General features: G+C 43.4%; 1 protein-coding gene across 1 annotated transcript; it reads left to right on the top strand.

Moving 5' to 3' along the window:
- Positions 1-65,887: 65,887 nt before the first annotated feature.
- On the top strand, positions 65,888-131,405 carry LOC141110690 (insulin-like growth factor 3.L). Its single transcript, XM_073602188.1, has 4 exons — positions 65,888-66,132; positions 120,620-120,791; positions 124,606-124,734; positions 127,905-131,405. The coding sequence occupies exons 1-4, from the start codon at positions 66,082-66,084 to the stop codon at positions 127,916-127,918; spliced, it is 366 nt and encodes a 121-aa protein (XP_073458289.1). The 5' UTR covers positions 65,888-66,081; the 3' UTR covers positions 127,919-131,405.
- The last annotated feature ends 12,774 nt before the right edge of the window (positions 131,406-144,179 follow it).

Here is a 144,179-nt window from a genome sequence, read left to right as displayed (position 1 = left end):
CTCCCTCTTGTCAATCATCTGGGACCCATTACAGGTCCCAGATGACTGAGCGGCCACTCACGGCGCGTGGCGCCGCTGGCACATGCGCAGTGGGCGCCCGGCTGTGAAGCCACAGCCCGGCACCCACAGTTGCAATGCCGGCGCCACCAAACGGAGGGGGAGACAAGCGGGGCTTCGATCCCCCGCATCGCTGGACCCTGGGACAGGTAAGTGTCCAATTAAAAGTCAGAAGCTGCAGTATTTGTAGCTGCTGAATTTTAATTTATTTTTTTTTAAATGGGAACCCCACTTTAAATTGTGCCACAATGCATGGTAATTTACTGCTATGCATTATAGTGTGATAGGATTTTTCTGCAATTGTCATACATAGGGCAGCTTATTGAAATGAATGGGCTGCCTACACACAAATGCAGAAAATGTGCAAAAATACTTGTGCACTGTTGCATCTGCATAGGTGTAATTGGAGCCCTAGGCTTAGGATACATACGTGATTTTTAATCTTAGACACTGAAAAAACTCTCTGAGTGCAGATATCTGTCTTTTGTTGCTACTGCAGGAGATTGTTGGGTGACTGTTAGGATATTAGTCTTGTCTAAGAATCTCCTAAAGTAAGTGTTAAGTAATTAAGCTGGTCATACATATATAGATTTTTTTTTCATTCAGCCTGCTGGACAAACAAAAAATGAAAAGTTTCCTCCATCCACACTAACAGCACAGATGCTTGGATGCCAGGAAGTGCGCTGCGACGTGTGGGTACCTCACGGTGCCCAGGGGCATACCTCCCAATTTTTTGAGATGGGAATGAGGGACACCTATTAGCAAAAGTATGTAGGCATAGGACACCCTATGAGGGAGAGGGACACCTATTAGCATCAGTATGTAGGCATAGGACACCCCCCTGCCACCTCCTCACCCCCTTAAAAAATTGCACAAAACAAAAATGATTGGTTAAACCCACAAGTTACTTTTTACCACTACTATTCCTTTATACTGGCTTTTGGAATTTATAAATGCAGCAATTTTGAAATTGGACGAAAGTTTTAGCACTTTTTGATAGATAAGTAGTGCATTTTATATACAACTACTAGATCAGACCAAAATGAGGGACAAATGAGAAGGAAAGAGGGACAGAGGGACTTTGTTATGAAGGAAGGACAGTCCCTCCAAATCAGGGACAATTGGGAGCTATGCCCAGGGGAGCCGCTGGCCAGCATTAAAATTACTACTAGGCAGTCGGCAAGTGGTTAAGCAGCTCAAGCCTCACCTAAGCTGGCCATAGATGACTTGAATTTCGACCAATTCACCAGGACATTTGAGATGTGTTTAGTCCTACAAGTACCACCCAGCCCGACAAAAGTCCATTTGAAAATCCAGTAAACTGGGTGGAGAATTATCCCCTAAATCAGGGATATGCAATTAGCGGACCTCCAGCTGTTGCAGAACTACAATTCCCATGAGGCATAGGAAGACTCTGAGGGCCACAAGCATGACACCCAGAGGCAGAGGCGTGATGGGACTTGTAGTTTTGCAACAGCTGGAGGTCCGCTAATTGCATATCCCTGCCCTAAATGTTGACTACATCCTATCTGATAAAACAGCCGACAGGGGAGATTCCCCCATTGATGCTGTTTATCATGAATGGGGGAATGATTTCAAACTGTGTACAGTTAGTTTTGGTTGTATCAGTCAATGCTCTAATTCAGCCATTCTCAACCAGAGTTCCTCCAGAGGTTGCTGGGGGCTTCTTGAGCTGTGTCTGATTGACTTCCCATTTGATGATGCCTGCATAATTCCTGGTCTAAGGCCATTTGGCAGAGCTAACAGCATAACACCAATTAAATTTTTAACTGTCTGGAAGGGTGTAATTCTGACCACCATGGTAAAGGGTGCATTCTTTCCACTGACCACCAATGAAAGGGACATTTTTCTCACTGACTACCAATAAACTGGTTTTAACAAGGACTCCCCGAGACCTGAAAATTATTTCAAGGTTTCCTCTGGGGTAAAAGGGTTGAGAAAGGTTGTTGTCATTGGGCAGCAGAGATCAGGCTGTGTATAATTTCTCTCAAAAACAAGGATGGCAAGCTCAATATCTACTACAGACACTTGAAAACAAATAATGTGTGATTAGCTGATAAAAAGCCTTCTATTCTAACAGCACATTCCCGATTTCATTAACAGTTTTAATTAACTCTGGAAAGTTTTGTTTGTCCTAATTGTTATTCAGGTGCATTCATCCATCCATCACTTGTCCAGGGAAGTTATGTGTTGTGATAGAAGTAACACCTCCATTGTATTCAGAGATAAGATGCATGCAAATTTGGACTTTTTAGTCATTGTGTTTTGAGTGTTTTTTCAAACTAAATGGAAGCATACATAACAACTTCAAAGTGTCTACAGATATAAGAGATTTCATTTTAGCAGAACTTCAGGCAAACATCTAAGTACACTGGTAGTTAAGTGTATTTCTGAGCAAAATAAAATGATATATTCATAACATCTCTACAATAAATGCCAATATTCCCATGTTTCTCTTTAACCACATACAGTCCGGGCCATTTCTGACATTCCTATCCTACATGTATAAAACAATATATATATATATATATATATATATATATATATATATATATATTTTTTTATGCTAGAAAACTATGGTCCCCCACGCATATGTAAACGGTGATTGACCACACATGTGAAGTATCACCACGAACGGCAGAGTGCAATAATTCTAACTCCTGCAAAATGGAGAAGAGAAAGAGCAGCAAAGAATTGTCTTGAGGATTTGAGATAAAAAAAAATGTGGAAAAGCATGGACAATCTCTAGGTAAAAAGTCCATCTCCAGAGATCCTTATGTTCCTGTGTTCACTGGGCGCACCATTGTGAAAAAGTTTACAGCCCATGGAACTGTAGCTAATCTCCCTGGATGTGGACGAAAGAGAAAAATTGATCAAAGATTGCAACAAAGGATTGTTCGAATGGTGGATAAAGAACCTTGACCACTTTCCAGACAAATTCAAGCTGACCTTTAGTCACAGGGTACAACTGCGTCAGCTCGCACTACAGTATACATCTCCATCTGAATGAAAAGGGGAAATATGGTAGGAGACCCAGGAAGACCCCACTGCTACACAGAAACATAAAAAAGCCAGATTTAGAGTTTGCCAAAACTTAACTGAGGAAGATAAAATCCTTTTGGGAGTATGTGCTGTGGACAGACGAAACAAAATTTACAGCTTTTTGGTAAAGCTGTCAGTCTAGTGTTTTCAGAAAAAAATGAGGCCTTCAAAGAAAAGAATACAGTCCCTACGGTAAAACATGGTAGAGGTTCACTGATGTTTTGGGGTTGCTTTGCTGCTGCAGGCAATGAATATCTTGACCTTGTGCATGGCATTATGAAATCTGAAGACAACCAAAGAATTCTGGGGTGCAGTGTAGGGCCCAGTGCCAGAAAGTTGGGTCTCTGTCAGAGGTCATGAGTCTTACAGCAGAACAATGACCCAAAGCACACGTCAAAAAGCACCCAGAAATGGTTTAAGACAAAGTGCTGGAGAGTACTGAACTGGCCAGCAATGAGTCCAGATCTAAATCTCATAGAGCACCTGTGGAGAGATCTCAAAACAGCAGTTGGGAGAAGGAACCCTTCCAATCTGAGAGACCTGGAGCAGTTGGTTAAAGAAGAGTGGTCCAAGAGGTAAAGAGGCATAAGAAACTCATTGATGTTTACAGGAAGCGATTGATTTCCGTTTTTTTTTTTTCAGGGCGTGTGCTACCAACTATTAAATTGAGGGTGCCAATAAGTTTGTCCAGTCCATTTTTGGAGTTTTGTGTGGAATGTGTCAGATTTGGCTTTTTGTTTCTCACCTTTTTGTGTCAAACCAATACAAACAAAAGAAATAAACATGAGAATGCTCAAATATTTGTAATTGCAACAATTTTTTGGGTGAAGTGGTGCATTATCTGACAGAAATGCAGGGGTGCCAATATATTTGGCCATGACTGTATGTGGGTTTATTTTCCAGCAAAACTATGCTGCTGCCTTCACTCCCAGGAGCCTGTCCATACACTGGGGGTCATTTACTAAATCTGGAGAGTGCAAAATCTGGTGTAGCTGTGCATGGTAGCCACCAGCTTCTAACTTCAGCTTTAACAAAAAAAAAAAATGGAAGCTGATTTTTTTTTTATGCAGAGCTGCACCAGATTTTGCACTCTTAAATTTTAGTAAAACGACTAGACATGTGCAATTCATTTTGGTATGAATGTAAATTTGGACGAATTTTTGGTTATTCAGAGATTCGGATGTATCCGAATCTCCGAATAAAATAGTATCTAATTTTGTTAAAATTCCTTGAAATTCGTTTTGTTTATTCGTTTTCTAACGAATTCCAAATTTTTGAAACAATTTGAATTCGGATCAGTTGAAAAATGATCAACCGATTCCAATTCTGTGTGAAGACTAGCTAAGTGGCGGAACTTTCAGGGTCGCAGCAGTCACACTTGCGACTGGGCCCTGCCATTCTGCCGCTGTGAGGGGGCCCCAAGAACTGGCATCTCCCCCTGCCCCTCTGGCTTTCAGTTTGGGATGCAGTGGTAGGCGGCGATCGGCAGTTCTATGGTACCTGCTGGGGTAGTAGTTCCATAGCTGCCAACTGTCCCGAATTTCCCGGGACATTCCCGGGACTTGGACTTCATTCCCGGATTTGTGGCGTCCCGAGAAATGTCCTGAAAAATTCGGTTCCGGTTTTTGAAACCGCCGCCGCCGCCGCCGCTAGAGGTCGGCGGCCGGCGGAGACATTGTCTCCGCCGGCCGCCATTTTGTTGGAGTTCAGGAAGACGGCTGGGGGGGGGGCTAGACGAAGCTTCTGCGTCGCCGCCCACCCCCTGCCCCGCTCCGCCTCGGCCCGCCCCGCTCCACCTCGGCCTGCCTCGGCCCGCCCCGCCTCGGCCCGCTCCGCTCCGCCTCGCCCCGCCTCGGCCCGCCCCGCCTCGGCCCGCCCCGCTCCGCCTCGCCCCGCCTACCCCCCGCCCCGCTGCCAGTCTGTTATGGAAAGGGGCGGGGGTTCTAGGTGGGGGGTGAGCGCGCGCACCGCTGTGGGACACGATGTGAGTGGGGGGGGGCATTGGGGACACCTGATGTGAGGGGGGACACCTGATGTGAGGGGGGGGGGCACTGGGGACACCTGATGTGAGGGGGGGACACCTGATGTGAGGGGGGGGGCACTGGGGACACCTGATGTGAGGGGGGGACACCTGATGTGAGGGGGGGGGCACTGGGGACACCTGATGTGAGGGGGGGACACCTGATGTGAGGGGGGGGGGCACTGGGGACACCTGATGTGAGGGGGGGACACCTGATGTGAGGGGGGGGGGCACTGGGGACACCTGATGTGAGGGGGGGACACCTGATGTGAGGGGGGGGCACTGGGGACACCTGATGTGAGGGGGGGGCACTGGGGACACCTGATGTGAGGGGGGGACACCTGATGTGAGGGGGGGGGCACTGGGGACACCTGATGTGAGGGGGGGACACCTGATGTGAGGGGGGGGCACTGGGGACACCTGATGTGAGGGGGGGGCACTGGGGACACCTGATGTGAGGGGGGGGCACTGGGGACACCTGATGTGAGTGGGGGGGGCACTGGGGACACCTGATGTGAGGGGGGACACCTGATGTGAGGGGGGGGCACTGGGGACACCTGATGTGAGGGGGGGGCACTGGGGACACCTGATGTGAGGGGGGGACACCTGATGTGAGGGGGGGGCACTGGGGACACCTGATGTGAGGGGGGGACACCTGATGTGAGGGGGGGGCACTGGGGACACCTGATGTGAGGGGGGGACACCTGATGTGAGGGGGGGGCACTGGGGACACCTGATGTGAGGGGGGGACACCTGATGTGAGGGGGGGGCACTGGGGACACCTGATGTGAGGGGGGGGCACTGGGGACACCTGATGTGAGTGGGGGGGGCACTGGGGACACCTGATGTGAGGGGGGGGGCACTGGGGACACCTGATGTGAGTGGGGGGGGCACTGGGGACACCTGATGTGAGTGGGGGGGGCACTGGGGACACCTGATGTGAGTGGGGGGGCACTGGGGACACCTGATGTGAGTGGGGGGGCACTGGGGACACCTGATGTGAGGGGGGGCACTGGGGACACCTGATGTGAGGCGGGGGCACTGGGGACACCTGATGTGAGGGGGAGCTCCCCCGGGGACTCCTGATGTGAGGGGGGGCTCCGCCGGGGACTCCTGATGTGAGGGGGGGCTCCGCCGGGGACTCCTGATGTGAGGGGGGGCTCCGCCGGGGACTCCTGATGTGAGGGGGGCTCCGCCGGGGACTCCTGGTGTGAGGGGGGGCTCCGCCGGGGACTCCTGATGTGAGGGGGGGCTCCGCCGGGGACTCCTGATGTGAGGGGGGGCTCCCCCGGGGACTCCTGATGTGAGGGGGGGCTCCGCCGGGGACTCCTGATGTGAGGGGGGGCTCCGCCGGGGACTCCTGATGTGAGGGGGGGCTCCGCCGGGGACTCCTGATGTGAGGGGGGGCTCCGCCGGGGACTCCTGATGTGAGGGGGGGCTCCGCCGGGGACTCCTGGTGTGAGGGGGGCTCCGCTGGGGACTTCTGATGTGAGGGGGGCTCCACTGGGGACTTCTGATGTGAGGGGGGGCTCCGCCGGGGACTCCTGGTGTGAGGGGGGCTCCGCCGGGGACTCCTGGTGTGAGGGGGGCTCCGCTGGGGACTCCTGGTGTGAGGGGGGGCTCCGCCGGGGACACCTGATGTGAGGGGGGCTCCGCCGGGGACTCTTGATGTGAGGGGGGCTCCGCTGGGGACTTCTGATGTGAGGGGGGCTCCGCTGGGGGCACCTGATGCAAGGACGGACTCTGCTCGGACATCTGAAGCAAGGACGGACGGCTGGTGGCAGGCGACGTGGCAGGTGACACGCTCAGGGATCCCACTGATTCTGCATTATGGTGAGTTGAATGATTTCATTTTATATTACAATGTAATAATAGAAATAATGCGCTTCAATCATCCTGACACCATAACAACTATGGTGCCGGGATGATTGAAGCATTAACACCAGGTGTTTGGAGTATCTTTATCTGCTGATTGTTAAACTTTCTAGAATACACATATTTTTATTGTGTAGGATCTGGGGCTGCTGTCCCGTCATTTCCCTCTCTCTCCCCCTCTCCCCCCCTCTCCCCCCCTCTCCATCCCTCATTCATTTCAGACTCTAACCACACCCTCTAGAGCCACGCCCATTTAAGCCACGCCCACAATTTCGCGTAAACCACGCCCATTTTTCGGCGCGGCGCGCTTCGCGCGTCGCACTTGTCTGTTTTTGATAGGCCACGCCTGCTGGTGAATGCCCCGCCCCCTAATTATTGGACAGCTCCGCCTACAGCCACAAAAGTGTCCCACATTTTTTTTTTACAATGTTGGCAACTATGGTAGTTCTCTCCCCGAGTTTATACAGTGGAGAGGGGAGGGGCCTCTGACCCGGGCAGCTATCAGTTTCACTCTTCAGTGTACAAGTGAGTTGCTCTGCTTGTACACTCTTGCTGATAGCTGCCTGTTGACTGCCCACTGACAGTTGGGAACACTTCCTGTGCAAGGCCTTGCAACTTCTCCATGGTTACAGGATAGGACTCGGATCGCCCGCCAAACACTTGGGGCCCAAATGGTACAGAAACCCAGGCCAGTGCCCAGGTCAGTGTAACTTGCCGCATGCTATATGGTGGGGGTCTGCTCTTCACTGACAAGGGGGTGACTTTGTCCTTTAATCACCACCAGTCCTGACCCAACTAGGTTTACACCACTTTAATTCTCCTCTGGATGCTGTTCCAACCTACACTTTCACAGATAACAGGCATCCACTTGAATCACTATACTTCAGCTAGAGGCTCAGCCCAATTCCATTTTTATTAAAGAAGGAATCATTGTTACCATTTTCCAAGTATTTGGCAAAAAAATATCTCCAACACAAAATTATCTCCAACACAGTTGTATATGACAAGTCCTCTTTAAAGTCAGCAGTGTACTTTTTCCATCAGCTAGTATCAGGTGCGCCCATCCTGGGGTTAGAAGAATTTGTCTACATGTCCTTTACTCCAGGCAGCTCCACTCCCATCTGCCAACTCCTTATTCTAAGCTTCAACCAAACGTTTTATACAGCCCTGCCAGAAAGAAAATGAATACATCTCTTTTCCTGGGAGGAAAAAGGAGAACTCTAGCTTGAAGAGGCAGTAAATAACCCGTTGCCTGAAGGCACCCAGCAGCAGTCTTAGGGCTTTTGGATATCTATATACAAATGAGCTTTTACACATAACCATAGGTGTGCGCAGGGGGCGTGCCAGGTGTGCCTGGGCACACCCTAATCGCTACGTGCTGTGCAGATTGCCCCCAATGCCTGGACTTCCCCCCTTTGTTGCTTCCACCTGCCTCGCGGTGCTGCTTGGCTTCCCTCCTTTCAGAATGGAGAGCAGGGGCAGGGCTAGTAAATATGTAATTCGCTGGCCCCTTCCTTTTCTAAATGAACACAGTGAACACACTCACTGTGTTCATTCATAACTAAAACATAGCAAACTGTGTTTACTATGCTTCAGATTCTGAATGAACAAGAAGCCGCTCAGCACAGAGCACTTCCCATTCAATCACTGTCCAATGCAGCTGAGACTGCAGAGAAAGGCATGTGTGTTAGAGCTTTGGGGTGCACTCTAATGCAATAGGCTGCGCACACCTATGCACATAACTAACATGCCTAAAATACATTACATGCACATTTAATCTTGTGGAAAAATAGTTTTTGAAATTAGTCTAGTGACAAGGTCAAAAAAAAAAAAATTCTCATCTTTTTGCAGGTATAAAAATGTGCATTTATTATTTTTTTTCACTTGGAGCCTGGAAAGCATTGCATCAGCAGATTGCAGGTGTTATGCAGGACTCCTGTAGACTTGTCAATGTATCTGTCTGCTTGTACCTCGTAGGGGCAGGCAGATACACACTGACAGGAAGAGACAATAAACTACTAGAGCGCTCAAAAGCGCTGTGGTAGTTCATTGAGAACTACAAGCCGACAGCCACAAAGGCTAACGGTACTTATAGTTTTCTATTTTATTTAGAGACTAGAGACAGCGGAGCAGGCAGTGGCTGCAGAAGTGGGAATATATTACATATTCCACCCTAAAAACGGGTCGGCGGGCAGCGTGATTGACTAAGGATTTACATCGGGGGGACACAATTTTTTTTATTTTTTAATAAAGGAATTGTCTAAAACTTGTCTCTTGTGTTTATTACTTTCTGTACACTTTTCTGGTGAATGGGTAGGGGTACTATGTATCGGATACTCATTCACATGGGGGGGGGGTCTGGGTGCCCCCTTGTTAAAGGCCCTTGTCCCCAACATGGGGACAGAGCTACCCTTGCCCCAAATCACCCCCCCCCCCCATGTTGAAGGCATGCGTGTGGCCGGCTTCCTGGCTTAACAACATGCTTAACAGCCAGCTATTTCTTCACACAGAATTTGAATTGGTTAATCGTTTTTCGACCGATCCAGATTCTAATCATTCTGAAAAGTTGAAATTCGGTAGAAAATGAACAAAGGAAACTAATTTTAATGAAAACGAAACAAATTTTAACGAAAACTAAACGAAACTAAACAAATTCCAAAACCAAACTAAATTAATTCCATAATGAAACTAAATTAGTAACATAACGAATCAATCCAAAACGAAACAAAATTTTTCCATTCTGCACATGTCTACTAAACATGGTTTCACTCCATCAGTGCTATTTCTAGGGACCGTAAGTTCCTACCTGTAAAGGGCTGTTACTGAACTGAAAGGGAGTCTGTCAGTTCCAACAGGAGTGGAGCAGCAGAAGTGTGTGCAGGAGGAAAGCTAAAGAGGAGTCTGTAAATAAGAAGTTGTCCCTGAAGTTGTTGCTACCGTTAAGTAGGCATCCCAAAAACTACCCATCCAAGTTGTTAACCCCCTAATAAACAACAAAAACAAAGCTACTGACTCTGCCTGTGAAGATTCAGTGTGCTTGCCTGGTTATCTGCAACTCCTACGTGGGGTGTGCTACATTTTGATGCACCAGGTATTCATTTGGGCTTCAATGATGGAGTGGCTATAGCCACTAGCAATAATTTCATGAAAAATCCAACAGGCTGGTTGTACCCAAGTCTGCCAGTCTCGGCCAGTCCCTGCTGAACCCGCCGAGATTTGAACGGTCTATGGCTGGCTTAAAGAGGAAGTAAACCCTGATGGGTTTTACTTCCTCTTTTTTCCCCTGCAAAGTAAAAGCATAATGGGCTAGTATGCATTGCATACTAGCCCATTATGTGGCACTTACCTGCAAACAAAGCCTGCGATGTCGCATCCATCTTCATCCCTCTTCCTTCCGGGGCCGTGGACTCTGGCTCTGTGACTGGCCGGAGCCACGTGACGTCACTTCCGTGCATGCACGCGGAAGCCATCAGTCACGGCACTTGCTAGTGAAGGAACGGCACAGGGGGCCGTTTCTTCACGGTGCATGCGCAGATGACATCATCGGTGCACTACAAGGTAAATATCTCCTAAATGGCGCAGGTTTAGGAGATATTTACAGTACCTATAGGTAAGCCTTATTATATTATTATATTATTATATTATTATAGGAGAAATTTACAGTATCTATAGGTAAAAGTGACACAGAGAGGTTTACAACCACTTTAAAGTGGTTGTATACCCGCAGAAATTATTTTTTTTTTTTTAAAACCTGTAAGGCAAAAGGAATAATGAGCTAGTATGCACCGCAAAGTGAATATCTCCTGAACCATATAGGTTTAGGAGATATTCATTTTACCAAAAGGTAAGCCTTATTATAGGCTTACCTGTAGGCAATAATACAAAAAAAGGGTATACAACCACTTTACGTAAAAGTACAGTAACTTACTTGGGCAGGTTCACTTTAACAATTTCCAGTAAGAGATACACAAGAATGTTATTTTGACCTTTTGTTGGTCTCTCAATTGGAAATTGTTTAAATATATCTGAACAGAAAGAACAAAGAAAATGAAGGTGTCTGACAGCGTTTTATCACTATCTATGGTATTGTCACCTATGTGTCCTCATACCCCCAACGGTGTTGAGATAAGCAGTATCTACCTCTGTATGCATTGATTGCACACCTGGCCAGAGATTTGTTATGTATTCATAGAGGTAGGGGCTGGACTGCCCTATAAGAGACCTTGCCAGAATTCCAGATGCTGTATTTGAAGAAGACCTCACTTCATCAATAGACCAGCAAGCAAATCCCCACAAGACTTTGCATCACCCAAAGTAGAGGTATGTGTAACTCACTGTATATTTAACAAGCAGAGATTCCAGTTACTTCATGTTTTTTTGCAAATATTTTAATGGCAGGCAAGGAAAAAGTTTTAATGGTTGGCTTTCTCAATCAGAGATCTGTGGAACCCTAAGGTGTCTAGTGGTTGCTAGGGGTTCTTTGACTGGTGGCAGATTTAATTCCCACCTACAATGACCACCAATGTAAGGAACAAATTTTCCACCGACATACAATGTAAGGGGTCACTTACTTGCTGACTGCCAGGGTGGGGTGGGGCAGTTCTCCTCTAAGCACCTAAGTAGACACTATGATTGCAAAGTTTGCGTTTCTTTTATAGATATTATTATTATTTTTCATTTTATATTAAGATTATTATTGTCTGTTATAGGAGGCATAGGAGAGGGATGTTAAATGATCCACTTTGAATGTCAAATACTCTGGGTATGCCAAGTTCTTTATTATTAATACAACTCACTGATCATGATTAAATAATGTAGAGTTGTAGATATAACAGTTTTTTTTAGCAGGGGTGCCCTGAGACCTAAAAATTATTTCAAGGGTTGCCCTGGGGTAAAAAGTTTAAAAAGGGCTAGACTAAATATTAGTGCTGGTCACTCTCCTAATAGATGGACTTAAATTTGCACCCTTTTTCTCCTTCTAAGATGACTACCTTTGTTACTGACTTTCTTTTGGGATATCGTCAGTGTGCCTTTTTTTGTAGTTAATCGGCTGATGGTCTTTCCCTCGAGTTCGGGAGAAGACCTTAATGTTTGGTTAAATTCTTATGTTTATGGGTTTTTAAGTTTACTATGTTATTTTTATGCCAAAATGCCATGAATCTGTGTCATGTAAATGATGAATCTTAGATACTATAGCTATGGTTACATGTAATACCCTAGACGAGCCTTTCTCAACCTGTTCAACACAGAGGAACCCTGGAAATAATTCTCCGGTCTTGGGGAACCCCTGCTAAAAATGAAAAATCTACAACTCGTCATACATTAGTGTGATGGTCAATGAGAAGAATGTTTCTTACACTTGTGGTTATTGGGAAGAATTACCCCCTTACAGATAACTAAAAAGATCAATGGTGTCCTTGAGAACTTACCCGAGAGGCAGAAATTGACCATTGCTCAGGGAACCCCTAGCAACCTCTAGAGGAACCCAAGGGTTCCACGAAACCCTGCCCTAGACGAATGATTTTTTTATGGTATGCGACATATGTATGATTGCATGTTTTGAGTTCCTCATTCTTGATCCTTATTGGCACAATAAACATATTTCTGAATATATATATATATATATATATATATATATATATATATATATATATATATATATATATATATATATATATAGTGTATATACTAAAAGTACATTTAATTATTATTATTGCAATATTCACCTAAAATGGATGTTTGATATGATATTTACATACTTTAGGGGTCACATTTTCATGACTAGTTTATATATAGAATTTGTAGGTGACCCTTCTGGTGGCTGACGAATAAGCATAGCACATGCTGTGAGAAAATATTTTTGTGCTACCAGCATAAGAGGCCAACTCAGATCACCTTTCCTTTATTTTTAAGATATTGGAGGGTGTATCTTGAGCATCCTTTCTTAACGTTTTTCCCCAGAGGAGCCTCTAACATCATTTTTAGGTCTTGGGGAACCCTTGCTAAATACCAAGTTATCAGGGATCATTGGGAAAATGACCCTTACATTGATGGTCAGCAGGAATAATTCAACCCTTACAGTGGTGGTCAGTAGGAATAATTCAACCCTTACAGTGATGGTCAGTAGGAAGAATGCAGCTCTTACAGTGATAGTTAAAAAAAAAAACACATTTATAGACAGCTATACAGTTAATTGTGTTATGCCGCTGGTTTTGCTAAATAGCATTAGCCCTTGAACTATGCAGGCAGCATCAAATAGGAGGTCAATCAGCCACAGCTCAAGGAACCCTGGGGTTCCATACAATCCTGTTTGAGAATGGCTGTTATAGAGAATATATAATTTTCAAATAAAGTCTGTTAACAGAGTTCCACCCGTAGACTAAATATAATTGGAGTGGTAAAGCACAATCACATTGCAAAGCTATTACAAAGGAATCACAATGTATTGCAGTAGATGTTAAGACTTGCTTTTCTAATACTCATCTTGTTGTACATGTGTTTGCAGGTGCATCCCTTCCACGGTATACTCTTCATGAGTATGGACCAAGGAAAGAGGAACAAATGCATAGTTCTTCTCATGTTGATGTTATATGTGACAGAGACTCAAGCAGTTGGTGTTTACCATCTCTGTGGGATACAACTTGTGGATACTCTACTTATGGTGTGTGAAGGCAAAGGTCTCTACTACAGAACTTCCAAGGGTAAATATCACTGTGCCTACTATTTAAAGTCTAAACATTGTTCTTTTTTGTTTTAGATAGAAGGTTTTCTCAATCAATATTCTATTTCTGTCCTCAGGAATTTGGTTGGAGTTGTTGCTTGTTGCTTTCAACTTTTTATTACCATAGACAATATATATCGCTAAAGGTTGGCCAGCAACTGCTCTCCATAACTTTGAAGCTGCTCATGACAGTGTCTTGTTTGGTGCATTGTACAAGTTGCATGTTGCATGTATACGGGCCCATTTACACCACTGCGCTGCGTTACATGCGTTGGTATGCTGCAATGCTCTTCATTGTGATTGCACCTTTATTGTCCCTTCCCAATACACCTTTGTTGCAGTGCACTGCAACACGTGGGGGTTATTTACGAAACGCAAATCCACTTTGCACTACAAGTGCACTGCAAGTGCACTTGGAAGTGCAGTCACTGTAAATCCGATGGGGACATGCAAGGAAAATAAAAAACAGCATTTTAGCTTGCACATGATTTGATGATAAAATCAGCAGAGCTTCCCCTCATTTCAGATCTACTCCTCAGATTTACAGTGACTTCACTACTTGCAGTGCACTTGTAGTGCAAAGTGGATTTGCCTTTCGTAAATAACCCCCCCCCCATGGTCAGGTACTACTGTGTGTTGTGGTGCACTGCACTAGTGAAATTGCTGCAAGAGCGATTTTTTTGTCTGTTGCGGTGTGTTAAAGCGGTTGTATACCTATATTTGAAACTTTTACCTACAGGTAAGCCTATAATAAGGCTTACCTGTAGGTAAAAAAAATATCTCCTAAACTTGTATGGTTTAGGAGGTATCCCCCTCGCAATGAGCCGCTGACTGCAGCGGCGCATGCACACAGGGGATTCTCGGCTATAAGCCCGGCAAACTCCGGACCTTGCCGGAAAGAAGTCTCCCGCACGCATGTGCGGGAGTGACGACATCGTGGCTCTGTCCACTTACAGTGGTACTGCTCGCGATACCCGGAAGACACGCCGAGGGGAAATGTCAGCTCCCTCGGCGTGGACCGGGTGAGATGCCGGCGCCTCATTCTAAGGTAAGTATCTCATAATGAGCTAGTATGCGGTGCATATTAGCTCATTATGCCTTTTCCCTTACAGGTGTAGGGAAAGAAAAAAAAAGTCAGCGGGTTTACTACCGCTTTAAGCTGGCCATACACTGTTCAGAAATTTCATTCAGCCAACGTGATGAACAAAAAAAAAGGAAACCAATTTCCCCATTCACACATTCCAGCTGTGTCTTTGCATTTTGACAGCTGGACTCCCCGCCATCAGAATACACCGAATGGTTGTGCAGCCCATTGGCTGATCGAATGCTGGTTTTCCAGCAGGACCATTCGACAGAAGCTGGCTTCTGTTGAACAGAGAGAGTTACACACGGATCGAAATTCAGCAGCTTCCTGCTGAACTGGACAAATTTCAATCCATGTATGGCCAGCTTTAGGCAGCCCCTTCTAATGAATGGGCTGGCTAAATGCAACGCATGTTACAATTCTTGGACATTTCTTATAAACATGCCATTAATTACAGGCTACCTAGCTTACAAATATAATCATTTTCTTCACTCAAACTGATCCTGTTAAAAACAGAAAACGAATGCAGCCACCCATCTAAGAACTGGTGAGTTTCAATTTAAGAATTTTTTGGTTTGGGATTAATACTGCCTAAATCATGTCTATTAGACACTTAAGGCCCTTTCACACTGATACGTTTTTCCCTTGCAAGAAAGATTCGAGAAAAATGTTTCCCTTTACATCCTATGGAACTCTTCAGACCACTGCATTACAGATTTTGAAAACTGCACCAAAAATGCAGCTTCCCATTAAAATGAATGTAAATTGTCATAAAATCGTGATAAAAATGCACCACAATTTGCATTTTTGGTGCATTTTTGAGCCACATGTCCATTTTACACAGGTGCAGGCAACCAAAAAACGCACCAGAAATGCAGAGGAAACGCATCTGAAACATATCAAATTGCGGTAAAAATGTATATTTGTTTTTTACAGCAATTTTGCTTCAAAGCAGTGTGAAAGGGCCCTTACTGTCTCCCAATTTAATCATTAATTTATGTCTGAAACATAGGAGTTGATTTACTAAAACTGGAGAGTCTAACATCTGGAGCAACTGTGCATGGTAGCCAATCATAAAGCTGGCCATACATTATGCAATTTTCTTGTTCAATTTACCTTAGATTTACCTTCAACTATGTAGTGCAAGGGCCTACCTGATTGCATACAAATTGAAAGTGTTCAGGTTTGATACTATATGGTTTTGGTAAATCTAAAGGAAAATTGTACAAGACAATTGTATAATGTATGGCCAGCCTAACTTCAGCTGTTTCAATTATGTTTTGACAAACAAAACTGGAAGCTGATTTTTTAGCTTTGGATAGAGTGAAGAGGGATTAGAACACTTGTTAGTTTTTATTGCTGTCTTGCCCCCCCCCCCCCCCTCTCTATTTGTTCTGTTTATCAATTTCTTTGAAAGTGAAAGGAACAGAAAATCCCAAATTTTGTATTGTCCCCAGAAAAGTTATAGAGAGTAAATATTCCAATGGGGACACTAGTTCTGGTGACCTGGGGGTCCCTAAGAATTTCCCTTAATTTGCAGGGATATATTCTCACTTCCTGTTTGGCTCTGGGACAGGAAGTGATGGGAAATCTCTGCTAGTGGGACACAGATGGAGAAGAAAAATCTGACAGGGGTTATAACCCTCCCTTGTTCTATCCAAAATGAAAAACAAATTTTGTCTCTAGTATTACTTTAAAGTGGTTGTAAACCCTAAAAGAAACAAACAAAAAAAAAAACCCTGCAAGGCAAAGGTATAATGATCTAGCACGCTTAGCATACTAGCTCATTATGAATTACTTACCTGAGACTGAAGCCCCCGCATCAGTCCTCGTTCACCGCTCCGGCGGACGACATCGCTCCCGGAGTTACTTCTGGGTATCGTGAGCTCCGCCTCTGTGATTGGCCGGAGCCGCGATGATGTTACTCCCACGCACAGGAGCCACTGGTAGCGACGTAGGGCCGTTGCTTCAGTGTGCATGTGCCGATGGTGTCGGCACATGCAAATACAGGGGATATCTCCTAAACCGTGCAAGTTTAGGGGATATCCAGTGTAGCTACAGGTAAGCCTAATTATAGGCTTACTGGTAGCAAAAAGTGGTTGTAACAGGTTTACTACCACTTAAAAGTGTATGTATAACCAAAGCATTTTTTGTAAGCATTGGAATCCACATCAGGTTTATACTTCTGTATGATTCCCTTCAGAGGAGATTCACCCTCTTAAATGGTCCTAGTGACCACTATTCTTAAGACAGAAATTAACAGAAATTCCAAATTCATACAGTTGTCACCAAAACAGGAATATAGGAGAAATGTTCCAATTTGGACACCTGTTCTGGTGACATCAGTCTAAGAGGGGAATGCCCCTTGTTTTTTTTTTTGTTTGAGATTTCCTCTCACATCCTGTTGTGTCTCCAAGAATATCACCGATGGAACTTCTACAGCAAATAAATACTTGACAGGGGTTTTAACACTTCCCTACTTTATCCAAAACTAGAAAGAAAAGTGTAAACTACATAAACCTTAACCTAACATTAAACATCTTGGATGTGTACGTGGGAGCGCCTGGTACAAAAGTTCATCTCATATGAAGGACTTTCAAGATATTTAATGGTTAGCAGCATCAAATACAGCCAATGTGTCTTTGGAGAATAAGCCTCCCCTTACTTTAGAGTTAGAGCAGTCCATGTTAATAAAATCAAGACAGAATGCACTAGGGAACCTGTGGTAAAGCTTGATGAAGACTAATGCCTCTTGACTGCTGAGGCGCAATGGGCCTAATGTCCCAATTAACGTAGCACAATGGGATCAAATCCCCCACCACCCTTGCCCTTTACCCCATTAAATAAGACACTTACAACCATTAGGTTGGAAATGGCAAGGCCACAGTTTTATTAAATTCCAACACATAACATGTGAACATATTTAACCAGTGCCAGTCACAGTCGTACTAAGAGCATTCAACCAAAAGAGGGAAGTGGGGCCTGTCCTTACCATAAGTGCTGGACAAACAGCCTACTTCCAATTTTCCATCAAGGGCATAGCCCATTACAGCAACTTTAACTGCTGGCAAGGTCAAGAAACCACAGCAAGCTGTGGCATACTATAACAGAGGAAAAAGGGGGCGGGAGGGTGGGCAGCAATTCCAACCGACTCTTCCGTAAGACCCAGAATTCCTTGGGGCACACGTTCCCTGAGCTCAGGCCCCTCCCATCCCCATGTTACAACCAATCATTCCCCTTGACCGGCACCTGGCCATGCCCCTATCAGTCAAGGCTCTCTTTCCTTAGGGAGGGGGCTCAAGAGGCCTTCATGATGGCACTAAAGCTGACACTCAACCACGCATCTGCTTCTTTGAAGGAAAAATCAGTTTACGGTAGATCCATCTGAATCGACTTTCACTTCTATCGGTCCTGCACCTCCAGTAATGCAGCACACTTCTATCATTTCAATTTTCTGAAATTCATGAAACATTTAAATGTATTTTCCTTGCAATCAAGGCAGTAGTACCCTGAAGACTGGTCTTCCCCAAACACTCATCCTCCTGCTTATTAGCTTACTATTTTCCAGAAGTCTGCACAGAGTTGGACATAAAACTTCAAGAATCTCCAATAATGACTTTAAGTTCACTTTAGTGAGATTTTCCTCTTTTAGTGAGCAACAAGATGAACATATAAATGAATGTGATTATACTGTATTAGGCAGACCTCTCCCCTTACTCCTGTTCAGCAAAGAATTGGAATTACCGTGTCAAAAACGACAGAACAGAAGTAGGTTATAACCGTAATTATAATGTGGTTTATTAAAATCCTCGCAATATATTCATAATGCCTTAGCTAGATTGGATTTCTTTCCCCATTATAAATTGGAGCTTTATTTTTAAAAATTGTAATGAGAATCTGTACTGTACTGTATTGTTGTAAAGGTCTTTATTTCTTCTAGCCACTAGATGGGGCACCTCTCATCTAAAATGTCTAATGACTATGATCTATCCCTGACAAGCATTTCTTCAGTATATGTTTTTTGTTTGTTTTTTAAATTTACAGAAAGGAGTAGTTAAAGGATATACAAACGTTAATTTTTTTTTAAAAAACAAATATGTCATACTTACCTCCTCTGTGCAGTTAGTTTTGCACAGAGTGGCCCCGATCCTCCTCTTCAGGGGTCCCTCAGCGGCGCTCCTGGCTCCTCTGGTGCTGGCACGCTCCCGTGTCCTGCTGCTGCATCCATTGACACAGACAGCAGGACTCGGCCCTGCACCCCAGCTCCAGCGTCATTGTATTTGATTGACAGCAGTGGGAGCCAATGACTGCGCTGCTATCAATCTATCCAATCAGGACCCAAGACACCGGCTGGAGCAGGTGTGCTTGTCCCTGGCGCAGGAACGATCGGACTCAGGTAAGAAAAAGGGGGGCTCTGGGGGGCTGGTACACTACAAGAGTTTTTTTTCACCTCAATGCATAGAATGCATTGGGGTGAAAAACCGCGAGGATTTATAACTCCTTTAATGTGTGGAATTCCAACTGAAATATTGAGCCAGTCAATAGTAAGTTCAACTCCAGAAAATAAGAAAAAAGTCTGCCCTTGCAGTAGGGCACCCCCACAAAGCAAATGTTAAATATTCCTTTAGGCTCGGTTAACTTTGCGATTGCTGTTGATAAGGTTTTCCGGTGCATTTTGGGGTGCATTTTGCATTTTTGAACATACAATTTTGATGCGCTTTTACATGCGGCTTTCACGCATTTTGCGTTTTTTTTTTCTCCTTAACAAACTTTCAATAGCCGGTGGTTAAGGAGCAGGCAGCTGCCGCGTCCTCAACAACCGATGAGTCATCAGCTGTCAGCTAAGAAAAAAAAAAAAAGCCCCTCCCACTCCCCATCCATACCAGGCCCTTAACAACTGGCTATTCACAGTTTGTTAAGAAGGGAAAAAAGGAATGTAAAAACGCATAAAAAATGCAGCACTTGCATTTTGGTGCGGGTCTATAGAAGTCTATTACACATAAAACACAATCTGCTGTGGGGAAAAAAAAAGTCCCTTTCCAAAAGCGCAGCGGCTGAAAAATGTATAGATGTGAACATGTCCCATAGAAGCCATGTTAAATGGACTGTAGTGCGTTTCTGCACACCGCATAATGCTCTAAAAAATGCATATGTTTGAACCTATCCTTAACATTTGCCAAAATAAGTACAAATCCTTACCTTATTTGCCGCTCCAGCAGGCTCCCTTCAGTGGTGCCTCCTCTGAAATTTGCTCATGGTCATTGTCCACTCCTGCCTCCTAAACGTACAAAACAGCCCTGCATAGTATGAAATGACACAGAGAGACGGACCACCTACAGTCCAGAAATTTGGGGAGAAGAGGAGAGCACTGGAGCCAGCTAGAGCAGGGCTGTAAGGTAAATAATAATGACTGTTTTTGAATTCCATAGTCATTAGAATTAACCCTTGTACTGTGTCGCACGTTGGAGGAAGGGAGTTTTTTTTCTTGTTCCTGGAGTTGGGCTTTAAACTTTGGAAAAACAGATCTATATTCAGTTAGAAAAAGAAAAAAACGAACAAAAAATACAAAATAAAAAAGGGTCAGATTAGTCTTTTTCTATCATCACTCTTCTGTGCTTACACCTTGGACCACTGAAGGCCAAGCAAAGCTTAGTTAGGTACTATGGGTTACTAAACTTTACATACTGCTATTTACCTTGTAAGCTGGTATCTTAGGCACCCAAATAATGTTATTCTTTATTATTCCAGGCCGACCACATGCTAACTTTGCTAATCGGAATAAAAAAAAGATTGGCATAGTGGAGAAGTGTTGCCATTACACATGCAGTTTTAATGACCTCCAGGCCTACTGCAAGTCTTGATATCTGCAACAGAAGCTGGAAAACATATTGCACATGCGCACAAACGAGGCTGTCAGTAAAGAGATAGCTGAAAGTGATGGTTTTGTTGTCTCACCTGTGTGTTGGTCTTGTTTAATGGTTTGTTGAAACTTCAAACTGTTTGATTGCAGCTGCCCGGAAGCTAGGCTGAACGGTAAAGGATACATTGGAATCTCCAAAGAACAAGCTTTGGGCAGATATATCCATATTTCTGCTCCCACCAAATTGTGCTTCCTATAGAACCTCAAAAAAACTGATTGTGATATAATATAATCTGTAAGACTCAAAATCTGGTTGTTCAATGCTGATTAATGTTATATCTTCATTAAAAATAATAAAATGTATTTTTAAATGCAACTAGTGTGAGTAGTTGAATGTATCTTTACATAAACTTTCCATCATCCTCTGCACAGTCGAACAGAGCCTGGGAGAGGGGTAAGCAAAACTAGAAGCCAATCAGGGATTGCTCACAGCAGAAGAGACCAGAGTGAGCAATGTTGATTACCTATACGTGGTGTTAGCCTTCCAATACACATGCACCAAATGCACAATTCGAAAGTTTTATATACGGGTTACTCAAAATTAAAGTAAAACAATTTTTAAAAATAAAAATAAATTCATAGTTCTAGTTATTTAAGTTTCTTGTGTATTTATGTAGATGATGACGCTAAAAAATACTTTATACTACTACTGCTATATATGAGAACACCTCATAAGCATATCTTAGTCACTTGGTGGGAACATTCCAATTTTTGGCACTGACTGCAGGACTCAAAATGACTCTATCTAGAAAAGTAGACCCCTCAAAGTTTTTGGCAAGAGATACAACTTGGACATTGAACACCATTTTTTTCAGAATGCAGTTGGGAGCAAAATTAGGGGACAAAAAAATCACATGCAATATTTTTCAACAAAAGCGTAAATTTAGTGACAGGTTTGGCAAACACAGTGAAGGCATGATATCAACTGCATCCAACAATATGTTCAGTTACCTCTTCTGTACACAAGCATACCATATAAGAAAGCCTTAGGCAGGCCATACATGGGTCGAATTTCAAAAGAATTTTCTTTCAAATTCGAGTAATCGGACATGTTGGAAATTTTTTTAAAAACTAACGATTTTCTAATCAATGATGGGAGAATCGTGCGAGAAATGTAATTGAAAAAAAAATATGTGCATGTGCAAGAAAAGAAAATTCCCGCAAAGAAAAGAAGATTTCCAGCCACGAAAATTATTTTCTGTAGCAACCTGAGGTGAAATTGAAGGCTTAGTTGGCCGAATTTCTAAATCAATGGTGGCACCATCTGATCACAAAACGCACACATTTTCTGATTTTCAAAAGAAAATTCTTTCGAAATTCGACCATGTGTGGCCAGCCTTAGTCACTTGGTGGGAACATGGCGGAGTCCAGAAGGGAGCTCATTTTGGCTGTCAATGACTAAAAATCACTATGTTGGTATTTTGGCACCACATTTACTGTGGTTCAGAAGTGGCAGGACCGCATTGTGGCAATGCTTCAGTGCTGTGCATTATATCCTAGGTTTTGTGTTCTACCCTAAAGTATTATACATCCTTTTTTTTTAAGGACAAATAGGGTTTTATTACAGGTACTTATATAGCTCTGTCAATTTACTCAGTGCTTTATATATTTATTAGATATCTACATCATACACATATTTTTTTATCCTTAGTATGTGTTGAGAATAAACTGTAAAAATTTAGAAAGAATTGTCATTTACGGTACTTCTTCCCAATGCAATGTTTACCTAATTTGCACACCCTCATACATTTGCCCTAAACTATAATCATCAAACTCTGATATTAAAAATGAAATCACATTAGTGCAACTTTTATGTAACATAGTGGCATGGTAAAGTGAATATAAATCCCCTTGAGCCCCAGATCATTCATTTTTGGCTACATCTACTGTAAGGTACTATACATTGTTTCGGTAGATAATATTTTAATTTGGTAGCAAATTTGGATGCATATATTTTTATTTCCTTGGGTTTTATTGAGAATAAATACTAAAAAATTAAAAAGTAAAATTAAATTTTTCTGTAATTTTCCCAATGGAACATTTACGTAATTTGCACATCCTCATAAATTTACCCCAAAATATATTCAACAAAGTCTGATGAGTAAAATGATCTCATTAGGGAAACTTTTATGTAAGGTAGCATTTACGTATGTGAATGTATGCGTTTTACTTTAGGAGACCCTTGTTCCCCTTTCAAAGTTACATTGCAAATGATGCAGGGGGAAAAAAACTGTTTGTGTACATTGTTAGTAACATTGTTGTGTAAAATTAGGATAACAATAAGATGGTGTGGCGAGGGCCCAAATTATAACCGCAACTTTTTTTCACAGCTTTTGAATCCCCAAAGGTTTGAATGACTACGGGGGTCATTTACTATAGCGCCAATATGCAATCCCACAGTACATGAAAATAGCCCCAAATTAAGCCAATTAAGACTGGGCGGACATGCAAATGGAAAATTGTGCAATTGCCGGCGAACATGCCTGTCAAATCAGCATATGCGAGAATAGTTGAGGTCAATGGGGCTCGAACCTGCAAAATGCAAATTCCTCATTGAAGGCTTATATGCAAGTTATTGCCATAAAACGTGTATGGGGACCTGGGTGTTGCCCTAGGGGAAATGTATCAATACAAAAACAAATTTTTTAAAACAATTGTTTTTAAAGGAGCAGTGATTTTAATAATGCTTAAAGTGAAACAATAAAAATGAAAAATATCGTGCCTGGGGGTCCCCTTAGTCTGCCTGTAAAGTAGTGCATCTGTGCGATGTGTAGAACTGTGCTGCAGCAAAATTATATTTCTAAAGGAAAAAAAGCCAGCTAAACTTGCTTGCGGCTGTAATGTATTGCTGGATCCCAGCAATATAGATGAAAAATGAAGGAAAAAAACAGCATGCGGTACCCCCCCAGTCCATACCAGGCCCTTTGGGTCTGGTATGGATTTTAAGGGGAACCCCACGTCAAAATTAAAAAAAGACGTAGCCCCCCAAAATCCATACCAGACCCTTATCCGAGCATGTAGCCTGGAGGTCAGGATAGGAGGGGACGAGCAAGCACCCCCCCCGAACCATACCAGGCCACATGCCCTCAACATGGGGAGGGTGCTTTGGGGTTCCCCCAAAGCACCTTGTCTCCATGTTGATGGGGACAAGAGCCTCTTCTCGACAACCCTGGCCATTGGTTGTTGGGGTCTGCCCCCAGCTCCCGGCCCCCCACACTATGTGAATGGGTATTGGGTACCCATTCACCAAAAAAGTAGTGTAATGTGACAAAAGACAATAGCCAGTTTTTGTCTTCTTATTCTTCCCGCTTTTTCCTCCTTCTTTCTCCGGTCTTCCTCAGGCTTCTCCTCCCCGCTTCTTCCTCCAGTCTTTTTCTGGCTTCTCCTTCCCCGCTTCTTCATCTTCTTGTCTTCTCCTTCTTCCTCCGCCTCTGCTGCCCCCGCGCTGAAGATTCAAAAAACTAACCTCCTCCGATGATGCGATAGGGCAGATGACGTCATTCAGAGACCCCGACCCTTGTGACTTCACCGCCCGAGGCATGATGGGTCCGTGATGTCACAAGGGGGCAACGCCATCCAGTGACCACGCCCCATAGTTATATATGACATGTACACCATGGAAGCGGACAGATCGGCGGGCCGCAGCATTAGAGGAGGGTTGTTTTTGGATCATCAGGTCGGTAGCAGGAGCGGCAGCGGAGGAGGAAGAAGAAGCCGGGATGGAGAAGCCGAGGAAAACCAGAGGAAGAAGGAGAAGACCAGAGGAAGAAGTGGGGAAGGAGAAGCCGGAGGAAGACGGGAAGAAGGAGGAAGAAGCGGGGAAAGAAGAAGACATTTTTAATAAAAGACTTGTCAAGAACTGGCTATCATCTTTTGTCACATTACACTACTTTTTTGGTGAATGGGTAGGGGTACCCCCTACTCATTCACATAGGGCGGCCGGGATCTGGGGACCCCCTTGTTAAAGGGCACTTCCAGATTCTGATAAGCCCCACGCCCGCAGACCCCGAAACCACCGGCCAGGGTTGTTGGGAAGAGGCTCTTGTCCCCATCAACATGGGGACAAGGTTCTGTGGGGGGGACCCCAAAGCATCCTCCCCATATTGAGGGCATGTGGCCTGGTACGGTTCAGGATGGGGGGGCGCTCGCTCATACCCACCTTTTTCTGACCTCCAAGCTGCATGCTTGGATAAGGGTCTGGTATAGGTTTTGGGGGGGGGACCCCACGCCATTTTTTTAATATGGTGCTAAGAGAGAATTCACATTTAGTTGACATATTTCATGGCTTACCTAGTCCACAAAATAATTAGTAGAGCCCTTTGGATTAGCTTTGGAGCAGGGTTGTTTTTTTTTTGTTTTTTGGGGGTTTTTCTTCAACCTTCCCCCCATTAAACTTTCTACTCAAGGACTTGCACAACCAAATACTTTTGTATGCAACTAGATTTAATACAGATTTGAAGGAGTTATGAATAGTTTGCACTTATAAAATATGTCTTTCAAGTCTGCAAAATTCAAACTTATAGCAACAAATCAACTTTTTATTTCAACATTAGTAAGAACATTTGGTACATTAATGTACTTGGGCCACAAAAAAAGGCATGGAAATGATGCTCCAGTTAGAAGGGCCCTGCTCAAAAGAGCTTACAATCTACAAGGGTATGACACTAAAAATTGAACGATGAACGTTGGTACAATGGCACGGCTGGGCGAATGGGCGTACCTGTACGTCCCCTTTAAGATCGCCGCCATTACTAGTAAAAAAAAAAAAAATTAATAAAAATGCCATAAATCTATCCCCTATTTTATAGATGCTATAACATTTGTGAAAACCAATCAATATACGCTTATTGTGATTTTTTTACCAAAAATATGTAGAATAATACATATCAGCCTAAATTGAGAAAGAAATTAGTTTTTTTATATATTTTTGGGGGATTTTTATTATAGCAAAAAGCAAAAAATATTAAAGGATGTCAATTTTGTTTGGGTGCAACATTGCACGACCGTGCAATTGTCAGTTAAAGCGACGTAGTGCCGTATCGCAAAAAGTGCTCTGGTCAGGAAGGGGGTAAATTCTTCCGGTGCTGAAGTGGTTAAACAAATCATATTAGAAAAGCGGGGATACAAATTAAGTCAACAATAAGCATGACTAACCTTTTTTGTGATCTGAAGTCCTCGCCCTAAACCCCAAAAAAGTTACATGGCAGAATTATCATAAGCAAAAACAAAAAAAACTAATACAAAAGCCACAAAGGCAGCACACAAGCTACATTGACACACACAGAAGGAATGAATTCGCAGGAACCTTCCTTTTTATCTAAGCCATTACATAGCAGTTGTAAGCCTAACATGTGAGATTTAGAAGCAATCATGAAACAACAATCTTAGGCTGGCCACACATGGTCGAATTTCGAAAGAATTTTCTTTTGAAAATCAGACAATTTGTGCGTTTTGTGATCCAATGGTGCCACCATTGATTTCGAAATTCAACCAACCAAGCCTTCAATTTCAATTCATGTTGCTACAGAAAAGAATTTTCGTGGCTGGGAATCTTCTTTTCTTTCTGGGAATTTTCTTTTCTTGCACATGTGCATTTCTTTTTCAATTACATTTCTCGCACGATTCTCCCATCATTGATTAGAAAATCGTTTGTTTTTCAAAAATTTCCAACATGTCCGATTACGCAAATTCGATGGCCGCGCGAAAATCGGCTGTCGCCCAATGGTGCGAAATATGAACGATTATTAGTTAAGATTTTCGAAAGAAAATTCTTTAGAAATTCAACCCATGTATGGCCTGCCTTAGTGGGGTGTAGGTCAGGAATTATGCATACCCCCCCAAAACCCACAAAACCATATCTATTTTAACCCAATATACACTTTTTTCTATAGTCTCAGTAAACGGACAAGAGTACACATATACTGTCAGTACTCAGTGACTGTCTCCTCCACATCGTATGACCACCAAACAAATTAACAATAATACACGGCACATTTTAATAATCATGCAAATATATCTTTCACATAACAATGTACATTCATGATCTGCAATCCAGGATCAAACAATAAACCCATATCCATCTTCTTAGTTAGCATATTCCCTCCCAGATCCGTCTTCACCTGAATTCTCATATGCAACTTGACAGGTATCCTCAGAATGAAAATAAATATCGTACTGACCACTGGCCACAAAATTCTGGAGAGGGAATATATCACTGACCTGTAAATTCAGCAACTTCTGTAACATCCACAGCGATCGTCTTCAAACCCACTTCACCACGGTATTCAGGCTTTACCTGTATTCTCATAGAATTTCACAAACGCATCGAACCCCGCAACATGGTGACGTCCTTCATTGGTTCTACCTTTACCTGGCCCTTTCGTTTATCCAGGGGTCCCCTAGAACACCCCCAACCCAAAGCCTAGGTGTACATGACACCCGCTTTTGAGTCAGGAGGCCGAGAAGCCATCTTTGTAAGAAAAATTCAGGCCTGTTCTTAGGCCAAACACCCTCCACAAATGCAGGCCTTTAAATACATTGATACATTCGTGGGGCAGATAGGCAGGGTGGTACAGTGGTGGGGAAGATGAACAGGGGAGGTACAGTGGTAGGGCAGATGTGCAGAGTAGTACCGCAGTGGGGCAGATGTACAGTGGTGGGGCAGATGTGCAGGGTGTTACAGTGGTGGGGCAGATGTGCATGGGGTTACAGTGGTGGGGCAGATGTGCAGGGGGTACTGTGGTGAAACAGATTTGCATATGGTTTGGAGTTGCAGGAATTGGGTCTGATCCGAGGTGTGAGAGTGCAGGATGTTAATTTCTCACTACTAAAGCAGTTTACAGCATTTACTTTATAAAAAATCAATTTCGTGATTCAGAGTGTAAACATTATTTTGTTAAAAAGTCGGCACGCTCAATTTCCTTGAAAACATTTTTCAGCACACTGTGCTCAGAAGGTTGCCTACCCCTGCATTAGAATCAATGGCTGAAACTTGCATTGGGCTACATAACTCTCATTTTCACTCCCAAAAAAACTCTTTAACCCAGTGCTCATTTTTGTATTTACTATAACTCTTGGTAAAAAAGCCATGGGGGTTAAAATTAGAGTAGTTTGTACGTCTGAGCATGCTCAGTTGTGCTGGCACCTAGTTGTAAAGAGACATTTATCTCTTCTCAGACTTTAAAAGATATTTCAGTGGAGAAATCACTTTTTCACACACTTTAAAAGCAGACTATCTTAACAAATGTTGAACCAGAAACATGTTATAGCAAAAATACTAAAACATTAGTAGCGCTAATCATATTATTTTTAAGATTACAAAAACATCCACTTTGTCACTGAATGTGGGTAAATATAAATATTAAATTGTCCAACAAAGAGAATCCATGCAGATTTAATTCCAGTCGATCACCTTCACCACACCGCATGTATAACACTCCCAAGGTAATACACTTACCAGATAGTACTGGGTCATGCGCCTGTGTTTAGATAATCACTGTCAGCAAACACTGCATCTCTCCATCTAAACTGTTGCTCATCACAAGCAAAAAACAAGGGTGCACATAGCATAATCCAAAAACTAAAACTGTTTATTTGAAATTATTTCCTTACAATTGTGCACTTACAATGTTTAAAAATATTAAAAGCATGTATTAGATATACATCATAAATCTGTCCGTTGTCTCCTGTCTACTTTTCACCGCTCGACTAGTATCTCATGCAGCTTTGTTCCTGGGTAAGGTAAGCAAGAAATCCGACGACGTGGGTTGCTGCGTGGTCACGTTTCGTCATCACTTCGTCGAGGGCGTGGCCACACAGCGCAGCTCCCATCGTTATATACACATCCGAGCGCCGGTAAATTAACCTGCTCGCGCTCGCATGTGTTAGGATGATCATCGGCGCTTGCCGCCTCTCATACAGACACACTTATACTGCATAAAAACATCCTATGTCAGTGTTCATACGGAGTCCGATACGTACCACAGCGTTTACATTTAGGTGGCAAAATATTTCACCCTCGTATACCAAGGGTGAATCTACCCAGCACACCACTGCCACTGTGTGTACTCAAAACAGATCGGTGAAGATACTCGCGATCTCAACAGATCGTTCCAGGTATGAAAGCTATACACACTTAAACCGGCCGAACGGCGAAACAGATGGGAATAATATTTCAAATCCCAATTCAGTTACCCTATCTGAAGCATGTTTCATTTATCTCATGCTAATATCCTACATGTTGAATATACAGTAAGATATCACAAATGAAACATTAATTGCCTAGACAATTAAATGTATAAAATCTGCATTTAAAACAAATTCACATTCTATATGTATATATACACATTTTATAGCAGTATTAATGCATTTTACCCTAATATGCATATCCTAGCAACATTAATATCAAAGAATATCTAAACCTAGGAAAATGCATATCATTATAATCACTAAAATACATGTCCATAGGTGGTAGGTATGAAAATTAAAATTACAATATATTCCCTTATCTAATGATTGGAACCATATACCTATAAAATTATATACTATCAAAAAATACATAAAAATGCCTAAAAAAAGCATAACAAGATAAATAAAAATCAGTGATCACTAATAAAACAATTTAAATCTAACTCAACGTTCATTCCTCTCGGACTCAGCGTATCGGTTAAAAAAATCCACTTTGTTTCGCATTTAGATAATTCCCTTACCCTATTGCTACCTCTCCAATCTCGGTACATTTTCTCTACCCCCCAGAATTTTAGTCCTGAGGGGTCACTGTTATGTTTAGTTTTAAAGTGCATTGATACGCTGTGTTCTTTGTAGCCAATCCTAATGTTATTAATATGCTCTGATACACGTTTACCTAAAAGTGCGTTTGGTGCGACCAATGTACATTAGATCGCATGGGCACTGAAGTGCATACACTACATAAAGTAGGCTTACATGAAATAAAGTCTTTTATTTTAAACATCCTAGAATTAGCTGTCGATTTGAACTCCGTTACACCTTTTAGGCTAGTGTATACTTGACGGCAAGAAATGCATCTGCAACATGCAAAGAAACCCAGACTATCCCAGAACATAGTGGGTCCAATTGGTGGGTTTAGAATTTTTTTAACAACCTTGTCACCGAAAGATTGTCCCTTTCTGTAAATAAATATTGGATTTTCCTCAATGGTCAGCATTAAAATTTTATCTGTACTTAATAACGGCCATTATTTCTTAAAAATCGTTTCCACCTCTTTATATTGTGCATGATAGCCACTAATGAAGCCCCATTCATGCTTATTATCCTTTTGTTTGACTTTATCAGTCAAACAACTACTTTGGGGGACTTGATGTATTTCAATGATGGCCTTATCAAGGACTACTGTATTATACCCCTTCTCCACAAGACGGTTCTTTAAAATTTGTGTTCGTACTGAGTAATCGTTATCTCGTGTAGAATTTCTCCTAACTCTTGTAAATTTGCCCTTAGGTATGTTCTTCAGCCATGCAGGGTGGTGTCTGCTGTGGATCGACAAGTAGCTATTCCAATCTGTCGGTTTGAAGAAGCATTTAGTCACCAATTGGCGATTGGTGAGCGTTACTGTAACATCCAGATAATTTATTGTTTCGACTCCATTTGCATTCTAATTTTATGCTATTCACATTTTTGTTGAGCTCGTCAACTAATGCTACTAAAGAAGGTTCTGTGCCCACCCATATAAAAAATAAATCATCAATGAACATCTTGTAAAACAAGAGTTCTCTCTTATGCTGTCCATATATAAATGTATCCTCCCATGCACTCATAAAGAGGTTTGCTAAAGATGGCGCGAACTTCGCGCCAATTGCTACGTCTTTTATTTGGGTAAAAAATGTCCCTGCGTAAATTATGGGTCAGACAATAGACTAAAGCCATTCCCAAAAACTTCTTTTGAACAAAAGGAAGGTCATCCCTTTTGCTTAATGCCCAATTTAAAGGTAATAAAGCGTCACCATGTTGTATTACTGTGTACAATGATGCTACATCTGTGGTGACCATAAATAATTCTGGGACATCCGGGATGCTGATGTTATTCAAAAGCTGTAAGAACTGCCTTCAAACAGGCTCTCGTTTTTATTACGCTTTCTTGCAAAAAATTATCTAAATATTGGCCTACTCTAGCTGACACTGAGTGGATGCTATTTACTATGGGTCTTGCAGGGGGATTTTGAGGGTCTTTATGCATTTTGGGTAATGTATATACCCGACTAAAGCTTGGGACCAGGTATCTCTTTTCCTTTTTATTAAATACTTTCATATTATAACCCTGCTCCACCAAGTTGGTCAGATCCCTTCTATAATTTTTAGTGGGATTTCTCATTAGTTGTATATATGTATTTTCATCTAATAACATTGTTTAATTGGGAGTAGTAAAAACCACTAATACTACCGTTTCGTATGAACACTGACATAGGATGTTTTTATGCAGTATAAGTGTGTTTGTATGAGAGGCGGCAAACGCTGTTGATCATCCTAACACATGCGAGCGGGTTAATTCACCGGTGATCGGATGTGTATATAACGATGGGAGCTGTGCTGTGTGGCCACGCCCTCTGACGAAGTGATGACGAAACGCATCAGAACGTGACCACGCAGCAACCCACGTCGTCGGATTTCCTGCTCACCTTACCTGGGAACACCGCTGCATGAGATACTAGTCGAGTGGTGAAATGTAGACAGGAGACAACAACCAGTTTTATGATGTATATCTAATACATGCTTTTAATAGTTTTAAAAATTGTAAGTGCACAATTGTAAGGAAATAATTTAAAATAAACAGTCTTAGTTATTGGAATTATGCTATGTGCACCCTTGTTTTTGCTTGTGATGAGCAACAATTTAGATGGAGAGATGCAGTGTTTGCTGACAGTGATTATCTAAACACTGTCATGGTTATGCAGTAATCTTTCTCTGTCTAAGAGGCCAGCCACTCCCACCTGGCTGGTTTTATAACCTCTCCTCTAAGCATGGCCCCACCCCAGGCCCTATCAGGGAACCCTATATTAACCTGTGCACTGCAAGCCAGCAGTGCTGATCAACCATTGTGTGTTAGCTTTCGTCTGTACTTGCTGTGTTTCCTACGTCTGATTCCAGTTACCGACTTTGGCCTGTTCTCGACTTGCCCTGTCTGCTTGTGACCCTGACCTTTGGCGTGTTATGTTTATCCTTGTCTGCTAGTCCCCCTGACATTTGGCTTATCCCTTACTTTCCTTGTTGTTCCAGCCTGCTGCCTCTTTCCTCTTCTCCTGTAGTCTACCGTGAGCGTGAGCTGTGAGACCCTGGGGGCCGCGACCTGGAGCCAGACTGCAGCTCAGTCCATCCTTACCACTAGAGGCTCTGGTGAACAACTGCTGGCTCTTAGACTCCGCTCCCTGGGGAATCTATGCTCTAGCTCCCAGTGGGATCTGTGTTAGTGATCCAGTAAACCTGCTTCTTGAACCTCCCAGAGTTCAATCTGCAGCAGTCAGTCCTAGGGTCCACTACCTAGCGGTGCACTTCCGACTCCTACAGAGTGCATCTGTCACCTAGTCTCAAGGTGACCTGACAAACACAGGCGCGTGACCCAGTACTATATGGTAAGTGTATTACTTTGGAGGAGTGTTATACATGCGGTGTGGTGAAGGTGAACGACTGGAATTAAATCTGCATGGATTCTCTTTGTTGGACAATTTAATATTTATATTTACCCACATTTTTTGCAATCTTAAAAACAATCATTGATTAGCGCTACTAATGTTTTGGTATTTTTTCTATAATATATTTCTGGTTCAGTGTTTTATTATTATAGTAGCTGCTTATGTTATTTCAAATAACTTTTTTCTATGAGCTCTGAGGGAGAAGTATCAATCTGTTGTTTGATTATTTCTCATTTTTTGGTATCTTAACAAATGTACCGCATATTTCAGTACCATTTAGGCAATCATATCATGCTCTAAACATTATTTCCATGTGCAATTCTGCAGGTCCTAACAAGAGTAAGGGTTTGGGCGCTATCTGTTTTCTGGGAGTAATAGTAAATTTGATTTTGGGAGTATTTTTGCACCAGCGCTATAGTGAATTCCGTTTTAGTGCTAATTACCATGATTGTGGCATTTTACACAGTTTACTATGCTTCAGATATGAATGGACACAGTGAGTGAGTGTGTTCACTGTGTTCATTTAGAAGGGTAAGGAGCCAGTAAATGACATATTTACCAGCCCCTTCCCCCAATCTCCATTGTAAAACATCCCCTGCAGCAGCTGAGAGGAGAGGAGGGAAGCCAGCAGCACTGTGGGGTGGATGGGGGCAACACAGGCAGGTGGAATCTGCACCACACGTAGTGATTAGGGTGTGCCCAGGCACACCTGGCACACACCCTGTGCACGCCTATCCATTGCTGCAACTTAGGAATTATTCTAGGGAGGGAATATTATTATTTGGCCTCGTGCATATGGTCGCTTTAGTCTATATAAACTAAAATTTGGGAAGTTTTTATGCGCCCATAAAGTACAGGTGCTGTGTATAGCTGCCAATGTAAATGAATGGCTGTGCATGGTTATACACTAGTATACATCGATACTCAATTAAACATGTGTGAAGTGTATGGGTTTATTTCATTAGAATGTGTATAGTGTATGGGAATATGCCACCATGTTATACACGTTTTCGTGAGTACTGGACTATTCATACACACATCTACGCACAGCCATTCATTTCTTTGTGTGTATTCAGGTTTGCAAAACACAAATATGTGCGTGTGTGTATATATATATTATATATACACACACATATACACACATATACATACACACACACACAGTATTTCACAAAATTGAGTACACCCCTCACATTTTTGTAAATATTTGATTATACCTTTTCATGTGACAACACTGAAGAAATTACACTTTGCTACAATGTAAAGTAGTGAGTATACAGCTTGTATAACAGTGTAAATTTGCTGTCCCCCCTCAAAATAACTCAACACACAGCCATATATATATACACACAGTTAAGCCGATTGTTGGTAGGGGATGGTCTGTTGATAGACTGTTGTCCTAAAATCTTACCGTTAGTACGCTCCTTTTGACAATTGTTGCCCAATTTTCCGCTAACAAATGTTGGATGACAGGCTAGTAAATTTTCATTGGACAACGCTTTGACGTCAGATTTTCGTATGCTCAGTACACAAATCTGTCACACAAAAGTCGAAAGTAAAAAAAACTTGTGCTCAGAATCAATGCTCACTAAACACAAAGTTAGCAAAAGGGGCCCAAAGGGTGGCACTCAAAAGCTGAAATTTCTCACAGTACGTCACTACGTTCGTGTTTGTGGCACGACAATTGTGTACCGTTAGTATGCAAGACAAGGTCCTGGCACACGCCCTTTTCTCAAAAGTCAAACGCTCGGTTGACCAACGATCGTACCGTGTGTGTACGGGGCTTTAGGTCCATATATATTTGGACACAGTCACAATTTTCATACTTTTGGCTCTGTAGGCCACCAGAATAAAATTAAAATGAAACAATCCAAATGAATTTGAAGTGCAGACTTTCAGCTTTAATTCAAGGGGTTGAACTTAAATATCAAGTACAAATTTTAGGAACTGCAACCATTTTTATACACAGTTCCCACATTTTCAGGGCCTCAAATGTAAGTGGACAAATGAATATAATCATAAATAAAATGTTAATTTTTAATATTTTGTTAAGAATCCTTTACTGGCAAAGACTGCTTAACATCTGGAACCCATGGACATTACCAAAGACTGGGTTTTCCTCCTTTCTGATGCTTTGCCAGGCTCTAACTGCAGCTGTCTTCAGTTGTTCTTTGTGGATCTTTCTGCCTTTAGTTTTGCCTTCAGCAAGTGAAATGCATGCTCAATTGGATTGAGATTAGGTGATTGACTTGGCCATTACAGAATTTTATCTTATTTTCCTTCAAAAACTCCTGGGTTGCTTTTGCAGTGTTTTCCAGATCATTGTCCATCTGTACTGTGAAGGGCCGTCCAAGCAACTTTGCTGCATTTGGCTGAATCTGGGCTGACAATATGTCTCTAAACGCTGCAGAATTCATCCGGCTGCTTCTCTCTTCTGTCACATCATCAATAAACACCAATGACCCAGTGCCACTGGAAGCCATGCATGCCCATGCCATGACACTGCAAGCTCCACCATGTTTTACAGATGATGTTGTGTTCTTTGGATCATGAGCTGTTCCAAGCCTTCTCCACACTTTTTCTCACAAAAGTGAGTACACTCCTCACATTTTTGTAAATATTTTATTATATCTTTTCATGTGACAACACTGAAGAAATGACACTTTGCTGCAATGTAAAGTAGTGAGTGCACAGCTTGTATAACAGTGTGAATTTCCTGTCCCCTCAAAATAACTCGACACACAGCCATTAATGTCTAAACCGCTGGCAACAAAAGTAAGTACAACCCTAAGTGAAAATGTCCAAATTGGACCCAATTAGCCATTTTCCCTCCCCAGTGTCATATGACTCGTTAGTGTTACAAGGTCTCAGGTGTGAATGGGGAGCAGGTGTGGTAAATTTGGTGTTATCGCTCTCACTCTCTCATACTGGTCACTGGAAGCTCAACATGGCAGCTCATGGCAAAGAACTCTGAGGATCTGAAAAAAAAGAATTGTTGCTCTACATAAAGATGGCTCAGGCTATAAGAAGATTGCCAAGACCCTGAAACTGAGCTGCAGCGTGATGGCCAAGACCATACAGCGGTTTAACAGGACAGGTTCCACTCAGAACAGGCCTCGCCATGGTCGACTAAAGAAGTTGAGTGCACATGCTCAGCGTCATATCCAGAGATTGTCTTTGGAAAATAGACACACGAGTGCTGCCAGCATTGCTGCAGAGGTTGAAGGGGTGGGGGGTCAGCCTGTCAGTGCTCAGACCATACGTCGCACACTGCATCAAATTAGACTGCATGTCTGTCATCCCAGAAGGAAGCCTCTTCTAAAGATGATGCACAAGAAAGCCCACAAACAGTTTGCTGAAGACAAGCAGACTAAGGACATGGATTACTGTAACCATGTCCTGTGGTCTGATGAGACCAAGATATACTTTTTTGGTTCAGATGGTGTCAAGCATGTGTGGCGGCAACCAGGTAAGGAGTACAAAGACAAGCGTGTCTACAGTCAAGCATGGTGGTGGGAGTGTCATGGTCTGGGGCTTCATGAGTGCTTCCGGAACTGGGGAGCTACAGTTCATTGAGGGAACCATGACTGCCAACATGTACTGTGACATAATGAAGCAGAGCATGATCCCCTCCCTTTGGAGACTGGGCAGCAGGGCAGTATTCCAACATGATAAGGACCCCAAACACAACTCCAAAACAGCCACTGCCTTGCTAAAGAAGCTGAGGGTAAAGGTGATGGACTGGCCAAGCATATCTCCAGACCTAAACCCTATTGAGCATCTGTGGGGCATTATTAAACGGAAGGTGGAGGAGCAGGGGCGTAACTAGAAATCACAGGGTCCCATAGCAAAATGTTGTATGGCCCCCCCCTGCAAACCGCCCCCCCCCCCCCCACAAAAAAAGAACTAATGCCATTGAACAACAGATTACCGCACCCACGTGGCACAGTACCCAGGCAACAGCTTATATGAATTTTGAAGTATGCAGTATACTATCTGCAGCCCCTGAAGGACACACATTGCTGACCTCCATGCCTTCTAACCAATTTCTGTTTGGTTATATAAAATGAAATAGTTCAACTCATTATAATGGAGAATCAGTGGGAGCCCTGAGCGTGTCACTTGCCACCGTCGCCTGCCACCAGATGCAACTTGTCACGGAATGTCACTTGCCACATCACCCGCCACACGTTGCGGATTGTCCACTTGCCACGTCGCCTGCCACCAGATGCAGATTGTCACCTGCCACATGTTGCCGATTGTCCACCTGCCACGTCCCAGATTGTCACTTGCCACGTCACCTGCCACACATTACGGATTGTCACTTGCCATGTCACCTGCCACACATTACGGATTGTCACTTGCCACGTCCCAGATTGTCACTTGCCACACATTACGGATTGTCACTTGCCACGTCGCCTGCCACATGTTATGGATTGTCACTTGCCATGTCACCTGCCACACATTACGGATTGTCACTTGCCACGTCCCCCGATTGTCACTTGCCACACATTACGGATTGTCACTTGCCACGTCACCTGCCACACATTACGGATTGTCACTTGCCATGACCCAGATTGTCACTTGCCACGTCACCTGCCACACATTACGGATTGTCACTTGCCATGTCCCGGATTGTCACTTGCCACACATTACAGATTGTCACTTGCCACGTCACCTGCCACACATTACGGATTGTCACTTGCCACGTCCCAGATTGTCACTTGCCATGTCACCTGCCACGTCCCAGATTATCACTTGCCACTTCACCTGTCACACATTATGGATTGTCACTTGCTGTGTCACTTTCCTGCTGTGTCCCAGAGTCAGGCAGCAGATTATCAGTCAGGCAGCAGAGAGATAATGTCATCTCTCTGCTTCCCGAGGCTGCCTGCACAGTGATGGGGAACTGCACTACAGGGATGCAGGGAGGGCGCCGGGCGGTGAGAGATGATGTCATCTCTATGCACCCCCGCCTGCCAGCTGCCTGTTTGACCAGCCGCTCACACACTAGCCGCCCAGCTGTCTCACCGCCTGACAGCCCTTGGAGCCGCCCACGCTCTCACCACAGACCCGTGGAGCCCCCGCTCTCACCTGCGGGCCCGCAAAGCCGCCTGCTCTCACCCGCGGAGCCACCTGTCCTCATCGGGTCCCACTCAGCTGCGGACCCCATAGCGCCCGCATGTGTCGCTATGATGGTAGTTCCGCCACTGTGGAGGAGCGCAAGGTCTCTAACATCCACGAGCTCCGTAAAGTCGTCGTGGAGGAGTGGAAGAGGACTCCAGTGGCAACCTGTGAAGCTCTGGTGAACTCCATGCCCAAGGGGGTTAAGGCAGTGCTGGAAAATAATGGTGGCCACACAAAATATTGACACTTTGGGCCCAATTTGGACATTATCACTTAGGAGTGTACTCACTTTTGTTGCCAGCATTAGACATTAACTGCTTGCCGACCGCACTATAGCCGAATGACGGCTACAGCGCAGCTCGATAACTCTGGGAGGGTGTACATCGATGTCCTCCCAGAATCCCACTCTCGAGCGCACCCGGGAATATCCATGACCTGGACCCGGCGCATCACGGATCACGGTAAATGGCCGTTGATAGCGGCCGTTTACCACATGATCGCTCCGTCAAATGACAGAGCGATGACTTGTAAACAAACCGACGTCACTTCCGGTTCCTCATCAGATCAGTGGTAGCAGCGCTGTGGGCTGGATGTGTAGTGCCCACAGCGCTGATATGTGCCCATTCCAGCCATCCATCCATCCATACTCAGCATACCCATCCATACTCAGCATACCCAACCATACTCAGCATACCCATCCACCCATCCATGCTCAGCATACTCATCCATACTCAGCATAACCTTCCATACTCAGCATACTCATCCATCCATGCTCAGCATACCCATCCATACACAGCATATTCATCCATCCATCCATGCTCACCCATCCATACTCCTCAATACTCAGCATAGTCATCCATCCTGATAGCAGCCGTTTACCACGTGATCGCTCCGTCAAATGACGGAGCGAACACTTGTAAACAAACGTGTGTCACGTCCGGTTCCTCTCTCCCCTCACTGTACAGATCGGTACAGTGCGAGGGGAGAGATCAGTGGCAGCAGCGCTGTGGGCTGGATGTGTAGTGCCCACAGCGCTGATATGTGCCCATTCCAGCCATCCATCCTCAGCCATTCATCCTCAGCATACCCATCCATACTCAGCATACACATCCATACCCAGCATACCCATCCATACCCAGCATACTCATCCACCCATCCATACTCAGAATAATCTTCCATACTCAGCATACTCATCCATCCATTCATGCTCAGCATACCCATCCATACTCAGCATATTCATCCATCCATCCATGCTCACCCATCCATACTCAGTATACTCATCCATCCATGCTCAGCATACCCATCCATACTCAGCATACTCATCCATCCATGCTTACCCATCCATACTCCTCCATACTCAGCATACTCATCCATCCATGCTCAGCCATCCATACTCAGCATACCCATCCATACTCATCCATCCATCCATGCTCACCCATCCATACTCCTCCATACTCATCCATCCATCCATTCTCAGCCATCCATCCATCCATGCTCAGCCATCCCATCCACCCCCATCCATAATTAGCCATACCCATGCATACTCAACCATACCCAGCCATACTCAGTTGTACCCAGCCATACTCAGCCGTACCCAGCCATACTCAGCCGTACCCATACGTACTGAGCCGTACCCAGCCATACTCATTCATGCTCAGTCATCCCATCCATACTCAGCCATCCCCATCCATGGCTCATCTATCCTCATTCATGCTCATCCATGCCACACCAGTTCTCATCCATGCCACTACAGTGCCTCACAAAAGTGTAATGTTTAAAAGACCCTTTATGCCTCATAGATTATACATTGGGGTATTTTCTTTGCAAAATGGGTCATTTTTGGGGCGTTTCCATTGTCTTGGTTCTCCAGGGCCTTCAAAAGTGAAAAAGGTAGTCAAGAAATTATATGTGTAATCTATGCTCCAAGAACGCCTGATGGCGTTCCCTGCATGTTGGGCCTCTGTATGTGGCCACACTGTGTAAAAGTCTCACATATGTGGTATCGCCATACTGCTGGACTCTAACTTTCACAAAGACCAAATAATATACACCAATTTGGGTTATTTTTACCAAAGATATGTAGCAGTATAAATTTTGGCCAAAATATATGAAGAAAAATTACTAATTTGCAAAATTTTATAACAGAAACTAAGAAAATGCATTTTTTTTTTTACAGAATTTTCAGTCTTTTTTTTATAGCGCAAAAAATAAAAACCCAATGGTGATTAAATACCACCAAAAGAAAGCTCTATTTGTGTGAAAAAAAGGACAAACATTTCATATAGGCACAGTGTTGCATGGCTGAGTAATTGTTATTCAAAATGTGAGAGCACCAAAAGCTGAAAATTGGTCTGGTTACGAAGGGGGTTTAGGTGCCCAGTGGGAAAGTGGTTAATGGCTGTGTGTTGAGTTATCTTGAGGGGAAAGCAAATTTACACTGTTATACAAGTTGTACAATCACTACTTTACATTGCAGCAAAGTGTCATTTCTTCAGTGTTGTCACATGAAAAGATGTAATGAAATATTTACAAAAATGTCAGGGGTGTACTCACTTTTGTGAGATACTGTATATATACACACATATATACATATACACACACATTTAATAGTATTATTTATATTTTTTAGTTATAAATGTATGTAAACTATTTTTACACATTTTTCATCTATTGCTTTTTTTTCTTGGAGGTCTGGATATGTTCAGTGCCACCCCATGCAGATTTGCAGCAGTAGACCACTGCTATTAGTCATCTATTGCTAACTGCAATCAGACTGCAGTAGATCACTGCTGTATGGAGAGGCTGGAAATAGCCATGACAGCTCTGCTAAGCCCTCTGTAGTGAATATACGGTGATGTCACTCATGACATCATCACACTCCCAATGTAAACACAACATGGAAGTGCTATGGTTATTTTTCCTTTTGCAGGGAGCTCCATTAAACAATCAGAAGACCGAGAGCTGACCCTTTCACTTCTTAGGCATAGTGCTGGATGATAGCTATTGGCTAACAAGCCTCCTATGTGATAACATGGGCAAATGACAGGTTCTCTTTATAGAGGCATCAGGTGTCTACTAGACCTTCATAGTCTCCTCTGTTTTCCACTGCAGTTAATCACGCACAGATCATGCTTGATTAGCTGCATCCTTAACTACAGTAGCTGAGGAATGAAGGCTGTGCAACTGAAAGTGTTGTAATAGATGTACAATGTTTAGAAAAAGTATTCATACCCCTTGAAATTTTCCACATTTTGTCATGTTACAACCAAAAACATAAATGTATTTTATTTGGATTTTATGTGATAGACCAACACAAAGTGGCACATAATTTTGAAGTGGAAGGAAAATGATAAATGGTTTTCAACACTTTTTACAAATAAATATGTGAAAAGTGTGGCGTGCATTTGTATTTAGCCCCCCCCCCCCCCGAGTCAATACTTTGTAGAACCACCTTGTGCTGCAATTACAGCTGAAAGTCTATTTGGGGATGTCTCTACCAGCTTTGCACATCTAGAGAGTGACATTTTTGCCCATTATTCTGTGCAAAATAGCTCAAGCTCTGTCAGATTGGATGGAGAGTGTCTGTGAACAGCAATTTTCAGGTCTTGCCACAGATTCTCATTTGGATTTAGGTCTGGACTTTGACTGGGCCATTCTAACACATGAATATTCTTTGACCTAAACCATTCCATTGTAGCTCTGGCTGTATTTATAGTGTCGTTGTCCTGCTGGAAGGTGAACCTCCGCCCCAGTCTCAAGTCTTTTGCAGACTCTAACAGGTTTTCTTCTAATAATGACCTGTATTTGGCTCCATCCATCTTCCCATCAACTCTGACCAGCTTCCCGGTCCCTAAAGAAAAGCATCCTCACAACATGTTGCTGCCACCACCATGTTTCAAGGTGGGGATGATGTGTTCAGGGTGATGTGCAGTGTTAGTTTTCTGCACACACATTTTGCTTTTAGGCCAAAAGGTTCAATTTTGGTCTCCTCTGACCAGAGCACCTTCTTCCACATGTTTGCTGTGTCCCCCACATGGCTTCTCGCAAACTGCAAACAGACTTTTTATGGCTTCCTTTAAACAATGACTTTCTTCCTGCCAGATTTGTGGAGTGCACGACTAATAGTTGTCCTTTGGACAAATTCTTTCACCTGAGCTGTGGATCTCTGCAGCTCCTCCAGAGCTCCTCCGGAGTTTCCCAGTGGGCCGGTTTTAGTAAGAGGGAAGGTAGAGTGGGCGGAGACTCCCAAACCCTGTCCACCAATAAACTAATCTCCTGCTGTGCAGCTGTTTAGAAAAAAACTTCTCCGGGCCCCCTGTGTTCAGTGGGGGCGGGGGACAGAAAGCAGACTATTTCATCACTTTCGGCTTTGGGCAGATTAATCCACAGCAGCGCACTACACAGTTGAAGGCTGGCCTGTGCTTTATCAGTACACTGGAGCCGACTGGGAGCGCTACTGCGGATTAAAAGTGAAATAGTCCGCCTTCTGTCTCCCGGCCCCCACTGAACACAGGGGATACCCGGAGAAGTTTTTTTTCTAAACAGCTACACAGCAGAGATTGTGCTGCTGCGCTTATGGGCACTGATCAGGCTGCATTAATGGGCACTGATGTAGCTGCCTTAATGGACACTGGTGTGGCTGTGCTGATGGGCACGGATGAGGCTGCAGTCGTTGCCATAGAAACATTTGTAAAGGGGAGTAGTTAGTAAGATGACCACACCCATGGGTGGGTGCAGAAATATTTCTGCACCCAGGGGCCTGTGACCCTAGGATCGGCCCTGTGAGGGGCATTGCTGTAGATTGGGGTACACTAGTTTTGCCCTCTGAAGAGTGAACCACAGTGGATCACTTTTCAGAGGGTGTTTAACAGGTGGCAAGGAAGCATTATATTGCCTTCTCACCATCTGATTTTATACTTAAAAACCTGCACCACCTTACTGCAACTGGGTTTGTTTTGGGGGGGTGCCATATATAGGATCTGCCCCTGGTGCCAAATGCTCTGGGTATGCCCCTGCCTATAAGATAAATAAAGTAGAACAGCTAATGGCCAGTGAAGAGGGTGGTCTTGGGTGACCATCGGGGTGGTGGGTTTGTCCGGCCGGCATGGGAGAGACCCATCATCCGCACTGCCCATCACCTCACTTCATAGTGCGCAACCTGGCTCAGCCTCAGCACCGCTGCATTGCTGAAAGGCAGCCAATGGCTATGCAGCAATGCCGGTTTTTGAAATTCCAGCCAATGTGGCTGTGGCAATATTCCTGAATGATGTTAGCCCTCCCATTTCACGCAGTGATGTGAGAAGGAGGAGGAAAATAAGTGAAATAATAAAATAGGTAAGTGAGGAGTTACAGTATATTTTCAGTCAACACATTTTCATACAGAAAAATAAATGTTGGAAAACTTGGAAGACAGATATAAGTTCTGTCCTATGCCCAATAGTGGAATGTTTTTACTTTTTTTTTTTTTTTTTTTTTTTGCGCAATTGCGTATAGTTTATATATAGTTTTGTGCGTGTTTGCAAAATTAAAGTGGGCCGGTCTGGATGAAGTCCAGGGACAAATTTTTGTCTCAGTCCAGCTCTGACCATTGGCCTCTTGGCTGCTTCTCTGATTAATGCTCTCCTTGCCCGGCCTGTCAGTTTAGGTTGACGGCCATGTCTTGGTAGGTTTGCAGTTGTGCCATACTCTTTCCATTTTCGGATGATGGATTGAACAGTGCTCCGTAAGATGTTCAAAGCTTGGGATATTTTTTTTAGAACCAACCCTGCTTTAAACTTTTCCACAATTTTATCCCTGACCTGTCTGGTGTGTTCCTCGGCCTTCATGGTGCTGTTTGTTTACTAAGGTTCTCTAATAAACCTCCTCGGGCTTCATAAAACAGCTGTATTTATACTGAGATTAAATTACACACAGGTTGACTCTATTTACTACTTAGGTGACTACTAAAGTCAATTGGTTCCACTAGATTTTAGTTAGGGGTGTCAGAGTAAAGGGGGCTGAATATAATAAATGCACACCGCACTTTTCAGATATTTATTTGTAAAAAATGTTTAAAACATTTATCATTTTCCTTTCACTTCACAATTATGTGCTGGTCTATCACATAAAATCACAATAAAATACATTTACGTTTTGTCACATGACAAATAGTGGAAAATTTCAAGAGGTATGAATACTTTTTCAAGGCATTGTTACGAAGGTCGCAGTGAGGCAGCACACAAAGAAATGAAAAGCACACCTCTAAAGTACTGTGAGATACATCATTGCCTCTTATAACAGAAGGTACGCATATTCACTTCCAGCACTAAACAAGGAGCTCAGTCTCTCCCTATGGATAAGTGGGTAGAGTAATAACAATAATAACAACAATAATAATAATAATAATAATAATTCCTTTTAGCCATCAATGTGTAGGCAGGTGCAGTTAGCTTGTCTGCCACTAGATGGCTTTGTTCCAATATAGTATTGCAAAGGGAATTGTGTAATCAGGTATTAGTCCCTCCTTTAGAGGTGATCTGCCTTACTGATGTCATGGGTGGAATCAGTACCCATATAAATACCAGTATATGTAGAGGGGCATGGGAGCAAAACACCCCAGAGATATCCGGATGTAGTCGGCTTCTGTCCAAGGGCCCTTAACAAGGCTGAAGTCCCAGGTGATGTGGTACAGAACTCTGAAGGAACAGCTGTAGTCGCCCTGTCTCCCTTGACCTTCTGTTGCGGGTCTTGTATAGGGTTGCCACCTCATCCCTTTAAAACCGAACACATATTAATTACTCAGGTTCTGTGGCTGATTAAGGTGGTAATTAAACTCACTTGGTGCCTTATCTGCATTAAATTAGCCTCAGAACCTGTGTAATTAATATGTGTTCGGGTTTAAAGGGATGAAGTGGCAACCCTAGTCTTGTAGTGGGGTGCACAAGGCCTTTTAGGCCAGGCCAGAGTTCCCTGATGTGAATACTGCTGACAACTGGGAATGAGTTTGCCATCTGGGAACATGCCTGGCTGGGCAGAGCTATAGAAGAGATATTGAGAGAGACTGGAATACTAATGAGGGCACCTTGATTCTAATTGGTGAAGAAAGCTTAGTATACAGGGGGGAAGTGGTCTCAAATCTGTGGTGCTCTCAAGGAGAGGAGGAACAAAGGGAAGATGTCTTAAAAATGATGTGCCTACGTTCTGCGCGGAAATGATAGCTACAAAATGTCTACTCCTGTGTATGGAATTCCGTGCTGAAGAATTCTATTGATATGTCAATGTGATGTCAGATGTCATGTAAATCCTGCAAAGTTACAGTAAAGTGCGGAAAATGCATTTTATGTGTGGACATTCCTTTATTCACAAATTAAAAGGCCTATGACCAGGAATGTTGTGAGCGGGCCTATGGTCAGGTATGTGACACAATATGGCGGAGGGTTAAATCAATAACAGGTGGGTAGTTGTCCTGTACAAGAAGAAGCGGGGAGGCGACCTGCACAGTTTGGCCCTCAACACCCAGCCAGTCGTGGGCTCCCTTAGTGTATTCCAAATCCACTGGTGTATAGCCCAGATATAGCCATAATTTTAAAGCGCCAATATTACCAACTTGCATAGAGCTTCCTATGCCCTGTACACACGGTCGGACATTACGACAACAAAATCCATAGATTTTTTCCGACGGATGTTGGCTCAAACTTGTCTTGCACACACACGGTCACACAAAGTTGACGGAAAATCCGATCGCTCTGAACGCGGTGACGTAAAACACGTACGTCAGGACTATAAATGGGGCAGTAGCCAATAGCTTTCGTCTCTTAATTTATTCTGAGCATGCGTGGCACTTTGTGCATCGGATTTGTGTACACACGATCGGAATTTAACCGATCGGATTTTGTTGTCGGAAAATTTTATATCCTGCTCTCAAACTTTGTGTCGGAAATTCCTATGGAAAATGTGTGATGGAGCCTACACACGGTTGGAATTTCCGACAACAAGGTCCTATCACACATTTTCCATCGGAAAATCCTACGTGTGTACAGGGCACTAGTCCTCAGCAGTGCAAGATATGGCTTTCCTAGATTGAGCTCCTTGTTTTGGGGTTTTATGCTGGAAATAGGGTGTGGAAATACTTTCTGTTATAAGAATGCAATGTTGTATCTCATGGTACTTTAGATGTGGGCTTTTTGGTTGCTTTTGTAGCAATTCACCATGGCCTTAATGGGTTGTACTTTTCCACTGGACTCATAAGCCCTACAACATATAGAGGTTAATTTACTAAAGGCAAAGAGACTGTGCACTTTGCAAAGTGCAGTTGCTCCAAAGCTTAGGAAATGAGATAAAGCTGAACTTTGCAAAGAATACCCAATCACATGCAAGGAGAAAAAAAAACATTTTTGCTTGCACATGATTGGATGATGGAAGTCAGCAGAGCTTATGCTCATTTACTAAGATCTAGAGCAGTGGTTCTCAACCTGGGGGTCAAATGATGATTTGCCAGGGGTCACCAAATCCTTGGCTGTTCTTGAAGCCTGCACCGCTCTCCCAGCCTTTTTGCGGCCACCCAGCAGGGCTGTCCCTGAAGCCCGTGGCTGCCCACTCAGCCTCTTCGCAGCCATCCATTTAGTTCACGGCATGGCTGGGGGCAGAGACTAGAGGTCAGCTGACTGGTGAGGAATGTGAAGTTGGAGGGGCTGAAGGAGACCCTATCTCCTGATTTCGGCATAGGAGTCACTGCTACAAGACACCACAAAGTCGGAGACACAGTGAAGCCGGAGACACAGTGAGTAACACTACCTGTGATTATAGTTGCTATTAAAAGTCCCCACTACAGTTCTCAGATCAGCAGATGACCTTGATCAAGAGCACCTAAGTTGGCTGATCAGAACTCCCCGCCAGCAGTGCCACTCATCCCATTCCCCCCACCAAGGAGTAAGAGAAGGAATAAAAATAGAGAATACATGGAAGGGAGAGGAAAAAAAGGGGAAGAAACAAAGAAAAAGGGAGAGAAAGAATAAGAGAAAGAACCAGAAAGACAGCTAGAAAGAGGGATGGGGAAAAAAAAAAACAAGAAATTAGGATAGAGAGTAGGGATGAGCTTCGAGTTCGAGTCGAACTCATGTTCGACTCGAACATTGGCTGTTCGCAAGTTCACCGAACAGCGAACAATTTGGGGTGTTCGCGGCAAATTCGAATGCCGCGGAACACCCTTTAAAAGTCTATGGGAGAAATCAAAAGTGCTAATTTTAAAGGCTAATATGCAAGTTATTGTCATAAAAAGTGTTTGGGGACCTGGGTCCTGCCCCAGGGGACATGGATCAATGCAAAAAAAAGTTTTAAAAACGGCCGTTTTTTCAGGAGCAGTGATTTTAATAATGCTTAAAGTCAATCAATAAAAGTGTAATATCCCTTTAAATTTCGTACCTGGGGGGTGTCTATAGTGTGCCTGTAAAGGGGCGCATGTTTCCTGTGTTTAGAACAGTCTGACAGCAAAATGACATTTTGAAGGAAAAAACTCATTTAAAACTACCCGCGGCTATTGCATTGCCGACAATACACATAGAAGTTCATTGATAAAAACGGCATGGGAATTCCCCAAAGGGGAACCCCGAACCAAAATTAAAAAAAAAAAATGACGTGGGGGTCCCCCTAAATTCCATACCAGGCCCTTCAGGTCTGGTATGGATATTAAGGGGAACCCCGGCCAAAATTAAAAAAAAAAATGACGTGGGGTTCCCCCTAAATTCCATACCAGACCCTTCAGGTCTGGTATGGATTTTAAGGGGAACCCCGCGCCAAAAAAAAAAAAAAAAAAAACGGCGTGGGGTCCCCCCAAAAATCCATACCAGACCCTTATCCGAGCACGCAACCTGGCAGGCCGCAGGAAAAGTCGCACTCTCGTCCCCCCCTCCCTCCTGAACCGTACCAGGCCACATGCCCTCAACATTGGGAGGGTGCTTTGGGGTAGCCCCCCAAAACACCTTGTCCCCATGTTGATGAGGACAAGGGCCTCATCCCCACAACCCTGGCCGGTGGTTGTGGGGGTCTGCGGGCGGGGGGCTTATCGGAATCTGGAAGCCCCCTTTAACAAGGTGACCCCCAGATCCCGGCCCCCCCCCTGTGTGAAATGGTAAGGGGGTACATAAGTACCCCTACCATTTCACGAAAAAAGTGTCAAAAATGTTAAAAATGACAAGAGACAGTTTTTGACAATTCCTTTATTTAAATGCTTCTTCTATCTTCCTTCATCTTCTGGTTCTTCTGGCTCTTCTGGCTCTTCTGGCTCTTCTGGTTCTTCCTCCGGCGTTCTCGTCCAGCATCTCCTCCGCGGCGTCTTCTATCTTCTTCTCCTCGGGCCGCTCCGCACCCATGGCATGGGGGGAGGCTCCCGCTCTTCTCTTCTTCTCTTCTTCTTTGCTTCTCTTCTTCTCTTCTTCATTTTCTTCTCCGGGCCGCTCCGCAATCCATGCTGGCATGGAGGGAGGCTCCCGCTGTGTGACGGCGCTCCTCGTCTGACAGTTCTTAAATAACGGGGGGGGGGGGCCACCCGGTGACCCCGCCCCCCTCTGATGCACGGTGACTTGACGGGACTTCCCTGTGACGTCACGGGGAATGCCACAGGGAAGTCCCGTCAAGTCACCGTGCGTCAGAGGGGGGCGGGGTCACCGGGTGGCCCCGCCCCCCCCCCGTTATTTAAGAACTGTCAGACGAGGAGCGCCGTCACACAGCAGGAGCCTCCCTCCATGCCAGCATGGATTGCGGAGCGGCCCGGAGAAGAAAATGAAGAAGAGAAGAAGAGAAGAAAAGAAGAAGAGAAGAAGAGAAGAAGAGAAGAGCGGGAGCCTCCCCCCCATGCCATGGGTGCGGAGCGGCCCGAGGAGAAGAAGACAGAAGACGCCGCGGAGGAGATGCTGGACGAGAACGCCGGAGGAAGAACCAGAAGAACCAGAAGAGCCAGAAGAACCAGAAGATGAAGGAAGATAGAAGAAAGAAGAAGCATTTAAATAAAGGAATTGTCAAAAACTGTCTCTTGTCATTTTTAACATTTTTGACACTTTTTTCGTGAAATGGTAGTGGTACTTATGTACCCCCTTACCATTTCACACAGGGGGGGGGCCGGGATCTGGGGGTCACCTTGTTAAAGGGGGCTTCCAGATTCCGATAAGCCCCCCGCCCGCAGACCCCCACAACCACCGGCCAGGGTTGTGGGGATGAGGCCCTTGTCCTCATCAACATGGGGACAAGGTGTTTTGGGGGGCTACCCCAAAGCACCCTCCCAATATTGAGGGCATGTGGCCTGGTACGGTTCAGGAGGGAGGGGGGGCCGCACTCTCGTCCCCCCCTCTTTTCCTGCGGCCTGCCAGGTTGCGTGCTCGGATAAGGGTCTGGTATGGATTTTTGGGGGGACCCCACGCCGTTTTTTTTTTTTTTTTTTGGCGCGGGGTTCCCCTTAAAATCCATACCAGACATGAAGGGTCTGGTATGGAATTTAGGGGGAACCCCACGTCATTTTTTTTTTAAAATTTTGGCCGGGGTTCCCCTTAATATCCATACCAGACCTGAAGGGCCTGGTATGGAATTTAGGAGGACTCCCACGTCATTTTTTTTTTTTAATTTTGGTTCGGGGTTCCCCTTTGGGGAATTCCCATGCCGTTTTTATCAATGAACTTCTATGTGTATTGTCGGCAATGCAATAGCCGCGGGTAGTTTTAAATGAGTTTTTTCCTTCAAAATGTCATTTTGCTGTCAGACTGTTCTAAACACAGGAAACATGCGCCCCTTTACAGGCATACTATAGACACCCCCCAGGTACGAAATTTAAAGGGATATTACACTTTTATTGTTTGACTTTAAGCATTATTAAAATCACTGCTCCTGAAAAAACGGCCGTTTTTAAAACTTTTTTTTGCATTGATCCATGTCCCCTGGGGCAGGACCCAGGTCCCCAAACACTTTTTATGACAATAACTTGCATATAAGCCTTTAAAATTAGCACTTTTGATTATTCATGTTCGTGTCCCATAGACTTTAACGGTGTTCGCATGTTCGAACGAACTTTTTTCCTGTTCGCATGTTCTGGTGCGAACCGAACAGGGGGGTGTTCGGCTCATCCCTAATAGAGAGACGTAAAAGGGAAAGAAAGGGGAACAAAGAAAAAGAGCGGTACATCCTAAAATGTACCATAAGGGGATTTAATACTGTACGAGTGGAAGGGACTCAGGGAGTGCTAAATATCAGTGGGTTAGGGGCGCAAATTACTTGTCTTGCTTTGGGTACTGATAACCCACGCTATGAAAATAATTTTACGATTAGGGGTCTCCACAACTTGGGAAATTTTAGCAAACGGCACTAGACAGGTTGAGAACCACTGAGTTAGAGCAACTGCTCTTACAGTGTGCAACTGCACTTTGCAAAGTGCAAAGTTTATTTGCCTTTAGTAAATAAACCCCATAGTCAGTAATGATATACAGAGGGTAAAATATTATAGTATTGAACGCTTCACCATTTTCTAGGTAAAAAGATTTCTAAAGGTGCTATTGACTTGAATTTTTCACCACATGTCGGTAACAACCCATGCAATCCATACATACAAAGAAACCAAAACAAATAAGTTCAGAAATTTGGTTATGTGTAATAAAATTGAATGCCACAGGAAAAAAGTATTGAACGCATACAGAAAAAGTATTGAACACAGTGGGGGTTATTTACTAAAGGCAAATCCACTTTGCACTACAAGTGCACTTGTAAGTGCAGTCACTGTAGATCTGAGGGGGACATAGAAGGAAAATAAAAAACAGCATTTTTTCTTGTACACGATTGGATGATAAAATCAGCAGAGCTTCCCCCAATTTCAGAGCTTCACCTCAGATCCACAGCGAATACACTTACAAGTGCACAGTGGATTTGCTTTTAGTAAATAAACCCCATAGTATTGGCTACTTTTACACTGGGGCAGTGCTGGCATTAGCGGTAAAGCTAGAGTTGCCACCTCATCCCTTTAAACCCGAACACATATGAATTACACAGGTTCTGTGGCTAATTGAATGCAGGTAAGACACTAAGTGAGTTTAATTACCACCTTAATCAGCCACAGAACCTGTGTATTTAATATGTGTTCGGGTTTAAAGGGATGAGGTGGCAACCCTACGGTAAAGCACTGCTCATTTACGGGTGCTTTACCACTGTTATAGCGCTGCTTTGGCGGGCGGTAGCGGGGCGCTTTTAACCCCCAAGAGGGGTTAAAAAGGGGTTAAAAGTGCCTGTGATACGGCGCTTCCGAAGCACTTTTCAGGCGCTTCAGAAGCGATTTCCATTCATTCTAATGGTGCTGCTTGCAGGCCTTTTTTTCCCCATCCTGCAAGCGCACTGCCCCAGTGTGAAAGCACTCAGGCTTTCACACTGGGGTGGCTTGAGAGGCAGTTATCAGGCGCTTTACAGATGCTATGTTTAGCTTTAAATGCCTGAAAGCTGCCTCAGTGTGAAAGGCAAGATACCAGCTGAAATCTATCACTAATTGGAAAGCAATCCTGACCCGTGTCAGTGCAATTAATATCAGCTTGTTCAGTCTCAACTGAAGGTCTATAAAAAGGTGTCACACAAGAAACATCTTATGATGGGTAAAGCAAAGAGCTCTCTCAAGACTTTCGCAACCTGATTGTTGCAAAACATACTGATGCCATTGGTTACAGAAGGATTTCTAAACTTCTGAATGTTTCAGTGAGCACTGTTGGGGCCATAATCCAGAAGTGGAAAAAACAGCATGGAGTTTGGAGGTGGGAACATCATGGTATGGGGCTGTTTTTCAGCATATGGTACTGGCAAACTTCATATCATTGGAAGGAAGGATGGATGGAAAAATGTACCAAGACCTTCTTGATTAAAATCTGCTGCCATCTACCAGGATTATGAAGATGAAATGAGGGTGGACATTTCAGCAAGACAATGATCCCAAACACAAAGCCAAGGAAACTCTCAACTGGTTTCACAGAAAGAAAATAAAGCTGCTAGAATGGACCAGCCAATCACCTGACTTGAATCCAATAGAAAATCCATGGAAAGAACTAAAGATCAGAGTTCATAGAAGAGGCCAACGGAACCTTCAAGATTGGAACACTGTGTGGAAGAATGGGCCAAAATCACACCTGAGCAATGCATGCGAATAGTTTCTCCATACAAGACGTGTCTTGAAGCAATAAAGGGTTTTGTACGAAGTATTAAATAAATTTCAGTTAGCGTGTTCAATACTTTTTCCCTGTGTCATTCCATTTTATTACATATAACTTAATTTTTTAAAGTATTTGTTTTGGTTTATTTGCATGTATGGATTGCATGGGCTGTTACCAACATGTGGTGAAAATGTCAAATCAATAGCACCTTTAGAAATATATTTACCTAGAAAAATGGTGACATGTTCAATACTTATTTTACCGGCTGTATCTTGCACTGATAAGAGCTAAGAGGCCTGAAACTGCTGTATGCAAGTTAATAATACTAGTCCTGGGTGCACTGATGACTTAATAAAAATGATTGGGCTGACTTTAACCCCTTACCCAAAGACAGAGCTTTTTGTTTTTGGGTTTTGTGCTCGAAGTCAGGATGCAATGCTGTACCTTGCAAACATTTTGAGTACGGGCAGTCCCTGAGTTACATACATCCGACTCAGCCCAGGTTCCCACTACTGCGATCACAGACATCGCATGTGATTCGCACCCTCACCTGCGGTGTCGATCACATGTGATGTCTGTGAGATGCGAGTTCAGCCATACATTTGTATGACTGAACTCGCATTAGATTTGCACAGAAAGAAGTGCAGGGACTTGTTTTTTCTTGCACTAAAATTGGATTGCAAGGGTGTTCTGACCTATGCAATCTGATTCCTGTGCGAGTTCACATTTCGCACTGAGATCTGTGAACCGATCTGGGAGTGTCATTAAAGGATCACTAAAGAATATTATTTTTTTTTAAAATAACAAACATGTTATACTTACCTCCACTGTGCAGCTCGTTTTGCACAGAGTGGCTCCGAACCTGGTCTTATGGGGTCCCTCGGTGGCTGTCTTGGCCCCCCCCCACAAGGACTCAACACCTTCAAGTGAGCTCCCTCGCATGGTGTTGAGTGCTTGCGGGTGCGCTCTCGTGATAAAGCCAGCGGCCATAGCCACTCACTGTATCACTCGGCCCCGCCCCCCGGCGCGCCACGTCATTGGATGTGATTGACAGCAGCGCGAGCCAATGGCTGCCTGCTTTCAATCCATCCACTGTAACCAATCAACGTCCAGGCTGAGCGGTGAAGAGGATGGGGGCGAGCGCGGGACTTTCGAGGGGTCAGGTAAGTAAGACGGGGGGGCAGCATCATCGGATGTTTTTTCACCTTAATGCATTGTACCTGTACAACCCCTTTAACAATGTAATGATACCCTCAGTGGTTCACAAAAGGCAGTGTGAACTGCCTGCGGGAGAGATGCGATGCGGGAACCAGCGCTGTAATGGCACTGGTTCTCGCATTGCATCAGTGTGAACCTTGGCTTACATACGACTCAAACTTACAAATGGATGGAGACAACAGGAAGTGAGAGGAAATCTACTTCTAGGAAGGGAAATTCACTCAGGTAAGAATTACCATGGGAAAAAGGTGTCTCCACTGAACCTTGAATCCTTGTTTTTACGATAACCCAAAATTTTCAAAATCCAATTGTCACAGGGCCAGAAAGTGAGGTGAAAACTTCTGAACAGGGGCACAGACAGCAAACCCAACATTACAGGGGTGTTAACCCTTTCCTATGCTATCCAAAACTTAAAAATATTACACTAAAAAATTTACCTGTTCCAACTTACCTACAAATTCAACATAAAAACAAGCCTACAGAATCATATTTGTAATCCAGGGACTGCATGTACATTTGAAGGCCACACTGCTACATCAAGGAACCTCTGCAAACTGTGGTCCCTAAGGCCTCTTTCACACGGACTGTCCGTTCAGTTTTTTAGGCGGACCTGAACGGACACTCCATGGAGGTCTATGGAGCGTCGGATATCAGCGGTGACATGTCCGCTGACATCCGACCCGCTCCGATCCGAAAAAGTGTAACGGAGGAAAAATCTACTTTTCCATCCGTTTTCTGATCGGATCGGGCGACGACGGACTCTACGATCCGTCGTCACCCAATCCCCCATAGGGGAGAGCGGCGCTCTGACAGGTCCGTCGCTGCACAGTGTGCAGCGACGGACCTGTCATTTTCCTGCTCAGTGGGGATCGGCGGAGCGATCCCCGCTGAGCAAGCGGATGTTCACGGGGCGGATCATCACTGATCCGCCCCATGTGAAAGAGCCCTAACTTCTAAACTATCTAAGCTACCAGATACACACTTGTCAACTGCTCAGTACAGTAGGTGGTCAGTTAACTGCATCATCAAGAGCTCAATGTGGGGAAAACTGAAGACCAAGAAGTATTTCACACTAATACGAGGACAACATAGAAAAACAATGGTGTAGAATCCAAACCCAAGATCTCTAAAAGTCTATAGTGTTAATCACTAAACTAGCATGTAGTCTAATAGATTATATTCTCCTTTTGTTTTATTTTTTATGGTTTTCAAAAAATGTAAGCAGGTATTTCTATCCCAACATCTGTTCTGTTTTCCACCCGTCACAGGAATGCCAGAAACACCCCAGCAAATGAATGTTTTATGAACACCAAGTCTGAGATTTGTGTTTAGTGCCCCCAGCCTGTTGCTATGTAAAACATGCTGATTTTCCCTTCTCCTCGTTCCATTGGATGTCAGTTGGCTGTCATTTGAAGACCCTCTTCCAAAACAAGTGCTTGTTTACCAGTGTGGGAGGTGTAGGGCTAACCAGCTGGAACTTGTTTGGCCAATTTATTGTGAGAGCTGCTAGCCCTTGAGCCATAAAGTCAATAGAAAGGGAAAGGGAATACAAGCTCATTCCATGGCTGATAATATTATGTGGCTTCTCAGGCTTCAAGTCAAACAAACAGGTGCAGCTGATCTAAGAAGCCTCTTTCCCAGCTGAAAAACAACCTCTTTGATGGAATTTGACATTCCAAGACATTTAACCCCTTGGAGGACTCTGAAACCTCAAACTGGTCCAGGCAATATTCAATGTGCAGTCCGATTTAGAACAAATATTAGAAAGTGGTTTAGATGGGCAATTTTGCTTGGAGATGAAGAGGTACTGCTGGCCCAGGCCTGTCTTTAAATAAATATAGCAACTGACATTCCCAGTCAATCAACTTTTCTTCTAGCAGGTTCAACCAGGGAGCATCATCCAGTATCATAAAGTTGGCAGCAAACTATAAATGTTCCCTTTGATTTCTGAATTTAATGTATGTTCTCCAAAGGTTCACCTAGAGGTGCATGCATATCCCATTTTTTTTTGTTTTGGAGTAGGGAATTGGTAAATCCCCTGTGAGTTTGTAAGTCAGTCAGTCAGTTTATTTTGCCCTCTATGTCTTCCTTCACTTTCATTTCAGAGACGTAATAGATAGTAAGAGGAAATCCCTACAATGAGGGGAATATTCTTAGATGGTTGTTACAGGAAAAGGGGTCCCCATTAAAATTGGCCACGCACTAGTAGATTTTCGTACGAACATTTGTAAGAAAATTCAAAAGGAAATTCTCAGTTTATTTCATCATCACGCAATCGAATTTTCCGACAACAAATGTTGGATGTGAGCTTGTTGGTGGAAAGTCTGACCGTGTGTATGCACCGTCGGACATTTGTTATCGGACTTTCCACCAACAAATGTTGGCAAACAGGTTCTCAAATTTTCCGCTAACAAATGTTTGTCGTCGGAAAGTCAGATCATGTGTACACAAGTCCGTTGGACAAAAGTCCATGCATGCTCGGAATCAAGTATGAGCCGGAAGCGATCGGTCTTGTAAAACTAGCGTTCGTAATGAACATATCACGTACGTCTTGTATGTCACTACGTTCCTAATTGTTGGCCAACATTTGTGTGACCGTGTGTATGCAAGACAAGTTAGAGCCAACATCCTTCGAACAAAAATCCACGGTTTTGTTGTCGGAAAGTCTGATCGTGTGTACGGGGCATTAGTGTCATATTTAGAAATCGTCTTGCTCTAGGCCTCAATGTATTATGATACTCTGATTTTAAGATGCCATTGTTGCCAATGATTACCATAAAAATTCAAACCAAAACACAAAGTTGATGGCAGTTTAGGGCATACAAAGATATCAAGCTTTGAAAGAGACTGACTTAAGCAAATGCATCTAATCAAATGTATCTGTTAGGATCATGCAACTCAACATCTGATATGCATGTATGATGCATTTGAGTTTAATGCAAATAGGGTTTGATTAACGAGAGATTGTGAAGCTGTGCTTTGTCCTAGCCATATTTAATGCAAGAAACTGGTATCCAGGCTGGCAGAAGGAGGGTCAAAACTAAGAGTCAGTCAGGGTCTGTTGCATATGCTGACAGGGGGGGAGAGCAGAGTGAGCCGTGTTGATAGCTTATCAATGCTTGCTGCTCCTTAATTGTCCCATTTGCAGGTAGGGGACTGGTAAGTGTCACTTTCTTTAACCCGGGGGTGGGAAGGACCGGAGATCATGAGACCAGTGTGATTGGCTGTCACATGGTCACATGATCGTGAGCCAGTCCCAGTGACTACAAATCAGTAGTGGGGACCAAGGGCCATCTTTTACAACTTAGTCTCTGTGCTGGGAGCGTGAAGTGGGCGTACTGTCAGCACATATAAAAAACAAACTAAATCTCAGTACAGAAAGACTGGCTGCCCAGTGATGCATATGTGCGATAAGCGGGCGTTAAAGCCCACCCTTTTCTGCGGGAATTATCGGAGATCATATGACCACTGAGGAAACAGAGCTGTTTTTGATATGCAGTGAGCACCCTCTCAGCACAGACACATTGGCTGTTCAGTGACACATATGTGGGGTGTTAAAGACCACCTTTTTGTCTCTGCACATATATGTTACAGTGAGGGAAAAAAGTATTTGATGCCCTGCTAATTTTGTACGTTTGCCCACTGATAAAGAAATGACCAGTCTATAATTTTAATGGTAAGTTTATTTCAACAGTGAGAAACAGAATAAAACCAAAAATATCCAGAAAATGCATTTCAAAAAAGTTATAAATTGATTTGCATTTTAATGAGTAAAATAAGTACTTGACCCCTTCGCAAACCATGACTTAGTGGCAAAACCCTTGTTGGCAATCACAGAGGTCAGACGTTTCTTGTAGTTGACCACCAGGTTTGCACACATCTCAAGAGGGATTTTGTCCCACTCCTCTTTGCAGATCCTCTCCAAGTCATCAAGGTTTTCGAGGCTGACGTTTGGAAAATCGTACCTTCAGCTCCCTCCACATGTTTTCTATGGGATTAAGGTTTGGAGACTGGCTAGGCCACTCCAGGACCTTAATGTGCTACTTCTTGAGCCCTCCTTTATTGCCTTGGCCATATGTTTTGGGTCATTGTCATGCTGGAAGACCCATTCATGACCCATTTTCAATGCCCTAGCTGAGGGAAGGAGGTTCTGACCCAAGATTTGACGGTACATGGCCCCGTCCATCTTCCTTTGATGCGGAGAAGTTGGCCTGTCCCTTTAGTAGAAAAACACTTCCAAAGCATAATGTTTCCACCTCTATGTTTGACGGTGGGTATGATGTTCTTGGGGTCATAGGCAACATTCCTCCTCCTCCAAATACGGCGAGTTGAGTTGATGCCAAAGAGCTCGATTTTGGTCTCATCTGACCACAACACTATCACCCAGCTCTCCTCTGAATCATTCAGAGGTTCATTAGCAGTCTTCAGACGGGCCTGTACATGTGCTCTCTTGAGCAGGGGGACCTTGCAGCAGGGACGTTCGGTGAGGTCAGTGGCTGGGGAGGCACTGGCTAGTATCAGAGCCAGATACACACAGGTTACATACGCCACAATCATTATAGCACTAGACCTCTGTAACTCTAAACCTGTAAAATATATTAAAGCGTCACCTAAGGAGATTTTTAAATACTGAAGTTTGGCGCCATTCCAGGAGTGTGCGCAATTTTAAAGCGTGACATGTTAGGTATCTACTTACTTGGAGTAACATCATCTTTCACATTATACAAAGATTCAGGTTGTCTTTAGCGTTTTTTTTTTAATATTCATTTTTAATTATTATTCATGAAACAGTTTTTAAAAAAAAAAACGCGTTTGAAAAATTGCTGTGCAAATACCGTGAAACATAAAAAGTTGTAACGACCACCATTTTATTCCCTAGGGTTTCTTCTAAAACAATATATATATATAATATTTGGGGGTTCTGAGTAATTTTCTAGCAAAAAAAAAATATGATTATTACATGTAGAAGAGAAGTGTCAGAATTGGTCTGGGTGGCAAGGGGTTAATTACCATAAGTATTATACAAATAATTATTATATATTGGTTTAAGGTAATTTACTATATTTTCAAAAACTGTACTCAAGCAGGTGGCTTAATGTACAAATTATTTAAGTTTGAAGTTATAACTTCAAACCGGTAATTTCACAGTAAATAGATAAATAATAAATTATTATCTTATAACATATAACATAATAATATATGATTTAGCTGGAATATAACAGTACCCTTTCAACAGCAGCAGCAGATTCTCATTCTCCCTCTTAACTGTGTGAGAAAAACTTCGGATTGTGGGTAAATCTTATACACATAAACACGTTATTTCCTTCTAGTTAAGAGGGCTGGGCTTGAAGAAAGCATTTATCTTTTAGACACATGCCCCTTTGATGACACTGCAGTGAGAGGCGTGCCTCCACTGCAGCATTTTTATTGGACAGCTGGGGCTAATGGTACTTTACCATTGGTCCAAGACTCCAAGCTGTTCATTGAGCTCAGTGCCTCTGACAAGAAGTGAGGAGAGGCACTGTGAGCTCAACCTCTCAGTCTGCTACAAACAGAGTGTGCCAGCTTGTATTTAAACTGGCTGCTTTGTATGTATCTTCTGACAGGCTGCGCAAGGAGCCCTGTATCTCCAGAACCATAGGTCATAGGACCCCAAAATACCAGTGGTGGGGTAGGACTTAGGATATTTACCACCCAAATTTGGGGTCTCTGTGACATTATTTTTTTTCAATGTTCATGGCAGGTGAGGCTCTGCCTCACCTGCCTCCCCTGACTGCATGTCCCTGCCTTGCAAGCACTGCAGGATTTCAGTCCTTCACGGCGTAGTGTGTTACCAATTGTTTTATTGGTGACTATGGTCCCAGCTGCCTTAAGATCATTAACAAGATTCTCCTGTGTAGTTCTGGGCCGATTCCTCATCATTCTAATGATCACTGAAACTCTATAAGGTGAGATCTTGCATGGAGCCCCAGACCAAGAGGGATTGACAGTTATTTTGTGTTTCTTCCATTTGTGAATAATCGCACCAACTGTTGTCACCCTCTCACCAAGCTGCTTGGCGATGGTTTTGTAGCCCATTCCAGCCTTGTGTAAGTCTACAGTCTTGTCCCTGATATCCTTGGACTGCTCTTTGGTTTTGGCTAGGTTGGAGAGATTGGAATCTGATTGATTGATTGCTTCTGTGGACAGGTGTCTTTTATACAGCTAACAAGCTTTATAGAAGACACCTGGGAGTCAGAAGTCTTGCTAATTGATAGGTGATCAAATACTAATTTCACTCATTAACCACTAGCCAACCAGCTGCCGCAGTTATACTGTGTCCGGTTGGCACGGCTGCGCAAATCGCCATAGCTGTACGCTGTTTTTTTAAAACAGCACAGCAGATGCGCACGCACCACTGGAGGCAATGCGCGTGCCCGGAGGATGCAATGACCGCCAGGCACCTGCGATCGCTTGTGACAGAGTGAGAACCGGGATCTGTGTAAACACACAAATACCGGTTCTCTCAGGGGAGAGGAGACAGATTGTGTGTTCATACTAAGTATGAACACTGATCCCTATCCTCCCCTAGTCAGTCCCATACCCCCTACAGTTAGAACACACCTAGGGAACACATTTAACCCCTTGATCGCCCCCTAGTGTTAACCCCTTCCATGCCAGTGACATTTATACAGTAATCAATGGCTATTTTTAGCTCTGATCGCTGTATAAATGTCAATGATTCCAAAAGTGTGCCAAGTGTCCGATCTGTCCGCCGCAATGTCGCAGTCCTGATAAAAATCGCAGATCTCTGCCATTACTAGTAAAAAAAAAAAAAATAATAAAAATGACATAAATCTATCCCCTATTTTGTAGACGTTAGAACTTTTGCGCAAACCAAACAATATACGCTTAATGTAATTTTTTTTTTACCAGAGATATATAGAAGAATACATATTGGCCTAAACTGAGTAAAAAATTTGTTTTTGTTTTTTTTTTAAATTTGGGATATTTATTATAGCAAAAACTTCAAAATGTTGTGTTTTTTTTTTTAAATTGTCGCTCTTTTTTTGTTTATAGCGCAAAAAATAAAAACTGCAGAGGTGATCAATTACCTCCAAAAGAAAGCTCTATTTGTGGGGAAAAAAAGGACAGGGGGCAAATCCATCTGGGATGACCTTGATGACTTGGAGAGGATCTGCAAAGAGGAGTGGGACAAAATCCCTCTTGAGATGTGTGCAAACCTGGTGGCCAACTACAAGAAACGTCTGACCTCTGTGATTGCCAACAAGGGTTTTGGCACTAAGTCATGGTTTGCAAAGGGGTCAAATACTTATTTTACTCATTAAAATGCAAATTAATTTATAACTTTTTTGCGTTTTTCTGGATATTTTTGTTGTCGTTCTGTTGCTCACTGTTAAAATAAACCTACATTTAAAATTATAGACTGATCATTTCTTTGTCAGTTGGCAAACGTACAAAATGAAGGGGGGATCAAATATTTTTTCCCCTCACTGTATGAGGGCAGCGACAGTAGCACTATGGCCTTCCACCTAAAAAATATATTCTGCAGCAATCTATTATACGTACATCTGCCTTTACAGTCTTCTCCGAGTGCCCTTTTCAAGTCCCACAAATGCCTGGTAATCCTGTTGGTGTCCACCTAATGCAGCTTTCTGTGATGGTGTGCCTCCTGAATTCAGTGCCGAGTTGCTACTTTCACGTGGGCTGTGCCTGCTTTCAGTATAGTGGGATGAAAATGATGCAGGGGGCTTGGCTACCAGCATTGTCAATGCTGATTCAGAGGTCTGTAGCATGTCAACCAGCACCTGGCCCCACCTAGTCATGCCCACCACTGTGTTGACTGACAGCACTGCCCTTTGCTGAAACCCTCCCACTGTGAGCTGCAGTGTCTGGGAGGGGGAGCATATGAGACACAAATGACTACCTAACCACCTGGCTGTGGCGCTTGATAAAGAAGTATGAATCACAAAAATATCTGAACAGAAGACAGATCCTTTGGCAGAGGAGACAGTTCACCTTTCAATTCTGTATTTAGCCGTTTGATTTCCTAAAATATTTATTAAAAACAATAAGTAAAATTATATAAAGATACTTTCCAAGAAAGCGGCATCCTATAGTGACATAGGTGTCAGCAAGAGAAACCATAATGCCCCATGGAGAACAGGCTATCTGACACACCCGGAAGTGTTGGAAAATAGTGCCAACAGAGCTCTACACAATGGTGTTGTTTAAACACACTGCCTATCGGACAGGTATTAAAGTGACACTAAACAATATCCTTATTCTCTAAAAATAACCCCTACATATCCACTACTTAATGACTCTGTAATCTATTTTAAATTAAATTGTTTCTAAAGGTCCGTACACACGATCAGACTTTTTGACAACAAACTTGCAAATTAGCTGTATTGGAGCAACATTCGACCGTGTGTAAGTTCCATCGGACAAACTTTCTCTGTTTCCATCGGACTTTTGTTGGCTGTGCGAACGCACAAACTTTCCGGCAACAAAAGTCTGATGGAGCAAAGTCCGATCGTGTGTACACAAAACCATCAGACTTTTGTCCAAACTACAGTACGCAGCCGCGAGAATGTTTCCAGCGCGATCCCATCGCGCTGGTTCTCGGCGACAGGGTACTGTACATCTCGCGCTGGCTGCAATAGGAAAAACACATTTTCCTACTGCGGCGGGCGCGAGAGGGAATTCCCCTCTGGGGGAACACCAGACCCTTAGGTCTGGTATGGATTACAACGGGAACCCCCTACGCCGAAAAAATACCAGACCCTTATCTGAGCATGCAGCCCGGCCGGTCAGGAAAGGGGGTGGGGAACCCATGCCGTTTTTTTATTTAAAATTTAGCGTGGAGTTCCCCCTCAAGATTCATACCAAACACAGTGCCTGGCATTGGCAGGGATCCAAGTCGGATCCCCGCACCAGTGTGAACCCGGCTCCCAAGGTGTCAATCTCGCTGATAAAAGCGGCGAGATTGACACAATATCAGACAATAATACAGAACTTGACCAAAGGGTGGTGGTAAAGAGCTGAAAAAGTTCTGCCGTCTGTATGCAATACAAACTTATGGCCGACGCCCTTTGTACAAAAGTCCAAGGGAAAGTTTGTACAAAGTCCTATCGTGTGTATGAGGCTTTACTGTGTTTTTCTGCCTCCTTTTAACATCCTCCTTGAGCTCCCAAATCACTCCTTTTTCCTCTCACTTCCATTGATTTAGAACAAGTAGTGCATGTTATTAGAAGTCACGTGCACTGCTATATGCACCAGGGCCAGCCCTACCATGGGTCCCGGTGAGCCCATGGGACCCAGGCAGCACTTTAAGAGGGGCAGCAACAGGGGCGCACTGCCCGAGGACCCAAAGCTCCCTCCCCCTAGTGTGTAGTGTCATCCTTGCATCATGCTCCGCTCCCCAGCCCCGCCCCGCTCCGCAGCAGTACAAGTTGTACTGCTGGGGAGCGGAGTGGGTCAGGACTGGGGAGTGGAGCGGGGCAGGGGTTGGAACAGCTCTCCCAGTCCCGGAACAACACAGGCTTCAATAGCAGGAGCACCCGCCACCACTGCAGCACTGCTGTCGTCGCATGTTGCATCACTGAGCCTGGATTGCAGCGTAGTTGGACGGTGGCAGTGAAGAGGAAGGGGGGAGCTCTCGTGGTGCTGCACAATTCATATACGTGTGAGCTGAGCTGATGTTTTTGGCCATGTCTCTTTGCAGGAGGGGGCATGTCTCTTTGCAGGAGGGGGCACGTCTCTTTGCAGGAGGGGGCACGTCTCTTTGCAGGAGGGGGCACGTCTCGATGCTGGAAGGGGCACGTCTCTTTGCTGGAAGGGGCACGTCTCTTTGCTGGAAGGGGCACGTCTCTTTGCTGGAAGGGGCACGTCTCTTTGCTGGAGGGGGAACGTCTCTTTGCAGGAGGGGGCACGTCTCTTTGCAGGAGGGGGACGTCTCTTTGCAGAAGGGGGCACGCCTCTTTGCAGAAGGGGGCACGCCTCTTTGCAGGAGGGGGCATGTCTCTTTGCTGGAGGGGGCATGTCTCCTTGTTGGATTGTGCATGTCTCTTTGCAGGAGGGGGCACGTCTCTTTGCAGGAGGGGGCACTTTTCTTTGCTGGAGGGGGCATGTCTTCTTGCTGCAGAGGGCCTGTCTTCCTGTTGGATTGTGCATGTTTCTTTGTTGGGGGGGGGCATGTCTCTTTGCTGGATTGGGCATGTCTCTTTGCTGAATTGGGCATCTCTCTTAGCTGGATTGGGGCATGTCTCTTTGCTGGAGGGGACATGTCTCTTTTCTGAATATATGGTGGTGTCTCTGCTGGATTGGGCTGTCTCTTTACTATTTGGGGATGTCCCTTTGCTTTATGGAAATGTCTCTTTGCTTTATGGAAATGTCTCTTTGCTGGATGGGCATTATTGCTGGATGGGCTGGGGGGGGGGGGGGGGGGGCAGCGTTTCATTCTTGGACCCAGGCAGCACAATGTCTTTCCTTAGTCCCTAGTGTCGGAAGCAAGCAAGAGAGCGTGGCTACATTTCTATATACAGTGGGACCATGGCAAACGAACGTAGCCACCCTCTAACAGAACTAGGATCAGAGCAGCAAATCACCAAAGGAATTTGGAAATTTGGAGAAAGCTGAAAGCAACAGAAGGGACTTTTTAGATTTAGGATTATATACTGAAATAGAATTTTCTTTTTTTATACCAGAGTTTAGTATAACTATTATGGAGTGCTTTTTCTTTCAGTTTTTTAGGGGTTGCTTTAAAAAATAAGTGCACTTAAACCTGCCAGTTTTTTTTTATATCTGTGTCCCCATTAGGGATATTCTTCTTCTCCTGTCCGGTAAATGTTTTTACTAAAGGTGAAAGATAATCTCAAATCTGAGTCATCAGGACAGGAATAGAGGGGAAATCTTCTAATAGGGACACAAGTTCTGGTGACTACCAGCAATTTCTCTCACTTTGGAGGGATTTCTTCTCGCTTCCTGTTGTAGTTATGGGACAGGAAATGAAAGGAAATTCCCCCTTACTTTATCCAAAATAAATATCAGAGTTTTGCCTTTTTTTTTTTTTTTTAAAGGATAGAAAGGTTTGCCTTTGGGAACATTTTACATCATGTTCCACCCGTTTTTAGAGCGGATCGTGTAACATGTTCCCAATGCTGCAGCCGTTGCCCTATCTCCCCCCCGTGACAGCAGTACAGGGCAAAGTTCTAGCTGTCGCTTTTTGAAATCAGTGCGGCCACACGGGGCTTCGGTCAGTCATTCACACAGCTCTGTGTGTGAATCAACTACAAGCCCCGACATCCTTTGCAGGTGAAGTACCATGGTGCTGCGGAGCACCGTGGTAGTTAATAGGTTCTTCCTGTCAGTGTATCTGCTTACCCATACGGGATGTGCAGGCACACCGATACACTGACATATCTGAAGGAGACCTGCATAGCACCAGCAAACTGCTCCAAAAAAAAAAAAGAAAAATTGATATTTTTTTACCTGCAAAAAAAAGGTGCATTTATTATTTTTTTCCAAAAAGTGAACTTATCCTTTAAGCTTACTCCCAGCAGTGTAGATGTGAGGTGCAACCACTTCCAGGTGAGACAGATCTCAAAAGTTCTACTGTCAGTGACCAAAGATCTGCCCATCACTTGTAGAATGTTGACCACAAGGAAGATCCAAGATCTGCCTGAGATTGTTTATTTAGTAATGACACTATTTCTGCAATGCTTTACAGAGCATGTTGAGCCTTTCACATCGGCCCACATCCGGAAGAGGTTTAAAGTCAAAGTATCTGATTAGCACTACAGAAACACACACATAAGGCAATTTGGCAGGAACTTACACAATATCATAGCACTGAGTGAAAACCCACACAGATGTGCTCAAGAACATACAAACTCCACACTGATAGTGTCCTTGATAAAAATTGCCCCAAGGGGCCCAATGATGCAAGGCAAACATTGACCACTTAGACCAGTGCTTCTTAAGCTTGTTTCAAACTTTGTGCCCTTCATAAGTATATATGATTCCAAGCTATCCCAGTCTAAAATGTAAAAAACTGAAATATTACTTATCAATAGGAAACCTGGGCCTGAGACAGTGCACAAAATCGTCTCAATGAAATGAACTTCACATCAAAACCCCACCTTCACATCAGAGGTCCCCCAATCAGGTCAAAGGTCCTCCTATCACTTCAGAGTTACTCCTCATTATGTCAGAATCCTTTCTATATGTCAAAGTCCTCTCTATACATCAGAGTCTCTCCTATATGCCTGAGTCCTTCCATCACATCAGAGTTTAGTCGTTTCATCACACCGATGTTCCCCCATCATAGAGCCCCCAAATCACACAGTTCCCTCTTCCTATGCAAAAGTGCAGCACAGGTCAGGTGGTGGAGCAGGTCTGGAGAAGTCAGACTTATGCACTCCTTCGAAAGCTGAGGGAAGCCCTGCATGCCACCTGCCCTGGATCAGCACCATAAGCTGCCAACACCATAGCAATGAATGACATTGTGCTTAGTGCCCTAGCGTGTCACTGGTGGTTATGGTGCTGGTGGCTGGCCCACCTGCACCATGGAAACTCAGGACTCTGATCTAGGGCAAACTGGGTCCCATGCTCGTGGCACCCCAGAGGAACCCACACAGCACCCCGGTTGAGAAGCACTGACTTAGATAACCTTTGGCCCATTATGAGTTCTGCATGCAGCCTCAATTGTTTCCCCAACTCTGACAATGTATTATTTAAAGTTCTCACAGCATGGGAATGTTCTGTGTATCGCATAAGTTTAAATATAATCACGTGGCAATAATTTCCAGCCCACTGGCAAGTCTTTGCAGCTAAAGTAATGCTGTCACCTGTGTTACCTGATTTAGATTGATCTCATTGCTAGGGAAAAAAAGGTATTGTGTGGTCAGCCAACAACTAATATCTGGGCTATTCAGGGAACCCTCCCCCATGCCTCTGTCCAGATGGACAGCCAGGAAGGAACCTCCTCCACCTTTCAAATCCATACACTGCTGAGTCCCCTTGCCTTCCCATGGGCTTCTCTCAGGCAAACACCTCCTGGACATCAGAACTAGCAGCTACATGGCCTGAGACCTCGCACAGTGCAAAGTCCTGTCCTCAGCCCTCTGTGCTGTGAAACACTGTGCATGCCACCATACAGTCAGTCGATATTACAGGCACATTGACAGTCATGTGTCCCGGGGACTGCAGAAAGCAAAAAACGCCTAAGCTGACAAGAAAGGTAATTGCATTTTACTTCCTATTTCTAAGTCCCCTTGCACAATGACCTCTAACCCTGTTTGCTAACGCAGCAAATCTATTGATTATTACCGATTATTACCAAGCAAAAAAAGAGTGAAGTGATAGCTATACTGAGACAACCCTGTCTGCAGCTGTAAATATTTAACTCTTACAAGTCCTAGTCCATACCAGGCATAGCTGCCAATGACTAGGTGAACTGTCATGAATTATACCGAGCATGCTCACTTGTAAACTTTGCTTGAAACCGGTACTAATTACTAAGCATATTGTAGGAAGCTGTCTATGAATTCACCACCAGGTTTCCAAGATTTGTCCCAAGTTTTTTGTGCCTGGAAATGACGCCAGAATTTTTTTAATCGAATGTCGTTTTGTTTTACTTAAAATTGATATTTACTAGCCAACTGTCTATGAATTCCCTGCCAAGGTTTCAAGAGTTTTCTCTTAAGTTTCTTGTCTATGGAAATGTCACCAGCATGAAATATTGACAAGCGTGGCATAAATTCTGTATTCTCAGTTTGTAAACCTTGCTTAAAACTGATATATATTTTGTAATCCAGCGCAATTTTACTTTATTTAAAACCAATATGTGCAAAGCATATCGTGGCCAACTGTCTATGAATTCACCACCAAGGTTTCAAGATTTGTCTCTTAAAATTCTTGTCTCTTGAATATGTTACCAGCATCAAATACTGGCCAAGTGTGGCATAAAATTCGGTATTTATTCTCAATTGTATACCTTGCTTAAAACTGATATATATAATTTTAATGAAACACAATTTTAGTTTATTTAAAGCCAATATTTGCTATGCATATCGTAGCCAATTGTCTATGAATTTACCGCCAAGGGTTTAAGATTTGTCTCTTAAATTTCTCGTCTCTTGAAAATGTTACCAGCATGAAATACAGACCAAGTGTGGCATAAATCTTGCATGCTCACTTGTATACCTACCTTGCTTGAAAATGACATGTAGTAAACAGATATCTATGAATGCACCGCCAGAGTCTAAAAACTTGTCCCTTAAATATCTTGTACTGACTAAACACAGTTGCAAAGTTAAAATGGTGTTGTCATTTTGTCAAAAATTTTGTCAATTTTTGGTCTTTTTATGTTAATAAGTGTTGGAGAGTTGCAATTATAATTTAGCAATATTACAGTTTTAAAAATAATTAACAATTGCTTTTTTTTGCTGCATAGTCTGCTCAGATGAATACAATATAGTAGACATGATAGATTTGTTTTTTTTTTCATTTTTGTTTTTTTTAATGAAGGCAACTATGACTAAATGATATGGCACACTAATGTTCGATGGGAACTTGTTGTCGGAAATTCCGACCGTGTGTAGGCTCCATCGGACATTTGTTGTCGGAATTTCCGACAACAAAAATTTGAGAGCTGGATCTCAAATTTTCCGACAGCAAAATCCGTTGTCAGAAATTCCGAGCGTGTGTAGACAATTCCGACGCACAAAATTCCACGCATGCTCGGGATCAAGCAGAAGAGCCGCACTGGCTATTGAACGTCATTTTTTCATTTTTTTCACCGCGTTCTTGACGTCCAAATTTTCCGACAACATTTGTGCGACCGTGTGTATGCAAGACAAGTTTGCGCCAACATCCGTCAGAAAAGAATCCAGGATTTTGTTGTCGGAATGTCCGAGCGTGTGTTTGCGGCATTACAATGTATGTGTGTTACAAAGCTTACACGGTAACAAAGTTCAAAGCATGCTCTTATAGACTGACCAATATGATTTTAATATGATTTAATATTATGAATAATATTACAATAAATGTTATTAATATTACTTTTTTTACTCCTGTATCCCTGATATCAGTTCTGCATCGGATCTGGAAATGCCTGACGCTTTAACACAAAGCAAAAAAAAAAAGAAAGAAAAATTGACAATGGCAAAATGCAAACTGATATTTTACATTTATTAACTTGCTACTGAATTTTCAAGTAAATGTGAAATAATTCACAAAGCATAGTTATCCAGTATCTCAAAGATATACCACTTATGATTCTCAATGTATGAAATGTTATTACCCAGGTGGGCATAAAAATGTAAATGAATTACTATGACCCTCTATGATTACTATTATTATAATTATTATTATTATTGGAGGTGTTCTCCTCTAGACAACTAAACATATACTATACTATATATCAAAAAATGATATCTATTCACATTTATCTTAGCAAAGACATACTGAAAAACTACTGTTGCTTGTCATAAATTTAATCAAAATGAAATTTTGGTATATAGTATAGAGTAAGTTTAGTTACCCAGAAGGGAATGTCTCAATAAGAGACCATTATAGTTATTAGTATTTAAATGTAAATATACTAAAGTTAGGTTTACAGCTTTACGTGTTGGGAATTTGTGCAAAGTCACACCTTTCCTGACATGTACAGCAGTGTGCTGCTATTTAGCAGACGCACGGCAGTGCCGGTAATTGTTAATGGTACCCCCACGCACACCATGCAGTTTGGTGTGGCACATTTTTGGAAAAGAGTCAGGGACTTCTTTTCTGTGTTTCTCGTGCGTAGGGTAGCTCACTGAAATGAATGGGCTGCCCTACTGTACATGCTACGTGCAGAAACGTAGTGTGAGTGTGCTCGGTGCCACCCGTAGGTGTGAACCAAGCCTAAAACACAAATATTTTACCATATGCAGTTTTGTTTGTTATATAATAAGGATCATGAAATATACAGAGTACAGTAGCCAACATCAACCAATCAGAATTTTTTGTTCACTATTATAACTTCTGATAAAAGTGAAATCTGATTAGTTTTTATGAATTATGGAACTTTTTTTTCTTTTTTTTTTTGCTTAATTAAATCATACCTCCCAACATTTTGAGAGGGGAATGAGGGACACCTACTAGCAAATGTATGTAGGCATAGCATACGTCCCCTGCCACGCCCCCTTAAAAGGGAAATAACCCCACCCCCCCAAAAAAAACCAAAAAGTTACCGTATTTATCGGCGTATAACACGCGCCGCGTATAACACGCACCCCAAGTTTAGGAGGGAATTTTAAAGAAAAAAACTTTTAGGAGGGAAGTTTAAGGAAAAAAACTTACATTTGAAGTGTGTATCTGCAGCCTTGCCCAGTGTCCATCTGCAGCCTTGCCCAGTGTCCAGCCTTGCCCAGTGTCCAGTTGCAGCCTTGCACAGCCTTGCCCAGTGTCCAGCCTTGCCCAGTGTCCAGCTGCAGCCTTGCCCAGCCTTGCCCAGTGTCCAGCCTTGCCCAGTGTCCAGTTGCAGCCTTGCACAGCCTTGCCCAGTGTCCAGCCTTGCCCAGTGTCCAGTTGCAGCCTTGCACAGCCTTGCCCAGTGTCCAGCCTTGCCCAGTGTCCAGCTGCAGCCTTGCCCAGCCTTGCCCAGTGTCCAGCCTTGCCCAGTGTCCAGCTGCAGCCTTGCCCAGCCTTGCCCAGTGTCCAGCCTTGTCCAGCGTCCATCTGCAGCCTTGCCCAGTGTCCAGCCTTGCCCAGTGTCCAGCCTTGCCCAGTGTCCATCTGCAGCCTTGCCCAGTGTTCATCTGCAGCCTTGCCCAGTGTCCAGCCTTGCCCAGTGTTCATCCGCAGCCTTGCCCAAAATTGCAGCATTATCGTTTAATGACTGCGCCGCTGAGATGTTTTAAATTATTGCGCTGCTCATCTCACAGTCCCGCCCATTGGCCCGGCTCCTATGATGGACACATCACCAGTCCAATGGTGGGGCTAGGAGGCGGGACTGCAAGTGGAGCCTAGCCGAGCCGAGTACACAGTACACTCGGCTTGGTCTTTTTCGGCGACGCTCGCAACTCTCCCACTCAGATAGCAGGGAGGCGGGACGGCGTCAATACGAGCGCAGCCGAGAAGAGCCGACCCAAGTGTACTGTGTACTCGGCTCGGCTATTCTCGGTCTTTTTCGGCGACGGCAGTTTTACCCCTCACAAACAGCGGGGATCGGAGTATAACACGCACCCACAATTTTCCCCTGATTTTAAGGGGAAAAAAGTGCGTGTTATACGCCGATAAATACGGTAATTAAATCCACAAGTGCTTTTTTTTTTTAACCACTACTTTTCCTTTATATTGGCTTTTAAAATTGATGCAGCAATTTAGAATTTGGGTGAAAGGTTTGGCATTGGGAAACACTTTTTGAAAGATAAAAAGTGCATTTTATATACAACTATATAGATCAGACCAAAATGAGGGACAAATGAGGAGGAAAGAGGGACAGAGGAACATTGCTCCAAATCAGGGACAGTTGGGAGCTATGATTAAATAAGTGATCTATCTATCTATCTATCTATCTATCTATCTATCTATCTATCTATCTATCTATCTATCTATCTATCTATCTATCTATCTATCTATATATCTATCATCAGAAAAAAACCTACCAGGCTAGTTTAACAGTTCTAAAAATACTGTTTTCCTAAACTACAATGCTATTGTGTTTTAATTTTTTTGGTTCTATCAGAATGAAACAATGCAAATGCAGTTTTATTTTTTCATTCGTTACTGAATAATCTGCAGTGGAAAACCAACCGTTTTGGGGCAATTATTAAGATCTCTCATTTTATAGCTGAATGGTGCATCTGGAAGCTCTGAACACTGATTTGTTCCTGGTAATATTTCAAAGAAAGGCAGCACCCTGGCTAAATTTCAGATTATCATGAATCTAAGCACAGCCTTAACAAGTGAACTGCTGCATGTCTAAGCGCTCTTATCTTAGTTACACATTTTTTTCATATGTAAATATCATTGTTTGGGTGATCTCTGTGAAGGGTAGGATTATATAGCAGTATGCCAGCTGCTAATGCTAAGGCACTACCAATCTCAGCAAACCCTGCACACCAGCCGTGCTGGAATGTGTTGTTTGTCTACATCTGGACGCCACAGTTTGCATTGCTAAAGAATAAAGATGTAATTATTTGTTTGGTACTTTTCAGCTGTGCCTGCGTGATTCTGTGCTGGTCTTATTTATTATCTACTCTTTGAATGTTTACAAAAGGCTACATTTCATTTACACAGGATGGGAGCATTGCCCCACTGCGCCTGCTGTCGCCACGTTGCTGTTATAAATATCGCAGAATGCCAAAATGCAGCTATAACATGAAGTTAATATTTACCAATTGTCTTGTATCAGTATGCAAACAGTGCAACGTGCAATTCCCAGATCATTTGCATGTCTTCTGCTGACAATAGTGCCTGCACAGTGTGTGTGTGTATATATATATTATATATATATATATATATATATATATATATATTGTGGCAGAGCACGGCTCTGTCACTATGAAAATGGGGTTAAAGTGGACACAGAGTCTGCATATTGTCTGAGTGCAGAGCTACAGAGTGTAGGTTTGAGGTGGAGAGAACTGCTCTGGCAGTTTTCTCCAGGTTTTGCTAGTTCCTTATGGGGCTCTGTAGTTTGGAGATCCTTCAGAGTCTTGGGTGGGACGGGATCTCCAACCCTGTGTCCGGGTCTTGTGGACAGCCAGCAGGGTGTGTGCCCAGGTGCACACAGCCCATATAACGAGGGACTGGTGAGAGCAGAAAGGGTGGAGGAAGGTGAAGTTGGAGCAGTGGCTGCTAGTAAGTGTCTCTGTGTGAGAACAGATGCTGTGTGCGTTGAAGGGCTTCAAAGCTATGTGCGTCCAAGGAGCCAGATGCTGTGTGCGTTGAAGGGCTTCAAAGCTGTGTGCGTCCAGGGAGCCAGAAGCTGTGTGCATTGAAGGGCTGTAAAGCTGTGTGCGTCAAAGGAGCCAGAAGCTGTGTGCATTGAAGCTCTTGAAACTGTGTGTGACCAAGGAGCCTAAGACTGTGTGCATCCAAGCAGCTTGTTTGAGGGGCCTGTTCCCTATAGCAGCATTACTGCTGAAGAGTAGCCAGGTGGGCTAGCATTTTCATTTGGATTTTGTGTGTTTAATTGAAGCTTGGACCCCTGCGTGGGATTCCTGGATGGACTTTTGTTGTTTTTTCCTTTAATAAACGTGGGCTACCAGGCCCTTAACTATAAATGCCTCTCTGATGTGGACTCACTGCACTAAAACGCATCTATCCACTTGAGCTGAACAATCCCCAATGTCACAATATATATATATATATTACTGATAAATATTCTGCATTCTTTTACAAAGAATATTAAAACATAAGTTTACCTTTTTTAGAAAAAAAATAATGAATGCACATATTTTTGCGGGAAAAAAAATTGCATTCATTATTTTTTCTTGCAGGAGCCCGGAAAGCATTGCACCCCGTAATCAGTGGATCAGGGGTGCAATGTCAGGCTTCTGCAGACAAGCCTTGCAGCTTTCAGTTCATATCTCCGTACAGGCTGTCAGTTTGAAAGCTGCAGGGCTTGTGAATAAACTACAAGGGCGCTCATCAGCACCCTCGCAGTTTATTCAGAATGACAAGCTGTCTGCTGCGGTGGCTGATGGTACTTGTAGTTCATTCATTCACAGGATACTGTGAATGAAGGCTGTGGCCCCGTGGGTGAAGCCCTGCATGGCTGTGCTGTTTTTGAATTGTGACAGTGGGCACGGGGAGAAGATCCCCCTCTCACTGTCACACTGAGCTGTTGATCTGGGGAAGAGGCGGCAGGAGCTGGAACATGTTACATGTTGCAGCCTAAATATGGGTGGAACATGTAACACGTTCCAGAAAGTAAACTCCTTTAACTCTTTTAAGTAAAAATCCTTTAACTAGATATATATGTGTGTCTATAGAGGTGCATTTTTTATACAGGATTGAAATAACTCAACAGTTTGCCCAGCTCTTTACATTATAAAGGAACACGGTTGCATTGCAATTCAAGAGGATTAGGAGGGCCCTGTTCCTCAAAGATTACATATAATAAAAGCATTAACGTATATGTAAACCCTCATCTTGTAAAACAACCCATTCCATTTAAAAAATAAAGGGCAAAACATTTGTGTGTGTATATATAAAAAACATTATAAATATCTTTTTTTTAATGTGATCACATACCCTGTGTTCTCAGCTGCATTAAAGCTGGGAAGAAGAAACAGCATCACACTAGTCTTCCCAATGAATGGCTATGCAGGAGGGGAGTGTCAGATCATTGGGGGAGAGCAGGCTCAGTTCCTAGAACAGCTAGAGAAATGACCATGTTGTGCTCTCCTAGTGTGGTCAGTTTTTAATAGGAAAGCAGAGGGACTGGCAAGAATTCCAGGGATTTCACATAAAGGAAGCAATACAAAGAGAACAGGATACTTTTTCATACAAGTACATGGTACAGCAGGCACATATCTGGAATATGAAATGTTCCATTTTAGAGTCATTTTAGAAGCTGGAAGAACTAAATGGGTAAGTTTAAACTGTTTTAGTAACACCAGGAGGTTTGAAGTGTAGAAGTGCTAGCCAGGGGTCTCTAGGATCCTGAATAACTTGTGCACAAGACATTGCCTGTAACCTGGCATCCTCTTGTAGCACCCTCTAGTGTGCTAGGTGTGAAAGATTGTTTTTTTTTTTTTTTTTTGTTAGTGTAGGCAAATTTATGCGGGCTTGGCTGGTAGTCAGGCCTGCTTGTTTTGTTTCCTGGGTTGGCAGAGATCCAGGTAGAGCTGTAGGACTCACTGGCAGCATCACTGAGACCTCCCACTTATTTCCAGAACGTGCTAGAATCTTCTGGAAATATAGGAAGAGGGGTGAGGTGGAGCTGCCTGGAGTATTCTGAGGTCCCTGACCAATCCTCAACTTGGATTGGCAGGGGGCAGGCCTCCTCAAATACTCAGGGCCAGCCCAGCTGGAGAGGAGTTGTTTGAGTGTAAACTGGAGATGGAGAGTTATGCCGTGTACACACGATCGGAATTATGGTCGGAAAAAGATATGATGGCTTTTCCGACGCTCCGCTCAAGCTTGCCTTGCATACACGGTCACACAAAAGTTTGCTGAACTTTCGACTGTCAAGAACGCGGTGACGTACAACACTACGACGAGCGAAGAAAATGAAATTCAATGCTTCCGAGCATGCGTTGAATTGTCGCCGAGCATGCGTAGGAATTTTGTGCTTCGGAATTGCTATAGACAATCACATTTTCGGATAGGAACTTTTTCCGACCGAAAAATTGAGAACATGCTCTCAATCTTTTGCTGGCTGGAATTCGTCCAGCAAAAGTTCAATGGAGCATACACATGGTTGCATTTTCCGACCAAAAGCTCTCATCGGCCTTTTGCTGGCCGACTTTCCGATCGCGTGTACGCGGCATTAGGCTGTCGTGGCCTTTGAGGGAGCTCCGCAGTCTGGGGGGAGTGATGAGGTGGAACTGGGATCAGTAGCACTAGGACTACCATTTTTTGCTACACAATAGGGGCCCGCAGTCCCTGCCTGCAACAGGCATTTTCGCTGTAGGCCTGGTAGAGAGAGTGTCAGGCCTGCAATTCAGTGCTAGCTGGTCCTGGTCCTCTACAAGCAAGTTTGTGCTAGAGGAAGAAGAGGAGAAGTATTTGTATATACCGGTGGTGTATATAGGTACAGTCCCTAACTTCTAATCTGCAACCAAGTGGGCATCCCATAAGTACCCTATCCCCAGCCAAGTTAAATCCCCTAAATAAAGAAAAAAACCAAAAACAAGTGCAAGGATTATTTCTTGACTGTTGGATGTCTGGGAATTCATGTGCCTGGCTGCGCAGGGTGAGAGACAGATCACAACTACCAGCAGCCCATACAGGGGTACCACTACACTCTGAAACATAAACCCGAATGTCCGGGGAACATATGGGCCAATTTTGAAGGTACCAGGTACTATCTTGTAAGTACCTTATTAGCCGACTCTAAGGTGGTAACGTTAATAGAACAGGTTGCGATAGTGCACATTATTTCTTGCCAGTTTTTTTTCAAATTTTTGGGCCCTTAACCACTTGCTGACCAGGACTTTTCTGGAACTTTTTGTTTACATGTTTAAATTAGTATTTTTTTCTAGAAAATTACTTAGAACCCCCAAACATTATACATTTTTTTTAGCAGAGACCCTAGAGAATAAAATGGTGAACCTTGCAATATTTTATGTCATACTGCATTTGCGCAGCGGTTTTTCAAACGCAATTTTTTTGGGGAAAAAAATACACTTTAGTGGATTTAAAAAAAAACACAACATAATTGTTACCCCAATTTTATGAATAATATGAAAGATGACGTTACGCCGAGTAAATGATACACAACATCACACACAAGTCCAACCTATGTATGTGATTATATGTCAGTATTTCATTACATATCCCTGTATGTTGCGGTCATTCAGGTGATTATCTAATAGTTTTTTGAAACTACCGATGCTCCCCACTGAGACCACCGCCTGTGGAAGGGAATTCCACTTCCTTGCCGCTCTTTCAGTAAATAACCCTCTACGTAGTTTAAGGTTAAACCTCTTTTCTAATTTTAATGAGTGGCCACATTACTTGTTAAACTCCTGTCCACAAAAAAGTTTTATCCCTATTGTGGGGTCACCAGTACGGTATTGGTAAATTGAAATCATATCCCCTCTCAAGTGTCTCTTCTCCAGAGAGAATAAGTTCAGTACTCCCAACCTCATAACTAATATCCTCCAGACCCTTTATTAGCTTTCTTGCCCTTCTTTGTACTCGCTCCATTTCCAGTACATCCTTCCTGAGGACTGGTGCCCAGAACTGGACAGCATACTCTAGGTGCGGCCGGACCAGAGTCTTGTAGAGCGGGAGAATTATCGCTTTATCTCTGGAATTAATCCCCTTTTTAATGCATGCCAATAATCTGTTTGCTTTGTTAGCAGCAGCTTGGCATTGCATGCCATTGCTGACCCTATCATCTACTAGGACAACCAGGTCCTTTTCCATCCTAGATTCCCCCAGAGGTTCTCCCCCCCAGTGTATAGATTGCATTCATATTTTTGCCACCCAAATGCATTATTTTACATTTTTCTACATTGAACCTCATTTGCCATGTAGTTGCCCACCCCATTAACTTGTCCAGATCTATTTGCAAGGTTTCCATATTCTGCTGAGAAGTTATTGCCCTGCTTAGCTTAGTGTTGTCCGCAAATACAGAGATTGAACTGTTTATCCCATCCTCCAGATCGTTTACGAACAAATTAAATAGGATTGGTCCCAGCACAGAACCCTGGGGGACCCCACTACCCACCCCTGACCATTCCAAGTACTCGTTTATCACCACCCTCTGAACTCGCCCTTGTAGCCAGTTTTCAATCCATGTACTCACCCTATGGTCCATGCCAACAGACCTAATTTTGTACAGTAAACATTTATGGGGAACTGTGTCAAATGCTTTTGCTTAATCCAGATACACCACGTCTACGGGCCTTCCTTTATCTTGGCAGCTCATCTCCTCATAGAAGGTTAATAGATTGGTTTGGCAAGAACGATTCTTCATTAATCCATGCTGATTACTGCTAATGATACAGTTCTTGTTACTAAAATCTTGCATATAATCCCTTATCATCCCCTCCAAGAGCTTGCATACTATTGATATTAGGCTAACTGGTCTATAATACCCAGGGATGTTTTTTGGGCCCTTTTTAAATATTGGTGCTACATTGGCTTTTCGCCAATCAGCTGGTACCATTCCAGTCAGTAGACTGTCAGTAAAAATTAAGAACAAGGGTCTGGCAATTACTTGACTGAATTCATTAAAGACCCTCGGGTGCCACCCATCTGGTCCCGGTGATTTAATAATGTTAAGTTTCCCAAGTCTAATTTTAATTTTGTCCTCTATTAACCATGGAGGTGCTTCCTGTGTTGTGTCATAAGGATAAACACTGCAGCATTGGTTACTGAAGCCCCCCGATTCACTTGTGAAGATTGAGGAGAAGAATAAATTCAATACCTTCGCCATCTCCCCATCCTTTGCAACCAGATGTCCTTCCTCATTCTTTATGGGGCCAATATGGTCTGTCCTCCCTTTTTTACTGTTTACATGCTTAGAGAATTTCTTGAGATTTTTTTTGCTCTCCTCCGCTATGTGTCTTTCGTGTTCCATTTTAGCCGCCCTAATTGCACCCTTACATTTCCTCTTGCATTCTTTATAAAGTCCGAATACTGATGATAATCCCTCAACCTTGTATTTTTTGAAGGCCATCTCCTTTGTTTTTATATACATAAGCCATCCAGGGCTTTTGTTCACTCTTTTAAATTTATTACCCAATGGAATGCATTGGCTAATGCCCTTATTTAATATGCTCTTAACATGACATGCTTTAAAATTGTGCATGCTCGTGGAATGGTGACAAACTATGGTACTTAAAAAAAAAAAAACATAGGCGGTGCTTTAAAAATGTTTACTGGTTACCTGTTTAGAATTACAGAGAAGGTTTTGTGCTAGAATTTTGTGCAGTCGCTCTATCGATCACGGCGATACCTCACGTGTGATTTGAACACCATTTACATATGCAGGCGCGACGTATGTATGCATTCGCTTTTGTGTCAGCACAGAGGGATGGGGCGTTTTAAATTTTTTTTTCTTATTTTTTTTTTTTTTTACACTGTCCCTTTATTTATTTATCACTTTTATTCCTGTTACAAGGAATGTAAACAGCTCTTGTAATATAAATAAGAATGACAGATCCTCTTTTTATATATATATATATATATATATATATATATATATATATATATATATATATATATATATATATATATATATATATATATATATATATATATATATATATATATATATATATATATATAATTTTTTTTTTTTTTTTTTTAATTTTTACAATTTTTGACTTAAAAAAGAAAAAATAATTTGTTTATGCCCGAGAACCGAAAGACATAAGAGGTTGCTCCAATCCTCCACAGGCATAGAGAAGAGTGGGGGCCATCTTGCCCTCACTCGACTTCCTGCCCAGTGAACGGCCGCATCGGATCACTTCCGGTTTTAACATCCGGGAAGCGGCGGGGGGCCCGCAGGACTACTTTTATCCAATGACAGTAAAAAACAATACCGGGGTTATGGCAGCTAGCTGCTGCCATAACACTGGCATTTAATGTCAAAGTAATGACATATAGTTTCTGTGGGCAGTCGACATCCTCTTCCCATCTGGTTACATAAGTATGTGCAGACAGAGAGGCTAGTCTGTTGAGTTGGGAATAGACCAAGGAAATTAGTTTGGATGCTAGAGGAGACTTGCAGTGTTTTACAAGGGATAAAATATGAGGGAATGTTAATGTATTGAATATGCTCTTTTTATTTTACTTTTTATTTTCTCCCGACATCAACTTTATCCAACTGCTTGGCAACCTCATTCACCGTATCAGACTACTGTTTAGAGGATCATGTTTTTGATTTTCAAAAGTGTGTTGTAAATGGTCTGTTTCAGGTAAAGCAGTCATAAATCCAAAATTCTTCTTTAGAAATCCAGGTTGAGAATTTCCACCCACATCAAATTATAGAGCAGAGTATGCTTCCATATGCTTCCATATATTTTATATCACCTTTTAGGCCTAGTTTACATGACTTCATTGCTCTTTTTAGAACTAAATTACCCAGGCGGTAGGTGGGAAGGGTCTGCCCTGCTATGAACTTCAATGACAGGAGGAGCGCTATCAATCAAACACTGCATACCTCCCCAGCTGGATTGCTTGATTGGTTGGGTAAGAGTGACTGATTGGCAGTGGCTCATCCTGCCACTGCCATTCATTGCACAGCAGCTTGGTTCTGCCCAATGCCTGGGTCGTTTGGATCATAAGGCAGAGTAGATATGGCTTTTTTTGGAGAATATTGACAAGCGGTGACAACACTGCAGAAGGTAGATGACCATGCAGATCGTTGCCACCAAAAACCAGCAAGAATAGGTCACTGGCAGGATCAACAGGTATTTTTATTTAACAATTTTTACATACATACATTGGCCCAGCTTGAACCAATTTAAGTATGTGTGTGCCATACCTATGGGATCCCTGGGGAAGCTAGACATCACTCTAGTAGGCACCACTACTGCAGTGATCACCACTAGTTTCCGGGCCCCGTGCCAAGCAGCTGGCCTGCTACATTGTGAACACAGGAGGTCCCTGGCTTGGCATGGGCGCCCTTAATAGAACACTTTGCATTTTCAATCAAAAATTTCTGATTGGATGAGGTGGAGAGGCAGGGCGGTATCAGAACTAACACAATGGGACCTTATGTGTTCAGTAAGCAGGAAGGCAGCTCCTCAGCATGGGATCCACAAGCTAGCGCCAATCATTTATATAAGCTCACACTCTCACATTGCCAGGCTTTTGGCCTCCTGATTGGCCGACGGGGCATTAAGATTTGCACCTTTGCGAGAATGTGTCCTGAGCTGCACATGCGCGACTTACTGTGCGTTTAACAGAAAATTGAAAACAGGCAGATAAGTTTGTTTTATTACAGAAGAGTCATAGTACCTACCTGCTTACAATTTTTTATTACTGAAGGTTTAGTTCCACTTTAACTCCTTTATACTAAAACTGTAGGATTTTACATTGTGCTTCTATTATGCATACAGTAATGCCTAGTACACACAACAAGAAAATCGGACGAAAGATACCACTTTCAAAAAGATCGTCCAATAATATGATTATTAGTACACAGATTTCGAGAGCCGATCACAACAGTTCATGCTTAAATAACCGAAGGAACAATTGTGAAAATGTTTCTCATACGATAACAGAGCTAACGATTTTTGTATGCTATTTGTAGGACCAAGACCCCACATGCTTGGAAATGAAAGAATACATTACAATACAATACATTACATCACTTCCAAAGTTGTATTCTGTCGTATGAGATTTTTTGGAACTTCAGTAACCTATTGGTTTTCGATATGAAACTAGCATGTAAAAAAAAAAAAAAAAAAAAAAAAAAGGATGATCATTCGTCCGATATTCTTATTGTTTGTACAACGCATTAAAGTTAATAAACATAAACTTTGCATAAGCACGTTGTGTACACTCTGTATGAGATGTTAGCAAGGGAACATGTAGGCAGCTGAAAGCATGAGATCTAAAGAGCAGGTCAAATGAAAAAAAAAAACGAGTCATCCTTCTCCCCGCGCTGCCCTCTCCTCTTGTCAAAATGTTTTTGTCAGCACTTTTGCACTACAGAAGAACCTGATTAGCATTTTTTTGGCCCTCCCTCCCTCTCCTATGGCAAAGTCTATGCGGGATTACAGGAGGGTGATATCATGACAGTTGCAATAATTTATAAAAGTTTAATCTAAAAATACATTACATTTTTTTTTTTATAAAAGTTTTTTTTTTTTTTTAAGTTTTTTTTTTTTTAATAAACAATGCTTTGATCATGCAGGGTTTGCATTAACCTAAAGCCCCATACACACACACATATCAGATTTTCTGCTGAGTTTTTCCTTCAGATTTACCAAAACCATGTAGTGTAGGGCCTGCCTGATTGCAAACACATTGAAACTCTTAAGGTTTGACCTCATATTATATGGTTTTGGTAAATCTGAAGGAAAAACTCAGCAGAAAATCTGATAGTGTGTATGGGGCTTTAACCACTTAAGGACCGAGCCTCTTTTTGAGATGTGTTGTTTACAAGTCAAAAGCATTTTTTTTTGCTAAAAAATTACTTAGAACCCTCAAACATTATACATTTTTTTTTACACCCTAGAGAATAAAATGTCGTTGCAATACTTTCTGTCACACCGTATTTGCTCAGCGGTCTTACAAGCGCACTTTGAATTAAAAAATAAGAAAACAGTAAAGTTAGCCCAATTTTTTTTTATATTGTGAAAGATAATGTTACGCAGAGTAAATTGATACCCAACATGTCATGCTTCAAAATTGTGCCTGCTCGTGGAATGGCGACAAACATTTACCCTAAAAAATCTCCATAGGCGAGGTTTAAAAAATTCTACAGGTTGCATGTTTTAAGTTACAGAGGAGGTCTAGGGCTAGAATTATTGCTCTCACTCTACCGATCGCGGCAATACCTCACATGTGTGGTTTAAACACCGTTTTTATATGCGGGCGCTAGTCATGTATGTGTTCGCTTCTGCACACGAGCTTGGCGGGACGGGGTGTGTTTAAATTTTTTTTCATATTTATTTTACCTTTTATTTTTTATTTTTGCACTAAAAAAAAAAAATTGTGTCACTTTTATTCCTATTACAAGGAATGTAAACATCCCTTGTAATAGAAAAAATGCATGACAGGACCTCTTAAATATGAGATCTGGGGTCAAAAAGACCTCAGATCTCATATTTACACTTAAATGCAATAAAAAAAAAAAAATTGTCACTTAAAAAAAAAAAAAAGCCCTTTAGGAGGTATAGGCGGAAGCGACGTTTTGACATCGCTTCCGCCCTGCATTGTTATGGAGACAGGTGGGGGCCATCTTCCCCTCACTCGTCTCCATGCCTAGCAAGGGTGAAGATCCGATCACCTCCGCCGCTGCCGACGACTCCGGTAAGCGGCGGAGTGCACCAGGCCCTTTCCCACCGCCGATAAAAGTGATCTCGCGGCAAATCCGCTGCAGAGACCACTCTTATCGGAAAGCGGACCGCCGGCCAAAAAAGAGGATATCGGGGTTATGGCAGCTGGCTGCTGCCATAACAACGATATCCCCTGTCACGGAACGTCCCACACTCCGCTTGAGTGCTTCCGTCATATACCACTTCCTCCCAGTCTGTATACAGATATCAGATATTCCAACCTCTCTGAGCAGAAAACAAGGCGACACTTGCTTCACTGCTAACATGGACTGTTTATTATGAATCAAAGTTACAAGACATTATATGCCGTTGGAACCTCCTCTAACAATACAACTGTAACTTAATTAACATGAGCTAATTATCTAATCCTTTATACAGCCTAGGTGACTGAGACATGACCTTTCGCCCAGACTTGTGGTCACCGAGCTTCATACAGTTAATTAACACAATAGCAGTCGTCCCGTCTCCTACATTGTATAGAGGACAATGTCATTAGCTCATTCAATTAACATAAACACAGGTTGATGACACCAGCATCTCCTCACAGGATGTGTCCCAACAGAATGAATCCATTGAAAATCCAGGGCCCATAATCAAAAGGCAATAGGCTTGCATACAGTCCTCTCCAACAGCCTCTGTCCCGGCTAGGTCTGTGACATTTCTCCCCTTTCGGCAGGAGACTAACACAGAAGGAGACCCCAGACGGGTTGACTCTGAAGTTAGTCCATAGTTCCAGTCCTCTACTGCCTGTACCCACACAGTACCCCAAACAAATTGTTCCAAACAGAGTATTACTCACCCAGCCAACCTCTGCCTCTCTCAGAGAACATATCTGCCGCTGGGGAGAGGCCTGGACTGGCTCTTCTCCCTGGAATCCTTTCTGCCGCTGGAGAGAAGACAGGGTGACTGGGCTACCTCTGTCATGCTGTTGGGGATCGGGGCCCACTGCCCAGCATCCCTGGGGTATACAGGTGGAGACTGAAGTACCATCCACCTTCACAGGAAATCCATTCTCTGTTAGTTGAGGGCAGAGTCCAGCAGCCCTCGGCCCTGTTGCCAGCCCTTCTGCTGGAAACCCCACACCATCTGTTCCGGCTAACTGTTGGAGAGGGAGGCCGACTGCTCCGCCTCCCTGGAACTCTGTAGTTGTTGCCGGTGCTGGGCAGATGTTGGTAGCACTCTGCCCTGTTGCCAGCACTTCTGCTGGGGGTTTGCAGGTGGTTCCTCCTCTACAGAAACGTCTATTAAATCCCCAGTCTCTGGAATTGGTAAAAGTGTGGGACAGAGGTCTTGGACCCTCTGTTCAGTTACCAGATCTTCAGCTGGAGAAGTTTGTTTTAACTCCATAGATGCTGTTGGCAGAAAATCACATGTCCCTGTCAGTGTTGTGGGAGAAAGGCCGACTACCTCTTCTCTCAAGAAGGCCGAAGCCACTGTTGGTGCTGGGCAGAACACAGTGAACTTTGGCCCTGATAGCAGCTCTTCTGCTGGAGGCTCATCAGGTTGTTCTTCCTCAGCAGAAAAGTCTATTAAATCCCCCGTCTCTGCAACTGGTATCTGGGGATGGAGGTTCACCATCTCCTGTCCATGGAATCCAGAAGATGCTATCAGTGCTGGGCAGAGGTTAGCAGAGCTCTGCCCGGTTGTCAGCACTTCAGGTGTGGGGATGGCAATCTCCAGATTTTCCGCTGCAGATTCTCTGGCATGCTGCTGGACAGGCACATTCCTCCATCCAAGATCATCCCATGCAGAAACAGGATCATCAAGGTCAGTCAGCACTTGCTGCATCCGCCATAAGACCTCCGCCTCCATAGCTGCGGGGGCAGGTTGGCAAAGCACACTATTGCTCTGCCACATTGCCGACTCTTCAGCCAGGATTTCAGGGTTGTCAGCTGGTATTTCCTGATAGTCCCAGGCAAAGGGAGCCCAGCCCTGGCACTGAGCAATGTCTAGCAGCCGTCTGTAGGCGATCTCTAGCTCCCATTCCTGAACGGCCAGAAACTCCAAATCTTCCAGTGCCCAGTGCACTTCCGAAATGTTCAGTAGCCCTTCTCTGAAATCCATGATTTCGTCCACCCGCCACCCCAAATCACTCCCAAAGTTAGGGTCCCCTGTCAGCTTCACAAACAACAGTCCCAAGCCGCCGTAGCTTAAGCCTTCCGTTGGGCTGTCATCCGCTATCCAGGGACATGCTTGGGATACATGCCACCGGAGGGCTCTGTAGCTCTCATCCAGCTTTATCTCTGCCCAGACCAGCCTGCTTAATTCAGCTGTCTGCTTCTTGTGTGGTTTTTCTCCCAAAAACCGCACCCGCAGTCCGTACTGCGACCAGTACCTTTCCTCGATGGAGGGGAGAACTTTTCCCTGGTGTCGCTGCTCACGGGCTAGCGCTTCCTTCCAGAGTTTGCAGCGAATAGAATCACACCATCCCAGCAGGACCTGCTCCGATACTGGTCCTCTGTGCTGTATCTGCATCTCTCGCAGCCTCCTTCTGAATTCCTCATCCATGGCGGCTGGTATCTGTACCTCTCCTCTCCTGCTATCTGGACCTTGGATCCAGATGGAAGTTTGGATGTCCCAGTCTGTAGGAAGCTTTCCCGCTGCTTGCCACCAATGTCACGGAACGTCCCACACTCCGCTTGAGTGCTTCCGTCATATACCACTTCCTCCCAGTCTGTATACAGATATCAGATATTCCAACCTCTCTGAGCAGAAAACAAGGCGACACTTGCTTCACTGCTAACATGGACTGTTTATTATGAATCAAAGTTACAAGACTTTATATGCCGTTGGAACCTCCTCTAACAATACAACTGTAACTTAATTAACATGAGCTAATTATCTAATCCTTTATACAGCCTAGGTGACTGAGACATGACCTTTCGCCCAGACTTGTGGTCACCGAGCTTCATACAGTTAATTAACACAATAGCAGTCGTCCCGTCTCCTACATTGTATAGAGGACAATGTCATTAGCTCATTCAATTAACATAAACACAGGTTGATGACACCAGCATCTCCTCACAGGATGTGTCCCAACAGAATGAATCCATTGAAAATCCAGGGCCCATAATCAAAAGGCAACAGGCTTGCATACAGTCCTCTCCAACAGCCTCTGTCCCGGCTAGGTCTGTGACATCCCCCTTCAAAGTAAGGACGTATATCGGCGTGCGGTGGCCCGGAAGTGGTTAAGGATCAGTCAAACAAAAACAGTTGTGTTCTATGTTCCCTTGCATTGGGCCTGTATTGATTTATGCAGATCAGCGCAACTCAATGGACATGATGTGAATAAGCTCTAAAAGTAAGGAAAGCAATACATAAAAAAATAAAATAAAATAAAATATGTTACCGGCATTTCAAAAAAATCCATATAAGCACTTTACAGGTTAGTTGACCACTGAATAGTAAGTGATATAGTTTAACTTTAATTGGTTTCATCATGATGCTTTCACAATCCATAGGAGGTTAAGCAAATTTTACACAGTACAGACGTGTCAAGAACAGGTTTATACACATCTATATTTACTGTAAAACTGATTGGCAGCTTTGTTCAGTGGGCAGTGTAGCTATATTGCATGCAATGTATTGTAAGCACATGTTCTTCTGTGAAATCAGTGTTGATTTTGTCACCGAAAATATTTTCGTCATAGTTTTCGTCAGCTGCATGTTTTCGAAAATGAACCGAAAATAAAATTCAGTTTCAGTTCAGATCACTACAGTTTAGATGACTAAAATACAACTAAAATGAAATGGCATTTTAGTCAAAAGGCTATGACTAAAACGAAACCGAGAATTGATGTAAAAATGAACGTGGTCAAAAGCAATATTCTTTGTTTATGTTGTACTTGTTTTCATTATTGACTGGTAACGATTTTAGATTCAGGCTACATAGGTTGAAAAAAGTCACAAGTCCATTTAGTTCAACCAATAAAAATGGAAAAAAATATAAAATCCTATATACACAATCCTATACCCACAGTTGATCTAGAGGAAGGCAAAAAAAAATTCCAGCAAAGCATGATCCAAATTGCTACAGCAGGGGAAAAATTCCTTCCTGATCCCCAAAGTGGCAATCAGATATTCCCTGGATCAACTTTACCTATAAATGTTAGTACCCAGTTATATTATGTACATTTAGGTACATAATGCATCCAGGTCTTTTTTAAAGCAATTTACTGAGCTGGCCAGAACCACCTCTTAAGGGAGTCTATTACACATTTTCACAGCTCTTACTGTGAAGAAACCTTTCCATATTTGGAGATCAAATCTCTTTTCCTTCAGATGTAGGGAGTGCCCCCTCGTCCTCTGTAATGACCTTAACCACTTCCCGTCCAGCCTATAGCAGAATGGCGGCCGGGCGGTGGTTCTATTATCCTGACTTCATATGGCATCTTTCAGGATAACAGCCGGCGCGCAGTGTGGCAATCGGTGGTGCGGTGTGTCAGTCTGACACACGGCAACACCGATCTCGGTAAAGAGTCACTGATGGAGACTCTTTTCCACGTGATCAGCCATGTCCGATCACGGCTGATCTCAGTGTAAACCAGAAGAGCCGTTTATCGGACAGACACGAGTAGAGGAGAGCCAATAGGTGGATTATCAGTGGATCAGTGAATTGGATTGATTATCAGTGCATCCCCCCCACAGATGCCCACACTGGACCACCAGGGATGCCCACAATAGATGGCCACCAGGTATGCCACCCTGGACCACCACGGATAACGGTCAGTGCCCATACAGATGCCAATCAGTGCCTAGACAGATGCCAATCAGTGCCCATCAGCAATGTCTGCCAATGCCATCAGTGTCATCTATCAGTGTTCAACGGTGCCCACTGCCGCCTATCAGTGGCCATCAGTGCCGCCTATCAGTGCCACCCATAAGTGCCCATCAGTGCAGCCTTTCAGTGTCCATCAGTGTCACCTATCAGTGCCCATCAGTGCCACCTATGAGTGCCCATCAGTGCCGCCTAACAATGCCCATCAGTGCCGCCTGTCAGTGCCCATAAGTGCTGCCCATCAGTGAATATCATGGGTGCCACCTCATTGCTGCCACCTCATCAGTGCCCGCCAGTGCCGCCTCATCAGTGCCCATCAGTGAAGGAGAAAACTTACTTATTTACAAAATTTTATAACAGGAACAAAGAAAAAAATGTTTTTCAAAATTTTCAGTCTTTTTTTATTTGTTTAGAAAAAAACAAAAAAAAAAAAAAAAAAACGCAGAGGTTATCAAATATCTATTTGTGGGAACAAAATGATAAAGATTTTGTTTGGGTACAGTGTAGCATGACCGCGCAATTGTCATTTAAAAAGTGACAGTACTGAAAGCTGAAAATTGGCTTGGGCAGGAAGTATGGGGGGGTCTGGTATTGAAGTGGTTAAAGTGATTGTAAAGTCTTGTTTTTGTTCTATAAAAATAACAAACATGTTATACTTACCTGCTCTGTTGCAGTGGATTTGCACAGAGCAGCCCCAATCCTCCTCTTCCCGGGTCACTCTTCGGTTCTCCTGGCCCCTCCCTCCTTTTCGAGTGCCCCCACAGTAAACAGCTTGTTTTTGGGGTACCAGAGCCGAGACACAGCTCCTTGTGTCTATTCAGATACGGAGCCCTGGTTCGGCCCCACCCCCTCTCTCTCTCCAGATTGGCTAACTGACCTTGATTTACAGCAGCAGGAGCCAATGGCACTGCTGCTGTGTCTCAGCCAATAAGGAGGTGAGTTCTGAACAGCCAAGGCACTAGTGGACATCACTGGATAGGGATGGGGCTCAGGTAAGTATTAGGGGGTGCTGGGGCAGCTGCTGCACACAGAAGGCTTTTTTATCCTAATGCATAGAATGCATTAACCACTTCAATACAGGACATTTATACACCCTTCCTGCCCAGACCAATTTTTATCTTTCAGCGCTCTCACACTTTGAATGACAATTACTTAGTCATGCTACACTGTACCCAAACAAAATTTTTATCATTTTTTTCTCACAAACACGAACATTTGAAAAAAAAAACAAACACTTTTTTTAGTTTCTATTGTAAAATTTTGCAAATAAGTAATTTTTCTTCATAAATTTGGGCCAAAATGTATACTGCTACAAATCTTTAGTAAAAATAACCTAAATTAGTGTATATTATTTGGTCTCTGTGAAAGTTACAGAGTCTACAAGCTATGGTGCAAATCATTGATAATTGATCACACCTGATCTGACGGCCTCATTTCTTGAGATCCTAACAAGCCAGGAAAGTACAAATACCCCCCAAATGACCCCTTTTTGGAAAGCAGACATTCCAAGGTATTTAGTAAGAGGTATGGTGAGTTTTTTGAAGTTGTAATTTTTTCCCACAGTTCTTGGGAATATTAAGTTTTTTTTTCACAAAATTGTCATAACAACAAGTTATTTCTCTCACACAGCACATGCATACTTGCAATGACAAAATACATTCTGCTACTCCTTCTGAGTAGAGCGATACCACATGTGTGAAACTTTTACACAGCCTGGCCACATACAGAGGTCCAACATCCAAGTAGCACCTCCAGGCGTTCTACAAGCATAAATTGCACATCTCAATTGATGACAACCGATCACACTTTTGAAGGCCCTGGAGTACCAGGTCAATGGAAACGCCCACAAAATGACCCCATTTTGGAAACGGTTCATTTTTTTTCCAGAAGTTTTTGGAAAATGTGGAAAAAAATGAAAATGCATTTTTTTTATACCAAGTTATCCATTTATAAAATATTTCCAACATATAGCATGTACATAGCAAAAATGACACCCAAAAATACATTCTGCTACTCCTCTCGAGTATGCCGATACCAAATGTGTGAGACTTTTACACAGCCTGGCCACATACAGAGGCCCAACATTGAAGTAGCACCTTCAGGCGTTCTACAAGCATAAATTACACATCTCATTTCTCAACCACCTATTACAATTTTGAAGACCTTGGAGCACCAGGACAATGGAAACACCTACAAAATGACTCCATTTTGGAAAGCTAACACCCCAACGTATAATCTATGAGGCATAATGAGTCTTTTAAATGGTTCAATTTTTCCAGGTCAATGGAAACGCCCACAAAATGACCCCATTTTTTTTTTCCAGAAGTTTTTGGAAAATGTGGAAAAAAAATGAAAACGCATTTTTTTACACAAAGTTGTCCATTTATGAGATGTTTCCAACACACAGCATGTACATAGCAAAAATGACACCCCAAAATACATTCTGCTACTCCTCCTGAGTATGGTGATACCACATGTGTTAGACTTTTACACAGCCTGGCCACATACAAAGGCCCAATATTGAAGTAGCACCATCAGGCGTTCTAGGAGCATAAATTACACACATAAATTCCTGCCAACCTATCACATTGTTGAAGGTCCTTCATATTTCTAACAGATAACATGTACTGTACATACCAATTACAAACCAAAATACATTCTGCTGAGCAAAGGGTAAAGAAAAGATTACCTGCTGTTTTAGTAGTGTAGTGGTCCACAGAGAAAAGCATCGGTCCAGAGATGCTGAGATGTTGTCAGCACAGCCAAAGCATTGGTCCAGATAGCAGGCAGGGATGTGGTCAGCAGCAGCAAAAGGATTGTCCATGCAGCAGGCAGGAATACTGTCCATAGCTAGTACATGCAGTAGGCAGAGATATGGTCAGTACAGCCAAAATATTTGTCCAGGGAGCAGGCAGGACTATCAAGCTTAGGGCATCGGTCAGGAAAGAATGGAGACGGGGTAGAGGCTTCTCCCACGCAAATCACTTAGAAGCCTCCGGACGACCAGACCCTGTTCTGGGAACACAGAAAACCAAAAACTGCTTTTCTCAACTCAGAACACTATTCTGGAGCCCCTCACATATGTGAGACCCCTGTGTAGCAGGGTGAAAGATCAGTGCAAGGGGCAGGCAAAAATATGGTCAACAGGCCGAGGTCAGTACACGTAAAAGGCAGAAATAGACGGTAGGCAGAGGCATAGACGATACAGTCCAGGGTCAGTTCACGTGAAAGGCAGAAACATGGTGGATAAACAATGCAGATGGCAGGCAGAGGCATAGTCGAGAAACAGTCCAGGGTCAGTTCACATGGAAGACAATGATATGGTTGGTTGAGGCACCAGGGAAATATTCAGGACAGGAATAGAAAACGGGGGAAATGGCAGTCTATTAGAAATATGAGCTAATAGTTTACAAGAGTTTGATAGTGTTTGAAGCATTCTCCGATGCAAAGGCTAGGTTGGGAGGGACATTGGGGACAATGGAAACTGGTCCTGATGGTGGAATATGGTCAGGAAAATGGCACTCATGTAGTCTGCTGTCACAATCAGAGTAAATGCTTTCTGGGGGGGATACTTGTTAATAGTTTAGGGCAGGGACAATGGCTTCAATAAACTTTAGGAAGGCTTTGGTGTTTCCGTTGATTTTTGGTAGATTATGAAAGAATTATAAAGTACATGGCCAAATGAAAAAAGTAAATTGCGACTTTTTTGTACCAGAAGAGGGATTTTCGTGTTGATAGACAGGGCTGCAACATTAGATCATTTAAATCCCCCCCCCCCCCATAAATTTATTGTACTTAAGGATACAGGAAGGCTTTCGGACGGGACCGCATGTTCTGCGAAGTTCCACCGAGGTGTCATCATGGATGGTGGACATGATGTACACATCTTTCCTATCTCTTCACTTCACAGCCAACACTTCCTCGTTCCTCAAGTTTGTCGATTCCCCACTTTGTAGCCTTGTGGTGACTAGACTCTGTGGAAAGCCCTTTCTGTTTTTCCTTGCTGTACCAGGCCAAAGTTTTTTTTAGGTATAGGTGGCGGAAAAGGGGCAAACTGGTATAGTAGTTGTCCATGTAAATGTGATACCCCTTTTGGAGGAGTGGGAATGCCAACTCCCAGACAATTTTTCCGCTTATTTCCATGTACAATGGACACTCAGGGGGCTGGAGCTGGGAGTCTTTGCCTTCGTACACGCGGAATGAGTGCACATATCCGTTGGAGCTTTCACGGAGCTTGTTGAGCTTCAACCCGCACCTCACCCTCTTACTGGGGATATATTGCTTGATTCCCAGCTGGCATGTGAAATGGACCAGGGATTTGTCCACAGAGATGTTTTTGTCAGGGATATAAAGTTCGGCAAAAAATCAATTAGGGGGCGAATTTTATATAATTTATCAAAGTTTGGGTGATTTCGGGGGGGGGGGGGGGGCATTGTAAGTTATCACTGAAATGCAGGAAGCGCATTATACTTTTATATCCAGACCTGGGCATGACAGAGGAAAAAATTGGCATGTGGTGGATAGGGTTGATAGACCAATATGCATGCACTTCATTTTTTTTGTAAGCCCCATATTGAGCGTTAGGCCTAAAAACAATTTAGGCTCCACCACTGTTAGGGGTCTCCATTCAAAAGGGGGGCATAGCTTGAGCTGGGGTTGTTTTCAATAAATTGTTGGGCAAAAAGATTGGTTTGGTCCACGATGCCTTGAACTAATTCGTCAGGGAAAAATACATTTAAAAAAATCAATTTCGGAAAAACCTTCAGTGTGGACCTGCACACCTGGCTGTGCTGTGAAAGAGGGGATCGTGGCTGACCCTGTGCTAGAAGGCAGCCACAATGGGTTTGCCAAGGCATCTGGTAGCTTGGTAGCTCTGGTTTAAATCTTTGGTGGGCAATTCCCGCACTTGTACTGGGCCTTTCCTCCTGGGGTCTAGCAGCGCTTGTACTGGGCCTCTCCTCCTGGGGTCTAGCGCAGTTTACACTGCTGGTAGCTGCCTAGTGTTCAGACTGTCTTCTTTTTGGACGGACTACTTCCTCCTCTGATTTGGATCCTGCTGTGCTGCCTTTGACGGGCTCATATTCTGAACCAGAATCGGAATCAGAAATGTAACTGGGCGATGAGAGCTCCCCGTTGCTCTCATTGGTCAGACTCAGTATTTGGTATGCCTCTTCTGGCGTGTATACCTTTCTGGACATAGTGGCTGTATGACGTGTAACACTGATGGGCTGCACGTCAGGGACTAATGGGCTGAACGTCAGGGACTAATGGGCTGAACATCAGGGACTAATGGGCTGCACCTTGGCTGCAGACAGGTACTCTGATGGGCTCACGGGACAAGTACTCTGATGGGCTCATGGGACAGGTACTCTCATGGGCTCACGGGACAGGTACTCAGACAGGTACTGGTGACAGGTACTCTGAAGGGTACTGATGACAGGTACTCTGACAGGTACTGATGACAGGTACTCTGACAGGTACTGATGACAGCTACTCTGACGGTTACTCTGATGGGTACTGATGGAAGGTACTGATGACAGGTACTCTGACGGGAACTGATGACAGGTACTCTGACAGCTACTGATGGCAGGTACTCTGACGGATACTGATGACAGGTACTCTGGCGGGTACTGATGGCAGGTACTGATGACAGGTAAGTTGAATGAAAAATGTAAAAACCCCACTGAATCCACTGCACTAATAATTAAATAAATGAACCATGACTGATGCGTCTAATAGACGGGATACCTCCTGTAATACCAATAGTTATGTGGAACTACAAAATATTAAGACAAAGAGATGTTTCAAGAATGGTAAATAATCGGAGGATCAACTACAGTCTATGGTACAAATATATAAGACTTTATTGATGAAAAAAGGAAGATTAAAAGCGTGAGGTTCATCAGAGGTGACACAGCTTGGTGCCTCAACACCAGTGAACCACACTCTCACAATATCAAAAAACAATCAACTGAAACACAAAAAGATATAAAATCAATAAAAACCACTGTGCTCGAATCACCTCCCCACACACTCCACAGACCAGATTCCCCCCCCTTTACAGATGTGGGATACTAAATAGATGTTATATGTTTGAAAAATATTCATTCAGGATAACTCATTGCTGAGCAGTATTGTGGTTTCAAAATAAATGCTTGATGAACATATCATACAGAGCTAGTATTCCCATATAGCCATAAGTTGGCCACTAATATCTTGTGCATGGATTCTGATAGAATTAATTTACTCCCTGCATTGATCAATACAGATCATATATTTGAATGAAATGACAGCCCCACAGTCAGTCCCAGTATTTCTGGGCGTGCTCCAAATTGCAGCTGAAAAGGAATTGAACCCATTATCTTGTTATGTAGCTACATGATATCATGGAAGACAAGTCTTATGCCCCGTACACACGGTCGGATTTTCCGATGGACAATGTCCGATCGGAGCGTGTTGTCGGAAATTCCGACCGTGTGTGGGCGCCATCGGACATTTTCCATCGGATTTTCCGACACACAAAGTTGGACAGCAGGAGATAAAATTTTCCGACAACAAAATCCGATCGCGTCAATTCCGACCGTGTGTGGCCTGTTCCGACGCACAAAGTGCCACGCATGCTCAGAAGAAATTCCGACACGGGACAGCTCGTTCTGGTAAACTTAGCGTTCGTAATGGATAAAGCACTTTCGTCACGCTGCAATGTTCAAAATGGTTTAATACAGCGCACTCTCTTCTTCTTTATAATGTGACAAGAATTAAGTCGTTTTGATGCTCATATTCACACACACTTCTCACAAACTTTTTTCGTTACTATTTATCGGGATTCCCTCAATATATTTTGATTTCTCACATCTGACAACATATTTTTTTTTTTTTTTGTTTTTTTACTTTAATGTAGAATCTTTTTTTGTGTTTCTCTTTTTATTTTTTTTTTTTTGGTGATTTTGATTTGTACTCCCGAAAATGTTTGTGTGTTTTTTGTGACAAGTTCCCACAACACCATTGATATGTTGTTCTATTTAATCTGTAGGAGGAGATTGTTTGGTGTTGTTGTCCCTTGTTAATTTCACATTGTACTTTAGAAATGTACCTGAATCCTCACCAACAAACTGTCCTTTTTGGATGAAAACACACACAGGAGAGTAGAATTTACCGAAAAATATTTTATTAAGGGGTCACAACTATAAACAAAGAGGGAGGCAACGCTGGAGAAACTGCAGAAGTGGGTGAAGCCTTGGACCCCCGGGGCAGACATCAATTATTTAAAAGCAAAATTGGTGGCCTGAGGAGTCCTTATCTAAGGGAGGGCAGTCTGGTCCAGAAGTCCCAGAGATCCGGAAAGCAGCAGATGACATCTGTGTCCCCAGGCTGTGGTCATACAAGAGACTGCAGCTTTTGTCAGACCAGACTGAACCCAGGGCCATCACTCTTTGGTCTTCCTTCCACGCTTCCTTACAGGCTTTGGCTGTGGTGGTGGAGTTGTGGCAGCAGGAGGAGGAGGAGGAGGATCGTCCCTCTCCATGACATCCGTCTTGTGTGTCAGTTCCCCATCTCCCCCTTACGTAGGACTTTATAAATCAGTTCCTCAGAAATCTTGCGTTGGCCCTCCTGCATGCCCTGCAATTTGGTGGCAGCCATGCAGGCAAAGGCCTCTTCAGGACTGGGGAAGGCTCTGAGGGATGCCGAAGCCTCCTGGATCAGCCTGTACGCTGAATCCTGCACAGGACTGGGAGTGGCCTTCCTGGCCCTTTTATATGGCAGGCGGAGGGGAGGGACCTGAGACTCAGTCAGGCTGCGACTGGTCCCTGGCTTCTCTTGGCTGACACTTAGCCCCGCCTCCTCCTGGCTGCCACTAATCCCCGCCTCCTCCTGGCTGACACTAATAATCCCCGCCTCCTCCTGGCTGCCACATTCCACAGCCTCCTCCTGGCTGAGGTCTTCCTGTGTATGAAAAAGGGACATAGTTTTAGTATTGTTTTCATCAATCACACACAATTTTCACCTCCTGACTGCTGCAAATTCAATGTTAACAAATATAACAGACTATCCTTCTGAGCCCAGCATTTTGCATTCTTGTCCCAATTTTGGGTGCCCACTACTGTCTATTGATATGTAAAACACTTTTTTCAAGCAGCAATTAGTGTTCAATAATAACATCTAGTAAACATCATTTATTTATTGACCAGAAATCTGTAGAAGAATGCTATACCTGACTCCAGCTGGGCTCCTCCATTTCTTCCTGGCTGGAAGGCCCAGGTTGGACATCGGAAGCCTCAGCTGGGGTGGAAGGAAGCGTGGCAGGAAGAGTGGAGAGGGATTCCCTGACTTCAGTGTGGTCTGACAGAAATCGCAGTCTCTCGTAGTACCACAGCCTGGGGACATAAATGTCATCTGCTGCAGCTCCGGACCTCTGGGAATCTGTGACCTTCTTGCGCTCCCTAAGATAAGTGCTCCTCAGGCCACCAATTTTAGTTTTTAAATAAGGGATGGTTGCTGTGGGGACCACCGGCTTCACCAACTCCAGCAGTTTCTCCAGCGCTGCCTGCCTCTTCTGTTTGTGATTATAGTGGGGGTGTCTGACCTGCCACAGACAGGGCAGCTCTCTGTACTTGTCAATAAACAGGGGCAGGAAATTGTGGTCGTTGAACCCATCCATTTTCTCTGCAAGACACAACACAAGACAAACCCTAATGTCAGGCCAAACTCCCCTAATCTTGTTACAATATAGGCTTCCATTTCGAAGCAGTATAGGCCCAAGTTTAGATCCTACCTTCGTTAGCACGATCGGCGTCTCCGATGCTCCTTCCTCCGCTCACAGATCGTACGTAAGACGCGCGCGTTACGATTTATACACACTGCGCATGCGTATAACTCCGCCCGCCCCTGACGTTCTTTCTATTCTATTCCCCGCCCCTTTTCGTTCGGCGCAGTGGAGGAAGAGCACATGGCAGGATCGTGCTAAGTACAGCAACGAGGAGGAGGAGGAAAGGCCGGAGCCTGAAACGTCCCGATCCAGAAGGAGATTAAAGGACTCAAATATGTCCTTTGGGGAGATGTTGGAGATGGTGGACATCCTGAAGAAGGCCGACTATGATGGAAAGTATGGGCCTTACCCCAACCCCAATGTCCGAAAGGCCAAGATCATGGCGAAAGTGGTCAGGAGTCTGCACCGGAAATTCGGGGTACGACGATCGAAAGATCAGCTCAGGAAGCGGTGGTCGGACCTGAAATTACGAGAACATGAGCAGTACAGAAAGATCCGGAGAGTGCTGCAAAAAAGTAAGTAGTTGTGCTGTGTTCCTATTGTTCTTGTGTTTATTACGTTCGTGCTGCTCCATGTGCTTTTAGGAACTGTTGTACAGTTTAAAATGGCAACTTTCATGTTCATGGGCACATTATTCGTTCGGATCACACATTTTTTTTTCGGACTATAAAATACCATTGTTTAGCCCATATGCATTTGGCCACCATTTTGAGGCCCTATACTTGTCTTGAAAGAATTGGGGTGTGTAGATGGCTTTGTTACTAGAATGAAATGCAAACTAGATTGTGTGTAAGGAGAGGACACTCAGCAGCTGTTTTCACATCTGGACACTGGAGCACTAGTGTGGGACACAAGAACACCATTTTTATTAGGGGGGCCACACAGGTGCTCCAGTGTATACTATAGGGGGGGCTACATCTGTGAGGCTTGTACCAAACAGGTAAAGTATTGCAGCTTGACAAAGGACACTAAAAAAGCTACATCTTGGAACTCGGCTAAAATAGACAATTGTACCCCACTTCCAAGCAATGTTTCATCTTTATAGTTCTGCCATCAAATATCTGTGTGCTAATTATACCATTTTTGTTTTACATAGGGGAAAAAAGACTCGGAGGACACCCCTCATCCGAGGAGACCAGAGACCCCCCCCCCTCTGGAAGAAGGGGAAATCCCCCCAACACAAGCTGAGCAGGAGGAAGAAGACGTGGTGGAACTAGTCACCACAACAGGTGAGTGTCTGCAACCACAGGCTCAGATAAGAGATGGATGGCGGCATTTTTTTTAGACCTAATTTATTTTGGGTTTCCTCTCTTTGTAGGTGATCGTGAGGTTGTGGATGTAGATCCTTTCACATCCGAAAGTGCCCAGATCCTGATCGGGGAGATCATGGGGTGTAATTTACAATTGGAAATCATCAAGCAAAACATCAATGATGTTATTCCCAAATATAAAAACATCATTGATGTTTTGGGGCGAGTTTAAAGCCCCTCCAAATCACTTTCTTCTTTTGTCTGCTACAATGTGCGAAATGTTTTTGTGATTTTTCCCAAAGCCAAATTTGGAGGATGCACACAGTGTGCCAACATGTGCTATCTGCCATCACGGGAGATCAATGGACGTGTTTTGGGGGTGCAACCCCTTCCTCAATAATAAAGTAGCGGTGAGGAAGGGCTTTCTCCCCCAAAACATGTCCCTTCATCCCCCATGATGGCAGATAGCACATGTTGACATTGGGAAATTTGTGTGCATCTTCCAAATTTGGCTTTTCCAGGGGTGATTTCCCCCCATCTGAACGCAATATCAAACACAGTTCCTAAATTCTCATGTCTGATATTGCCTTCCAGTTCTAACAAATGTGAACTTTGTAAGATCAAGATTTGTGTCTTTCTTGTGGGTTTTACACAGGCCTGTTTTCTATAAAATGCACATTTTGATTTTGGATAATGACACCACAAAAATTGTTCTACAACAAACATGGTTTGTCAGAAAAACCTTTGGTAAATGCACATGTGATTGTGCAGGTATTAAAAAGATTGCTCATCAAGAATGTGTGGATTATTGTCTCAACGCTACAACACTTTTGGGGTGATGTAATTGTTGTTTTATGTGAAAATGGGGGTAATTTCCTAAGGGCAAATCCACTTTGCACTGCAAGTGCAGTTTCAGTGCAGTTGCAAGTGCACTTGCAGTGAAAAGTGTCTTTGCATTTAGTAAATAACAGCCAACAGTGCTTTGTATAAGGTTACACAATCACGACATTTTCTGGACTCCACACATTTCTGTCAGGGTCAGCTAAAACAAACACAAGCAGTAAATGTCCACAAAGAAGAGCCTGGGGGGAGATGCCTGTCGAGAACTTGAGGTCCTGCAGGCTTCTCCCTGTGGCCAAATACCGCAAGGTAGCAACCAACCTCTGCTCCGGGAATGATGGCTTGCCTCATGCAGGTATCCTGCCTGCTGATATAGGGGGTCAGCGAAGCCAACAAACGGTGAAACACGGGGTCCGTCATCCTGAGAAAGTTCCTGAAATCATCAGGATTATTCTCACGGATCTCACGGAGCAAAGGCATGTGACAGAACTGGTCACGCTGAAGCAACCAATTCTTGGTCCATGAACTCCCCCCCACCCTGTTCATGGACTGGACTTGTGTCAAGGTCAGGACCCCAACACCAAGCCCCCGCACAGCACGAACTCTACGAGGAGTACGCATACGAAACATGGCTAGAAAACGGTCGGCTGCTCAGAACGAAGTAACAGAACGCACTGAAGAACAGCAAGGCCTGTGAAGAGCGACCTGAAAAACAGCAACGAGCGGACAAGATCGCACTGAAAACTCTGATACGAACTGACTGCACGCACTGAAGAGCAAATACAAACCCACAAGCACAAACTGAACGGCAGAAAACGATCTGAAAGCCACGAGTCTGAAAAAGCGCGAATCGTCTCTCACCAAACTTTTACTAACACAAGATTAGCAAAAGGAGCCCAAAGGGTGCCGCGCTTGGTTCTGAACCGGCCTTTTCTAGTCTCGTCGTACGTGGTGTACGTGACCGCGTGGTTGTCGATCGGAAATTCCGACAACTTTGTGCGACCGTGTGTAGGCAAAACAAGTTTGAGCCAACATCCGTCGGGAAAAAATCCGAGGATTTTGTTGTCGGAATGTCCGAGAAAAGTCCGACCGTGTGTACGGGGCATAATAAAGATATAAGATTCCAGTCGTTTCCTTTTATCCTAGCACAAAGTGGCTGATTGTCTGCTCAAAGTGTAGGCAAAGATGAATCACAAGCAATATAGCAAAGCTATATATGGACCATGTCTCTCAATAAGCAAATATCCTTCCTCCGCCTCAATCAATTTTTTGATATGGCATGAATGAAAAGCAGAGCAGTATCCAGCCTAATCTTTGAATATCGCTATAATTAGTATGGAAGTATGAAAGGTTCATCTTGCAAAAGTGCTTACCCCTCCTTGGGTCATAGTTTGTTACAGCGATTTCACAGGAAAAAGACTCTGTATGGTCGTTCTGTGTGATTTCCCTTTCACAGTTGTTGTTAGAACATTGGTGTGTAGATAGGATTTCTCCTTATCTCCGCAAGATGCATGGAGCATTCACTATTCAGTTGTAGGCAAATTGGCTGTGATTGGCTGTATAGCTGACAAAAGCCATTCCTTATAGTAATCAGTCTTTATGCGACTAGGTGTAGGGGCAAAATGTCACCATATCCCACGATGAAAACCACCAGGAATCACCTCATGGGTCAGTGAGGGGGACTGGAAGAGAGAGCAGGGGTGAGCCGGCATCAGCCGCGTCGACGCTTGCATTTCGTGCAGTTCACCTGCACTTCATCTGGACGCCACACAAGAGTTGCTGTAGACCAGTGGTTCTTAACCTTGTTGGAGGTACTGACCCCCACCAGTTTCATATGCGCATTCACTGAACCCTTCTTAATTGGAAAAATAAAATCTGATTTTTTCAAATTCAAAACATAGGTATATATTTAGGTATATATTTATACATAGGTATATTTTTATACATAGGTGCACAAAATGAATAAAACCATTAATGAACAAAACCATTAAAGAACAAAACCATTAAGAACAAAGAACAAAACCATTAAATATTAAAACATGATTTTCACACAAAAACAAAAACATAATAATGAATATTTACTGCAAATCAGTGTGACTTCTGCTGTTGCATTTCAGAGATTAGTTCAGAAATGCGCGGATTTACCTTGGCAAGTGTCACTCTCATGTCATTTTTGCAACAAAGTCTGTTCCTTTTCTTTGTTTTTATGTCCAGCATCCTCGAAAAGGATTGCTCGCAAAGATATGTTGTAACAAACGGTATGAAAATCTCAAGAGCTTTCTTAGCAATAACAGGGTACGTTACCATTTGTTGACACCAAAACGTTGAGAGCGTTGTTGTTCTGAAGAGTTGCTGTTGAACCTGGCTCTGCTGAATATCAATGATTTCATTGAGGTATTCATCATTGACATCTGTTGTCTCAACACTAAACGTGAACGGCTGTCTCACCCATGCTGGATATGTCTCTCTTGTAGGGAAGTATCCGTCGAGAGACTTTGCAAGCGAATCTAAGTGCGTGGCAATTGCTTGCTTCAGTTCCGTGGGTACAGAAATGTCTCCGATTCCAGATACATCTTCGATCTTACTTACACAGTTGTCTAGCAGGGGAAAGTTTGCAAACTTATCGTTCTCTAATCGTCGTTTCCATAACGGTAGCTTTTTTTGAAAAGCCTTCAGGTTTTCTTCCGCTTCGATGATGTTGACTCCACCGCCCTGCATCTGTTGATTGAGATGATTGAGAGCTGCGAAGATATCAGCCATGTACGCTAAAATGAGAATAAACTCAGAATTTTTGAAGCAATCTGCATGACAATGTTGGTGCTCTTGCGAAAACAGGGCTAATTCCACACGCACGGCAAAAACACGATTCAGCACCTGTCCCCGGATACCACCGAACGTTAGAATGGTACAGAAGTACCTCAAATTAAGGTCCCATTTCTTTACACGGCTCCCTGAAGATGCGGTGCCTCAGAGCACTATTTCGCACATAGTTCACGCATTCCACTAAAATTTTTAATACTTCTGCCAGTTTTGGAGGCAAGGCTTTTGTTGCCAATGCATGCCTGTGCAGAATACAATGCGTAACAATGATGTGTGGTGCATCGGCTTTCACTAGCGCACCAAAACCAGACTTTCTTCCCAGCATGGCTGGAGCTCCGTCCGAACAAACTGCAGAAACCATATCCCATGAAAGATTGTTGTCTTTGAAGAAGTCATCCACAAGTTTCTTCACATCGGCTGCCTTAGCTGTTGTAAGAGGCTTACAAAATAAAAAATCTTCCTTTATCACGTCGTCTTACACACAAATACTGCCAGCTGGCTTAGATTGGAAACGTCTGCGGTCTCGTCGAGTTGAAGGCTGAATTTTGCCGGGCTTGAAATCAGATCTGCAACTACTTCAGCCAAGATGTCTTTGCTCATGTCCTCTATTCTGTCGCTGATGGTGTCATTTGAAAGAGGAATTTGGGATAACTTAACTTCAGCTTAACTTAACTTAACTTAACTTCAGCCGCTTTTCCCAGCATGATATTCGCCATCTTCAACACAGCTAGTTTTATGAGTGTTTCAGCAATGGTGTGTGGTTTGCCCTGCTTTGCAATCAGGTAAGCAACTTCGTACGATGCTGTGAGGATCGGTTTGTTGATGGGTACAAATCCGAGAACAGGCAAAGTAGCCTTTTCATCGAATCTAGCTCTCTTCACCTTGAATTCAGCGAGCGTTGTGTTCTCGTATTTCCATGCAGCTTAAGGAAGTGTTCTCTTAGTTTTGCCGGTGCTAGACTAGAATTGCTCAACTTGGCATAGCAAATCATGCAGTTAGGACGCTGACTCACATCACGTTCCGTTATACATGTGAATCCATATTGTACATATTCGGCCGACCACTTTCTTTTTTTGCTCGACAGTTAGTATGAAGGGATTAAAATATTAAGAAAGAAATCACACGACGTACCATCACGAAGGGTTACAATTTGATTACTGGGCGCACCAAATTCCCTGCAGCACAGATAGGCCAAGCGATGTGGCGTTATCACCTGCAGCCAATGATGGACAAGCGGGGCGTGTCATCACGAATCATATGAATCGGGTGTGTGTCTTGATCTCCGCCGAACCCGCAAGACTGACTCACCGAACCCCTGGTGTTCGATCGAACCCAGGTTAAGAACCACTGCTGTAGACTATTTATAGGAGCTTGTGCCTAATCAAAGCTCACCTGTGTGGTTAAAACTTTATACTGCCATCTTGTGGTAAATGAAATGTGTTACAGATAAATTAATAAACTACCCAGACCGACAGAGTCATCCCATAGTGAAAAATCTAATATTTAACAATTTAAGAATATCTTCTATTCACAATCTATTAACACACCTAGGTACATGGCTTTAGATGCTCAATATACACATCTTTAGCCAAAATGGACTCATTCAAAGAGAATGGACAAGAAACAAAAACCCAGAATAAAACAAAATAGAACAGAGCAGAGCAGAAAGGCTCTGGAGAAGTTCAAGAGGTCTTCATTTTTTAGCGATGTAACAGTATTGCCATAAATGTGGGAATAGTTGGAAACTGCTCATCCCCAAGGAGTTAGAGGGAGGTAAAGGGAAGGGAAGGGAAGAAGGGAGGGGGAGGGGGGGAGGGAAAAAGGGGAAATTTAACCTGCCTATTTATTAGGGTTCAAGGAAAACTTTCAGACTCAGTTCATTGTTCAGGCCTGCTGGCTGAAGCGTGTTGAGCCTGAATATCCAGGATTTTTCCTTGTGGAGCAGTATCGTATCGAAGCCCCCTCTGCGGTCACTCAGCTTAAGAGAATAGAATCCTTTAACCTTCAACCCCTGGGCATTTCCCTTATGAAATTTTGCAAAGTGGGTAGCTATCGGGGTATCTTCATTAAATCTAATGGTCTTTAAATGCTCATTAAATCTAACACGTAGCTGGCGTTTGGTTTTACCCACGAATAATTTCCTGCATGGACATTCCAAGATGTACAGGACTCTGGTTGTGGCACAATTAATAAACAAATTGATTTTATATTTGTGCTCACCATCAGAGTCTCTGAATGTTTGTGAACAGTCCACATGTTTACAAGTACCACAGTGGCCGCATGGAAACATCCCATTCATTTTTGGCATGTCAGTGAGCCAATTTCTATTTGGAAATCTTTGATACTCTGAGTGGACTAGTGTATCTCTTAGATTTTTGGCTCGTTTGGCTACTATAGAGGGCCTATCCCCTACAATCTTCATTAGGTCTTCCGACCTAGTCAGAATATGCCAGTGACTTTGAAGTATAGAGTTCACTTGGTGCCAGTGAGTACCGTACGGGGTTATAAACCTCACCAGTGAATCCTTATCCAAATGGTTTTTAATTGTTTGGGATTGCAACAGTTCCTTTCTTGATCGTTGGCCTGCGATTTGTTTGGCTTTTCTCAATATGTGATGAGAGTAGCCTCTCTCTCTAAACCTTTGGGAAAGTTCTGAAGACTCACGTCTATAGTCTTCTTCAGTGGAACAGTTCCCCTGAATTCTAAGGAACTGTCCCACTGGAATTCCTCTGATTAGGGAGTGAGGATGGTGACTGTCTGCCCGTAATAGAGTGTTTGCTGCTGTATCTTTCCTGAAGGTCCTGGTAATGAGTTGGCCATCTAAAAGTCTAATAGAGAGATCCAGGAAGGAGATCTCATGTGGGTCAGCTACAAAGGTTAGGCGTATGTTGCATGTATTTATTGCTAGCTCCTCCATGAATTTGGTCAATTCTGCTCTAGATCCTGCCCATACCATCAGTACATCATCGATGTATCTTAACCAGGACCTAGCATGGCCAAGGTACAGTGAGGAGGCATACACCACCTCCTCCTCCCACCATCCCAGAAGGAGGCATACGTAGGCCGGTGCCCACAGTGCCCCCATCGAGGTGCCTTGGAGTTGCTGATAATTTGAACCAGAGAATTGGAAGAAATTGTTTTTAAGCCCAATCTCCAAGAGCTCTGTAATGAATGTTTTCTGTTTCCATTTCTGGAAATTGCTGTTCAAGGAAGTGGTACACTGTGGCTATTGCCCATTCGTGGATATAGATGTATATAGGGTTTCCACGTCTATACCCACCAAAAGGGAATCCTCCGGGAAAATCAAATCAGCAATTTTATTTAGTACATCACCTGTGTCACGCACATAAGAGGGCAAATATCTGACCAGGTCTTTTATCAAGGAATCAATATATTTACCTAATCTCTCCAGTGGTCCCCTAATTGCAGATACTATTGGCCTTCCCGGAGGATTATCCCTATTTTTGTGAATTTTGGGGATGATGTAAAATGTTGGTAAATTATAATCATTTGCAGTCAGATAATCCATTTCCTTTTTAGATAATAGGTCGACATCGAAGGCCTAACAAAGTTTATCGTTAATAAGCCAAACCAAAGGGACAAAGGGGTCGTGGTTCAGCTTTTTGTATGTCTGTTCGTCTGAGAGAAGGCGACCGATCTCTCTCTCGTAAATATCAGCAGACATCAGGACTACGTTCCCCCCTTTGTCACTTTGTTTGATGACAACATTGCAGGCTTCTTGTAATTCTTTAAGTGCTCTACGTTCCTCATCTGAAAGATTACTTTCCCCGATTTTTTTCCCAGTCCAGTCTGTCCAGATCCTCCTGTACCAAATCAAGGAAAATACTCAATCTTTTATTCTTCCTAAATTGTGGCATAGTTACTGAACAAATTTTTAAACCCGCATTTCTTTTCCAACTAGAGGTCTTCTCTGCTTCTTCATCCTCTGAAAAATCTCCTCCTTCCTCCAGTAAGGATACCAATTGTTCAATAGCTTTTTTATCCTTAGAGTCACTTTCGCTGATTACAGCATTTGTATCAGTCGGTCTCTTCATATATAACAATTTAAAGTAGACCCTTCTAAGAAAGAGGTTCAAATCCTTGAATACCTCAAAGTGATCCATACTGTTGGAAGGAGAGAACAAGAGCCCTCTACTCAATAGATCAGTATGTCTTTTCTCAAGTATGAAATTAGACAAACACTCAGTCTCTGAGTGTTCTGACATAGGTGGGACTATTTGGGTTGTTTTTGACTTCTGGTGGTTGTGCGTTCTAATTTCGATGGTCCTTCTTGCATTGGCTGCTTAATCAGCAAATCACTAATACACAAGCTTGCTACAACTAGTGACAGTGATATTTTTGCTGTTGTGTTTTGCAATCATGTAATTGAGGTACACTTCTAGTGATTGTAATCCTTTATTTTTTAATGAAAATAAAAAAGAGGATTATACTTACCTGCTCTGTGCAATAGTATTGCGCAGACAGGCACATTACTTCCTCTTCTGGGGTCCCCCGCTGGCGCTTTTTGCTTCTTCTCTCTTACGAGTGCCCCCATAGTGAATTGCTTGCTATGCGAGCACACGTGTGGACGTGCTCCTGAGTTGAGCTATGTGCATCTCTAGACATACACAGCACGGCTTGGCCACACCACCCACTCTCTCTTCATAGGATTTGACTGACAGCAGCATGAGCAAATGGCTCTCGAAAGAGGAGAGAAGATCTGAAGATGGGCAAAGCGCTGGATCGATAGGGTCACTCAGGTAAGTGTGTTGGTGTGCGCAGCCTATTGCATTAGGGTGTTCACCCCAGAGCACAAATACACATGTGTATATCAGCAGAGTAGTGGACGGTGTCATTAGAGCAGAGATTGGTGTCAGTAGGGCAGTGGACAGTGTCAGTAGTTTTTTTATTTTTACAATTTAATTTTTTTTATAATTTTTTACGTTTTATCATTCTTTTCCAATTTTTTTAGGAGCCCGTTGGGGGCTTTGGTGAATTGTCAAGGGTCTAAACAGATACTTGATGTCAAAAGTGAGACAGAGAAAGGAACTGAGGACAGCGATTCCCCAGTCCCTTTCTCTGCAGCCTCAGCTGCACTGGACAGTCAACAAATGGGAAGTGCTCTGTGCTGAGCACCTTCCTGTTCATTCACAAACTGAAGCATAGTTAACATAGTGTACTATGCTCAGTTAAGAATGAAAACAGGAGCGATCTGTATAGATCACTCACTGGGTTCATTTAGAAAAGGAAGGGGTTGGTAAATGGAGGGGGGGGGCAGAGGGGGCAGGGGGCACCAGAAAACAGGGGGATTCAGCAACGCACGGGTGATTAGGGTGTGCCTTGGCACATCTGGCGCACCCTGTGCGCATGCCTATGGATAGGTGTTAGGGAGGACAGCTAGTGGAATTTTGTGATTGCACACAGCTGATCACGTTGTAAAGAGCCACCAATTGGCTCTTTACCTCAATCTCACTGAGATCACAGAGCACCCCGCAGCGCGCAATAATGGAAGGCCATTATATGAAGGCCTCACAGAACTAGCCGTCCACTCTGGAGCCGTTTTTTGGTTATAGTGCGGTCGGCAAGTGGTTAATAAAAGACCACATAGATGAGTTCTTCCTGGAAAAAAATATTTTGAAAGAGATGTATGGGTTTCTGGTTTCTATTCTGAATCATACTTACGTCGGTGGATGCAGCATCGCCTGTACACTGAGAACCGAGCAATGAAACACTGCCGATCACTCAGTTCTCACAGCTCCATGAGCAGAGAGCTGCTCAGGCTCTTAGCAGCTCGCTGAGAGCAGGGTGTCAGTCCAGAGATCTGGCTGATCCCGACTCCGTGGCCGTGATGACGCCTTGCCTGGACCGACTTCTGTGATGTCAGCAGACAGCGGATTTCAGCCCACTCTCTGCTAAAAACGTGTCACAGGAGTGCAAAACGAACTATACTCCTATAATCCACAGGAGAAGTACAGCAGAATGAGCTTCAGCTGTACTTCTCCTTCACGCTGGGTTCACACTATTGCCACATGCGGCTCACAGCAGGGGTCCGGTTCGTCCCCGTTCACCATTTCAGGTCCGATTTCAGCCTAAATTTTTGGGCTGAATTCAGACCTGAAACGAACCAAAAGGCGCACAGCAAATTCGCACCAGAGCCGCAGCGGAGATATGTGAACCGGCTCCATAGAGAGCCGGTCACAATCTCCTATCATGTGAATCCTTAAGCCTTAAGCAACAGACAGCATGGATTCATAAGAGACAGAAGTTTTCTAACAAATCTGATTTCTTTGTATGAGGAGGTAAGTAAAACCTTGGACAGAGGGGTGGCGGTGGATGTGGTATACTTGGATTTTCCAAAAGCGTTTGACACAGTTCCCCACACACGGCTCATGTGTAAGGTAATAGTAAGGTATATATGCAGCGCAAACGAAACCTCCAAAGCGTTGATGAACAACAAGTCCCAGAATGTAATTTTCAGTAGAATAATGAAAGAAAGTTGACGGACAACAAGCCCCAGAAAGCCTTCACCACATTATCCACTATCCAATCCACATTAGGCAACAGTCCCTCCACCTCTGGTCTTATTATCTACTCTCACCTCAGGGCATAGACTCCTGAACTAACAGGTAGTCATGCAAGCAGATCCCAATATACCAAATGGGTTGAAGCAGGTCACACACTCATTTCCAGACTCCTCAGAAATAGATACGGACACCAGACACTTAGACCAGACCCACTTGTACAGAGTTCCAGCGAACTCAAAGATGAGCCTACAGGCTTGGAAAGAACAATTTGTAAATGGATAGAAAACTGGCTAAAAGACAGAATTCAGAGAGTAGTGGTTAGTGATTCTTACTCTGAATGGTGAGGTTATCAGTGGTGAACCCCAAGGTTCCCCCCCTGAATAAAGAGTACCTGCCATCAGTACCCATCAGAGTACCTACCATCAGTACCTGTCATCAGTACCCGTCAGAGTACCTGTCATCAGTACCTGCCATCAGTACCCGTCAGAGTACCTGTCATCAGTACCCGTCAGAGTACCTGTCATCAGTACCTGCCATCAGTAACCGCCAGAGTACCTGTCATCAGTATCCGTCAGAGTACTTGCCATCAGTACCTGTCATCAGTATCCGTCAGAGTACCTGCCATCAGTACCTGCCATCAGTACTCATCAGAGTACTTGTCATCAGTACCCGTCAGAGTACCTGCCATCAGTACCTGCCATCAGTACCCGTCAGAGTACCTGCCATCAGTACCTGTCAGAGTACCTGTCATCAGTACTTGCCATCAGTAACCGCCAGAGTACCTGTCATCAGTATCCGTCAGAGTACCTGTCATCAGTACCCATCAGAATACCTGCCATCAGTACCTATCAGACTACCTGCCGTCAGTACCTGTCCGAGTACTTGTCATTAGTACCTGCCATCAGTACCCGTCAGAGTACCTGTCATCAGTACCCATCAGAGTACCTGCCATCAGTACCTGCCATCAGTAGCCGTCAGAGTACCTGTCATCAGTACTTGCCATCAGTAACCGCCAGAGTACCTGTCATCAGTACCCATCAGAGTACCTGCCATCAGTACCCATCAGACTACCTGCCATCAGTACCTGTCCGAGTACTTGTCATCAGTACCTGCTATCAGTACCCGTCAGAGTACCTGCCATCAGTACCTGCTATCAGTACTCATCAGAGTACCTGTCATCAGTACCCTTCAGAGTACCTGCCATCAGTACCTGCCATCAGTAGCCGTCAGAGTACCTGCTATCAGTACCCGTCAGAGTACCTGCCATCAGTACCTGTCAGAGTACCTGTCATCAGTATCCGTCAGAGTACCTGTCATCAGTACCCATCAGAGTACCTGCCATCAGTACCTATCAGACTACCTGCCATCAGTACCTGTCCGAGTACTTTTCATCAGTACCAGCCTTCAGTACCCGTCAGAGTACCTGCCATCAGTACCCGTCAGAGTACCTGTCATCAGTACCCGTCAGAGTACCTGCCATCAGTACCTGCCATCAGTACCCGTCAGAGTACCTGTTATCAGTACCTGCCATCAGTACCCGTCAGAGTACCTGCCATCAGTACCCGTCAGAGTACCTGTCATCACGCCCAGAAATACTGGGATTTACTGTGGGGCTGTCATTTCATTCAAATATATGATCTGTATTGATCAATGCAGGGAGTAAATTAATTCTATCAGGATCCGTGCACAAGATATTAGTGGCCAACTTATGGCTATATGGGAATACTAGCTCTGTATGATATGTTCATCAAGCATTTATTTTGAAACCACAATACTGCTCAGCAATGAGTTATCCTGAATGAATATTTTTCAAACATATAACATCTATTTAGTATCCCACATCTGTGAGGGGGGGAATCTGGTCTGTGGAGTGTGTGGGGAGGTGATTCAAGCACAGTGTTTTTTACTGATTTTATATCTTTTTGTGTTTCGGTTGATTGTTTTTTGATATTGTGAGAGTGTGGTTCACTGGTGTTGAGGCACCAAGCTGTGTCACCTCTGATGAACCTCACGCTTTTAATCTTCCTTTTTCATCAATAAAGTCTTATATATTTGTACCATAGACTGTAGTTGATCCTCTGATTATTTACCATTCTTGAGACATCTCTTTGTCTTAATATTTTGTAGTTCCACATAACTATTGGTATTACAGGAGGTATCCCGTCTATTAGACGCATCAGTCATGGTTCATTTATTTAATTATTAGTGCAGTGGATTCAGTGGGGTTTTTACATTTTTCATTCAACTTAACGTTTAATTGATCCTCTTTTGGATCAGCTATTAACACCCCAGGATCCCTCACTTTAAAGATTTTGTTTAATCAGATTAATCTCACAGTGTCAAAACACTCTACCTAGACAGCATTGTTTATGTGGTTTTCTTTTTCTATATGCACATTCTTATACATTTGGCTATAGATCTATTTCTGCTATCCCCAGCAAGGGCATGACATTTGTGCCGGGTGTGGAATTTGATGCAAAAAATAAAGGCGACCTTTGATTTAGAATCAGCTGGACCTGAGCCTCTGGCACAGGACGACATCAGACCACTGTTTAAAGAACACAAAAATTGATTATTAAATCACTTAATAGGAGGTGGGATATACTCTCGCTTGAATCATATATTAATAAAGGAATAATCCCTCGTGGTCTGAGAGAACGTGTAGTGCTGGCGGCTCATTTACATACAGAAAGGTTCTTGGAGAAGTGGAAGAAACAGTGCATAACCCATGGCCTGGAAGTTATGAAATTAATTGTGGAGGAAGAGAGGGAACAACTGCCCAATCTGCAGCAACAAATTGCAGAGAGCACTGCAAACTAGAGCCTTTTAAAAACAGCACTGATTTTGATAAATTTAATGAGGTCCTCAAGAAGGAAGTGGAAAAAACCCAAAAGAACTTAAGAATAACGAAACAAAATAAATTTAAGAGAGACCTAGACGACTGGGCTAGAGATGAGAGTTTTAATCTCACAATAAAATGAAGTCGATCACAACATTCAAAATATTCCACACGGTCAGGTAGTGAATCAGGGGGTCAAACATCAGGAAGTGAAGACGACTCATCACACACGGTCACTTTTTTAGAACAGGAAAGCCTGGAATCAGAGGAAGCCCCCCCTCCCAGGAGTATTCTGAAAGGAGGCAAACAAGGAATAATAGGGGGAGGAAGGAATCTAGGAAAAGGAGAACAGCCAATGCACGAAGCCAATGCATCGAAATTAGAACGCACGACCACCAGAAGTAAAAAACAACCCAAATAGACCCACTTATGTCAGAACACTCAAGAGACTGAGAATCTCAAGATTATCAATTTATCCTTATGATTTTCTTTCAGGTGTCTATCTATCTGCAAAAGATAATGATGATGGGTCTGAGTAAGAATGGTTGATGATGATGGTGGGTCTGAGTAAGAATGGTTGATGATGATGGGCCTGAGTAAGAATGGTTGATGATGATGATGATGATGGGTCTGAGTAAGAATGGTTGATGATGATGGGTCTGAGTAAGAAGGGTTGATGGTGATGATGGGTCTAAATAAGATGGGTTGATGATGATAATGGGTCTGAGTAAGAATGGTTGATGATGATGATGGGTCTGAGTAAGAATGGTTGATGATGGGTCTGAGTCAACCTCTAGACACTCCACTGTGCCCCTCCACCAGGGTCTAGGAGCTGACTGGGTACCCCGGCTGAGCTTCCTGCTAGTCAGATCCCTGAGAAGAAACAACACTCAGAGCTTACAATTCTTTAATGCAGTATCCATCCCAAGGCTGGGATTCCTAAGGCAACCTCAAGACTTAGTACCAGGTTCCTTGGTCCACACAGGTGCCCTGACGCCAGGGTGTTTTATCAAAACTGGACCCTCCCCATCCTGATTACTAGGGATGCTCCACATTTTACCTGCCACTCAGGTCTACCCAAGGCATAGGCATAGGTTATTCAACTTGGGTCTCAAAATACACCTGGGATCACCGAGATAACACCTTTGTCAGGAAAAGGTTCAGTTGGAACTCTGCCCTTCCCCAGAGGACCTGTACTGCTGGGGTTGTAATATCGGATGCTCTCATGTTCAAAGTGGGTATCTAGACCCCCCCAAACTTGGCACAACAGGATCCACTGCCTGCAAAAAGAACTCAGGACAGGCAACAGTAAGAAACTTAAAAGAAACAGACATCCCATTCAAGCCACATGACAATGGAAATTCAGAAGCCTCAGACACATCAGCAGGCGGTAGTTTAACTCAGTATGGCTGAGCAGCAAGTAGTGAATCAGCATGGCCTGGCCAGGCAGCAGGCCAGAAATCAGCATAGTCCAGCAGGGCAACAGACAGCCGGTCAACAGCAGGATGGCTTGGCAGTGGACCGTAGATCAGAGACAGGCCTGGCAACAAGCAGTGGGTCACCAGCAGCAGGCTTGGTAGAGGACAGCAGCACACCAGCTGCAGGCTTGACAGAGGATGGTAAGACACCAGCGGCAGGCCTGGCAGAGGACGGCAGGACACCAGCGGCAGGCTTGGCAGAGGACGGCAGGACACCAGTGGCAGGCTTGGCAGAGGACGGTAGGACACCAGCTGCAGGCTTGGCAGAGGACAACAGCACGCCAAAGGCATGGCTTGGCATAGGACAACAGGACAGCAGAGGCATGGCTTGGCACAGGACAACAGGACACCAGAGGCAGTCGAAGAAGAGGACAACAGGACACCAGAAGCAGGCTTGGCAGAGGATGGCAAGTCACCAGAGGCAGGCTTGGCAGAGGACGGTAGGACACCAGGACACCAGAGGCAGGCTTTGCAGAGGACGGAAGGACACCAGAGGCAGGCTTGGCAGAGGATGGAAGGACACAAAAGGCAGGCTTGGCAGAGGACGGCAGGACACCAAAGGCAGGCTTGGCAGAGGACAGCAGGACACCAGAGGCAGGTTTGGCAGAGGATGGCAGGACACCAGAAGCAGGCTTGGCAGAGGATGGCAGGACACCAGAGGCAGGCTTGGAAGAGGATGGCAGGACACCAGAGGCAGGCTTGGCAGAGGACTTCAGGACACCAGAGGCAAGCTGAACCTCACTGGCAAACACAGAGGCAGACTGAACCCCATCGGCAGGTATAGAGGCTGGTTGAACCCCATCGGCAGGCATAGAGGCTGGCTGAACCCCATCGGCAGGCATAGAGGCTGGCTGGACCCCATTAGCCGGCAGCAGTGAGGAGCACTGGACCCCATCAGCAGGCAGCATTAAGGAGGAATAGACCCCATTAGCAGGCAGCATAGGGGAGGGATGGACCCTATCAGCAGGCAGCAGGGAGGAAGAATGGATGCCATCAGCAGGCTGGACCTCAACAGCAGGCAGCATGGAATCAGGAATTAGCTGAATAATGGTTGAGGCAACAGTGGATAGTGGCAGGATTGTATGAGCAGGAGAAAACTTCTGTTTCTTTCTTGGCTTAGATACTGGAGTCCTGCAAGTAGTTGCATGGTGCTGACCAGAGTGTACTGCTGAGAGAAAAGTAGTAACAGTAGCGGGGAACACAGAGGAAAGCGTAACAGAAAAAGAAGAGGTCTGAGAGGTTGCTATGGGTAACGATATTGCAGGGGGTCCTTCAATGGATTACATGCAGAGGAAGTGTGGTTACTGATAGTAGGGTACTGATCTACAGGAGGTAACAGCTTAGTGGCAGCTGTGGTTGCTAAGAGTAACAAAGGAAGAGATTATTGATGTTTAGCGGCAGATCTGACTTTGTGTGGATCATCTAACACTGGGGATAGGATCTCTGACCAGGCTTGTAGCAGAGGCTGAACAGTTTGTCTTTTCCTTGCTCAAATTGCTCAATTAAACATTGCATAGCACTACAGTAATACAATCTAGCAACACCTGTAGTGAATAGGCTGAATACTGCTGGAAAAAAGACTGTACAATGTTTCAGCAGCCATCCCAAAAATCCAGCCTGAAACATAGTAAAAGGAGTGAAAACATCATGGCACTGAGAGGTAAATGGAAAACAATACTTCAGAACAGATGCAAACTAAAGGCTGGATTTCACTAAGCGCATATCTGCCCTCATCAACTAAAACATGTGCTGTCAGAATACTTCCCAACAGCTTTTCACATGTGTAATCTTGCAAAACCAGGCAGCAAAGATCTTAACCACCCAATGCCAATTCCACACGACAAATAACCTTCCCTCAAAGCATTTTGACAAAAGGGAAGCAGACACTCCAAGCAAATGGCACCCAGCTCCTGGGTGTAGCTGATCTGGTCTTTGTGTGCCTCAGTGTTATGTCAGGAGTCAGCAGAGGACATGACCAGATATACGTAGCTTAGACATCCCAAGTCTACCACGAGGTGCGGGAGCCTCCCGCATTTCGGGGGCGGCTCCCGGACACCCGCAAGTGCTGCCCGATATAGCTGCGAGGCTGATCCTGGATGGTCCCCTGGTTCACAGTCGGGGATGATCGGTGCAGCAGGAGAGACAGCTGTGAACACCGATCTCCCTGTATAACTGACATCCGCTTCTCCTTCTCTCCCTCCCAGGGCTCTTGGCTAAAAAGCTATACAGGGAGATCAGTGATCACAGCTGTCCCTCCTGCTGCACTGATCATCCCCGACTGTTCCCTGTAGCCTCCTCCAGCAGCCCCCCCCCCCCGTCCTTCTACCCACCCTGTTCTTCTCCCCCGTTCTTCTACGGAATCCATCCGTGTCCTTCACCTCCCGTTCTTCTCCAGCTCCCTGTCCTCCTCCGCCCCCTGTCCCCCACAGCTGGCTTCCCTCCTCTCCCGCCGGCTGTGGGAATCTGTCAGGATGGAGAGCGGAGGAAGGGACCGGTCCTTTATCGACCCTTTCCTTTTCTAAGCAGAGTAACCTGTGTGTCTCCTGTCCATTCATCTTCAATGCTGAGAAAGGGACTGGGGAATCTCCGATATCTCACCAAAGCCCCCCCCAACAGGGTTGTTAAAAAAATGCAAAAAATATTAAAAAATGAAATTGTTAACAAAAATTATAAAAATTTCAATTAAAAAAAATTATAAAATAAAAAACTACTGACACCACCCCCCTGCCCTACCAACACTGTCCACTGCCCCAACCCCCTCCCCCCAAAAAGCTTTTAATAAAAAAAAAATTGTAAACATAAAAACTACTGACACCATCCTCTGCCCTACTGACACCAACACCACCACATACTCCCCACCCCTTCCCCAGAAGCACTGTGAAAAAAATATTTAAAAAAAAAATTTAAAGAAAATAATAAACAACAAAATTGTAAAAAATAATAGAGAAAATGATAAAAAAAAAACTACTGACACACTGCTCTACTGACACTGTCCACTAACCCCACTCATTGTAAAAAACAAAAAATAAAAAAAATTAATTGTAAAAAAATTATAATAAAGAACTACTGACACCGTCCACTGCCCTACTGACACCATCCTGCACATACTACTTACCATTGTACACTCCACACTCCTCGCATGCACAATATACCCACCTATATACACTCCGCACTCCTCTCCTGCACATACTACCCACCGCCAAACACTCCACACTGTACATTCCCTATTTAACATTACAGGCAGTCCCCGAGTTACGAGCACCCAAGTTACGAACGACTCCTACTTACGAACGGCCTCAAATGCCGACCACGTGTGCTCCACGCTGGTCCTGGATACCTCCGGACACATCCCATACTGCAGTACTACATGTACTGCATGGCCAGAAGAGCCCCAGATAACATAACAAGGGCCTGGAACATCCCACATCCATGCAGAGGCGGACGTTGCACTTGAATGCAGTGTTCCACCTGGAAGTTACACTTACAAATGCAGTGTTGCGACTTACGAACAACTTCGACTTACGAACAAACCTACAGTCCCTATTGTGTTCATAACTCCTGTACTACAAGCCACCCATACGCACCCACAGGGCAGGCATACAGCAGAATATGGAAGCCCAAACAAAGGGGGGGGTACCAATCCCGCTGTACACCCTTGGGCGTCCGTACGGGGATCTAAGCCCGAAACTCCCCCCTTTGTTGGGGCTTCTATATTCTGCTGCATGCCTGCCCTGTGGGTGCGTATGGGTCACAGTATCCCGTAAATACCTCCCACACAGCCTACAGACACGCTCCATCTCCAGGCGGTATCTGCACTGCAGGTATGGGGTGGGGTCTCGTGGAGTGCGTCGGCGGTTTGATACTTCCGACTTCAGGGTCACTTTCTGTGCCTCCCGCACCCTCATTACAGCGTCCACGTTGGCGTCATTACGCTGTGACCATCACACGCCGTAATTTGGCGCCAACAGGGGGGGACATTTAAACCCATCATGGCGCTTGTCATGATGGGAGTCTCTGGGAGCTCGTGTGTCAATGGGCGGTTGTGACAGGTAACTTAAATGTTCTAGCTAGCAATATGCTAATTCCCTTAAATATGGATTAAAGCCTGTATATCATGGCTGAGCCCTTACTACTTTTACAATAGTATCTTCATCTCTCTTTTTCCTTTGCTGTTTTTTTTGATAGGTTTGATCTTGCAACTGCACTTTTTGGCTGTTGGCTGTGCTGGCTGATCACCCTTTTGTCTTCCTGTATATACCTTTACCGTCTGGCGGTTTATCATGACCGCTGGGCATTGAGGATTTTTGAAAAGTAGGTATCATTACCGGCCTCTGTAATATCTTCAATATAAGTGCAATTTACATGCAGCTATACTAATTTAAGGACAATCCTTTTATCCTGTCCATATGAGCTCCCAGCGAATACTCTACCTAAATTTTCTCTACTCTGGGGGTGAGTTCATGTTTAATTGAAGCCTGTTTTGAACATGCCCTCCCCCTGTTTAAATCCTATAAATTTTGGATACATGTTATGTGTTACAGGCACCATTGTGTGACTCTGGATAAAAATTACATCTCCCCCTATGGGAGATCTGGCCATTTTTGGGACCAAGGTGTGGATAAGCATTGCCAAATTACCTGTGAGCAACATCGTTTGAGTACACCCTCACGCCCCTCAAGGTATGAGAGGTGGAATCCCCCCCCCCCGTTTTTTTTGTCATATGTGTGTTGATAATTGATAACGAAAAAATATTTTGTATTAACTTTGTATTTTCTATTTTTTCTTCTCATACACCAAGAGCTGGAAGATTGTATGTTTTTATGGTTACTAAATAAAGCATTATGTCCCTTTCCTGATGAAGCCACATCGGCGAAACATGTTGAAAATTGTGGACATGATACCTATTTATACATATGTGATTACAGTCTGTTTCGCTGTCATTTAATAGGCAAATGTGTATGTACCTATGACTGTGTTATACACTGTATTTTTCACTTTTTATAAACTTTTTGAAATAAATAATTTAATTTTTAGATTCTAGCATGTTCATTCTCTATGTACCCTAAAAGTCCCCCATCTTCATTTTTTTCTGAACTCTAGGGATGTTGGTACTATACTATGTTAAGAGTCTTGGAACTGAACTCTGCCCATTTATTCAACTATACACACACACACACAAGACAGGGGAAAACTGAAGGAGCAGGGGGCAAGGCAGTGGGGTACTGGGTACAGGGCAGGGGCAAGAATGAATGGCAACAGAGTCTGGGAGCACGGCGTAGAGGGCAGGAGCCACCAAAATACTGAGGCGCCATGTGCTAGTGGGAGCAACCTTATATAGCCACCTAGCAGCTGAAACCAGGTGGGGCTGATCACTGAAACCTGCTGGAAGACACCTGCTGGTGGACACTGGAACTGCAGCAATCAGCCCTGAGAACCACCGCACCACCAGCAAATAAACCAGGTCCTGACAAATGGTCAATGATGATAGTTGATCAAAGTAAGAATGATTGATGATGATGGGTGTCTGAGTAAGAATGGTGGATGATAATGGTGGGTCTGAGTAAGAATGGTTGATGATGAGGTTGGGTCTGAGTAAGAATGGTGGACAATAATGGTGGGTCTGAGTAAGAATGCTTGATGATGATGGTGGGTCTGAAAGAGCAATGGTTGATGATGATAGTTGGTCAGAGTAAGAATGGTTAATGATGATGGTGGGTAAGAATGATTGATGTCCTTGGTAGGTCTAAGTAAGAGTGGTTGAGGGCCATGGTGGGTCTGAGTAAGAATGATTGATGTTCATTGTGAGTATGAGTAAGAATGGCTTGATTGAGGTAAGATTTACCATTGGGCAAAGTAGACGGCAGTGGCATAAGAGGCAGCTTTACCTCTTAGGTCATTTCATATACGTATTTATCGACTGCTACAATATTTTAAGCCATATTAGGATCAATAAACAAAGGAAATGTTCAGTTATCCTAGAAATGGGGCACAGATTTGGACAGCAATAGTTATATGGAATCCAGTCCTGAGTTTGATCCATGTGTTTTGAAATAATGGTCGGTATGTTGGAGTTTAAAGCCCATCTCCAGGTTTTGTGCCTCCCCTCTCTGCCTTGTGTCCCCCACTGGCTGCATGATTTTTTTTTCGTTTAAATACTTATCTTTTCCAAAGTCTTCAGACTGGTCACATGAAGCTGCAGGATCCTCTTCCTCTTCTCCAAGCTGGACGGTTCTCACTGACATAGATAGCAGTGGTGACATTATTATGTCAGCTCTGCTCTCTGCACTAGTTCACTGTAAATGAAAGTTGATACCCTTCATAGGCGGAGACATGACACTCTACACTCATGCTTAAGTGATGCTTAAAGCGAAGTTACACATAAAGTGGAACTTCTGCTTATCTGACTCCTCCCCCCCTCCAGTGCCACATTTGACACCTTTTGGGGGAGGGGGGAGCGGAAACCTGTTTTTTACAGGTGCCCTGTCCCCACTTCTGGGAGACCGGGCCGCAGTGAATTATGTCAGCAGCTCAGTCCCCCTCCTCCTCCCTCCCCTTCAGCTGGGCTAGTGAGAGAGCGCAGCGCGCTTCACGCATGCACAGTAGGGACCCGGTCATGAAGCCAAAAGGCTACACTGCCAGGTTCCCTTACCCGCAATGGCAGCACCCGACCAGCTGATGAAAACATCAGCTGCGGTGCCGACATCGCTGGACTCCAGGACAAGCAAGTGTCCTATTGTTAACAGTCAGCAGCTACAGTATGTGTAGCTGCTGACTTTTAATTTTTAAAGGGGAGGGCGGAACTCCGCTTTAAGCTTTTGGGTTGAATGGTTCTTCCCAAAAGACAGAGGACTTCTTGTGGCAAGGAAGGAGTACTGCAGGGGAAAGCTTTAAATTGAAGGTGAGCGTTGGTGCCTGAGCTACTTTTTGTTAACAATGCCTGAGTAACCTTTTTTAGGAAATAGACATGAAGCCTAGGGTTTGGCTTTAATAACTAAAAGCATTCTGTGAAATCTGTAGGAATTGGCACAGCATTTACAGTATGCCAAATGTGCACCCTGTATAATCATTTGGGGATGATTTATTAAAGGCAAATAGATTCAGCAAAGGTAATCAGCCCCATTGCTTACTGAATGAGGTGAATCTCCACTAACTTCCATCATTCAGTCATATGCAAGTAATTTTTTTTTCTATGCACGTGATTGGGTATTCTTTGCAAAGTGAAGCTTTACCACATACACATTCACTAAGCTCTGAAAATTGCCTCACTTGCAAATTGAATAGTGCATTTGCCTTTAGTAAATCAATCCCTTTATCTCTAAAAAGTAAAAAGAAAACCAATAAATATAAAGAGAAAGCACAATTGGTTCTGGAATGCACTGTATGCAAAGAAGGTCTTGTGTTATGCAGGGTTATGTGATGTTTTGTCATGGATAAGTAATGGATTTGACAATGTTTGTGTTAGGTCTGTTATTTATTTTTTTCTTCTTTTAGCTTGAGGATCCTATTATCTTGTCTGCTGTACCTATGAACAGCTGTGCAGCCATGACCTCCACCCTCCCCGCTCTTCACACAACCGAACAAACATTTCAGTATTTGTCTACAGACAGGGAGATACAGTGAACTGATTGGCAGTGAATACCACACGTGCATAGGGTCGCTGGCAAAAACATTATATTTTTGAGGGCTTCGTGCTCTGTAGAGACATCATTCAAGTAAAAAGCAATATTGATATTCAGTAGAAACACATCTGGTTAACCCTGACGGCTATACCTTATCACTATTTGGTCGCAGAAAACTTGAAAGCCAACTTTAGTCATAGAAAAAATTTTGCAGTCAAACATGTGGGCATGTATTCGGAACTCTAATCCAGGACACAATAATTTGCTTTATTAGTCATGGACATTTATGCGCAAGTGTTGATTTATCAGGGCAGTGACCCATCTATGATATTATTATGCCAACATTTTCAGTTTGTCTCATTGGCTTTTCCTACGTATATATACTATAGATTGTGATATATGGTTTAAGGTACAATTATACAGAGATAAACATGTAGGTTGCAGTTGATGACCTTCGTCTTAAAATGGTAGTTATCTGGTGGTCTCAATTGAGCCACCAAACCCTGACATAAAGTCGGACCCAAGTTAGGGCTCTTGATTTACATGTTTGTTTCTGATTAAGCTAAAAACTTTAAAGCCAGAATAAAAGCCAGGCAATTAAAGCTTTTTGAAGAAGTCAGCAATGGCAATCTACTGTATATGTTATAATCAACATGAGTTCTGGATTTTGGTGCTTTTTAAAATGGCAGCTGCTCTGATCTGCTTGAAACTAGCAAAAAAGGTGTCTGTTAGAGAATAATGCATATCAATACAAATGGTCCCTGACACACTTTCAATTTAGCCAGCAAAAAGCTAAACTGTTTTAACAACTCTGGTTAAACACAGAGGTTTTGATTGAACTGTAGACCATCAAGGCACCAAGCCACCTTGATTGCCCATAGATATCCTCTAATGGAGTGCTGAACTCCAGGAATGATCTCTATTGCATACTTACGTTGGTTCAGGTTGACCCAATGTAAGCATGCATGTTTCATACCTGGTGGGCTGCTGGGGAAGCTGAAAATTACTGGAGCAGCAAGCGATACTCCAGTGATAGCCACGATCCTGTGGGTCTTGCTTGTTTCTGTGCAAACGCCTTTCCCTCTGAACACAGATCACAGGGAGTCAGTCAAGAGCCCAGCACTGCCACCATTCATAGAATGCCCTGGATTTTATTTCAACAAATACAAGGTGTTCGATTATTGGATGAGGTGCAAATCATGACATCACCCTTCCTCTCCACTTCATCCAACCAGAGAACATTTTGTAGTAATTGAAAAAAACATGTTCTCTAAATTGTGACCATGTTGAATGTCTGACTCACTATGCTCGGTGTGCACAGGAGAATCCCTTTGTGCAGAACCCGAGCAGGACCCAGAAGATTGTGGTTAACACTGTGGTAGTGCCCACCACTACAGTAAAAAATACACTATTCCCAACGCACATGTACCTAAAAAATGGCTGTGGGCGTAAGTGGGTGTTGCAGTGACCACCAGCTGGGAACTGAAGATGTTGAAAGCGAGAAGTATGTCACCAGCACACTAAGGATCTCATTAATGGTTCCAAAGCTTTTTTTCAGTGATCACATCATAATTACAGAAGCAACATTTCAGAGCCACGCAGGACCCCTTCATCAGGCATGTGGAGGTCAGGTGCCTGATGAAGGTGCCCTGTGTGGTTCTGAGATATTGCTTCTGTAATTATCATGTGATCGCTGAATAACGTTTTGGGCCTGGTATGGAGATCCTTGGTGTGCTTGTGGCATATTTCTCACTACTACAATAATAGTCTGTTTCCCCAGTGGTCCCTCAGGAATGAGCTATGTATACTTACATTGTGCCAAGCTAGACCAATATAAGCATGCAATATAAATAATTTCTGGAGGTCAGCTTTAACAGGATAAACTGTTGCATATCTAAAGAAAATATATGTTGACGTGGATGAATTCATCATTTTTGGATTTTCTAGATTGTACAGTTTGATCTTCCTGAACGTTATTTCTTCTTAGCAATCAACAAGTAGCAAAACAAAGTCAGAAGCATACTTGAAAGGAAATAATGAAGGAAAGGTGACACAATCAAACAGCTTATTGGGTGGCCTTTGCCTCACTGTGTTTACTTATAACGTTGACTTTTTTCACCTTTCCTAGAAAGCAGCACCGCTCTCTGTCAGTCAGGTGATGCTGTGTCTGTCTCTGGTGTTTACGCTATGCGTAGGAGTCGCCAACGCTCGCTGTTCCAGACGTTCAAAGGAGATGCTGTGTGGCTCGGAGCTGGTGGACATGCTGCAATTCATTTGTGGGACCAGAGGCTTCTATGTCAGTATGTATTTCTTTAAAGGATGAATTCACTGAATATTATACTTTATATCCAATTATTCATGTTCAATAAGTATCCAGACCAATTTACTGAAAAATTCTACACATTTTTTTACCTCTTCTCGTATATTTCATATCATGATTTTTATTTTAGAATTGAGCAACTTTAACATGTGTACAGCCTTAGGGAGAGTTATAAGTAGTTAAATGTATCTAAATCCAAAAACAAAATGTAATATATTGCAGCTTGCCAATTCTCAGATGTGATAGCTGCATTTGTTTTATTGAATTGAGCTAATTTTCTTTTATTGTCACCTGATGATCTGTCCAGTAACACACTTCCCATCTCATGCACACACTGCTGCTCATAAACTGATGTTTTTGGGGCCTTTGGCGTTTTTAAATAAAAGTCAGCCAGCTCCCAAGTGTCATAGCAAGGCAACACTCCGACCCACTTGTCTATCCTGGCCTCCATATAACTGTTCGCAAACATTTATATACATAAGATTTAAATTTTTCCTCTGCACGTGGGTATAGGAAGGATTTATATCTGAAATAATGAATGTGACATATGTTACTAATTAGCCATGTCAACCCTATCAGAGATCATATAAATTTATAAACTTTATTATACAACCAACCACTTAAAAAACCCAAGCCTTTTCTGGCACTTTTTCTTTACAAGTTTAAATCAGTGTTTTTTGCTAGGAAATTACATATAACCCCCAAACATTATACAGTGTGTGTGTGTGTGTGTATATATATATATATATATATATATATATATATATATATATATATATATATATATATATATATATGTAAAATTATTTTTATTAGCAGAGACCCTAGGGAATAAAATGACGATCATTGCAATTTTTTATGTCACACGGTATTTGCGCATCGGTTCTTCAAACGCAATACATTTTAATGAATAAAAGAAAAACACGATATATACACCATTTTTTGTATAATATGAAAAATTATGTTACATTGAGTTAATAGGTACCCAACATGTCACACTTTAAAATTGCACACGCTCGTGCAATGGTGGCACACTATGGTACCTAAAAATCTCCATAGGCAACATTTTAAATACCTTATGACTTACAGAGAAGGTCTTGCACTAGAATTATTGCTCTCGCTCTAACATTTGCGGCGATACCTCACATGTATGGTGCGAATGCCGTTTAGATATGCGTGCATGACTTATGCATGCGTTCGCTTCTGGGAGTGAGCATGGAGGGATGGGGGCGATTTTAATTATTTTTTTCTTATTTATGTAATTTTTTACTTTTTATTTTTACACTGTCCCTATATTGTATTTTATTCACTTTTATGTAAACATCCCATGTAACAGGTCCTTTTTATGAAGAGATCTGGGGTCGGAAAGACCTTTACCTTTAAAAACAACAGCTCAAAAACATTTTTTGATCTTGTGCTTTAAAAAGAAAAAAAAACTGAACCGGAAGTAACATCATGACGTTGTTACGGTCTTCCATTGCCATAGACATCAAAGAGTAGATAGGCTTTGACCAGCCGGAATTCTGATTTTTAGAGTTCTAGAGTTTCTAGGGCAAGCCGACAGAAATGATAAGCCCGAGAGACACCAGTGAGCAGTGGGAGGGGGGCATCCCCTCCTGTTGCTTCTGAAACCATTCCAGCTGCTCATGATCCACTCATAGCGCTTTCAAGATAAGGCCAGCCGCTGGCTGAATAAAATACTAACGGGGTTATGGCTGATATCTTCAGCCATAATTCCGGTAAGCCAAATGCTGCTAAACTCTGCAAAACTCACTTAAACTGGTTTGAAAAATGTAGCTTAGGTGAGTTTTTAACTTTGATTTTCTCCTGTGTGCAAGAGACTTCACTTTGAATGAAGGAGCCATCCTTGGACAGCAGCAGTGTCAACCTGTGGGGAGGGAAGCTTTAGATGCACTAGCAAAGTTAGATATACTAATAAATTAGAGCTGAACTCCAGCTAACACTTTATAAGCAGTTACAGCAATAGTTAATTTCTTTTTTGAGGGGGTAAGAGATATTGGCCAGATCACCGGGTAAAAATTAAGGAAAAAAATAAAAATGAAAACTATTGCAGCTACCACGTTTAAGGATTGGTAAGTTGAAATACAGTACATTTTTGCTTTTGGGTTTACACATATTTTAAGAGATATAGTTAAAAGGCTAAGTTCACCTTTAGTAACATGTTACATGTTATACCCGTATTTAGGGTGTAACATGTTAACATACAGCACCCCGCCCCCCTCCCACTGTGATAGTGGGGAGGGGTTCTTCTCCCTGGCAGACAGCTGGTAGCTTTCATTGGCCTGTGACGGTGCTGATTAACTTGTTTACAGTCCATTCACTCATCCTGCAGCCCTGAAACTGACAGCCTGTACAGAGGTGTGGGCTCAGAGCTGTAGGAACACTGTGCAGGAGCCCAACATTACACCCCCAATCCAATCCACCAATCATGGGTGAAATGCTCTGCAGGCTCCTCAGAAAAAGTTATAAATGCAAATTTTTTTACCTCCAAAACATGTGTATAATGTGCATTTATTACTTTTTTTTTTTTTTTTTTTTTTTACAAAAGTTAAATTAGCCTTTAATGAAACACACAATGACTTAAACTAGAGATAGGCAAAGTGGAAAACTGTTCAATTTGTAAATCATGGGTCTGCCATGTGTGACAGAATATCCTTAATAAGTTATCACTATAGAATCATATTGGAATGTAATGGAATAAGGAAGTCTATTATGTCTACAGTATATTGTGGCACTTACATTATAGAGAAGGAACTTGCCCTATAACTCCCTGTGACCTGCAAAGTATGATTGCCATTGCCATGTTTGTTGACCAGAGATTATTCAGTGGGTGGAGAACCTGTTCTATCTAAGAATGCAGGCTTACTATTGGGTGGCCTGCTGCTCTTTATGGCTTGGAAGTGAACCAATAAGTGTGCCCTTGGACCACTTTACTAAGTGAATCAAAGAAAAGCAAAATTAAGCTTCCTGGAAAACCTCAGACTGGGGCATTCGGTTAATGCAAGTAAATTAGCCCATCTCTAAATTAAACTTCTGGATTCAGCTACAGCAGAAGTATCACTTTTGTGTGGACTGATTCAGGCATTTCTGCAGGATTATTTCATTTCCACATCAAGCTTTTGGTACAGACATCTTCACTGTGGGCATAACAAGATCCTATTTTGCTGTGCCTGCTGTGACATCATCTGCTGTACAATGCAGGAAGTCCAATGCATGTTCCTGTGTGTGATCAGATTATGGGTAATCTGTGGAATGGCAATTGTATGCCTCCCAGGCACAGTAATACAATGTTATATGTAGTTGAGGATTTACTATTTTCAAATTCATGAAGTTAGGTAATATTGCAAACTTCATCCAGTTTCTTAGGAAAAGTTGATTTTAGTTCAGTAAAGCCTAACTCCAGCCAAACAGCTAAACACACAGCTGAAACACCCATTTAGGAACTGCCAAAAAAAATGCACATAGGTTACGGGTGAAATCCACCTAAGACTTTTCCCTTCTGTAAGTTAACCCAAATAGCTCCCAAACCAATTTTTTACGTTTTTGGAATTAACAAAAATCCTTACTTTACCTTTCAGCCTATGTGGCACCTAAATAAAGCATACAAATGTCAGGTATATTCACTAAACAGATGTATTAAACCAAAAAAAAAACAAAAAAAACATTAATGGGCTAAAGGGTTAAATGGCTCTTCAAATTCATTACATTAAAGGGGATGTGAAGTATAGAGTTCCCAATTTTATTACTTGTTATTTTTTTAAACATTATTACAGATAAACCTGGATCAGCTCGGAGCAAATCCCGGCTCGGTATAGTGGAAGAATGTTGTTTCTGTGGCTGCAGTGTTTCCATATTAGACTCTTATTGCGCTGCTCCAATAACTAACACCACTGGCAAAGACGGTGAGTGTAACCTGACTATCTTACTTTAAAGAAATGTACTTTGATTTTTAGTGGCTTCTACAAAGGATAGAACATGAGATGTTGCAGCAGATTGATTGATTGCATACTCAGATATTTTACTTCCAGCAAATAAACTCTACCCCACTCTAAAACCAAATCCTCCCAGCTCTAGATTGTGTGTTGGGTGCATACACAAAGCTGTTCATGTTTGGATACATAGATGAAAAGAAGGAGCTCTCCACGCGCTAAAAATGCCACACACGGTTCCAGGTTATTGAGGCCGACAAGCAATACAAATATCCCCGTCTCTAAAGCACTTCACATGAAGGAGATGGGCATCTTTATAAGTAAGCTATTTTGAGTGAAACGCGTTCCTGTGGAGGTCCCATGGGTGGAGACTGTTGTGATGATTATGGGCCTCAAGAAACCAGAACTGTACGTGACATATTTTGTGTGTGGAGAGCTCCTTCTTTTCCTCAATAAATATTATTAATGACCGGATGGATAATTTGGTAATTTTATTCCAATGACGCAAAAATATACTATTGTCTAAACTCAGCAGAATAATGTACTACAGATCAATCTTAACAAAATGGCATCTTGGATGGTTAATCAGGATATTATTTAATGTTGATTAATGTGACCCTAAGAGGCTATTCACACTGGTCAGGCTCATTTGCAGTGTTTTTAAAGCATACACATTAACAGGTGTTAGGTTGCACAATAATGTGTGTTGTATTAAAGCAGCTCATTCTTTTGAATGGGATGTCTAAAGCACCACAAAAGACCAAAAATTGGATCTGTTCATTTGTCCTGGCACAATGCACCACAATGCATGGCAATGCTTTACCATGCGCTGCATTGTGGTGCAATGCAAAAATGTTGAGATGTGTTGAGGTGCAGTTCACAATAAATGGCACCACAGCACAACAGTACATATAACATGCATTACTAGTGTGATAGGGCACTAATGAAGCCTTAAGATGGACCTGGAAAAACTGGCTAAGAAAGGCTTAGTGCTAAATGCCAAGTGGTAGCTGCAAAAGTAAATAAAATGGTTGAAAACACTTGTAAGGTCACTGCTTAAATACAGAATGTAGTTTGGGGCACCACTCTGTAGGAAGGCCATAAAAGCCTTGGAAAGGGTACAAAAGCAAGCAATATTGAAGATGAAGGGTTCTTACTTAAAATGAAAGTTTAGAAAAACTAGGTTTGCTTACTTTGCAAAAAAAGTCTTACATCAGGGCTCTCCAAACTTTCTAAACAAAGGGCCAGTTCATTGTCCTTCAGACTTTAGGGGGCCTGATTGTGGTAAGCGGGAGTGGACATTTTTCCTGGCATCAGTGGGAGTAAACATCACCACATTTGGTATTTAGTGCCCCATTGTTGGTGTCATTGGGTGGAATAGTACCCCATCATTGGTATCTTTAGGAGAAATGGTGCCCCATTGTTGAAGTCACTTGGCAGAATAGTGTCTCATTTCAGTCGCAGGAATTGTGACCCAAGTGCCAGATAACGGAAAGCAAAGGGCCGCATGCTGTCCCCTGGCCACAGTTTGGAGACCACTGTCTTAGAATAATAATAATACATAATTCCAAGGTCAATATAAAGGTTTGGTGGGTTTACTTTTTATCCCAATGAGTGTATATAGGACAAGGGTTCACCAATATTAGGTTAAGTTAGGGAATATCCTATCACAGAATATAGTATTTAATCATAAACATGGTTTAAGTGATTCTCTTATAATAAAAGCATCCAACATTATAGTTGGTAGTAGTAGTTTTACGATGGTCTTTTTTTAATATAAAAAACTAGTCTAATTGAATAGTGGTATCCACAAGTAATTAATATTTCTCTAAGTGGCAAAAGTTGCCCATAGGGGCCCCATGGGTATTTGCTTGGTCTTCCTTTGGACCAAAACTGAACTTGGTGGACGTTTATCTTTTTTTCAACCTGAAAAACTATGTAACATAAAGGGCTTTTGAGCTTGCACCATAGTATTTTCAAAGAATATGAAGTGTGTCCTATCATATTGCATTTTAATGTGTATACTGAATTAAGTTGTAACAAGACTTAAAATTGCAAATGTAAAGTCCAATTTTATAGTATACTTTCTGACCAGAGCGGAAATTTTTTTTTAGATAACATTAGGGGTTTCTTTACATCACGGGACACAGAGCAGGCTATAATCATGACTATGTGTGTTATATGCCACCTATAGGTGAATGGACACTGGCAGATCAATCAAACAGAATGTCCTCCCCTATATAGCTCTTCCTACACAAGAAGTACTTAAGTTTTTTTGCCAGTGTCTGTAGGGTGGATGGTCACTGATGTGCTGCTTGTGCTCTTGGAGCATACTTGAAGGTCCAGAACAGTTCATCTGAGAATCATGGATAATCGGATCCATTCGAAAAGCTGTCATCCAAAATGGATGGTACCCGAGCCTCGCTGGATAAGGAGAAGAATCCTCTGGGTTTTGCCTGTAATGCAGCCTTACAGCTCTGGACCCTGCGTAATGGAACCCTGTGCAGTGTTTGTTCTGATCAAGGTGCTTTCCACAGATCCAGGGGAGTGGACCCGAGATGTACGGGGGGCCGAGTCCTTGAAGGTGTTTTTTGACATATCTTTCCATGATGGGTGAAGGCTAGACTCCCGTTATGATTCAGAGTCCTGCAGCCGGAATGGTAGTGTCAGTAGCTCAGGTTTGCAAGGCCTCTACATAGTTTTCGGTGTATGCATTTACAAAGTTTTACCAGGTGGATGCCAGTTTATTTCTTTGGGACATCCCACATAGTCATGATTATAGCCTGCTCTGTGTCCTGTGATTTACGATAAAGAAAATTAGATTTTTTCTACATACTTACCTGTAAAATCAATTTCTTGAAGTACATCACGGGACACAGAGGTCTCTCCCCTCTTTTTGGAATGTCATTGTCTGCTATAAAACCAAAGTACTTTCTGTATATGAGGGGTTATATAAGGCAGGGCTTCCTGTTTGTTTGACGTGCCAGTGTCTATTCACCTATAGGTGGCATATAACCCACATAGTCATGCTTATAGCCTGCTCCGTGTCCCGCGATGTCCATATTTGGATTTTTTTTCTTTGAGAAGTACCTGCTTTTAAGTAGCTATTTTAGTTAATGCATGTACATAATTATTTATTACAGAACAAAAATCATAGGAATGTTCCCAGGATCTGCAGAAAGTTATCTCTTGACTATGAAGCTGATTAAAGGATGATCAAAAAATCCAACCTAAGAGACTTTTTGGCTGCCGTGGAAATGTGCAATAATATTGGGATAAAACTGGGAAGAAAACCTCATCATACGAAGAGAAAATTCCCCTGAACCTGTGTGACCCTACATTAAAAAGCTGAGTTAACAACTAGCTGTGAAGGTATTAGTCAGGCGGATGGCCTTGCTGTGCTGTGACAACTGTAAAGCAGTTATTGGACAGCCCACATGCCCAATGCCATTATGTTATGTTCTGTACATTGTGGAACACACATGAAATTTTGAACTTAAGCTCCACTGTAAATTTATCCAATTCCTTGGTCACATTCAGCCACCCTATACACCCAATTCCCACCCAACTTATATCAAATGGACAATTTAAATGGAATTCATTCAATTACATTTTTCTATAAAAGCTTAATTGAATATTAATAAAATGTATGTCCAGCTAATGTACACAGAAAAATAGGAAGGTTTAAAAACCAACTTGGTACTTAGGTCTTCATTAATGACTTTCCAATATTTTTAAAGTTTGAGAGTTTTTTCTATTATTGTTTTCTGCCCAAATTGGTTATTTTTATAGATACTTTTTCCAGCAGAAACAGTCAATGCTGCCTGAATTTCTGTACTGATAATTTACTGTAATGAGAAAAAAAAAATCGTCATGGGGTGAGAGGAGTTTAATGGAGGGGGCAAGCAGTATTTTAAAGCAAATCTGTGCTTTGCCTGTGCAGTGCACAGCATTGGATATATTGTATAGGATAAGCGCACTTTACAACAAAGTGCACTTATCTTTTATCTGCTTTTCCCCGATCTAACCTAGACATGCCTATGCATTATACCTCCATCTGGACATGGCTCTATAGACGTCTATAAGGCTGTAATGCACAGGCTTAGCCAGGACACCAAGAACTTGCTGTTCTGAATATGAGAGAATGTAACTGTTGTATTTTTAAAGGGCAAGTCCACTTGAAACTTTTAATTTTTTTCAGGTTGCATCTGATAGGTTTCTTGGGAAAAAAAGGCTAAAAATGCTACTCAACACAACAACCTAGAATTTTCCTATAAAAACTAGGTGTATACTTAGTAGGTGATAGCAGTTTAAGGAATCTTAAAGAAAAGGAAAAGAGCTTATGTGCACTAACCCGAAACAACGTTTCAGGCTGTATAGCTTTCAGATTGCGGTTGACAAATGTATTTTATACACTGCTTAATGTACAAAGGTAAAGTGGCTCATTTAATAAGGCAGTGCAAAGAACAATCATGATGTGCAAAGTGTCGCCGTACATAGTAACCAATCAGGTGTCACCTTTTATAACCTTTGAAAATTGACGGTCGACAACATATTGGTTGCTGTGGCATTTCTTAGGGACCTCTGTACAAAAAAATCATATTGTTTTCCTCTTCATCCTAAATAGAACTTTATTCTTTTAGATGATTTTGCAAGCCTTATTTCCAGCTGTTCTTAAAGTGCTGAAATTAGGAGTTTGAATAGAGGTGCTGCAATAAAAAAATCAATGGTATTACATCAAAAAAGTATAAAAACTAGCAAAAATTTCCTTCTCCAGCTTACATTAGCAGAGAATGGTAGATTACACATTGTCCAAAGTGCTTTTTACTTGTTTATAGAGTGCAGATCTTTAGAAAAATAGAATTCATGGCGGTAAAAATAATGTAAAAGAAAGCCCTGACACTCAGGGTGCTATGGTATGTAAATTAAAATCCGCTCCAATAGTGAGAATCTGGGCCATCTCCTGTGTTTCGGTGTTGCCTCATGATTGCGATGGACAGCCTTACTGGCCAATATAGAGGCACAGGAAATAAGTTGGGCCAGTGCTAAGCTGAGGGAGTAGTAAATCTGCCCTGGATGCCTAGCATTAAATAGCTTAGATTTTTTTATAGTTTATTTTTCCATTAATACATTTGTTGAGGTTTTCTAATAAAAAAGCTTTGTACTGCCCTGATGTATAGTCTGGTACTTACCTACCCTACCAACCACTCAAATTTTGCACAAACCTCATTTGATCAGTGAATTGACACCATAATTCAAAGGACTTCTACTAGTTTACTTCTGGTGCTGGCAGAGTGTGCAGCAGAACCCCACACTTTGCGTTTTGTAAACTGGTAAGTTGTCCTCTGGACTACTTTTTTTTAACACTTCCCTGCAATTTACTGGGTGGACTGAGCAGTGGGGTCCAATCTGCCGAATCATCAGCACAACAGATTTTCCATTATACTCACATCTTTCTACGACAATTCTAGACAAAAATACAATTCTAATACACATGGCTTTTTTTCTCAGAGAAAAGGTGCAGGAACTCAACCATGCCCGCCAAACACATATACCTGCCAAATGGCATCAAATAGTAGCTCTTCCCTCTGCATACAACCCCTCCCTCCACTGCCCTCATTTTCTCCCCCTCCTTAAAAGCTCCACCATCTGTCATATGTCTTACCTTTGTTGCAATATTAAGCTGAAGCAACTATTCGGCTGTAGTACCTCCCAGCATACTATACTATACTACAGTCACTTGCAAGGGAGATCATGCAGTAGGAGCATCAACAACTGGTCACCAGGGAAAAAATGGAGACCACAGAGAGTGCAGCCTACCATACACACTCTCCTGCCCATGACTGCACTGAACCCTGGGCACCTGTTCTGTATCTCCCTTGTCCCTGTCCGGCACTCAGTGGGATCTGCGCAGGAGATCTGACCTGTGGGAGCTACTGGGAGATAAGCTATCACTTGTAAATGCAGAAGCTGGACTTCAGTGTTACCAAGTGATAGTGGTGAGCAGGGAGCAGCAGACCTGAGCCAGAGGTAGTGGAACTGAGTTCCCCCTAGTTCCTGCTGAAAAAAAGCCCTGCTAATATATAGGCAGATTATATCACATTTGTATTTCCGAAAACAATGCCCCCCTTGGTTAAAAAAAACAAAAACAAAAAACAAATAGTTTAAGGTGCTTTTAATAAAAACACAACGTGACCAATTGGAAATTAGATTTTAGGACTATAGAGGTAATGTAAAACTGACTTCTGATTGGATGACATGGGTTTTAGTACACCTTGGTTTTTTGCACTACTATACTGAATATGCCTATTAATGACCTATGGCATGAGTCCATTTGCTTTTGGAATAGCTTGGCTTTCTTGCTACAAACATGTTCAATTTGGAGAAAAAAAAAAATGCCTGTGAAATTGAGTCTTGGCTATCTAAGATGATCAGCTGTTTGCCGCTGTGCAAGTCTAAACCTTTCCAAAAGATGACTTCATATGATTTATTAATTTTTAGATATAATGCTGACATTTTATCTTGCGCCATGCTAATCACTGCTTGGTTTAGCTTTGTACAAACAAAATGTTTCACCTTCCAGAAAATGTTGGCATTTCAAACTGTTTGGAAAGAAATAAAATAAACAGTAATGTTACACAAGATATTGCAAAATATTTTCTGCTTCCTTTCTATTGGCGTCCTAAATCCCCAAATGACCTTATACGTGCTAAATCAAGTCTTTGGAGAAAAGATGAGCAAAACAAAAGAACTGTTTTCTATGTGCCCTGTTCACACCATGCATGTGCGGTGGTGTGCAGAAAAATGCAGATCAAGGGACATGGTGGGAACACGCTCTAAATCACAATTCCCACATCAAGCAGGTCCCAAGCATTCAAGTTTTTCAGTTAGCAAATCACACCACTTTCACACCGCGCATTTACTGTAACTGTTTAAGGCTGCGGTATGGGATTGAGTCCAGCAGTTCTAGTAACATTAAAGAGTAACTCCACTTTTGTTGAAAAAAAAACATTCCCCTCTGGGTGATATGTATGTACATTGCAAGGATTTGAACAAACTGTTGCAGATTCCTACCTTTTATTATTCAGAAGAAATCCCTGTGTGTTTGTGTCTATGTGGGAAAGTGAGTCTAATGGGAGTAGTTTCATAATTATCAATCAGCTGCAGCAGCTGCAGGGCACTAATGAGGAAAGCTGCTGAGCCTGCATCCCTTTAGATGTGATTTCCTATTGGGAGTATCTCATCAAAAAATTTAATTTTTGTTGCAGGGGATGCCTGAAATCTGACTTGTATCTTAGTGTAGACTTCTAGAAAAATCAGTGAGCCAATCACACAAGTAGGAAATTATGCTTCTGTAGACCTCCAGGTTGCCATATTGCATTGCATTTTCAGAAAATTAAAGTGGATGCAGATTGAAAAGGAAAGGTCATTTTTAATAACATTCAATCACAATATGACTTGTGTCGCAATTGTATACGCTATATTATTTTTTTCTTTATCTTCTATTTTTTTCCCCACGAAAGTGGAGTAACCCTTTAAATAAAGTGATTCTGCTGCGATTGGGGTATAACTGTGCACAGAACAGCAGGTCAATGGACAGCTGCTTTTGCATGACTTGTTTGATAATGTTTCCCTCTGCTTGGACTTCTATTGGGTTTTAGGGGTGGTCACTTCTCCGCCTTAAAGGGGTTGTAAAGGCAGAAGGTTTTTTCATTTTAATGCATTATATACATTAGGGTAAAAAGCCTTCTGTGTGCAGCAGCGCCCCTAACACTTACCTGAGGTCCCTCTCTGTCCACCGATGTCCCCGAGTGTCTCAGCCGTCCGATACTCTCCTTCCTGATTGGCTGAGACACAGCAGCGGCGCCATTTGCACAGGAACTACTTTTGGGAATCAATGTCACATCGCATGCCAAATTGGACCAATGTGAACCTAGGCTTAAATGAATAAGATGAAGTTGGAAGTGAATTGGCTACCATGCACAGCTGCATCAGATTCTGAGAGCTCTAGTTTTAGTAAATCCAACCCCTAGTCTCAATTCCACCTACCACTACACTAGAGCACCTTATAAGTGAGGTATAGGGAGAATGAGAACCTGGTTGGCATTACATTCTAAACAGAAACATGGAAAGGTGCAATATGTAAAAACACATGGGTTTAATATGATTTAATTGGTGGTATAATAAAGATTATAAATTATATAATCTCTAATAGGGTTGACATGCTTAATAATAACACGTCACATTCATTATGCCAGATATAAATCGTTCTTATACCCCACGTTCAGAGGAAAAATTATGAAAAATTAAAATCTTATTGTGTATATACAGTTAATGTTTGCAAATATTTACATGGAAGCCAGCAGGGGGTGAGGCCTTCCTAAACTGTGAAACACTTGAGGATAGACAGGTGGGCCGGAGTTTTGCCATGCAGTGACAGTTGGGAGAAGGCCGGACATCCACATGCCCATTGTTGCCATCTCCCCATCACTTGCCCATTCGACGGGTTGCTGACCCCCGGCCTAGAATGTATGCGAGTAGGCAGGGCAGATAATCACGTGATCTTACATAAAGGCGAGAGCTCATGGAAGGTGTCACTGGTGCAGTCCAAAGAGCAGACAGAAGGTGTAGCAATGGTAGACGATCTGCAGAAATAAAAAGCTCTTTGACGTGTTATCAGTATTCTTAAACCTTGTGTTTCTTTCCTTATTCTCTCATTGACTCCATGGCGTTCCAGAATAAAGTGTGTATGGTAAAAGTGATCCTACACTTGTATTCTATTTAGCCTACTACAGGGGAGTTTACATGCAGGGAGCAGGATTTATAGTTCGTATTGAAAACATAAATCTAATAAAAAAGATATAGAAAAAAGTTATGTGCAATCCCAAAACATTTAAAGCAGAAGCTCAGTGGTGTAGAAGCAGAAGTAGCAGACACTTTGTAAGCGTAGCCAGGTCCCTGCTCAAGGACAGCCTAAAGTCCCTACCCAGCTGTATCCAGAAACTTTATCCACTTTCAGAAAGTGTGCAACTAAATTGCTTCTCCTTAAGAAGAGAGGACATCCTTTGCAAGATGGAGGGGGTTGTAGGTGCATATAAAGGGTTATGTGCATTGGGAGTTTTAACAATAAGGAATAATTGGGTGGGCGTGTTGGTTGCAGGGGGAATTATAGGTTATATGAATGCAAAATCCCAGATGTGGGAATGGGGTTGAAGCTCAGGATTGCTTTCTCTTATCTTGCACTTTGGACCCAAGTGTGTCATGCTATGTCACTGCAAAAGCTCAATTACCAGACTTAGAGATTTAGGCATTATCCTCTCCGAGGCCCCAGATAAGGCTTTCTCAACCAGGGTTCCTCTAAAAGGTTGCTAGGGGTACCTTGAGCAGTGACAGATTTGTCTCCAACCTACAATGACCACCAATGTAGGAGTAATTCCCCACTGGTAAGGAGTCACGCCACTGACCATACATGTAAGGGGTCAAGTCTTCAATGGCCACCAGTGTAGGGGGGAAGTTCCTGGCTGACCACTAATCTAAGAGGACACTAATTGCACAGTCTTTTTTTATGTAAAATGATCTGCTTCGGGTGTCAAGTACTCTATGTATGGCACATTCTTCATTCATTAACATTTTCTACATCCCACTAGTCATGCCAATGTACTGTGAGTTGTAGCTATAATAAATTTTAGCAGGAGTTCTCTGAGACCTGAAAATTACTTAAAGGGTTCCTCCGGGGTAACTAGGTTGAGAAAGGCTGCCCTAGAGCTACCTAAATATCCTAAGTTTCAGGGTAAAAATGTTGCCAGCACATAAGAAAGCATTGCACTACAGTGTGCTACTCATGGACATGGGTGAATACATACATCTTGCCAGACGCATATTGATGACCAGTGCAACTGGTGATCAGAAGTCTGCCACCTTTATGGTAAAAAGCAAGCTGCAGTGCAGAACATCTCAGCAAGCAAAGGGATGAGCTTATTTGCATGGTTTCATTCAAACAGATGGTGAATGAAGGGTTCCATTCTGACACCTAGTGGCTATTAATGACACTGACAGATGTTTTTACTACTTTTCTTGAATCTGGTGTTACCTTTGCTATGCCCAGTGGCTTTGGATGCAGTTTGTCCAGGAGTAAAAACATTTCCTAAAATGAGAGGTAGTTATTATTTTATAATAGAACTGAGACATGTAAATGCCTTCTCTTTTCAGAAGTCTTTATTATGGTTTGGAATTTTAATTATTTCTATTCCTTCCATTTTAAAGCACCACTGTGTGGTTAGTGCTTAGTGTATTTAATGACTATAAAGACTAGTAACAATTTATTTTGTTTCCATCCAAGAAATCTATTTTTTTTTGTCTTTTAAAGCCACCCTTCACAACACCCATTGTTCAATTATTTGATTTTTTTAGCAAGTTAGAATATTTGGTGGACATTGGGAAAAAAGAGAGCTACTAGATTGATAAAGTAAATAGCTAAATTTCACAAACTAACAGCATGCTTTGAATACACGGGGCAGGCAACAGACTTATTTAATAGGCAGTACTGCTAATTAGCGACCAATTTTGGGTCCTATACGTAATGACCTTTTGTATGGACACAGAGAGAAGCTGGGAGGTGCTGTGCCATAGCTGGAAGGGGAGAGTGAAGTCTAGTATAGTCCACAGAAGTACAATATATACATACATACTCCTTACCCAACCTAAAAAAGAGTTAAATAATATTTTTAGTGTGACCTTGTAAGACTAAAATCCAAAGTGCACCTGCTGTAGGCTCTTCTTGTGGCTATGAAGCCCACACTAGATAATCTATGGATGAATTATGACTAGGACTATGGATGTTAAATTATATTATAATTCCCTTCTTCACTACAACCGCCAAAATGTATGAACTCAATAAGTGTGAGCTGGGCAAGCACTTCATGTGCTATTCTAGCACAAACACATCAACACAACAAACAAAAATTAGGTATAGCGCTCACTAGTGTTAAAAACCTAATATATACTCAACAAACAAATAATCACCTTAGTGAAAAACATACATCAGTGCAATCATGTCACAGTAATAAAATAAATATCATAGGAGTCCTACTTTTCAAATTTATACAAAACCGTCTCTTTTTAAAATGTGACCCAAAAGTATGCAAAATGCTCTTCAGTGCTCAGTCCTGATATACTGTTCCACATGGATTCTGCATAGAAAATATTGGCACACACCACCACTTTGTGTTCCTTTCTCGAATTTAATAATAATATGGACTCTCACCTTGCACGGTAGGACCTGGTTACCATAGGTCCATACTGGGGTTGATTCACTAAAACTGGAAAGTGCAAAATCTGGTGCAACTCTGCATAGATACAAATCAGCTTTCAGATTTTTATGTCAAAGTTTAATTAAACAAGCTAAAGTTAGACGCTGATTGGCTACCAGCCACAGCTGCACCTGATTTTTCACTCTCCAGTTTTAGTAAAGACACCCAACTATGTCTTTTCTCATAAAGGTGATATATGTAATAGCACCACTTGGTCTTCTCCACTACACAGTAGATCCTGTTAGCGCCCCTTATCTTTAAAGGATGGCTGCAATAACACCACTTTGCCTTCTCCACTCCACAAGTAGGCCTATATACAGTATATTCTCCAAAGATAAAATAAAATCAAATAGTGCTCTCTGAGCAAAATATTTATTAAAAGTTAAAAATAAATAGTAAAAATATAAATATACATTCATTTTTTTGTTGTGCACCTTTTAATGTGAGTGTATCTTTTATGTTTTTATCCTATTGTTATTATACTGAACTTATAAGGTGCTTTACAATATAAAGGTGGAAAGTACAATTACAGCACAGTTCAATAAAGGAGGAAAAGGAGGGCCCTGCTCATGGAGGTTACAATCTAAAGGGAGGGGGAGGTGGTACAAAGGGTAATACAAGGATGATTTGATGAAGGTGACAGTGGTGGACTTCCCTAAAGTTGGACAGGGTGGGAGCTGACCAGACATACTGGGGTAGTGAGTTCCAGAGGATGGGAGAGGTTATGTAATAGTCCTGGAGGTGAGCATGGGAAGAGGTAACATAAGGGAGCTAGAGAGCAAGACATCTTGGGAGGAGCAAAGAGGATAATTTGAGCAATATCTGCAGATGGTGGTGTAGCTGGGGGTGATGTTGTGGATGGCTTTGTATGTTGTGTTGGCATTTTGAATTTTATACATTGGGCTAGTGAAAGCCAGTGATGGGATTGGGAGAGGGGGCAGCAGTCACAGATTGGTTAGTAAAGCGTATAAGTCTGGCAACAGCATTCATAATAGACTGAAGGGGGGGGTAGCTTGTGTAAAGGTAGGCCAGTGAGGAGGGAGTTGCAGTAGTTAAGGAGGGATATAACCAAGGAATGAATAAGTTGTTTTGTGGTGTCGTTAGTTAGGAAGGGGCAAATTCTTCTGTTGCGGCGCTTAAGATGGCAAGATTTAGCCAGTGATTGGATGTGGAGACTGAAGGAAAGGTCAGAGTCCAGGGTTACACCTAGCACCCTGGCATGTGTGGAGGGACCCATGGTAGTGCTGTTGATCTAGATGGTAAAATCTTGAGGGAAGGACCGGGGAGGAGGAAATATTACAAGCTCAGTTTTAGAAAGATTGCATTTGAGGAAGTGGTGTGACATCCATACTGATATATCAGAAGATATTGCAATATATAGATTATAAAGTAGAACTATGCCATCCTGTCAAAACAATATACTGTATGTGCTGCAGGACTTAAAGTAGAACTAAAAGGCAAAACTTTTTTTGTTTTCAATTTTGGATAGCCTAAAGGAAAGTTATAACCCCTGTCATTTTTTTGCCATTTTTTTCCTATTGGGGAGATTTCCCATAGCCATAAAAGGAAGTAAGAGGAAATCCCTTTAAAGTAATGGAATCCTGGGGTGTCACCAGGCATAGTGTCTGCATTGGAAGATTTCCCTTCTATTATGGTTTCCCCTCTAGTACTATTCCAAAATTTAGGATTTTCTTTTACTTTCACTTTTGAATGGTAAACAGGACAAATAGAGAGGGTAAATCTCCCTAATGGGGGCACATACAGCAATAAAACCTGACAGGTGTTCTAATCCCTCTCCACTCTGTCCAAAACTAAAAAAAAGTTTTGCCTTTAGCTATACTTTAATTATAAGTGCATCTGTAAAATCCCATGAATACCTGTTCATCCTGCCAGAAAACGCCACCCATTCTGCAGTTTTCTGTGATGGTGTGGCAACGATGCAGCATTGCTCCAGAGTTTAGAACAGAGTTTTCACTTTCATGTAGGCTGTGCCTGCATTCACTACAATGGGATCAAAAAATATTGCAGGGGACCTGGCTATCAGAAAACAACAAAACAAAAGTACCCAGGTCACTTACCAGCCAGCCTTCAGTCTAATGCTCCGATGGAAAATGTCCGATCGGAGCGTGTTGTCGGAAATTCCGACCGTGTGTGGGCTCCATCGGACATTTTCCATCGGATTTTCCGACACACAAAGTTGGAGAGCAGGAGATAAAATTTTCCGACAACAAAATCCGTTGTCGGAAATTCCGATCGTGTGTACACAAATCCGACGGACAAAGTGCCAGGCATGCTCAGAATAAATAAAGAGATGAAAGCTATTGGCCACTGCCCCGTTTATAGTCCCGACGTACGTGTTTTACGTCACCGCGTTCAGAACGATCGGATTTTCCGACAACTTTGTGTGACCGTGTGTATGCAAGACAAGTTTGAGCCAACATCCGTCGGAAAAAATCCTAGGATTTTGTTGTCGGAATGTCCGAACAAAGTCCGACCGTGTGTACGGGGCATAACAGTTCGCATTCAATACAAGGGATTTAGTTTGCACACATTTGCAATATATTCGTAAGCTGCAGTGGCCACTTCACTGCACCCCAGTGTACTGTAGTCCCTATCATTTTGAGAGTCTCCTGAGTTGGAGCAGGTATATAATAATGGATAGATTACGGGTGGGTATGCCTGGAGGAAGCCCATCCTTCCTTTAAGGCACAGGGACACACTTGACACCTAGCAATAGCACAGTGGCAGCAAAGGTATCCATTGTATCCCCTCACCAATTTACCAACAGTACAAACAAATGGCAACCACCCCAACCTATAACTGGCTTTTTGCAGGAAGGAGCACATGGAAGGGCAGCTCATGTCAAAAAACAACAAACAAAAAGTTCCCATCTACGGGAGTCAACAGTGGACTGTACTTCATACTCCTCATGGCTCTCAACCTGTACAGGGTGAGGATGAGGCACCAAGGTGGTAAAGTGGTTGCAGACCAAAGGTTTTAATAAGGAGACATGAAATACATTCGAGTTACGCATATTAGAAGGAAGGTCTAATGCGTAAGCTGCTGGGTTAATCCTGCGAAGAATACAGAAAGGCTCAATAAACCAAGGTGCAAACTTCAGAGAGGGAACACGAAGACGGAGGTTGCGAGATGACAGCCACACCCTGTCCCCAACCTGGTAGGAAGGCACAGGCAGGCATCTGCAGTCAGCATGGAGTCTGTACCTATCATTAGCATGTCGCAAAGCCTCCTGGACTTGTGCCCAAGTGGAACGAAGACCACAGAGATGCTCCTCTAACACAGGAATACTCTGCGGAACAAATAAGTCAGGCAACATGGAAGGTTGGAAACCATAGTTTGCCATAAACGGGGACAATCGGGAAGCAGAATTCAAGGCACTATTGTGAGCAAACTCTGCCCACGGTAAGAGGTCTGACCAGTTGTTATGATGGTCAGAAATATAGCAACGCAGGAATTGCTCCAAGGACTGATTGGCTCGTTCTGCAGCCCCAATAGACTGCGGGTGATACGCAGAGGAGAAATCAAGCTGAATTCCCACCTGTGCACAAAAGGCTTGCCAGAACCGGGACACAAACTGACTACCCCTGTCCGAGACAATCGCCTTGGGTAGCCCATGTAACCAAAAGATCTTCTGATCAAAAATGGAAGCCAGTTCCTTAGTAGTGGGCAACTTCTAAGGAACTGGAAGTGGAATACAATGGGACATTTTCGAGAACCGGTCAACCACCATAAGGATAACTGTGTTGCCCTGGGAGCTGGGTAACTCCACAATGAAATCCATAGACAGGTGGGTCCAGGGCCTCTCTCCATTGGGTGTGGGTTGTAGGAGGCCCACTTGAAGATGTCGTGGAGTCTTAAGCCTCGTACACATGATTGGATTTTCAGCAGGGAATTGTGTGATGACAGACTGTTTACCTAAAATCCGACCGTTAGTATACTCCTTCAGACAATTGTTGTCCAACTTTTGGCCAACAAATGTTGAATAGAAGGCTAGTAAATTTTCGGCGGATAATGGTCTGTTCTCAGATTTTCGTATCGTGTGTACACAAGTCCGTCACACAAAAGTCCAAAGTACAAACACTCATGCTCGGAATCAGTGCTCACCAAACACGACATTAGCAGAAGGTGTCCAAAGTGTGGCACTCAAGAGCTGAAATTCCACGTAGTATGTCACTACGGTTGTGTTTTTTGGCCGACAATTGTGTGCCGTTAGTATACAAGTTCCTGGCACACGCCCTTCGGACAAAAGTCTGACGCTCTGTTGGCCAACAATCCGATCATGTGTACGAGGCTTTACTCTGAGCACACACAGAACAGGCAGCTATGAAAGCGGTTGCATCAGCACATAGACTAGGCCACCAGAATTGTTTAGAAATGGCCCAAAACAGTTGATTCTGCCCAGGGTGGCCAGCAGCCTTGGGAGAATGGTAAGTCTGGAGCTCGGCAGTACGGAGACTCTCTGGGACAAAGTAGCTTTCACAAGGTTTCTCAGGAGTAGCACGGACCCGAGCGGCAAGAATTTTGTCACCCAAAGGAGAAGTGAGACTGGCGCGAACCATAGCCAGAATACGATCAGGAGGAATCACAGGAACCAGACCAGCTCCATCTTGGAAGTGGAGGAAGATTGTTGTGACAAAGCGTCAGCCCTTACATTCATAGTACCGGGTAAGAATGAGACAATGTAATTGAAACTAGACAAGAAAAGAGCCCATCGTGCCCTTCTGGGAGAGAGGCATTTAGCCTCAGGCAAGAATGTGAGATTCTTATGGTCGTAAGAATGAGAACTGGCACAGTGGTACCTTCGAGGAGATGTCTCCATTCTTTCAGGGCTAAAATGATCGCTAACAGCTCTCTGTCACCAATCTCGTAATTGCACTCTGCAGGTGACAATTTCTTGGAAAAGTAGCTACAAGGATGCATAGAGCTCTCAGAGGTAGGACGTTGAGACAGAAGGGCACCAACTCCAGTCTCAGAAGCATCAACCTCAAGGATAAAAGGTAACGTAGGATCAGGATGTGCCAACACAGGAGCAGAAACAAAGGCAGCCTTGAGACTCTCAAAGGCCTTAATGGACTCCGGAGACCAACTCTGTGGGTTACCGTCCTTTCTGGTCATATCAGCCAGGGGCTTGACCAGAGGCGAGAAGTTGCAAATAAACTTCCAATAATAGTTGGCAAAGCCCAGGAAACGCTGCAGAGGACGTAAACCCATGGGTCGGGGCCACTGTAGGACTGCTGAAAGTTTCTCTGGGTCCATCGAAAAACCAGCAGTGAAAATGACATAATCCAAGAATTTAACTTCTTCACGATGGAACTCGCACTTCTCCAATTTACAATAGAGATTGTTCTCTCTGTTTCTGAAGCACACAAAAGACATATGTGTGGTGGCTCTCCAGGGACTTGCAAAATATGAGGATATCGTCAAGATAAACCACCACACATAACTGCAATAAATCTCGGAGGAAATTGTTAAAAAAACTGCTGGGGCGTTACAAAGGCCAAAAGGCATTACGAGGTATTCATAATGGCCTGTTCTGGTATTAAATGCAGTTTTCCACACGTCGTTCTCCTTAATCCTCACAAGATTGTATGCCCCTCTCAAATCAATCTTTGTGAAAACTGTTGCTCCTTTGAGGTGGTCAAATAACTCTGTAAACAATGGAATCAGATAGGCATTCTTAATCGTGAAACGATTGAGACCCCTATAATCAATAAAAGGTCTCAGTTCACCACTCTTCTTCACAAAGAAGAAACCAGCACCAGCAGGAGATGAGGATTTGCGGATGAAACCTCGAGAAAGTGCATCTGCAACATACTCCTCCATGGCCCTATCCTCCAAGACCGACAAAGGGTAAACCCGGCCATGAGGGGGTATGGCACCAGGTTGAACGTCAATTGCGCTATCATACGACCGGTGTGGAGGCAAACTACCGGCTTGACCTTTGTCAAAGACATCGCTAAAATCACGGTACTCCTCCAGCAGGGAGGAGAGTGAAGATGTGCACAGGACCTTGGCTACCTTCTGGAAGCATGACTTACTGCATTGTGGCGACCAGGAGAGAACCTCAGCACGGAGCCAATCAAAAGAGGGGTTGTGCCTCTGTAACCAAGGATAACCAATAACCAGCAGAAACTTAGGTGAGGAAATAACTTGAAATTGGATTATCTCATGGTGAAGAGCCCCTACGGCCATGGGCAATGGAACAGTCTCATGAGTCACATGGGCAGGCTGTAGAGGTCTCCAGTCAAGAGCCTCAATGGCAAGTGGAGTGTCACACAGCTGCAGCGGAATCGAGTGCTTCGATACAAAGGCAGCATCAATGAACAGGCCTGCAGCCCCAAAGTCGATTAGAGCCTGTATCTCGATGAACAACTTAGCCCAAGAAAGGGTAACTGAAATCAGGGGCTTATCCTTCTGGATAACTGGGGACGAAACAATGCCACCTAAGGTCTGTCCGTGACAGGACCTCAAGGTTCGGGTGTTCCCTGGACGGGTAGGACAAGACTTCAAAAAGTGACCTGCCTGGCCACAATAAAGGCACAATCTCTCCCTCCTCCTAAGGATTCTCTCATCCGCAGAGAGACACGTGAAGCCCGAGTGCGTGGGTTCATCTTCACAGACCGACTCGGTACCAGGAGGCATGGGAGATGAGGGAGGCAAGGGTGGGACTGCAAAGTTTGGAGTCAAATGTATAGGGGGCTTCCGCAAGCACTCCTTAAAAGGAAGTCTTTCTCTGAGTCTGGAGTCAATGAGGATCAACTTCTCCAGCTCAGTGGGTATATCTCAGGCTGCTATCTCATCCTTGATGGTATCCGAGAGACCATGAGAAAAAGCAGCCACGAGGGCCTCATTGTTCCAAACAACCTCTGCTGCCAGAGTTCGGAATTCAATGGCGTAGTCGGCAACAGTTCTCGTACTCTGTTTGATGGACATTAGGCACTTGACAGCAGAAGTGGAGCATGCGGGAACGTCAAATACACTTTTAAAAGAATCCACAAACTCTGGGTAACTCAAGACAACAGGTTTTTGTGTCTCCCATAGAGGGTTTGCCCAGGCCAGGGCTCTCTCAGAAAGCAAAGAAACGCCTGGGGCAGCATCTCAAAGTATATCTCAACCTGGTTGAGAAACCCTCTGCATTGGACTGGATCACCCTCAAATTGCTGGGGAAGCAGAACGGAACCAGACCTACCTCTTATATAGGTAATACTCGAGGCGGGTGCCTGCACAGAGACTGGAGCAGCAGCAGGGACGGCCTGCAAGTCAGGTTGTACCAGCGCAGCCACAGTGGGAGATTCCAGGTGAGCCATGTGACTCAAGAGCATTTGTAACGCCATGGCAAACTGATCCATGCAGTGATCCTGCTCATCCAATCTGGAAAAAATATTACCAACAAGTGGATTGACTGCATCTTCTGAATTCATGGCCTTCACCTACTGTCAGGAACCAGGAATCAGACTGAGACAGAAGTACAGTTAAATCACACTTGTTTAATAATAATAATAAAAAGGTAAACAGAGTAAATTTAGTCAAAACATAGCAAGAGTTTAGGAACTGGAACGGATAGTCAGACAAGCCAAAACGTCAGGGAGCCAGAGATGAGTGTAGTAGAACAGCAAGCAGGATCTGGAGCCAAAAGGAATGTCAGCCAAGCAAGTCTTTAACAGGAACACAGGAGAGCGTCTCTAGAGATGTTACCAAGGCGAAGGCAGAGATCATCTGGCTGGACCGCTTAAGTAGGCAGGACTGACGAGCGGGATATCATCAACACGTCAGTCACTGTGGAGAGAAAGGAGCTGGCAATTAGCCGAAATCTGAGCGGCCAGTTTTGAGGAGGAAGGGCTGAGCCCAGCCCTGACAGTGCTGACACAGAACATGCCAACAGGGGGAGAAAAAAGAATGAGCACTGTGGATAGATTATTATTTTTTGTTGCTCATTAATTGTCCAATAAGCAGGCAGGTTGCTGAGAAGTAACACCACTGTGTTCCTTAAAATAGAACTATAACCTTCCATTTAAAAAATGTTCTGCAGCACCGGATTATAAGTGGAGTTTCACAGTTTTCTCTTAGTCTGCTTTCAAAGTCCCATGA

The sequence above is a fragment of the Aquarana catesbeiana genome, linkage group LG10 (genome assembly GCF_042186555.1).
Source record: "Aquarana catesbeiana isolate 2022-GZ linkage group LG10, ASM4218655v1, whole genome shotgun sequence".
In the NCBI taxonomy this organism is placed as follows: domain Eukaryota; kingdom Metazoa; phylum Chordata; class Amphibia; order Anura; family Ranidae; genus Aquarana; species Aquarana catesbeiana.
This window is presented reverse-complemented; position numbering and strand designations above follow the sequence as displayed.

What these genes read in the sequence shown, in the direction of transcription:
- LOC141110690 (XM_073602188.1), top strand. Translation starts at nt 66,082, where the DNA reads ATGTGTCCCGGGGACTGCAGAAAGCAAAAAACGCCTAAGCTGACAAGA. An exon ending in CGCCTAAGCTGACAAGAAAG is followed by an intron (nt 66,133 to 120,619) that starts GTAATTGCATTT and finishes CACCTTTCCTAG; the next exon opens with AAAGCAGCACCGCTCTCTGT. An exon ending in GACCAGAGGCTTCTATGTCA is followed by an intron (nt 120,792 to 124,605) that starts GTATGTATTTCT and finishes ACATTATTACAG; the next exon opens with ATAAACCTGGATCAGCTCGG.